This window comes from Bufo bufo, chromosome 5, assembly GCF_905171765.1.
Source record: "Bufo bufo chromosome 5, aBufBuf1.1, whole genome shotgun sequence".
NCBI lineage: Eukaryota > Metazoa > Chordata > Amphibia > Anura > Bufonidae > Bufo > Bufo bufo.
In genome coordinates, this window is record NC_053393.1 from 11,672,315 (window position 1) to 11,791,358 (window position 119,044).

At 45.1% G+C, this 119,044-nt stretch overlaps 1 protein-coding gene across 1 annotated transcript; it reads left to right on the plus strand.

The window, feature by feature from the left end:
- Nucleotides 1-19,211: 19,211 nt before the first annotated feature.
- Nucleotides 19,212-89,807, plus strand: LOC121002853 (cytochrome P450 2C29-like). The gene is made up of 9 exons (XM_040434463.1): nucleotides 19,212-19,424; nucleotides 22,379-22,541; nucleotides 48,684-48,824; nucleotides 62,578-62,738; nucleotides 66,106-66,282; nucleotides 70,238-70,379; nucleotides 80,324-80,511; nucleotides 86,998-87,139; nucleotides 89,464-89,807. The coding sequence occupies exons 1-9, from the start codon at nucleotides 19,248-19,250 to the stop codon at nucleotides 89,655-89,657; spliced, it is 1,485 nt and encodes a 494-aa protein (XP_040290397.1). The 5' UTR covers nucleotides 19,212-19,247; the 3' UTR covers nucleotides 89,658-89,807.
- The last annotated feature ends 29,237 nt before the right edge of the window (nucleotides 89,808-119,044 follow it).

Genomic DNA, 119,044 nt, shown 5'->3' on the forward strand with positions numbered 1-119,044 from the left:
GCACAGATGGCGCATGAAAACCAAGCCCATCAGTCAGTCACATCACCCCCATGCATATCAGGGAAACTGTCTGAGCCTCAAGTTATGCAGCAGTCTCTTATGCTGTTTGAAGACTCTGCTGGCAGGGTTTCCCAAGGGCATCCACCTAGCCCTTCCCCAGGGGTGGAAGAGATAGAATGCACTAACGCACAACCACTTATGTTTCCTAATGATGAGGACATGGGAATACCACCTCAGCAAGTCTCTGATGATGACGAAACACAGGTGCCAACTGCTGCGCCTTTCTGCAGTGTGCAGACTGAACAGGAGGTCAGGGAGGAAGACTGGGTGGAAGACGATGCAGGGGACGATGAGGTCCTAGACCCCACATGGAATGAAGGTCATGCCACTGACTTTCAGAATTGTGAGGAAGAGGCAGTGGTGAGACCGAGCCAACAGCGTAGCAAAAGAGGGAGCAGTGGGCAAAAGCAGAACACCCGCCGCCAAGAGAGTCCGTCTGCTATTGGCCACCGCCATCTGGGACCCAGCACCCCAAAGGCAGCTTCAAGGAGTTCCCTGGCGTGGCAGTTCTTCAAACAATGTGCTGACGACAAGACCCGAGTGGTTTGCACGCTGTGCCATCAGAGCCTGAAGCGAGGCATTAACGTTCTGAACCTTAGCACAACCTGCATGACCAGGCACCTGCATGCAAAGCATGAACTGCAGTGGAGTAAAACACCTTAAAAACAAGGAACTCACTCAGGCTCCCCCTGCTACCTCTTCTGCTGCTGCCGCCTCGGCCTCTTCCTCCGCCTCTGGAGGAACGTTGGCACCTGCCGCCCAGCAAACATGGGATGTACCACCAACACCACCACCTCCGTCACCAAGCATCTCAACCATGTCACACAGCAGCGTTCAGCTCTCCATCTCACAAACATTTGAGAGAAAGCGTAAATTCCCACCTAGCCACCCTCGATCCCTGGCCCTGAATGCCAGCATTTCTAAACTACTGGCCTATGAAATGCTGTCATTCAGGCTGGTGGACACAGACAGCTTCAAACAGCTCATGTCGCTTGCTGTCCCACAGTATGTTGTTCCCAGCCGGCACTACTTCTCCAAGAGAGCCGTGCCTTCCCTGCACAACCAAGTATCCGATAAAATCAAGTGTGCACTGCGGAACGCCATCTGTGGCAAGGTCCACCTAACCACAGATACGTGGACCAGTAAGCACGGCCAGGGACGCTATATCTCCCTAACTGCACACTGGGTAAATGTAGTGGCGGCTGGGCCCCAGGCGGAGAGCTGTTTGGCGCACGTCCTTCCGCCGCCAAGGATCGCAGGGCGACATTCTTTGCCTCCTGTTGCCTCCTCCTCCTACTCGGCTTCCTCCTCCTCTTCTCCCACCTGCTCATCCAGTCAGCCACACACCTTCACCACCAACTTCAGCACAGCACAGGGTAAACGTCAGCAGGCCATTCTGAAACTCATATGTTTGGGGGACAGGCCCCACACCGCACAGGAGTTGTGGCGGGGTATAGAACAACAGACCGAAGAGTGGTTGCTGCCGGTGAGCCTCAAGCCCGGCCTGGTGGTGTGCGATAATGGGCGAAATCTCGTTGCAGCTCTGGGACTAGCCGGTTTGACGCACATACCTTGCCTGGCGCATGTGCTGAATTTGGTGGTGCAGAAGTTCATTCACAACTACCCCGACATGTCAGAGCTGCTGCATAAAGTGCGGGCCCTCTGTGCGCGCTTCCGGCGTTCACACCCTGCTGCTGCTCGCCTGTCTGCGCTACAGCGTAACATCTGCCTTCCCGCTCACCGCCTCATATGCGACGTACCCACCAGGTGGAACTCCACCTTGCACATGCTGGACAGACTGTGCGAGCAGCAGCAGGCCATAGTGGAGTTTCAGCTGCAGCACGCACGGGTCAGTCGCACTGCGGAACAGCACCACTTCACCACCAATGACTGGGCCTCCATGCGAGACCTGTGTGCCCTGTTGCGCTGTTTCGAGTACTCCACCAACATGGCCAGTGGCGATGACGCCGTTATCAGCGTTACAATACCACTTCTATGTCTCCTTGAGAAAACACTTAGGGCGATCATGGAAGAGGAGGTGGCCCAGGAGGAGGAGGAAGAGGGGTCATTTTTAGCACTTTCAGGCCAGTCTCTTCGAAGTGACTCAGAGGGAGTTTTTTTGCAACACCAGAGGCCAGGTACAAATGTGGCCAGACAGGGCCCACTACTGGAGGACGAGGAGGACGAGGATGAGGAGGAGGTGGAGGAGGATGAGGATGAAGCATGTTCACAGCGGGGTGGCACCCAACGCAGCTCGGGCCCATCACTGGTGCGTGGCTGGGGGGAAACACAGGACGATGACGGTACGCCTCCCACAGAGGACAGCTTGTCCTTACCTCTGGGCAGCCTGGCACACATGAGCGACTACATGCTGCAGTGCCTGCGCAACGACAGCAGAGTTGCCCACATTTTAACGTGTGCGGACTACTGGGTTGCCACCCTGCTGGATCCCCGGTACAAAGACAATGTGCCCACCTTACTTCCTGCACTGGAGCGTGATAGGAAGATGCGCGAGTACAAGCGCACGTTGGTAGACGCGCTACTGAGAGCATTCCCAAATGTCACAGGGGAACAAGTGGAAGCCCAAGGCGAAGGCAGAGGAGGAGCAAGAGGTCGCCAACGCAGCTGTGTCACGGCCAGCTCCTCTGAGGGTAGGGTTAGCATGGCAGAGATGTGGAAAAGTTTTGTCACCACGCCACAGCTAACTGCACCACCTCCTGATACGGAACGTGTTAGCAGGAGGCAACATTTCACAAACATGGTGGAACAGTACGTGTGCACACCCCTCCACGTACTGACTGATGGTTCGGCCCCATTCAACTTCTGGGTCTCCAAATTGTCCACGTGGCCAGAGCTAGCCTTTTATGCCTTGGAGGTGCTGGCCTGCCCGGCGGCCAGCGTTATGTCTGAACGTGTATTCAGCACGGCAGGGGGCGTCATTACAGACAAACGCAGCCGCCTGTCTACAGCCAATGTGGACAAGCTGACGTTCATAAAAATGAACCAGGCATGGATCCCACAGGACCTGTCCATCCCTTGTGCAGATTAGATATTAACTACCTCCCCTTAACCATATATTATTCTACTCCAGGGCACCTCCTCATTCAATCCTATTTTTATTTTCATTTTACCATTATATTGCAGGGCAACCCAAAGTTGAATGAACCTCTCCTCTGTCTGGGTGCCGGGGCCTAAAAATATCTGACAGTGGCCTGTTCCAGTGGTGGGTGACGTGAAGCATGATTCTCTGCTATGACATGAAGCCTGAATCTCTGCTATGGGACCTCTCTCCTCTGTCTGGGTGCCGGGGCCTAAATATATGACAATGGACTGTTCCAGTTTTGGCTGACGTGAAGCCTGATTCTCTGCTGACATGAAGCCTGATTCTCTGCTATGGGACCTCTCTCTCTTTTATTTATTTGATTTTTATTCATTTCCCTATCCACATTTGTTTGCAGGGGATTTAACTACATTTTGCTGCCTTTTGCAGCCCTCTAGCTCTTTCCTGGGCTGTTTTACAGCCTTTTCAGTGCCGAAAAGTTCGGGTCCCCATTGACTTCAATGGGATTCGGGTTCGGGACGAAGTTCGGGTCGGGTTCGTATCCCGAACCCGAACATTTCCGGGAAGTTCGGCCGAACTTCTCGAACCCGAACATCCAGGTGTTCGCTCAACTCTACTCAAAACATCTGAATCGGAGATTTCTAGTTTGAGATCTAGTCATAACTGCAGAAACCACATTGTGTCTTTTAAGCATACTACAAAAAACAGGAAAATCTTGGCCCAGCACCACAGGATATGGCAGATTAGGCACTATTCCCATTTCTAATAACATTTGTGTGTCAGCTATTTGCATAGGTATCACCGTTTTAGGATGCACCTTTTTGTCACCATGCACACATGTCAAGAGTAAATGACCTGTTATATTGGCAGAGTCCACCAAGTCTGATCTTATCAGAGACTGCGGTCTCCCAGTATCAATAAGGACATTCACAGTTTGGGAGGTCACAGGTTGCAAATAGTCTTTAGACCAACACAATTTGCTGCTGATGCCTTTGATTTTTTACCAGCAGAACTGGCACAGTCTTTGGCAAGATGGCCAGTTTTACCGCAGGCAAAGCAAGTATGTTCTTCATAATGACGTTTGTATTTTATAGTCTCAGGTCTTTGGTTACCAGTAGGAGTAGTAAAAGAAACAGATCTTACCACACTTGGCTTCTGAACCATTCCTTTTCTTGCAAGCAAGTCATTTTCAGCCAGTGTCAAAGCTTGCTCACCACAATCAGGCTGATGTTCCTTGATCCAGATTTGGTACAGGAAGGACTTACAGGAATTGTTCAAGGATAATCTTTTCCAGGACCTGCTGAACAGTCTTTCTGTCACGGCGGACAGGACATAGAAACACAGATAAATAAACAAACAAGTTTCTAGGCGAGAAGCTGGGGATCAAGGTCACCTCCTGATAAATCCCTACCAGCTCTCCCTATCCTACTAAGCCCACGTTCAGACCCTTAAGGTGGAAATAACGTGTCCTCGTGCCTAGGCTGAGAATACCCTAAAAATCCCTAAGATGATGAAAGGGGAATAGAGGCAGCCTGCTCCCTCCGAACCTGGAGGGGCAGGCGTCTCTCTAACAGCCTAGACAGCAAACCACAAGAGAACAAAAACCAACTTATCTTTTGAGCAGGAACAGCCAATCCTTCCTTCCTTGCAAACACAGAGCCAGACAGAAGCTATAACCCGCAGGGAACACTGGGAGTGGGTGTGATTTAAACTGAAACCAACGACCCCACCCAGTGCACCTGAAGGGAGGCGGATCTAGCTTGACTCCAAAACAAAACAAAAGGCTAGACACATGCTGCTAATCTGGCAGACCTCCGCACATAGCCTGAGCAGGGCATGACACTTTCCCTCTGGAGAAATCCATTTAGAGCACAATTCAGACAGCTGGGTAAATGTTTCTCTAGGTCCTTCCTTATCCTAGTATCTGTAGGTCCGGAACCTCTGGCGAAACGACTCTGCGTGTATATTATAGCATCTTAGGAATGCAGTTTTGACTTTTTCATAGTTTTCAGCATCCTCAGTTCTCATTTGGCTATAAGACTGTTGAGCTTTGCTAGTGAGAAATGCTGCTAAATGAAGTACCCAGTGTTCCTCAGGCCATTTATTAACTTGAGACACTCTATCAAAAACTTTCAGATATGATTCTATATCATCAGTCTCTGTTAACTTGGTAAGCTTTAAAGTGGTAACATTAGGCATATTGCGCTGCATGGCTTGGAGTACCTGAAAGAACAGTTCATCTCTCCTTGCATTCTCTTCATCGATGAGATTGATGTCATTGTCTATAGTTCAGATTGGACATCCCATATCTTGCACCTAGACAATGTAATATCTGCCATATTTCCACAACTGAATTTGGGTTCCAGTGATCACCAATGTTTATGGGAACAATCCTACACTAGAACTAAAGTATAAGACTTTAGAAAGACTAACTTCAAGGATATGAAGTGTTCAAAAAAAGAATTGTAAGGTTGGGATAACACAGCAAGAGTGAGCACCCAGTGGACACTATTAAAAGTTAGAGACCTTCTAAAGATCAATCTTCTATGATTCTAAGTTCAGTTCGGACTCAATCATCCAAAAACAAAAGGTGACTCCAAATTACCTGAAAATTGGTATATAACACCTAGTGATGAGCGGCAGGGGCAATATTCGAATTTGCTATATTTCGTGAATATTTGTCATAAATTCGAAAATTCTCAATTATTTTCTTGATTGCAAAAATCGGCAATGTATTATGCGCTTATTGCGCACGCAATACGGGCGTGGGTCACTTTTGCTACATTTTTCAAGCTTCTAGAAGTTTCCTGAGACTGGAGAAAATGGTTGGCTCGTCAGAACATTACAATAGCTTTATATGCAGATAAAGTGCGTCAATATATTCGCGATTGCGCAAATCGGCAATTAGTGATGCAAATATTTTTGCGCAATACGTGCAACTTCACATTTTAGCAGGTCTGACTGATTGGTGCATTAAGTATTGTTGTGAACTTGTGACATCACAGCACTATGTCTGTAGCATGTATGTATGGACAGCTACACTATACAGGGAGTGCAGAATTATTAGGCAAGTTGTATTTTTGAGGATTAATTTTATTATTGAACAACAACCATGTTCTCAATGAACCCAAAAAACTCATTAATATCAAAGCTGAATATTTTTGGAAGTAGTTTTTAGTTTGTTTTTAGTTTTAGCTATTTTAGGGGGATATCTGTGTGTGCAGGTGACTATTACTGTGCATAATTATTAGGCAACTTAACAAAAACAAATATATACCCATTTCAATTATTTATTTTTACCAGTGAAACCAATATAACATCTCAACATTCACAAATATACATTTCTGACATTCAAAAACAAAACAAAAACAAATCAGTGACCAATATAGCCACCTTTCTTTGCAAGGACACTCAAAAGCCTGCCATCCATGGATTCTGTCAGTGTTTTGATCTGTTCACCATCAACATTGTGTGCAGCAGCAACCACAGCCTCCCAGACACTGTTCAGAGAGGTGTACTGTTTTCCCTCCTTGTAAATCTCACATTTGATGATGGACCACAGGTTCTCAATGGGGTTCAGATCAGGTGAACAAGAAGGCCATGTCATTAGATTTTCTTCTTTTATACCCTTTCTTGCCAGCCACGCTGTGGAGTACTTGGACGCGTGTGATGGAGCATTGTCCTGCATGAAAATCATGTTTTTCTTGAAGGATGCAGACTTCTTCCTGTACCACTGCTTGAAGAAGGTGTCTTCCAGAAACTGGCAGTACGACTGGGAGTTGAGCTTCACTCCATACTCAACCCGAAAAGGCCCCACAAGCTCATCTTTGATGATACCAGCCCAAACCAGTACTCCACCTCCACCTTGCTGGCGTCTGAGTCGGACTGGAGCTCTCTGCCCTTTACCAATCCAGCCACGGGCCCATCCATCTGGCCCATCAAGACTCACTCTCATTTCATCAGTCCATAAAACCTTAGAAAAATCAGTCTTGAGATATTTCTTGGCCCAGTCTTGACGTTTCAGCTTGTGTGTCTTGTTCAGTGGTGGTCGTCTTTCAGCCTTTCTTACCTTGGCCATGTCTCTGAGTATTGCACACCTTGTGCTTTTGGGCACTCCAGTGATGTTGCAGCTCTGAAATATGGCCAAACTGGTGGCAAGTGGCATCTTGGCAGCTGCACGCTTGACTTTTCTCAGTTCATGGGCAGTTATTTTGCGCCTTGGTTTTTCCACACGCTTCTTGCGACCCTGTTGACTATTTTGAATGAAACGCTTGATTGTTCGATGATCACGCTTCAGAAGCTTTGCAATTTTAAGAGTGCTGCATCCCTCTGCAAGATATCTCACTATTTTTGACTTTTCTGAGCCTGTCAAGACCTTCTTTTGACCCATTTTGCCAAAGGAAAGGAAGTTGCCTAATAATTATGCACACCTAATATAGGGTGTTGATATCATTAGACCACACCCCTTCTCATTACAGAGATGCACATCACCTAATATGCTTAATTGGTAGTAGGCTTTCGATCCTATACAGCTTGGAGTAAGACAACATGCATAAAGAGGATGATGTGGTAAAAATACTCATTTGCCTAATAATTCTGCACGCAGTGTATCACTATCTAACCTACACTGACTATCTCCCACTAACTATCTGTAGTATATATATGAGCTAACTAACTAACTAATGTAATTACACAGCAAAGCACAGAGCACAGCAATGTCACTGCTCTCTCTCTCAGAACTGCAAAAAACTGCAGAAAATGGCTACTGGGGAGGTTCTTATATAGTAAGGGGGAGGCAACTTTCCTATTGGGTGCTAGGGATGTTACTAAGCTCATAAAAAGACATTGCAGCCTTCTCATTGGCCCACAAGCAAGAAGCAGGGAGAGATCATGGGTTCAGATGAAAAAAAAATCTAGAATATTTGCGAATACGAATATATAGCACTATATTCTAAATCTTCTTGAATTCTCGAAGTGGCAATATTCGCGATTAAAATTCGCGATCAACACTAATAACACCCTCTATTCTCCTGGACTTTAAATTTTTAGGAAAACATGTTATCTCTTTTCCTTACTTTTTATGAATTTTTGCTTTTCCTCTCCCCACCACCCTAAGCTCTTGAACGCAATGACATCAATAGTAAATCATGTCTGAGTGCACCTCTCTTTCTTTAAGTTCCGCAAAACAGATTTTCAAAACATTCAATACTTTGTGAAAAGGTTTGTGAAGGGGTTCCAAATGAAAGACCCAGGGAATGGCCTTGTCCTCTCAGTTTGAGAACGTTTATGCCTCGCTTCAGGCCAGGGAACTCCTTGGAGCTGGCTTTGGTGTGCTCGGTCCCTTGCTGCGGTGGGCAGTAGCAGGTATACTGTCTAGAGGACGGCCGCTCCGCTTTTTCACCCTGCTCGCTCTTCTGCTGTGCTGGTGGCTCTGTGTGACCACTGCCTCTTCCTCCGAACTACATAAGTCACTCGCATGACCTTGATTCCACGTGGGGTCGAGGACCTCATCGTCCTCCACATCATCTTCCACCCAGTCTTCACCCCTGACTTCCTTGTCGGTCTGCACACTGCAGAAAGCCCCAGCAGTTGGCACCTGTGTTTCGTCATCATCCGAGACATGCTGCGATGGTCCTCCCATGTACTCATCCTGAAACATAAGTGGTTGGGCATCGGTGCACTCAATCTCTTCCACTTCTGGGGCAGGGCTAGGTGGATGGCCCTGGGAAGCCCTGCTAACAGAGTCATCAAAAAGCAGAAGAGACTGCTGCATGACTTGGGGCTTAGACTGCTTGGCTGATTTGCAAGGGGGTGAGGTGAAAGACTGATGGACATGGGCTGCAGGTGGCAACTCTGATCTTTCAGCAGGAGACTGGGTGGGAGACAATGTGAAGGAACTGGATCCACTGTCAGCCACCCAATCTACTATCCCTGTACTTGTTTTGGCCTCACCATTCGTAGAGCAGCATTCGGCCCTACCAAATAACGCTGGAGGTTCTGTCGCCTACTCGCACCTGAGGAAGGGGTTTCACTTGTGCGTGTAGCTGGCACAGATCGACCACGTCCTCTCCTTGCAACACGAGCTCCACCAGCAGTACAACGACCGGGGCCACGTCCATTATTTGGCACTTTCCTCATTCTTTGCGTTCAACCACCAAACTAACAGATGGTTTATGTCAGGTGACAATGTAACCGCCAATAGTCAACAATTAAGTTCACTGAGAGTAAGGCAGTGCCGATGTCATAAAGAGGAGACATTTCTTCAGGTCCACAACAGTGTGACAGGCGAATTTTATACAATTACTTGGTCCCAAAAATGTTTTATTGGTCAACCAACAATGTAACAGCAGTATTGACTGGTTGTATTTGACTGTGACAAATGCAGCAAAAGCCCCAAATGTAGGGTCTTGCCCAAAATGGGTGTTTTATTAAAACCAGAATATAACAGCAGTATCTAACGCTAGTATTTGACTGTGACAAATGCAGCAAAGGCCCCAGATGTAGGGTCTTGCAAAAAATTGGTGTTTTTTTAAAACCAGAATATAACAGCAGTATCTAACACTTGTATTGGACTGCCAGAAATGCAGGAAAAGCCACAAATTTATTATCTTGCCCAAAATGGGTGTTTTTTAAACCCAGTATATAATTGCAGTATTTAAAGCTTGTATTCACACTGACAAATGCAGCAAAGGCCCCAGATGTAGGGTATTGCAAAAAAATTGAGTTTTTTTAAACCCAGAACCGGTACCCAGTACCGTATTTTTCGGCGTATAAGACGACTTTCTAACACTAGAAATTATTTTCAAAAGTCGGGGGTCGTCTTATAAGCCAGGTATACTTGGATCCGCTGGTATATTCTAACCCAGGTGTTCCCATGGTGACGGGGTCGCTTGCCTGGGGGTTAGAATATACAGGGCCCCGCCGCTTACCGTAGTACATTTATAAACTGTAATCCGTAACCTTAAATTTAATCAGTGCTCATCTCTTTACTAGGGTACCTTACTCTCAGCTCCGGTAACAGGCAGTGCTGGCGGTGCTCACTCACTGACGTCACGTGCCTGCTCCTCCCACTAGGTGGCGCAGGCGCGTGACGTCAGTGAGTGAGCGCCTCCCGTACTGCCTGTTACCGGAGATGAGAGTAAGGTACCCTAGTAAAGAGATGAGTGCTAAATAAAGTGAAAGTTACGGATTACAGTTTATAAATGTACTACTGTGAGCATCGGGGAGAGGGATCTGTGGATGGCACTGTTATGGGAGGGGGATCTGTGGATGGCACTGTCATGGGGGGGGATCTGTGGATGACACTGTTTAGGGGGGGATCTGTGGATGCCACTGTTATGGGAGGGCGATCTGTGGATGGCACTGTTTAGGGGGATCTGTGGATGGCACTGTTATGGGAGGGCGATCTGTGGATGGCCCTGTTTAGGGGGGATCTGTGGATGGCACTCTTATGGGGAGGGGGATCTGTGGATGACACTGTTATAGGGAGGGGGATCTGTAGATGACACTGTCATGGGGTGGATCTGTGGATGACACATATAGCATAAGATGCTATATAGTGTCATCCATAGATCCCCCCATAGCAGTGTCATCCATAGATCCCCCTCCAATAGCAGTGTCATCCACTGATCCCCCTCCCCATAGCAGTGTCATCTACTGATCCCCCTCCCCATAGCAGTGTCATCTGCAGTAGGCCGGATTGGACTAATGCACACTGGCGCAACAATATGCACTGACTGGGTCAGGTGTAAATGATAGTTGAGAGTTTTGTTCGTGACGGCAATTGCAGTGTGCGCAGGTTACAGTCTCAGAGCCCTTTAAGGTGTTGCAACTCACGTACCAGGTGAGGAATGCCAGAGTGGTGTAATGTCTCTGTGTAGTAGTAGGTATAGTGTCAACGGTGTCTCCTACCTTGGTACGGCTGGACTCCTGGATCCTGGCTCACTTGCAATAAATGAGTGTGTTGCTAGTAGGAGTAATTGAGGATTTTGGTAGCAATGAATGAGATCCAGACTTGGGATATAATTCAACTTGTCTTTACTGGTTGCAGATTGAATCCATATGAGATACAGCATTAGTCTTGGGTCCCAGCAGGTATTGGCAATGTATGGCAGGGATTAATATCTCTTCTGCATCAGTCATGTGCCTGGGGAATATGGCAGGAATCTGTCTTCTGCTCTGTCTATCTTCTGCTTGGTATGGGACTGACTAGCTGAGGAGGAATTTGGCTTCTCCTGGTCTCTGGATAGTTACTCACAGTTCTGCTCACAGGGAATGGCTCGTCCTGGAGATCTGGAGGTGCCGCTTGCTTGTCACCAGTTGAGGCTGAAGGCTCAGGCTGGAAATGAAGATCTGTGACATCAGCCGAGGCACGATCCTGGGTTGGGATCCCTATTTCTGGGAGCTCCTACCAGCACAGCTTTCCCCTAGCAGGGGTAGCTGGCACACTAACTAAATTACTTCCCTCCCCATGAGGCAGGACATGGGCCAGCCCGCTTCTGCTCATAGAGGAGGGAGCTAAACTGGAATAAACTATTCCAGTCTAGATATACTAAACTGTACTAAGGTCCTGCTAAACATTGCTGCCACCTGCTGGTGTACATAGAAAACTACAGCAATTACATGTAACAGGCTTAGAAAATGCACATTATTGAGGATGTGATATTAAATTACACAAGATGACAATGCAGATGTTACCAACAAATAGTAGCGGGGAAAAAGAGTTTAGTAACATTACTCTGGGATGTTACACATCCACTGATCCCCCTCCCCATAGCAGTGTCATCCACTGATCCCCCTCCCCATAGCAGTGTCATCCACTGATCCCCCTCCCCATAGCAGTGTCATCCACTGATCCCCCTCCCCATAGCAGTGTCATCCACTGATCCCCCTCCCCATAGCAGTGTCATCCACAGATCCCAGTCAGTTCCCTGGACTGGAGAATATCGTCTTGAAGACAGGGAGGGCTGGGCAGGCAGGGGTAGTCTTATACGGCGAGTATAGCCCAAACCCTATATTTTAAATGGAAAAGTTGGGGGTCGTCTTATTCGCCCAGTCGTCATATACGCCGGAAAATACGGTATTTAAAGTTTGCATTTGACTGTCACAAATTCAGCAAAGGACCAAAAATGTATTATCTTGCAAAAATGGGTGTTTTTTTTAAACCCAGTATATAATTGCAGTATTTAAAGCTTGGATTTCACTCTGACAAATGCAGCAAATGCCCCAGATGTCGGGTATTGCAAAAAATAGATTTTTTTTTAACACTGAATATAACTGCAGTATTTAAACCTTGTATTTGACTGTACAAATGCACATATGCTGTGCTAGTGCACTGAACTTGCACAAAATGGCCGCCGCCGCCCACCTAACTAACAGACGGATAAGGCTCCTTTCACACGAGCGAGTTTTCCGCGCGGGTTCAATGCGTGACGTGAACGCATTGCACCCGCACTGAATCCGGACCCATTAATTTCTATGGGGCTGTGCACGTGAGCGGTGATTTTCACGCATCACTTGTGCGTTGCGTGAAAATCGCAGCATGTTCTATATTGTGCGTTTTTCACTCAATGCAGGCCCCATAGAATTGAATGGGGCTGCGTGAAAATCGCAAGCATCCGCAAGCAAAACGCATTGCACCAGCGCGATAAAAACTGAACAACGGATCGCAATCGCAGTCAAAACTGACTGCAATTGCGTACCTACTCGCGCGGGTTTGCCGCAACGCATCCGGACCTTATCCGGACACGCTCGTCTACAAGGGGTCTTAAAGTTCTTTTTTTGTGTCACTGGGCTCAGGGCAGGGTAAAAAAGATTGTGCACTGCACCCACAAAACTAAATCGCTGTAGATCGCTGAGTTAACAAGCACTTCTGATAAAAGACTCTCTCCTATTCTTTCCCTCACAGCAGCAGAATCCTCTCCCTACACTAAGCACAGCAGAGTAACGTGCAGCGCTACGTGACTCCAGCTTATATAGAGCCTGGTCACATGCTGCACTGGCCAATCACAGCCATGCCATTAGTAGGCATGGCTGTGATGGCTTCTAAGGGCACGCGAGTTAAACACTTGTTGATTGGCTGAACCCGAACTTTACAGTTTGGATTCGCTCAACCCTAATCATGAAGGAAGCATTTTTGCTGATCCATGACTGATCCAGCAAAACACATGTGAAAGTAGCCTTACACTGTTATACTACTGATCTTCAGTGTTGTCCCAGGAAAAGATAGGAGAAAATATTTACAAAAATGTGAGGGGTGCACCTACGTGAGAGACTGTATATGTGAGGGGTGCACTTACTTTTGTGAGATACTGTATGCTTGGAGAAAAAAGGGCACAGAATTTCATAAAAAGAACACCTATCTGCAGTAAGCCGGATTGGACAAATGCACACTGGCGCAACAATATGCACTGACTGGGTCAGGTGTAAATGATAGTTAAGAGTTCTGTTCGTGACGCCAATTGCAGCGTGCGCAGGTTACAGTCTCAGGGCCCTTTAAGGTGTTGCAACTCACGTACCAGGTGAGGAATGCCAGAGTGGGGTAATATCTCTGTATGGTAGTGGGTATAGTGTCAACGGTGTCTCCTACCTGGGTACGGCTGGACTCCTGGATCCTGGCTCACTTGCAATAAATTGAGTGTTGCTAGTAGGAGTGATTGAGGGTTTAGGTAGCAGTAAATGAGATCCAGACTTGTAATATAATTCAACTTGTCTTTACTGAAGGCAGTTTGAATCCATATGAGATACAGCATTAGTCTTTTAGGTCCCAGCAGGTATTGGCAATGTATGGCAGGGATTAATATCTCTTCTGCATCTGTCATGTGCCTGGAGAATATGACAGTAATCTGTCTTCTGCTCTGTCTATCTTCTGCTTGGTATGGGACTGACTAGCTGAGGAGGAATTTGGCTTCTCCTGGTCTCTGGATAGTTACTCACAGTTATGCTCACAGGGAAAGGTTCGTCCTGGAGTTCTGGAGGTGCTTCTTGCTTGTCAACCAGTTGAGGCTGAAGGCTCAGACTGGGCATGAAGATCTTTGGTCTCAGCCGAGACTCGATCCTGGGTTGGGATCCCTAGAACTGGGAGCGCCTACCAGCACAGCCTTCCCCTAGCCGGGGTGGTTGGCACACTAACTCTAACTTCCTTCCCCACCCATGAGGCAGGATGTGGGAACATTCCACACCTCCTCAAGGAGGGGGGAGCTAAACTGGAATGTACTATTCCAGTCTGGATATGCTAAACTGAACTAAAGCCCTGCTAAACACATTGCTGCCACCTGCTGGTGTACATTGAAATTACAGCAAATACATTTAACAAGGATTTCAATATGCACATTTGTGAGAATGTGATGTTAAATTACACAGGATGACAATGCAGATACACTTAACAGGATGTAGCGGGGTAAAAGAGTTTAGTAACATAACTCTGGGATGTTACATATCCAACTCTTAAAGGGAATCTGTCACCAAAAAAACGCTTACTAAGCTGTTAATAGTACCTTATAGTGCTGCATAGTAGTCTCCTAATGCACTTTTTCATAGTTTAGCCACATCTAGCCTCCTTGAGAAATAGATGTTTTATTCAGCTGCTGCCCCCTGCTTCAAGTCAGGTTTGAAGTCAAGGGGGTAGCGGCCTAGGCGTCTCCAATGCTGCTCTCCCCGTCTCCCGCCGCGTTTATTGACAAGCCGGATCTCAGTGCCGGGACCGCGCTCCGAGCCCGCATGCACAGTAAAGGGCTGCTGTAGCGCGATCCCGGCTCCGGCTCGTACACTCAGCCGGCTTCAGTTTCGCTACTGCGCATGCGCCCGCCAGCCTTACATACTAGCGCAGTTACAGAAGATGCCGGGCACATGCGCAGTAGCGAAACTGAAGCCGGCTGAGTGTACGAGCCGGAGCCGGGATCGCGCTACAGCAGCCCTTTACTGTGCATGCGGGCTCGGAGCGCGATCCCGGCACTGAGATCCGGCTTGTCAATAAACGCGGCGGGAGACGGGGAGAGCAGCATTGGAGACGCCTAGGCCGCTGCCCCCTTGACTTCAAACCTGACTTGAAGCAGGGGGCAGCAGCTGAATAAAACATTGATTTCTCAAGGAGGCTAGATGTGGCTAAACTATGAAAAAGTGCATTAGGAAACTACTATGCAGCACTATAAGGTACTATTAACAGCTTAGTAAGCGTTTTTTTGGTGACAGGTTCCCTTTAACCATGGGGGTGGATCAATAATGCTTCGGGGGTTGTGTTGTCATCAATGTCACGAGGGAAAAATTTATTCATTGAAATTCCAGCATATTCTGGAAGCAAACATAACACCAACTGTAAAGAAGCTGAAGTTGAAAAGAGGATGGCTTCTACAAAAGGATAATGATCCTAAACGCACCTCAAAACCACAACAGACAATCTCAAAAGGTGCAAGCTGAAGGTTTTACCATGGTCCTCACAGACCCCTGATCTGCTGAAGGTTTTACTGTGGCCCTCACAGACCCCTGATCTGCTGAAGGTTTTACTGTGGCCCTCACAGTCCCCTGATCTGCTGAAGGTTTTACCATGGTCTTCACAGTCCCCTGATCTGCTGAAGGTTTTACCATGGTCCTCACAGTCCCCTGATCTGCTGAAGGTTTTACCATGGCCCTCAGAGTCCCCTGATCTGCTGAAGGTTTTACCATGGTCGTCACAGTCCCCTGATCTGCTGAATGTTTTACCATGGTCCTCACAGTCCCCTGATCTTCTGAAGGTTTTACCATGGCCCTCACAGTCCCCTGATCTGCTGAAGGTTTTACCATGGTCCTCACAGTCCCCTGATCTGCTGAAGGTTTTACCATGGTCCTCACAGTTCCCTGATCTGCTGAAGGTTTTACCATGGTCCTCACAGTCCCCTGATCTGTTGAAGATTAAAGCATGGGCATGCAGTGGTCTTATGTGGGTAATGTGGGGGCGCAGGATGCCAAGAGTGATCATGCTGACCCCTCTATGTACATTCAGCTGCTGTATTAGGGGCTCTGCCTCTGTGACTCATGGATTTGGTGACTCCCATATACTCTGCATACATGACTCCTCTGTACAATAACTGACTCTTGTAGCGGTGACTTCTATGACTCCAGAATATTAGAATCCTGTATCTGCACAGGTCACATGGCCATAGATATTTAAAATGGCTTATATATTGGTCACGCGTGTACAACACTGTGCAAAAGTTTTAGGCAGGTGTGGAAAAAGTGCTGCGTAGTAAGAATTCTTTCAAAACTAGAAGTGTTAAAAGTTTATTTTATCAAAATGCAAAGTGAGTGAAGAAAAGAGAAATCTGAATCCTGTCAGTATCTGGTGTGACCACCCTTTGCCTTCGGCATCCATTCTTCTAGGTACTTGCACACAGGTTTTGAAGGAACTTGGCAGGGAGCTTCTAAACATCCTGGAGAACTAAGCACAGATCTCCTGTGGACATAGGCCTGCTCAGATCCTTCTTCTTCTCTTCATGTATGACTGGATGATGCTGAGATCAGGGCTCTGTGGGACCATATTATCACCTCCAGGACTCCTGATTCTTCTTTATGCTAGAGATACTTCTTGATGACATTGCCTGGATGTTGGGGGCCGTTGTCATGCTGCTGAAATAACTTAAATTTAAACTATTACCAGGGGCGGATTAAGTGCATGATAGACCCGGGGCTGTCTATCCAAAGTCTCTTCCTAGGTCATATGACATCGTTCACATTGTCTAGGACGGTCCAGCTCTGTCCCATCTGAGTGATTGGGTCGGAGCTGTAATACCAAACGCAGTGCAATCACATGGACAGCGCTGTGCTTGGTAAGGAGCAAAGAGGCTGCGGCGCTCACTGGGACATCGCGGTCTCCTCAAACAGCTGATTAGTGGGGGTGCCCGGAGTCGGACCCCCATCATCTCATAACTCTGTGAGCACAGATGTCATAGATGTTACCTGCAGTCCTATGTAACACCCCACATAACACAGTGACTGCATGGAACATCTACTTCATTATCTGCACACAGAAAGTTATCACTGTTATCTGCGCTGTTACATAGGACTGCAGGTGACAAATAAAAATTTTAGTTGTCAAATTTAAAATACATACGATTATGATAAAAAAAAGACTTGGAGGAAAAGATGAGACGCAGGTCACAGTAGTGAGCCCGCTCTACATATAGGAGAATACAGCACCACATACCTGTTACATCCAGGGACATCTCCTGTCATGTAGACCTTCTCTGTCCTCTTCTCCTCCGTTTGACCCAGACCGCCAAGACTAATTCTTTTAGCCACATCTCGTCTCTGCAGAGTTTGTTACACAGACATGTTAGAGTTCTCATAATTGGGGTCATTTATCAAACTGGTGTAAAGTAGAACTGGCTTAGGTGCTCACAGCATCCAATCAGATTCCAGCTTTCATTTTCCAGAGGAGCTGTCAAAAATGAAAGGGGGAATCTGTTGCTATGGGCAACTAACACAGTTCTACTTTACACCAGTTTGATAAAATACCCCAAAGGTCCCTATAGTGTCTACAGTAATTATAATGTCCCCTAGAGACCCCCAGTAATAATAACACCCTATACTGTGCTCCAGGTAATAATGCCTGTATAGTGTCCCCAAAAATAATGTCCCCTAATAGCAACACCCCCACACTGCCCCCATATAGTAATTTCCCCCACACTGCCCCCATATAGTAATTTCCCCCACACTGCCCCATATAGTAATTTCCCCCACACTGCCCCCATATAGTAATTTCCCCCACACTGCCCCATATAGTAATTTCCCCCACACTGCCCCCATATAGTAATTACCCCCACACTGCCCCATATAGTAATTTCCCCCACACTGCCCCATATAGTAATTTCTTCCACACTGCCTGCCATGTAGTAATTTCCCCCACACTGCCCCATATAGTAATTTCTTCCACACTGCCTGCCATGTAGTAATTTCCCCCACACTGCCCCATATAGTAATTTCCCCCACACTGCCTGCCATGTAGTAATTTCCCCCACACTACCCCATATAGTAATTTCTTCCACACTGCCTCCCATGTAGTAATTTACCCCACATTGCTCCCATCAAGTAATAACCCCACACACTGCCCCCATTAGATAATTTGCCCAGACACTGCCATCCATTTAGTAATTTGCCCCGCACAGTATTAATTTCTCCACACTGCCCCCACAGTATTAATTCCCCCATGATAGTAATTTTCCCCCACGTAGTAGTTTGCCCCCCCCACTTTCCCTTCAGTGATATTCTCCTGTGCCCCCCAGTAATGTCCCCCAAAGTTGGCACACACAAAAAAAAAAAAAAGCTAATACTTACCTGTGTCCCAGTTGGCGCTCACGCGTCGAAGGTGCAGGCGCGCTGCGCACACACGCCACACGGGCACAGGTGCGGCCTACTAGGCCTGAAGAGTATGGTGGTGATCGTCAGACAGTGGCGGGGCAAGGAACTATGTGCTTGGGCCCGGGGCAACCGACCCAAACGCCCCAATTATAATCCGCCTCTGACTATTACTTCTATTTTTGAAAACATGCTTAACTTGCAATTTTTTTGCACGCCGGCCTACAACTTCTGCACTGCACTGTATGTCAGTGACTCCTGTATCAGGGACCGTAGTATCAGGGCCTCCTATATCCAGGACTTGTGTATTCAGTGACTCCTGTGTCTGATGATCAGGAAACTCTTGTATCGGGGACGACCCCTGTATCTGTGATCCTCCTGTATCAGAGACCCTCATTCCACTGGGGACTCCTCTATAGGTGACTGGTATCTATTCCTACTGTATCAGGGACTTCTGTATAAATGACCCTTGTGTTTAGTGGCTCCGTTACCAGTGACCCCTCATATCAGAGAGAGCCCCATATTGGGGACTCCTGTATCAGGGGCATCTTTCTTGGGGACAGTCAGATTCCTGTGACTCGTTGATGAGAGGTGGATGACTTCATGCTGCCACATTGCCTTAGATCTCACCAGCACGGAGAGAAATAATTCCACTCCTATAATCCAGCACAATAGTCCTCCCGTCTTTGGTCAGGAGAGGGTTAAACCCGGTTGGTCTACTTTGGTGAGATAATGGACTTCAGAGATCATTGAGCACAAAGATGGAATTACTGATGTATTCTTCTTAATCGCAGGAGCCATGGCGCTGTCCATCATCCTCGCAGTTCTTTTCATCCTCCTCATCGCTCACATCATTTACCAGTCATGGTCCCTACAGAATAAATACAAGTCACTGCCTCCTGGACCTACCCCGATTCCTGTGGTGGGGACCCCCCAGTACCTACGGTTGAGAGATGCCATCGCCAACTATGGCATGGTAAGTGTCCACGAGGAGACGTTGTGCGGATCATGCACGGTAATGCAGATGCAATGTTCATTCGTGTCAAGATGACGACAGTTTGCTGAAAATGTTGTTGAAACCTTAACTCTGATTTACATTAGACGCAGAGACAACCCACCGAGGAAGACATGGGGGAACATAGAGGTCAATCCAACATATCCAGAATACACAGGGATGGGCACCTGTACCATTAGTAATGGAAGGTGCTGGAACTTGTGCTCCTTACCCAGGGGTGCACCTAGCCTTTCTGCTGCTTGAGGCAAAAACTGTAATGACGCCCCCCTTCCCCCCAATGCCAAATTCTCAACCCAACCCCTTCTCTCCAGCCTTACTGTTAAAGGCATGCTTGGAAAGCATTTCGTATAGGGCTACAAGACATACTGGTTAATATGTAGAGATGAAGACCTCCACAATGAAAGCTCTCATTGCCCAAGGCCTTTCTGCTGCACCCTACTTGTCCCTACCTGGTGCTGCCTGAGGCAATCGCCTCACCTGACCTCATCAGCGGTGCACCCCTGTCCTTACCATTTTCCAGATCCCTGCTTGCTGTCAGTGAACACAAATGTTCATTATTTAGACTGAAATAAGAGAGAACAGGGAGAAGGATGAAGGGATTTTTTTATTCACAGCTCCAGCATCTGTACATCACTGCTGGATGGAGCGGTCCGGCTGGGAACATGTATGAGAATGTTTGTGTCCGTGTGTCGCTGTGTGCCTGTGCCTGTGTGTCACTGTGTGCCTGTGCCTGTGTGTCACTGTGTGCCTGTGACTGTGTGTCACTGTGTGCCTGCGTCTGTGTGTCACTGTGTGCCTGTGTCTGTGTGTCACTGTGTGTATGTGTCCGTGTGTCACTGTGTGCCTGTGTGCCTGGGTGTCACTGTGTGCCTGCGTCTGTGTGTCACTGTGTGCCTGTGTCTGTGTGTCTGTGTCCGTGTGTCACTATGTGCCTGTGTCTGTGTGTCACTGTGTGCCTGTGTCCGTGTGTCACTGTGTGCCTGCGTCTGTGTGTCACTGTGTGCCTGTGTCTGTGTGTCTGTGTCCGTGTGTCACTATGTGCCTGTGTCTGTGTGTCACTGTGTGCCTGTGTCCGTGTGTCACTGTGTGCCTGTGTCTGTGTGTCTGTGTCCGTGTGTCACTATGTGCCTGTGTCTGTGTGTCGCTGTGTGCCTGTGTCTGTGTGTCACTATGTGCCTGTGTCTGTGTGTCGCTGTGTGCCTGTGTCTGTGTGTCACTGTGTGCCTGTGTCCGTGTGTCACTGTGTGCCTGTGTCTGTGTGTCACTGTGTGCCTGTGTCTGTGTGTCGCTGTGTGCCTGTGTCTGTGTTTCACTGTGTGCCTGTGCCTGTGTGTCACTGTGTGTCGCTAAATGCCTGTGCCTGTGTGTCACTGTGTGTCGCTAAATGCCTGTGTCTGTGTGTCACTTTGTGCCTGTGTTCGTGTGTCACTGTGTGTCGCTGTGTGCCTGCGTCTATATCTGTCACTGTGTGCCTGTATCTGTGTGTCGCTGTGTGCCTGTGTCCGTGTGTCGCTGTGTGCCTGTGTCTGTGTGTCACTGTGTGCCTGTGTCTGTGTGTCACTGTGTGTCGCTGTGTGCCTGTGTGTCACTGTGTGCCTGTGTCTGTGTGTCGCTGTGTGCCTGTGTCTGTGTGTCGCTGTGTGCCTGTGTCTGTGTGTCACTGTGTGTCGCTGTGTGCCTGTGCCTGTGTGTCACTGTGTGCCTGTATCTGTGTGTCACTGTGTGCCTGTGTCTGTGTGTCACTGTGTGCCTGTGTCTGTGTGTCACTGTGTGCCTGTGTGTCACTGTGTCTGTGTGTCGCTGTGTGCCTGTATGTCACTGTGTGCCTGTGCCTGTGTGTCACTGTGTGCCTGTGTGTCACTGTGTGCCTGTGTGTCACTGTGTGCCTGTGTCTGTGTGTCGCTGTGTGCCTGTATCTGTGTGTCACTGTGTGCCTGTGTCTGTGTGTCACTGTGTGCCTGTGTGTCACTGTGTGCCTGTGTGTCACTGTGTGCCTGTGTCTGTGTGTCACTGTGTGCCTGTGTCTGTGTGTCACTGTGTGCCTGTGTCTGTGTGTCACTGTGTGCCTGTGTCCATGTGTCGCTGTGTGCCTGTGCCTGTGTGTCACTGTGTGCCTGTGTCTGTGTGTTGATGTGTGCCTGTGTCTGTGTGTTGCTGTGTGCCTGTGTCCATGTGTCGCTGTGTGCCTGTGTCTGTGTGTCACTGTGTGCCTGTGTCTGTGTGTCGCTGTGTGCCTGTGTGTCACTGTGTGCCTGTGTCTGTGTGTCGCTGTGTGCCTGTGTCTGTGTGTCACTGTGTGTCGCTGTGTGCCTGTGCCTGTGTGTCACTGTGTGCCTGTATCTGTGTGTCACTGTGTGCCTGTGTCTGTGTGTCACTGTGTGCCTGTGTGTCACTGTGTCTGTGTGTCGCTGTGTGCCTGTATGTCACTGTGTGCCTGTGCCTGTGTGTCACTGTGTGCCTGTGTGTCACTGTGTGCCTGTGTCTGTGTGTCACTGTGTGCCTGTGTCTGTGTGTCGCTGTGTGCCTGTGTCTGTCTGTCACTGTGTGCCTGTGTCTGTGTGTCTGTCTGTCACTGTGTGCCTGTGTCTGTGTCGCTGTGTGCCTGTGTCTGTGTCGCTGTGTGCCTGTGTCTGTGTCGCTGTGTGCCTGTGTCTGTGTGCCTGTGTCTGTCTGTCACTGTGTGCCTGTGTCTGTGTGCCTGTGTCTGTCTGTCACTGTGTGCCTGTGTCTGTGTGTGTATATGTTTGTACGAGTGTCAAAATGTGTACATGTAAGTATAGATGTGCGATGTGTCAGCGTGTATTCCTGTTTCTGTGTGTAGACAGTTATTCAGTGAGACTTTACAATTTTTGTTTATAAAAGTTTATAAAACCATTAACCTCTTACTGTCCGCACATTTGTGTTTCCTCCATCAGCTCAGCAAGCAATATGGCAGAATATTCACCATCTGGAAATTGTCAGAACCGGTGATTGTTCTGTGCGGTTATGAAATGCTGAAAGCGGGTCTGATGGATTACCCCGAGGAGGTGTGCGAACGACCATTCCTTCCAGTATTTGAAATCGCCACAAAGGGATACGGTGAGAGGAACACGTTATATGATTTAGACCAATTCTGTTTCTAAAATTTACATAATGGAGAATCTCTGTAAATGTTAACGACCTACATTAATACAGTATGCACTAGAGAGGGAGGAGGGGGATGGAGCTGCAGGTTATCTCTAGCTGAGAGAAGAGGAGGGGAAGCAGCAGAGGAGACCTCTGAATGGTCAGAGTGTACAGCACGGCTCTGACTCCACCAGGAAGATCCCGGCTTTTAAGGTTAGACACAATATTTTGCCTGCTCTATATCTACAGCAGTGGAACCGCGGCATTATCTTCTGTAACATTAGGTGCTTCCTTACATCAGTGTTAAACTAATGACTGCCCCAAGGTTGGGTGATCAGTGAGGGGTCCTGGGACCTCCGACAATAAGCTGAATGAAGGTTCCCCTTCAGCATTTATCCAGGCTCCTAGTGATGTAGTTGATGTGATGCAGCTATGGCCAATAATTTCTCCACCACACGGTCTTCTTCCTTCACCCCACAGTACTTGACCACGTGTGGCACCTCCCAGATTAAATAGGAGAGTTCTACTGTCCCAGGACATAATGATTCTGTCTGCACAGGCTCTCTGACAAAGACTGCTGGAGTTGGCAAATACTAAGGGCATGGTAGCTGATATTGGGGTTACTATGTCTAACGATGGGCCACTGCGTTATCTGAGGAACAACTGCTCTTAGTGGTGCATTGTGCCTAGCTCTCTGGTTGGTACTTTAATGAGGAAACTGTAGGAATTCACTGCAGGACACTATCCACTTCTACATGTCCCTCTTTTGGCATGAATGTCGACTGGTGTCACTATGTAAGAAGGTAAGTTTTCAGTATGTGGCCCATGACCCTATCAAGGGTGGAGCAGTAATGGAGGAGGACAAAGGATAGCTAACGCAACAGAGCTTTAATCTGTTTGAGTCACACAGCTTTCACTGTTCCAGACAATAGCACTTGGCTTGATGGTTACAGTCTCACATGGATACACAGCTTGGCAGTTATTGTCTCAGGTGGGTACACAGATTGGCAGTTATTGTCTCAGGTGGGTACACAGATTGGCAGTTAGGCCCTCAATGCTCAAGCTTGGAGAAGGCAGCTGCGCTCACAGGAGCACCGCTGCCTACTGAAAATAGCTAATCAGATCCCCACCGATCAGATACTGATGACCACCACCAGCTGAGGAGTTATGGTGGCAGATTGGATGGCTGCAATTCTGCATAGTGGTGATGAGGGTGTCTTTGACCATAATCCTTCACCTCACAGCAGGGTCAGCAGAAGCTGGACATAGAAGGTCACTCTGTTGTCTCTTGTCCCAAGACTTTACTTCAGTTCGGGGAAGTGTGTGCTCTAGGAGCTGCTTCCTCATTCCGAGGTAGGAGAGGGTCCTCTCCCTTCCCCTCTCCTCCGAAAATTCCCTCTTGACTAAGTCTCTCCAGCTCGGACAGGAAGTCGGACTAGCCCACTCCAACCAGGAGGGGGTCGGTTTGGAATGGTAAGTTTCCGAACATTGACAACCATAACCCATCTGCTGGTGAACAAAGTGTATTACATGTAATTACATCCTTATTGAATAAGAGGTATATAAAATACAGTATCCAAGTGTAAAACAGTAATACCCCCAACTCTTGGGTATTACACATTGGCATGATGTATAAGCACAATGAGAATGACCAGCCCTGGTGCAACAGTTCAGGTGCACAGCAGAGTCAGTTCAGTCCACTACTGCGTAAGGGTTGAGGGTCAATAATGTGATCGGCTTGTGCGGCAACGCCTAATTACAACCACAGTTTGGCTGGTGAGGCCCGAGAAACTACAGTTTGACAAGCCCTGCTTTAGTCTGTAGCTAAATTGTACTGTAACTAGAGATGAGCAAATTTCTCAATAATTTGATTTGGACAGTTCGCCAAATTTTCCAAAAAGATTTGATTCAATCCAAATTTATTTGTGACAAATCGCATTAAAAAACATCTATTTCCTGGCTGCAGAGAGCCTGTATAGCGGTGTAGAACACTATGCCTGTATAGCTGTGTAGAACACTGTGCCTGTATAGCGGTGTAGAACACTGTGCCTGTATAGTGGTGTAGAACACTGTGCCTGTATAGCGGTGTAGAACACTGTGCCTGTATGGTGGTGTAGAACACTGTGCCTGTATAGTGGTGTAGAACACTGTGCCTGTATAGCGGTGTAGAACACTGTGCCTGTTTAGGGGTGTAGAACACTGTGCCTGTATAGCGGTGTAGAACACTGTGCCTGTATAGCGGTGTAGAACACTGTGCCTGTATAGCGGTGTAGAACACTGTGCCTGTATAGCGGTGTAGAACACTGTGCCTGTATAGTGGTGTAGATTAGAACACTGTGCCTGTATAGTGGTGTAGAACACTGTGCCTGTATAGTGGTGTAGAACACTGTGCTTGTATAGGGGTGTAGAACACTGTGCCTGTATAGCGGTGTAGAACACTGTGCCTGTATAGCGGTGTAGAACACTGTGCCTGTATAGTGGTGTAGAACACTGTGCCTGTATAGCGGTGTAGAACACTGTGCCTGTATAGTGGTGTAGAACACTGTGCCTGTATAGCGGTGTAGAACACTGTGCCTGTATAGTGGTGTAGAACACTGTGCCTGTATAGTGGTGTAGATTAGAACACTGTGCCTGTATAGTGGTGTAGAACACTGTGCCTGTATAGTGGTGTAGAACACTGTGCCTGTATAGCGGTGTAGAACACTGTGCCTGTATACCGGTGTAGAACACTGTGCCTGTATAGTGGTGTAGAACACTGTGCCTGTATAGTGGTGTAGAACACTGTGCCTGTATAGCGGTGTAGAACACTGTGCCTGTATAGCGGTGTAGAACACTGTGCCTGTATAGGGGTGTAGAACACTGTGCCTGTATAGCGGTGTAGAACACTGTGCCTGTATAGTGGTGTAGAACACTGTGCCTGTATAGCGGTGTAGAACACTGTGCCTGTATAGCGGTGTAGAACACTGTGCCTGTATAGCAGTGTAGAACACTGTGCCTGTATAGCGGTGTAGAACACTGTGCCTGTATAGCGGTGTAGAACACTGTGCCTGTATAGTGGTGTAGAACACTGTGCCTGTATAGTGGTGTAGAACACTGTGCCTCTATAGTGGTGTAGAACACTGTGCCTGTATAGCGGTGTAGAACACTGTGCCTGTATAGCGGTGTAGAACACTGTGCCTGTATAGCGGTGTAGAACACTGTGTCTGTATAGCGGTGTAGAACACTGTGCCTGTATAGCGGTGTAGAACACTGTGCCTGTATAGCGGTGTAGAACACTGTGCCTGTATAGTGGTGTAGAACACTGTGCCTGTATAGTGGTGTAGAACACTGTGCCTCTATAGTGGTGTAGAACACTGTGCCTCTATAGTGGTGTAGAACACTGTGCCTGTATAGTGGTGTAGAACACTGAGCCTGTATAGGGGTGTAGAACACTGTGACTGTATAGTGGTGTAGAACACTGTGCCTGTATAGTGGTGTAGAACACTGAGCCTGTATAGCGGTGTAGAACACTGTGCCTGTATAGCGGTGTAGAACACTGTGCCTGTATAGCGGTGTAGAACACTGTGCCTGTATAGGGGTGTAGAACACTGTGCCTGTATAGCGGTGTAGAACACTGTGCCTCTATAGTGGTGTAGAACACTGTGCCTGTATAGTGGTGTAGAACACTGTGCCAGTATAGCGGTGTAGAACACTGTGCCTGTATAGTGGTGTAGAACACTGTGCCTGTATAGCGGTGTAGAACACTGTGCCTGTATAGTGGTGTAGAACACTGTGCCTGTATAGTGGTGTAGAACACTGTGCCTTTATAGTGGTGTAGAGCACTGTGCCTGTATAGGGGTGTAGAACACTGTGCCTGTATAGTGGTGTAGAACACTGTGCCTTTATAGTGGTGTAGAGCACTGTGCCTGTATAGTGGTGTAGAACACTGTGCCTGTATAGGGGTGTAGAACACTGTGCCTCTATAGTGGTGTAGAACACTGTGCCTCTATAGTGGTGTAGAACACTGTGCCTGTATAGTGGTGTAGAACACTGTGCCTGTATAGCGGTGTAGAACACTGTGCCTGTATAGCGGTGTAGAACACTGTGCCCGTATAGTGGTGTAGAACACTGAGCCTGTATAGGGGTGTAGAACACTGTGCCTGTATAGTGGTGTAGAACACTGTGCCTGTATAGCGGTGTAGAACACTGAGCCTGTATAGCGGTGTAGAACACTGTGCCTGTATACTGGTGTAGAACACTGTGCCTGTATAGCGGTGTAGAACACTGTGCCTGTATAGGGGTGTAGAACACTGTGCCTGTATAGTGGTGTAGATCACTGTGCCTCTATAGCGGTGTAGAACACTGTGCCTGTATAGCGGTGTAGAACACTGTGCCTGTATAGCGGTGTAGAACACTGTGCCTGTATAGTGGTGTAGAACACTGTGCCTGTATAGCGGTGTAGAACACTGTGCCTTTATAGTGGTGTAGAGCACTGTGCCTGTATAGTGGTGTAGAACACTGTGCCTCTATAGTGGTGTAGAACACTGTGCCTCTATAGTGGTGTAGAACACTGTGCCTGTATAGTGGTGTAGAACACTGAGCCTGTATAGGGGTGTAGAACACTGTGACTGTATAGTGGTGTAGAACACTGTGCCTGTATAGTGGTGTAGAACACTGAGCCTGTATAGCGGTGTAGAACACTGTGCCTGTATAGCGGTGTAGAACACTGTGCCTGTATAGCGGTGTAGAACACTGTGCCTGTATAGGGGTGTAGAACACTGTGCCTGTATAGCGGTGTAGAACACTGTGCCTCTATAGTGGTGTAGAACACTGTGCCTGTATAGTGGTGTAGAACACTGTGCCTGTATAGCGGTGTAGAACACTGTGCCTTTATAGTGGTGTAGAGCACTGTGCCTGTATAGTGGTGTAGAACACTGTGCCTGTATAGCGGTGTAGAACACTGTGCCTCTATAGTGGTGTAGAACACTGTGCCTTTATAGTGGTGTAGAGCACTGTGCCTGTATAGTGGTGTAGAACACTGTGCCTGTATAGAGGTGTAGAACACTGTGCCTCTATAGTGGTGTAGAACACTGTGCCTCTATAGTGGTGTAGAACACTGTGCCTGTATAGCGGTGTAGAACACTGTGCCTGTATAGCGGTGTAGAACACTGTGCCTGTATAGCGGTGTAGAACACTGTGCCCGTATAGTGGTGTAGAACACTGAGCCTGTATAGGGGTGTAGAACACTGTGCCTGTATAGTGGTGTAGAACACTGTGCCTGTATAGCGGTGTAGAACACTGAGCCTGTATAGCGGTGTAGAACACTGTGCCTGTATACTGGTGTAGAACACTGTGCCTGTATAGCGGTGTAGAACACTGTGCCTGTATAGGGGTGTAGAACACTGTGCCTGTATAGTGGTGTAGAACACTGTGCCTCTATAGCGGTGTAGAACACTGTGCCTGTATAGCGGTGTAGAACACTGTGCCTGTATAGCGGTGTAGAACACTGTGCCTGTATAGTGGTGTAGAACACTGTGCCTGTATAGCGGTGTAGAACACTGTGCCTGTATAGTGGTGTAGAACACTGTGCCTGTATAGTGGTGTAGAACACTGAGCCTGTATAGAGGTGTAGAACACTGTGCCTGTATAGTGGTGTAGAACACTGTGCCTGTATAGTGGTGTAGAACACTGAGCCTGTATAGCGGTGTAGAACACTGTGCCTGTATAGTGGTGTAGAACACTGTGCCTGTATAGTGGTGTAGAACACTGTGCCTGTATAGTGGTGTAGAGCACTGTGCCTTTATAGTGGTGTAGAACACTGTGCCTGTATAGCGGTGTAGAACACTGTGCCTGTATAGCGGTGTAGAACACTGTGCCTGTATAGCGGTGTAGAACACTGTGCCTGTATAGGGGTGTAGAACACTGTGCCTGTATAGTGGTGTAGAACACTGTGCCTGTATAGTGGTGTAGAACACTGTGCCTGTATAGTGGTGTAGAACACTGTGCCTGTATAGTGGTGTAGAACACTGTGCCTTACAGTAACACGCATAGGGAGTCTGCTGTGGTAGTGAAATAATACTGTGAGTTCGTATGACATGAGGATGACAGGCGTCGCTCTTAGAATCACTGCACACTTCACTTATTTGGGCAGTCACGGGGCCAAAACTGACCAAATAACTAAAGTGTGAACTCAGCCTTACAGGTCGACGTTAGCATCATAAGGAACCATGCAGAGGCCCAAGATTCTACTGTAAAGTGAAAGAGCACACTCCTTTTACACCCTCGTCAGCTGATTCCACATAGATGTCTACAGAACCTGTTCTATTAAACGCTTATACAAGTAGAGCCCCCCGATAGAGTGGAGAGGGGGTCAGCAGTAAGTGTGTGTTGACGTCACAGATTATTTTGCCCTTCCTTTGATCCATCAGAACAATAATTCTCAAAAAACGGATCCTGTCTGTTGAGGTTCCGCCTTCACCTGGTCAATATTTGGTCAGTAATCTATTAGTATTGCTAAGGCCAAAAAAAACAGGAGTGGATCCAGAGAACAGAGATGATACGAGAATGGAATATTTGCATGTCTTCTGTGTTTTGTACCCACTCCTGCTTTTGGCTACCAAAGCATAAGCCAATTCTGATGGGACCATACAGGCCTTACAGCTGCTACACAGACAGGATCCGTTGTGCGTCTCATTTCTCCTTCCTTCTGACAGATCGGAAGAAGGGTCAAATAAATGATGATGTCATCCAGGCCAAAAAGGCAAAATAGTGGCCGAGTCATGGAGTGAGGAGGGTGGGAACAGCATGAGGAGTCCACAGAGTGGCCCAGTGACAGAGTGGTGAGGTGGCAGCTAGTGATAGACGAACATCTGATGGGACGGTTCGCGAACGTGCTCAAATGTTAGCGAACCGCAGGTTCGCGGCGGGTCCCATTCATTTTAATGGCAGGCGAACATGAAAAACTTCCAGGTCATATTTTCAGCCACAAAATACTTAGTAGATGCGCACACATAGTCCCACAACATGGACACTTTCATACCCGAAGTATTAAGCGAATTTGCGATCGACAAGCATTCTTTTTTTGTTGGCGAAATTTTGCAAAAATATTAAACTCAAGAGCACATGGAAGGCGCGGCGTACAGCGACTGGTTTACACCGACTAGAAAGTAGATGGATGCGATGGTTGGAACCAAGTTCAGCGATGAAGAGGAAGATCTCCTGGTGACTGTAAGTGATCTGACATTAAAGTCGTGTATCTGATTACATTTCACCTGCAGGTCTGAACAATCGCTTTATATGCAGAAAGAGTGTTATAAATAAATCACCAGTGCGAAATACAGCGAATCAAATTTTTCTTAAGTGCACAAAACTTCACATTTTATAAGGTATTGATTTTATATACCGCGCGCACACACTATATACCGCACACACACACACTATATACCGCACACACACACACTATATACCGCGCGCACACACTATATACCGCACACACACACACTATATACCGCACACACACACTATATACTGCACACACACACACTATATACCGCACACACACTATATACCGCACACACACACTATATACTGCACACACACACTATATACTGCACACACACACTATATACCGCACACACACACTATATACCGCACACACACACACTATATACCGCACACACACACTATATACTGCACACACACACTATATACTGCACACACACATTATATACCGCACACACATACACTATATACCGCACACACACACTATATACTGCACACACACACTATATACCGCACACACACACTATATACCACACACACACACTATATACTGCACACACACACTATATACCGCACACACACACTATATACTGCACACACACACTATATACTGCACACACACACTATATACCGCACACACACACTATATACTGCACACACACACTATATACCGCACACACACACACTATATGCCGCACACACACACTATATACCGCACACACACACACTATATACCGCACACACACACTATATACTGCACACACACACTATATACTGCACACACACACACTATATACCGCACACACACACACTATATACTGCACACACACACTATATACCACACACACACACTATATACTGCACACACACTATATACTGCACACACACACTATATACCACACACACACACACTATATACCGCACACACACACACACTATATATCGCACACACACACACTATATACTGCACACACACACACTATATACTGCACACACACACTATATACTGCACACAGACACTATATACCGCACACACACACTATATACTGCACACACACACTATATACTGCACACACACACTATATACTGCACACACACTATATACCGCACACACACACACTATATACTGCACACACACACTATATACTGCACATACACAATATATACCGCACACACACACACTATATACCGCACACACACACTATATACTGCACATACACAATATATACCGTGCATACACTATATACCGCACACACACACACTATATACTGCACACACACACTATATACCGCACACACACACTATATACTGCACATACACAATATATACTGCACACACACACACACTATATACCGCACACACACACTATATACTGCACATACACAATATATACCGCACACACACACACACACACTATATACCGCACACACACACTATATACTGCACATACACAATATATACCGCACACACACACACTATATACCGCACACACACACTATATACTGCACATACACAATATATACCGCACACACACTATATACCGCACACACACACTATATACCGCACACACACAGACACACACTATATACCGCACACACACACTATATACCGCACACACACACACTATATACCGCACACACACAGACATACACTATATACCGCACACACACAGACACACTATATACCGCACACACACAGACACACACTATATACCGCACACACACAGACACACACTATATACCGCACACACACAGACACACACTATATACCGCACACACACAGACACACACTATATACCACACACACACAGACACACACACTATATACCGCGCACACACTTTATACCGCACACACACTATATACCGCACACACACAGACACACACTATATACCGCACACACACTATATACCGCACACGCACTTTATACCGCACACACACACTATATACCCCCCACACACACACAGAGTCTATAGATTAGAGTTCGTGTCCTGTTGGTAAGGACTCAGGAGAAGCTTTCTTTGTCAGACCGCTAGTATTTGCTGGTTCATTTAGAGTTACCAAGGGTGCACCACGGGGGGGGGGGGGGGGGCGAACCAGCTGTACACCCCATACCGTACCGTCACTTCACTAGACAGGTTCATCTCTGCTCAGCTGGACAATATCTGATTGCTCAGACCTCACATACATATAATCGTAATACAATCTCATCTTCTAATCGTAACAGTAAGGCCGCATGCACACGGGCGTGTTTTTTCTGAACTACGGACTGTACAAACCCATCCTGCCGTCCTGCAGAGTGGCCGAGCGCACGGCGTCATTGGTTGCTAACTCGCTATGACGCCGTGCGCTTCTTGCCGCCACTGCTGTACATAAATACACTTGTATAGATCATACAAAGTGTATCACAGTACAGCGGTGGTGGCCGGAAGCGCACATCGGCATAACAACCAATGACGCCGTGCGCTCGTCCACTCTGCAGGACGGGTTTGTACGGTCCGTAGTTGTGAAAAAACACACCCGTGTGCAGGCGGCCTAAATCTAATATTTCCACCTCAAAGCATTAAATACTTTTTGCAGTTTATTTGAGTAAATTATTTTCAATACTATTATTGGTAAAAATTGGGATTATATGCGTGCATTTTTCTCTTGCAGCGGATGTTGGGGCGGGGATACGATCGCACTCGGTCCCACACCGAGAAGCAGCGAATTGTGCGGGAGCTGGCCTATGAGATCTGGCGCCAAACGGTTTATAAAAAGAATCCGGGACGAAAAATGCCCAGGTAGATACGTAAATAACTTTTGTATGTTTTGCCAACTCTCTGTAATGTCTACAGTGCAAAGCAAAAGTATTCACCCCCCTTGACTTCGTTCTTTTTTTTTTTGTTGCCTCACCCCCTGGGATTAACATGGATTGTTTGAGGATTTCCATCATTTAATTTGTAGATCATGCCGACAACTTAGACCTTCTTTTAAATTGGTTAATTGTAAAGCAAACAACAAATAGGACAAAATAACAGAAAAGGTCAATGTGCAGAACTATTCACCCCCCTGAAGTCAGTACTCCTTCCTATGGGCTATTGACCCAGGACTATGGAGACCCCCACTCTGACCTATTTGGGTTAGAGGGAACTATAAACCATTATTTTTTGGTTGAGTTTATAGGCCACATCTTTCGTATTCCCCATTAAAGTTGCATGGTGTGAATCCATAAACGTAATAAGGGTTAACTCTGCTCTGAGACTCCCATTGAATGTGTTGGTTTATTTGTCTCTTTGTTCTATTGTGTTAGTGATGGGATTAAGAAGTAGCCGACTCTGGTGTAGAGAAGATCATCCTATGATACACTCAGGAGATAATCCCATCCCATGGGTCTCCTCTCGCCCTATTGTTCCATCAAGACACTGTGGAGGGGATGTCTCTTTTCATACTGTTAATTTTGGATTGAGTTATGCGTCATAAAGCTGGCAGCCGCTGCAGATATATATAGATCCGGCCATATTGGAATTTCTTTATATCAAATGTGCTTAAGATTTTGGAGTTGTTTATCTAAAATCTGAACATTCTGTGATCACAGAAGTTCCTATTCCCTCCATTCGGAGAAGGCGATCGGCAGAGGCCGTGGAGGTTGTGGAGGTTGAGGAGGAAGAGGAGGAGGAGGCCGGACCCTCCCAGCCTATTGAGCCACCCCCCACCAGATGTGGGAGAAGTGAAAGAGGTGGAAAGTGCTGGACCCTCAAGCACCACCCCATCTCAGGACTCGGAGGAAGAGGAGGCGATCACCAGCCCCCGCCAGGAGGGTAAATATGTGCAATATAGCAATATGATTATGTATCCATAACATGTACATGAACATTAAAAGGACCAACAATGAGGCGACAACATACACTAGAGTAACCCAAAAAAATAACACTGGACAATAACTCTTTAATCTACATTAAAACCATTAACTTAACATATAAATAATATTAAACTCTATAGAACTATCACTAACTAACAAACAAAATAAAATTATACTGTACTGAAATATCACTAACTAATAAACTATATAATGATCATAAATATCACTAACTAATAAACTATATAATGATCATAAATATCACTAACTAATAAACTATATAATGATCATAAATATCACTAACTAACGTATTGAGATTTAAATCGTTAATGTGTATAAAGACTTTAAATAAAGTAAAATAAAATAAAAAGGTAAACAATAGACAAACAGACATATTTTGTACCGCCGTGTACGATACGTACACGGCGGTACAAAATATGTCTGTTTGTCTATTGTTTACCTTTTTATCGATACGACATCTGTCAATACGACAGTCTCTATAAAAATATCCGATGATCTAACCCCTCCGGTGAACACTTTAAACATGAAAAAAAAGAAACAATTAAAATAAAATATTAGTTTATTCAACCTAACATCACCACTTGCAACACCAAGCTATCAAAAAAGGCATGTGCCCCCCAAAATAGTAATAATCGTTCAGTTGATTCTGCAAAAAATGAGACCCTACCATTAGACAATCGCCAAATAAAAACAATAATATGGCTCTCAAAATATGGAGACACCAAAACATGAATTGTTTTTGGTTCAACAATGCTTTTATTGTCTAAATTAGAAATAACAAAAAAATAAGGAAAAATATTGGGTCTTAGAAACATAGAAACATAGAATGTGTCGGCAGATAAGAACCATTTGGCCCATCTAGTCTGCCCAATATACTGAATACTATGGATAGTCCCCGGCCCTATCTTATATGAAGGATGGCCTTATGCCTATCCCATGCATGCTTAAACTCCTTCACTGTATTTGCAGCTACCACTTCTGCAGGAAGGCTATTCCATGCATCCACTACTCTCTCAGTAAAGTGATACTTCCTGATATTACTTTTAAACCTTTGTCCCTCTAATTTAAAACTATGTCCTCTTGTAGCAGTTTTTCTTCTTTTAAATATTCTTTCCTCTTTTACCTTGTTGATTCCCTTTATGTATTTAAAAGTTTCTATCATATCCCCTCTGTCTCGTCTTTCTTCCAAGCTATACATGTTAACCACCTCCGGACCGCCTAACGCAGGATCGCGTTCCGGAGGTGGCAGCCCTGCGCAGAGTCACGCATATATGCGTCATCTCGCGATGGGCGAGATTTCCTGTGAACGCGCGCACACAGGCGCGCGCGCTCACAGGAACGGAAGGTAAGAGAGTTGATCTCCAGCCTGCCAGCGGCGATCGTTCGCTGGCAGGCTGGAGATGTGTTTTTTTTAACCCCTAACAGGTATATTAGACGCTGTTTTGATAACAGCGTCTAATATACCTGCTACCTGGTCCTCTGGTGGTCCCCTTTGTTTGGATCGACCACCAGAGGACACAGGTAGCTCAGTAAAGTCCCACCAAGCACCACTACACTACACTACACCCCCCCCCGTCACTTATTAACCCCTTATTAGCCCCTGATCACCCCTGATCACCCCATATAGACTCCCTGATCACCCCCCTGTCATTGATCACCCCCCTGTCATTGATTACCCCCCTGTAAAGCTCCATTCAGATGTCCGCATGATTTTTACGGATCCACTGATAGATGGATCGGATCCGCAAAACGCATCCGGACGTCTGAATGAAGCCTTACAGGGGCGTGATCAATGACTGTGGTTATCACCCCATATAGACTCCCTGATCACCCCCCCTGTCATTGATTACACCCCTGTCATTGATCAACCCCCTGTAAAGCTCCATTCAGATGTCCGCATGATTTTTACGGATGCACTGATAGATGGATCCGATCCGCAAAACGCATCCGGACGTCTGAATGAAGCCTTACAGGGGCGTGATCAATGACTGTGGTGATCACCCCATATAGACTCCCTGATCACCCCCCTGTAAAGCTCCATTCAGATGTCCGCATGATTTTTACGGATGCACTGATAGATGGATCCGATCCGCAAAACGCATCCGGACGTCTGAATGAAGCCTTACAGGGGCGTGATCAATGACTGTGGTGATCACCCCATATAGACTCCCTGATCACCCCCCTGTCATTGATCACCCCCCTGTAAAGCTCCATTCAGATGTCCGCATGATTTTTACGGATGCACTGATAGATGGATCCGATCCGCAAAACGCATCCGGACGTCTGAATGAAGCCTTACAGGGGCATGATCAATGACTGTGGTGATCACCCCATATAGACTCCCTGATCACCCCCCTGTCATTGATCACCCCCCTGTAAAGCTCCATTCAGATGTCCGCATGATTTTTACGGATCCACTGATAGATGGATCGGATCCGCAAAACGCATCCGGACGTCTGAATGAAGCCTTACAGGGGAGTGATCAATGACTGTGGTGATCACCCCATATAGACTCCCTGATCACCCCCCTGTCATTGATCAACCCCCCTGTCATTGATCACCCCCCCTGTCATTGATCACCCCCCTGTCATTGATCACCCCCCTGTCATTGATCACCCCTCTGTAAGGCTCCATTCAGATATTTTTTTGGCCCAAGTTAGCAGAATTTTTTTTTTTTTTCTTACAAAGTCTCATATTCCACTAACTTGTGTCAAAAAATAAAATCTCACATGAACTCACCATACCCCTCACGGAATCCAAATGCGTAAAATTTTTTAGACATTTATATTCCAGACTTCTTCTCACGCTTTAGGGCCCCTAGAATGCCAGGGCAGTATAAATACCCCACATGTGACCCCATTTCGGAAAGAAGACACCCCCAGGTATTCCGTGAGGGGCATATTGAGTCCATGAAAGATTGAAATTTTTGTCCCAAGTTAGCGGAACGGGAGACTTTGTGAGAAAAAAATTAAAAATATCAATTTCCGCTAACTTGTGCCAAAAAAAAAAAATTTCTATGAACTCGCCATGCCCCTCATTGAATACCTTGGGGTGTCTTCTTTCCAAAATGGGGTCACATGTGGGGTATTTATACTGCTCTGGCATTCTAGGGGCCCCAAAGCGTGAGAAGAAGTCTGGTATCCAAATGTCTAAAAATGCCCTCCTAAAAGGAATTTGGGCACCTTTGCGCATCTAGGCTGCAAAAAAGTGTCACACATCTGGTATCGCCGTACTCAGGAGAAGTTGGGGAATGTGTTTTGGGGTGTCATTTTACATATACCCATGCTGGGTGAGAGAAATATCTTGGTCAAATGCCAACTTTGTATAAAAAAATGGGAAAAGTTGTCTTTTGCCAAGATATTTCTCTCACCCAGCATGGGTATATGTAAAATGACACCCCAAAACACATTCCCCAACTTCTCCTGAATACGGCGATACCACATGTGTGACACTTTTTTGCAGCCTAGGTGGGCAAAGGGGCCCATATTCCAAAGAGCACCTTTAGGATTTCACAGGTCATTTACCTACTTACCACACATTAGGGCCCCTGGAAAATGCCAGGGCAGTATAACTACCCCACAAGTGACCCCATTTTGGAAAGAAGACACCCCAAGGTATTCCGTGAGGGGCATGGCGAGTTCCTAGAATTTTTTATTTTTTGTCACAAGTTAGTGGAAAATGATGATTTTTTTTTTTTTTTTTTTTCATACAAAGTCTCATATTCCACTAACTTGTGACAAAAAATAAAAAGTTCCATGAACTCACTATGCCCATCAGCGAATACCTTGGGGTCTCTTCTTTCCAAAATGGGGTCACTTGTGGGGTAGTTATACTGCCCTGGCATTCTAGGGGCCCAAATGTGTGGTAAGGAGTTTGAAATCAAATTCTGTAAAAAATGACCTGTGAAATCCGAAAGGTGCTCTTTTGAATATGGGCCCCTTTGCCCACCTAGGCTGCAAAAAAGTGTCACACATCTGGTATCTCCGTAATCGGGAGAAGTTGGGGAATGTGTTTTGGGGTGTCATTTTACATATACCCATGCTGGGTGAGAGAAATATCTTGGCAAAAGACAACTTTTCCCATTTTTTTATACAAAGTTGGCATTTGACCAAGATATTTATCTCACCCAGCATGGGTATATGTAAAAAGACACCCCAAAACACATTCCTCAACTTCTCCTGAATACAGAGATACCAGATGTGTGACACTTTTTTGCAGCCTAGGTGGGCAAAGGGGCCCACATTCCAAAGAGCACCTTTCGGATTTCACAGGTCATTTACCTACTTACCACACATTTGGGCCCCTAGAATGCCAGGGCAGTATAACTACCCCACAAGTGACCCCATTTTGGAAAGAAGAGACCCCAAGGTATTCGCTGATGGGCATAGTGAGTTCATGGAAGTTTTTATTTTTTGTCACAAGTTTGTGGAATATGAGACTTTGTATGAAAAAAAAAAATAAAAAAAAAAATCATCATTTTCCACTAACTTGTGACAAAAAATAAAAAATTCTAGGAACTCGCCATGCCCCTCACGGAATACCTTGGGGTGTCTTCTTTCCAAAATGGGGTCACTTGTGGGGTAGTTATACTGCCCTGGTATTCTAGGGGCCCAAATGTGTGGTAAGGAGTTTGAAATCAAATTCAGGAAAAAATGAGGAGTGAAATCCGAAAGGTGCTCTTTGGAATATGGGCCCCTTTGCCCACCTAGGCTGCAAAAAAGTGTCACACATCTGGTATCCCCGTACTCAGGAGAAGTTGAGGAATGTGTTTTGGGGTGTCTTTTTACATATACCCATGCTGGGTGAGATAAATATCTTGGTCAAATGACAACTTTGTATAAAAAAATGGGAAAAGTTGTCTTTTGCCAAGATATTTCTCTCACCCAGCATGGGTATATATAAAATGACACCCCAAAACACATTCCCCACCTTCTCCTGAGTACGGAGATACCAGATGTGTGACACTTTTTTGCAGCCTAGGTGGGCAAAGGGGCCCATATTCCAAAGAGCACCTTTCGGATTTCACTGGTCATTTTTTACAGAATTTGATTTCAAACTCCTTACCACACATTTGGGCCCCTAGAATGCCAGGGCAGTATAACTTCCCCACAAGTGACCCCATTTTGGAAAGAAGAGACCCCAAGGTATTCGCTGATGGGCATAGTGAGTTCATAGAACTTTTTATTTTTTGTCACAAGTTAGTGGAATATGAGACTTTGTAAGAAAAAAAAAAAAAAAAAAAAAAAAATCATAATTTTCCGCTAACTTGTGACAAAAAATAAAAAGTTCTATGAACTCACTATGCCCATCAGTGAATACCTTAGTGTGTGTACTTTCAGAAATGGGGTCATTTGTGGGGTGTTTGTACTGTCTGGGCATTATAGAACCTCAGGAAACATGACAGGTGCTCAGAAAGTCAGAGCTGCTTCAAAAAGCGGAAATTCACATTTTTGTACCATAGTTTGTAAACGCTATAACTTTTACCCAAACCATTTTTTTTTTACCCAAACATTTTTTTTTTATCAAAGACATGTAGAACTATAAATTTAGAGCAAAATTTCTATATGGATGTCGTTTTTTTTGCAAAATTTTACAACTGAAAGTGAAAAATGTCATTTTTTTGCAAAAAAATCGTTAAATTTCGATTAATAACAAAAAAAGTAAAAATGTCAGCAGCAATGAAATACCACCAAATGAAAGCTCTATTAGTGAGAAGAAAAGGAGGTAAAATTCATTTGGGTGGTAAGTTGCATGACCGAGCAATAAATGGTGAAAGTAGTGTAGGTCAGAAGTGTAAAAAGTGGCCTGGTCTTTCAGGGTGTTTAAGCACTGGGGGCTGAGGTGGTTAAGGTCCTTTAATCTTTCCTGGTAAGTTTTATCCTGCAATCCATGTACCAGTTTAGTAGCTCTTCTCTGAACTCTCTCCAAAGTATCAATATCCTTCTGGAGATATGGTCTCCAGTACTGCGCACAATACTCCAAGTGAGGTCTCACTAGTGCTCTGTAGAGCGGCATGAGCACCTCCCTCTTTCTACTGGTAATTCCTCTTGCTATACACCCAAGCATTCTGCTAGCATTTCCTGCTGCTCTGTGACATTGTCTGCCTACCTTTAAGTCTTCTGAAATAATGATCCCTAAATCCCTTTCCTCAGATACTGAGGTTAGGACTGTATCACTGATTTTATATTCTGCTCTTGGGTTTTTACGTCCCAGGTGCATTATCTTGCACTTATCAACATTAAATTTTAGTTGCCAGATTTTTGACCATTCCTCTAGTTTTCCTAAGTCCTTTTCCATTTGGTATATTCCTCCAGGAACATCAACCCTGTTACAAATCTTTGTGTCATCAGCAAAAAGACACACCTTACCATTGAGGCCTTCTGCAATTTCGCTGATAAAGATATTAAACAATATGGGTCCCAGAACAGATCCCTGGGGTACCCCACTGGTAACAAGACCTTGGTCTGAATATACTCCATTGACTACAACCCTCTGTTGCCTGTCCCTCAGCCACTGCCTAATCCATTCAACAATATGGGAGTCCAAGCCCAATGACTGCACTTTATTGATAAGCCTTCTATGTGGGACAGTATCAAAAGCCTTACTAAAGTCTACTGCACCTCCTCCATCTATTATTTTAGTCACCCAATCAAAAAAATCAATAAGATTAGTTTGACATGATCTCCCTGAAGTAAACCCATGCTGTTTTTTATCTTTCAATCCATGGGATTTTAGATGGTCCACAATCCTCTCCTTAAGTATGGTTTCCATTAATTTCCCCACTATTGATGTCAGGCTTACTGGCCTATAGTTGCCCGATTCCTCCCTACTACCTTTCTTGTGAATGGGCACAACATTTGCTAATTTCCAATCTTCTGGGATGACTCCTGTTGCCAGTGATTGGTTAAATAAATCTGTTAATGGTTTTGCTAGTTCACCGCTGAGCTCTTTTAATAGCTTTGAGTGTATCCCATCAGGCCCCTGTGACTTTTTTGTATTAATTTTAGACTGTTGACTTAGAACCTCTTCCTCTGTAAAGACACATGCGTCAAAAGATTAATTAGTCTTCTTTCCCAACTGAGGTCCTTCTCCTTCATTTTCCTTTGTAAAAACTGAACAGAAGTATTCATTGAGGCAGTCAGCTAGTTCTTTATCTTCTTCCATATACCTTCCTTCTTTAGTTTTTAATTTGGTAATTCCTTGTTTTAGTTTCCTTTTTTCATTTATGTATCTGAAGAATGCCTTATCGCCTTTTTTCCCTGACTGAGCTAATTTCTCTTCTGCCTGTGCTTTAGAAGCTCTTATAACTTGTTTGGCCTCTCCCTGCCTAATCTTATAAATTTGTCTGTCATCCTCGTTTAGTTTTTTTTTATAATTCCTAAATGCTATCTTTTTGTTTTTAATGATTTTGGCCACTTCTGCTGAGTACCACAGTGGTCTCTTCCTTTTTTTGCTTTTACTGACAAGCCTAATGCAATCTTCTGTTGCCTTCAATAGTTCCACTTTTAAGTAGTCCCATTTCTCCTGGACTCCAATTAAACTGTTCCAGTCTGATAGGGACTCGTATACCACTAATCTAATTTTAGCAAAAGCCAGTTTTTGTAAAATCTAAAACTTTTGTTTTTGTGTGGTGTGACTCAGTCACTGTACTTATAGTAAACCACACTGACTGGTGATCACTAGATCCCAAGCTTTCCCCTACAGTAATATCAGATACCAAATTCCCATTTGTGAATACTACATCTAAAATGGCCTCCTTCCGGGTTGGCTCCTCCACTACTTGCTGTAGAGATAATCCCAGTAGGGAATTTAGAATATCTGTACTCTTGGCAGAACTAGCTATTTTGGTTTTCCAGTTTACATCTGGAAGATTGAAGTCTCCCATAATGATAACTTCCCCCTTCAATGTCATTTTAGCTATTTCCTCAACTAGTAGATCATCTAATTCTTTGGCTTGGGTAGGTGGTCTATATATAACACCTACACGAGTTACCTTATGATTATCAAGCTGCAAGGTAACCCAAACTGACTCTAAATTGTTCTCGCTAACTTGTATCAAATTCGATTTTATGCTATCTTTCACATACAGGGCCACCCCTCCCCCTTCTTGCCTTCTCTGTCTTTCCTGTATCGAGAGAACCCTGGTATTGATATATCCCAGTCATTACTCCCCTTGAACCACGTCTCAGTAACAGCCACTACATCTATATTCTCAGATGCCATTATAGCCTCAAGCTCATTGATCTTATTCCCTAGACTGCGAGCATTTGTAGACAAGACTCTAAGCTTGTCATTTCTTAACCTTTGTGCTACTGGCCTCTTCTGGCATTGTTCCGGGGGGCAGTCGGACTGATGGATTATCACTCTTTTGCCCCCCTTTCCTAGTTTAAATGCTTCTTAGCAAATACTTGGAACTGTTCACCGAGGACATTCGTTCCCTTGAGAGAAAGATGCAAACCATCTTTCTTGTACAGTTCTTTTCCATTCCAACAAGAGCTATCATGAGACACAAAGCCAAACCCTTGGTTCAGACACCATTCACCAAGCCATACATTGAATTCCTTAATGCGCATCTTCCTGTCATGCTGAAGGTTATGCACAGGCAAAACTGCAGAGAATGAAACAGTTGATGCAACCTCCCGTATATCCTTTCCAAGTGTATGAAAAGCTTCTTTCACCTTTGAAACCTCATTGCAAGCCAGATCGTTTGTCCCAAGATTGAGAATAACATCCACTTCCCTTTCCTGCTTTGCTTGCCTAACTATATTTAGGATCCGTTGTCTATCCCTGCTAGCGGTAGCACCAGGGAGACATCTCACAACACCATTCTCCTCAAACTTCACACCTCTTATGATGGAATCGCCCACCAACAGCTGCTTACTATCAATCCTCACCTTCTCCTTTTTGTCTTTGGCTGCAGTCTTGCATACTTTAGGCATGGGAGATTATTGTTTCTCACCCACAGTGCTTGAGCCATCCTCCATGTTGCTCTTGCACTCTGAAAGTGCTGCAAATGAATTATGGAGAGCCACAGACTGTGGGACATGCCTTCTATCCACAACTCTCAGTCTACCTGAACCTACAGTAACCCATCTTCCATTTCTAGGGGGCCTCTGTGGCAGTGGCATTGCAATGTTCTCAGCCTGAGTTTGTTTAGTGGTTAATTTAAAAATCTCATATTTCAAAAGGGTATTTCCTGCTGCATTATGGAGAGCTGTCTACAGATCAGACAGTATCCAAACCTTTGAAGAGTGGAACCTGAAATAAAAGCACAACAATTCCTGCACAGAACCAGATCTGCCATTGTAAAGAGGGGAAAGATTTTAAACAAACAAATCTTACTTGTTTAGATTGTATCCACCTCCAGATTACCTCCTGAATATCTCCAATGCACTTATACAGCAGCCTTGAACTAGCAGCCTTGGAAAAGCAGCAAGCTATGATTAGCAAGCTAATACTGTGTGGATATATATACACACACTCCCACAAAGGCTCCTCCCCCAACAGCAAATTAACACCTTACTTGCCTATGCTCATTTGCAATCCGACAATAGAGATACTGTGTCTAGCAAATTCCTTACCTCTTGAAACACCGTTTCTCAGTATTCACCAGAAACACCACTAAAGATCTGCTACAGTGGAAAAACTCTGAGTTAGACTGTTAGTCTCCTGAATATCTCCAATGCACTTATACAGCAGCACTTGAACTAGCAGCCTTGGAAAAGCAGCAAGCTATGATTAGCAAGCTAATACTGTGTGGATATATATACACACACTCCCACAAAGGCTCCTCCCCCAACAGCAAATTAACACCTTACTTGCCTATGCTCATTTGCAATCAGACAATAGAGATACTGTGTCTAGCAAATTCCTTACCTCTTGAAACACAGTGTCTTGCCGCATCTGTAACAACCAGCTGTATAACAATATCATACCAACTAACCTCTCAGGTGGACACCTTTTTAAACTAAAATTTTAAACTCTTCAAAAAGTAAATTTTTTAGACAATTTTTATCACAAAACGGTGTAATAGCAAGCGATCATAAAGTCAGATGCACCACAAAATAAAGGTTTAAAGGTTTAATAAGAGTTGCAAATAATGTTCATATATTTATTTTCAAACAGGAATGAAGACATTGAAGGCTAAATTGGCAAAAGTGCAAAAGGAGCAGCGCAACGATATGTGGGCCATTCAGGAGCGCATGAAGGCCATGGAGGAGAGGCAACGCCAGGCCATGAAGGGGGTGCAGGAGATGATCATGCTTTTGTAAAAGTTGCCATAATTTTTTTTAGTTTTCTTTCTAATAAGTTATATAAATCGTTTATACAGTTATAACGTGTATTTTGTTTTTTGTAATATTGCTCGGTTTCAGGCCTCATGCACACGACCGTTGTGTGCATCCGTGGCCGTTGTGCCGTTTTCCGTTGTTTTTTTTTCGCGGACCCATTGACTTTCAATGCGTCCGTGGAAAAATCGGAAAATGCACCGTTTTGCAGCCGCATCCGTGATCCGTGTTTCCTGTCCGTCAAAAAAATATGACCTGTCCTATTTTTTTTGACGGACAAAGCTTCATGGACCCATTCAAGTCAATGGGTCCGTGAAAAAACACGGATGCACACAAGATTGGCATCCGCGTCCGTGACCCGTGGCTGTAGGCTACTTTCACACAGACGGATCCGCAGATCCGTCTGCATAAAAGCTTTTTCAGAGCTGAGTTTTCACTTCGTGAAACTCAGATCCGACAGTATATTCTAACACAGAGGCGTTCCCATAGTGATGGGGACGCTTCAAGTTAGAATATACTTTGAACTGTGTACATGACTGCCCCCTGCTGCCTGGCAGCACCCGATCTCTTACAGGGGGATGTGATCCGCACAATTAACCCCTCAGGTGCTACACCTGAGGGGTTAATTGTGCGTATCATAGCCCCCTGTAAGAGATCATGTGCTGCCAGGCAGGAGGGGGCCCCCCCTCCCTCCCCTGTAGTACTGTAGATTCATTGGTGGCCAGTGGGCCCCCCCTCCCTCCCCCTCCTAATTAAAATCTCCCCCCCCATCATTGGTGGCAGTGGAGAGTACCGATCGGAGTCCCAGTTTAATCGCTGGGGCTCCGATTGTTAACCATGGCAACCAGGACGCTACTGCAGTCCTGGTTGCCATGGTTACTTAGCAATTTTTAGAAGCATTATACTTACCTGCGAGCTGCGATGTCTGTGACCGGTCGGGCGCTCCTCCTACTGGTAAGTGACAGGTCTGTGCTATAAACAATGCGCCGCACAGACCTTTCACTTACCAGTAGGAGGAGCGCCCGGCCGGTCACAGACATCGCAGCTCACAGGTAAGTATAATGCCTCTGTGTTAGAATATACTGTCGGATCTGAGTTTCACGATCTAACTCAAATCCGATGGTATATTCTAATATAGAGGCGTTCCCATGGTGAAGGGGACGCTTCAAGTTAAAATATACCATCGGATTGGAGAAAACTCCAATCCGATGGTATAAAAGGGACTCCTGACTTTACATTGAAAGTCAATGGGGGACGGATCCGTTTGCAATTGCACCATATTGTGTCAACGTCAAACGGATCCGTCCCCATTGACTTGCATTGTAATTCAGGACGGATCCGTTTGGCTCCGCACGGCCTACGGACCCCGTTTTTGCGGACCTTAAAAAAAATCGGTTGTGTGCATGAGGCCTTAGTGTAATAGATCAGCCTAAATCAGCCAGAACTGACAGCAGCCGGTAAATACATGTCAAATACATATAGGGTCCATTCACACAGAGTGGTGAGGTGGCAGCAGAATGAGGAGACCACAGGGTGGTGAGGTGGCAGCAGCATAAGGAGACCACAGAGTGGCCCAATGACATAGTGTTGAGGTAGCGGCAGCAGGAGGAGACCACAAAGTGGCCCAGTGACAGAGTGGTGAGTTGGCAGCTGCATGAGGAGACCACAGAGTGTTCAGTTGGCAGTAGCATAAGGAGACCACAGAGTGATGAGGGTGGCAGCAGTATGAGGAGACCACAGTGTGGGCCAGTGACAGAGTGTTAAGGTGGCAGCAGCATGAGGAAAACTCAGAGTTGCCCAATAATGTGGAGGCGGCAGCGGCATCCTCTGGCCAAGTTGCTGGTGAGGCTGGGCAGGAACCACATTTACCCAGTGGGCCTTAAAGGACATATATTGTTTTTGACCGTAGTTACAGCTCCACAAGTTGGCGCTGCCATGCACTTTGGAGGACACCGACAGGCTAAAGAACTGACACACTTTCTGTTCAACATAGGTGTGCAGGGCTGGTACTGCCTTTTTCGCAAAGAAATGATGGCTTGGGACTCTCCACCTTGGCTCGGCACAAGCCATCAGTTCTCTGAAAGGTGCAAAGTCCACCACTTGGAAAGGGAGGGACTGCAGCACCAGCACCTTTATGGTGACACTGCATGTGTTGACGCAGGGCCGTGGTGCCACACTTCACCTTCTGCCCACAGATTCGGCAAATGGCCATGTTTACCTCCTCCGGCGGCTTAACAAAAACCTGCCAGACCAGCGAGTATGGCATTTCACCCCAAAGCTCCGCGCTGACTGCCTGCTGGCGCTGTCTGCTAGTGAACCCCTACACCGCTACTTTCAGGGCAGGTAGGCTCCTGCGAAGTGGGTGTGGTCTACCCCGGGCACGTTTGGCTCCCGACCTCCCACAGCTGCCACCCTGCTGACACACAGCCACGCTACCACCTTGCAGGCTCAGCTGCTGCCTCACGCGCAAACTGCCACCCTCTTCTCCTGATTATGATGAAGCCCCTTCTTCACCTGGCTCCCAAGTGCGATCGCTACATAATCATCATCCGCTACTGTCTGCACGTTATTGCTGTCCCCCTCAAAGGTCTCAGGGCCAGGAGCCTCACCGATCGCAACACCAGCTCCCACGCAATTCTCACTATCACTACTTGCCTGCCTACTGGAGGAAGCAGCGGATTTCTCCTCCAGATCTAAGCTGGGAAGTAGCTGTTGACTGTCCTCTAGTAGCTCGTCCTCACTGAAAAGTGGAGCCAAGCCTATGGCATATAATACATCTCAAGCTGGGACGACAGAAAATGACAGAGGCGAGTTGAGGACAGGTGAGGGCATAGGGCCTTCTCCCGGGCCATGCCAACTAAGCGTCATGTCAGAAGAACCCACCGACTCTTGGTTGGGGTGTCTGATGTTACTTGCGACGAAGTAGAAGACCGAGTCAACCACTCAAGCACCGCTGGGTTGCTGGTCAAGACACGACCACTTGATGACACTGGAAGCTCAGGCCTCATGCTCCGACTACTGCTGCCACCCCCCCCCCCCCCCCCCCCATTCTTCTGCTGCTACTTGTGCCTGTAACAGAACTATTTAACAGTAAATTAATACACCCCAAAAATGACAGTAGAACAAGGTAAGTTCACCACAAAATGGCTAATAAGACGTAGTTTTTTTTCTTATTAATACACCACAAAAAATGTCTATAAAGAAATGCACGTTCACCACAAAACGGCTAATAAGACGTAGGTTTTTTCTTATTAATACACCAGAAAAATGTATATACAACAATGTATGTTTACCGCTGAACAGCCAATAAGACGTACTGTTTTTTCTTATTAATACACCACAAAAATGTCTATAAAGAAATGCACAGTCAACCCAAAATGGCTAATAAGACGTACGTATAATTCCTATTAATACACCCCATAAATGGCTGTATCACACAGCACTTGCTCCCCAATAACAAGCAAGGTTTGCTGGAATTATTTATGTATCATATAGTGCAAACCTAAAAGCAGCAGTATAATAGTAATTTGAATTAGTGCAGCAAGGTGTAATAGAATCGCTCCTATAACCCAGGCTTTACATTCCCCTATTAGTCCTGCTCTCTCCCTATAGTGTAGAATTGATGCCTTCCTCCCTATCCTTTCCCTACACCTTGAAAAAAATATCTTTTTTTCAGCGCAATGAAGTCTTTCCTAGCACTGTCCCTAGCGCCTGCTGACGTCTCTCCCTGCACTAAGCACACTGGAAAATGGCTGAATACAAGATGGCTGAGGCTATTTATAGGGCTGTGACATCACAGGGCGGGCTGGCTGCTGATTGGCTGCATGCATGGCATTATGGGTGATCCCTTATTCCTAGAGTTCTTTGCTCCATGTCCTAACATGTGCAACAGCCATTTTAGGAAAAAAGACGATTTATTACCACGAAGCGTGAGGAAATTCAACGTCGTTACGAAGGAATTCGGATCGAATTCCACTTCGTCAACTTCGATTCTGTCATGCCCCGCTCTGACGCTGTGCGCAGGTCGGCCAGGATAGCAGCACGAGTTTAGTGTTTGTTTTGGAGCCGTGCTGGATCCGCCTCTCATCAGGTGCACTGGGTGGGGTCATTAGTTTAAATAGCACACCATCCCAGTGCTCTGAGCGGATTATAGGAATCACTGTGGTCTTGGAAGCTAGGAAGGAAGGTTGTCTGTTCCAGCTCAGAAAGATAAGTGTGGTTTTAGTTTGATTGTTTTGTGTCATCTCTCTCATCCAGGTTCTGTGTGAGCAGGCTGCTCCTATTTCCCCTCTTCAGCATCTCAGGGAATTTAGGGAGTTTCAGCCCATGCACGGGGACACATCATACCTACCACCAAGGTCTGCATGTGGGCTGAGCAGTGCAGGGAAAGAGGTCAGGGATTAGCTAGGAGGTGACCCTTCCCCTGTCTCTCGCCCAGAACCTGGTTGGTGGTTTATTTGTGAGTCCGCCGTGACAGATTCTCTAATCTCTAACTATAACCAAATACTGCCCCTGTCCTATCCCTAATGCAATACAGAGGGGTCTGAACAAGGTCCATCAAATGCCAGTTTACTGGAAGATCCCAAAAGAAGAAAGTGAACACTTTACATCTGACCTTCAGCTGTGGGGGGAATAATCCTCAATTTATCCAGGGAAAGTGTGAGTATTGTAATGTATCTAGGTGTTATTAACTTTGTCTTCTTCTCTCCTTAGCTATTAATGGAGTACGATGGCGCCCCCTCCGCCGCTTCTCCTTACTAACTCTTAGGAACTTGGGGATGGGGAAGAGAGCTGTGGAGGTGAAAATGTTGGCAGAGACCAAGCAACTGGTGAAGGCTATGGCCGACACAGCAGGTGGGTGAGCTCAGCATATTCCAAAATCTGCTGTCATCCAGTGAGATTTCATAGTTCTTGGGGTCCACGAGGGATGTGTTGGTTCTTTGGTTTCTTCTTGAACATGTTTTCTTCTAGTGTGAGCTTTTCTTGATCTCTGGTTTCTTTTTGGAAATGCCTTCTCCTGGTGACCATCATTGGATGTAACTAGCTCCTTTATTTAAATTCCAGTGTCACAGCACACATAACACCCGCAAGCAACTGCCCCCTTAGTAAGAAAGTCAGTTTGATTAGAATTGAGCTATAATGAGTGTTTATGAGGTCAGGAGATCAGAGATAAGAGCTACACATGAGCTGTCAGATGACAAGATTCAAAGAAAATGTGCAATAGAATGATGTCACAGGTTCAATACACTGCGACACAGAAGTATTGCATGGTATTGTATAACCCAGGGGGACTCAAACTTTTTTTTTGTAAAAGTCTGCCATCAGATGAAGCCTAGTGCTGTGTGGCAAGTTGCTTATTTTTGTAAGAGGCTACACCTCTAATCACACACATTCCTTTTGGTCCGCCAAAGCAATAAGAATGTTCCTGTAGTGCCCTCATGTAGTAAGTGATGCTCCTAAGTGACCCCCTGACAGTAGAATATCTCCTAAGTGCCCCTCACAGTGAATGCTATGGGGTAAAATAATCACAACACCAGGATTGCTGTTTTTGATCACCTTATCAAAACATTATATACGTACTAATAAAAACGTGATCAAAGATATTAATTAATCTTTCGGGTAATTCAGTTTCTATGATTCCACCATGATGGCGCCACCCTTGACCTCTGTAGGGACAGGAACAGAGATTAAATCTAACGCTCTCACCGGTATCTTCCAAATAATCACACCGGTTTCACCTACTAAATTATTTAATGAGTATTTCTATTTCTGGCAAAATCCACAGACCGTATAATCAAGAAATAATATACAGTGCACACAGACCCTTTTACTTTATTTCACATTTTGTTACGTTGTGGCCTTGTGCAAAAATAAAAAATATATATATATAACACAATGCAACACTGCGCGCTACAATATAAATGAGTAGACAACCAAACTAAACCAACACCTTCCTCCTTATCACGCAAATACACAGAAACGCTACAAACATATATATCTCTGTGTCTCGGTCCTACCTTAACCCAGGTGTGTCTGTTGCGATACAGTGTTCTGCGGCGGTCCTTATGTCTTTTCTGTATATGGTACAGAGCAGGGAGAGCAGATCCAAGGGAGGATGGCTGTAGCATAGGCTGTCTAATATTATTATTAAAGTATTGGGAGTTCGCCCCGGCCGGTGGTGGAATACTCCTGTTACCTGTTTAGCTGACGCTCACGTCTGAGCGGGTGACGTCACCGCAGGTGATCTACGGATAGCAGTGAGGGTCAAACTTCCTACGCGTTTCGAGTACAAGCGGTAATCTTCGTCAGGGAATGTTACACTCACTGCGTGTGTTCTCGTCATTTATAGTCTATGCTGTCCATCTCTCCCTCCCCCCTGTCTCCATTACTACTATTCAAAGCCAAATAATTCAATTTCTGAATTCAAGCCCCTTGGCAACATTGTGTCTAGGTTAAATATCCATTCCGTCTCTTTCTTTGATTGCTTCTTTATGTAATCTCCACCCCGAGCATCCATTTCTACCTTTTCTATACCCATAAAGGACATACCTTCAAGTTGTCCTCTGTGTACCTCCGTGAAATGCCTAGATAGGGGGTGTCCTATTGATTTTTTCTTTATATTGTTCATATGTTTACTGATGCGTTTTTTTAGTTTTCTCTTTGTACATCCAATATAAAGTTTATCACAGGGGCATTTGATCGCATAAATTACCCCTTCTGTATTGCAGGAGATATGTCCCCTTATCTTTTGTTCAAAGCTGCCCTCATGGTTTTTTACGTGCTGTATTTTTACTGTATTTTTTACTGTACTTCTACATGGGGCGCATCTTTTACAGGGAAAGAAGCCTTGTGGGAGATTTCCTTTAATATTGATCTTTTTACCTAATATTCCTGCTCCTTTACTAGTTGAGGCGATCTTATTGCCTATGTTAGTTGCCCTATTGTATATAAAGACTGGTGTTGCTGGTATGAGGTTACCTACAATCTACAGTCTTCTCTCAGTATATCCCAATATTTTCTTACAATTTTTCTAAGGATATAAGTTTGTGTGTTATATGGGATTATAATGGGTGGTATTTTATCTTTCATTTCTATTTCCTTTTGTTTTTTATGGTCATTTTTCTTTGTTATTAATTTCTCTCTTTCTATAATTTTTACTACCGCACTATTTATGCCACAGGGGACCATATTAGTACAAAAACCAATTCAAAACCGACAGATTCAAATAGCTACATTAATAGAGAAAGCTGTCATTTGGCCAGATGGTTAGACAATATACCTAGGAGTCAATTCCTCCACCTAAGAAGAAACTGTACTGAAACCAAAGAATATGAGAAAGAGGCAGAAATTTTAGGGAAAAAGTTCACAGCAAAGGGATATAATGAGGACATAGTAGAAGCTCAGAAAAAAAGAAGTAAAAATGATAGAAAGAGAAAAATTAATAACAAAGAAAAATAGAAATGAAAGATAAAATACCACCCATTATAATCCCGTATAACACACAAACCTATATCCTTAGAAAAATTGTAAGAAAATATTGGGATATACTGAGAGAAGACTGTAGATTGTAGGTAATCTCATACCAGCAACACCAGTCTTTATATACAAAAGGGCAACTAACATAGGCAATAAGATCGCCTCAACTAGTAAAGGAGCAGGAATATTAGGTAAAAAGATCAATATTAAAGGAAATCTCCCACAAGGCTTCTTTCCCTGTAAAAGATGCGCCCCATGTAGAAGTACAGTAAAAAATACAGTAAAAATACAGCACGTAAAAAACCATGAGGGCAGCTTTGAACAAAAGATAAGGGGACATATCTCCTGCAATACAGAAGGGGTAATTTATGCGATCAAATGCCCCTGTGATAAACTTTATATTGGACGTACAAAGAGAAAACTAAAAAAACGCATCAGTAAACATATGAACAATATAAAGAAAAAATCAATAGGACACCCCCTATCTAGGCATTTCACGGAGGTACACAGAGGACAACTTGAAGGTATGTCCTTTATGGGTATAGAAAAGGTAGAAATGGATGCTCGGGGTGGAGATTACATAAAAAAGCAATCAAAGAAAGAGACGGAATGGATATTTAACCTAGACACAATGTTGCCATGGGGCTTGAATTCAGAAATTGAATTATTTGGCTTTGAATAGTAGTAATGGAGACAGGGGGGAGGGAGAGATGGACAGCATAGACTATAAATGACGAGAACACACGCAGTGAGTGTAACATTCCCTGACGAAGATTACCGCTTGTACTCGAAACGCGTAGGAAGTTTGACCCTCACTGCTATCCGTAGATCACCTGCGGTGACGTCACCCGCTCAGACGTGAGCGTCAGCTAAACAGGTAAAAGGAGTATTCCACCACCGGCCTGGGCGAACTCCCAATACTTTAATAATAATATTAGACAGCCTATGCTACAGCCATCCTCCCTTGGATCTGCTCTCCCTGCTCTGTACCATATATAGAAAAGACATAAGGACCGCCGCAGAACACTGTATCGCAACAGACACACCTGGGTTAAGGTAGGACCGAGACACAGAGATATATATGTTTGTAGCGTTTCTGTGTATTTGCGTGATAAGGAGGAAGGTGTTTGTTTAGTTTGGTTGTCTACTCTATATTGTAGCGCGCAGTGTTGCATTGTGTTATATATATATTTGTGTTCTGTACAGCAGGTCTGCACATAATCCTATATAGCAGGCTACGGGACTGCTAGAACACTGCTGCGATCTTTATGTGGTGAAGCGCCAGTTGAGAATTTTGTATGTAAAAAATATATATAATTTCCCCCCATCGATCTGCTCTCAATCCACAATAATGAGAAAGTGAGAACAGAATGTTTGCTAATTTACTGAAAAGGAAAACCTAAAATATGGATGTGTACTTAGGACCATTGTCTTGTTGGAAGGTGAACCTTCGGCCCAGAGCTCTGGATCAGGTTTTTATTAAGAATATCTCTGTACTTTTCTCCATTCAGCTTTTCCTCCACCCTGACCAGTCTTCCTGTCCCCCACAGCATGATGCTGCCTCCACAATGCTTCACTGTAGGGATGGTATTGGGAGGTGATGAGTGGCATTGGTTTCCTCCAGACATGACGCTTAGAATTAAGGCCACAAAGTTCAATCTTGGTTTCATCAGACCAGACAATCTTGTATCTCACAGTCAGAGAGTCGTTTAGGTGCCTTTTTACATACTTTAGGAGGCTTTCCTGTGTCTTTAACTAAGGAGAGGCTTCTTTCTGGCCACTGTACCATAAAGCCCAGAATGTTGGAGTGCTGCAATGATGATTGACCTTCTGGAAGATTCTCCCATCTGCACACATGATCTTTGGCGCTCAGCCAGAGTGAACATTGGGCCCTTCTCCCCCAATTACTTAATGTGGTGGGGCGGTCAGCTCTAGGAAGAGTCCTGGTTGTTCCAAACTTCTTCCATATAGGAATTATGGAGGCCACTGTGTTCTTGGTAAATTTCAGTGCAGCAGAAATGTTTTGGTTCCCTTCTCCAGATCGATGCCTCTACACAATCCTGTCTCTGAGCTCTACAGGCAGTTTTTTCCTCCTAATGGCTTGGTTTTTGCTCTGATATACATTGTCAGCTGAGATATCTTATATACAGTCGTGGCCAAAAGTTTTGAGAATGACACAAATATAAGTTTTCACAAAGTTTGCTGCTAAACTGCTTTTAGATCTTTGTTTCAGTTGTTTCTGTGATGTAGTGAAATATAATTACACGCACTTCATACGTTTCAAAGGCTTTTATCGACAATTACATGACATTTATGCAAAGAGTCAGTATTTGCAGTGTTGGCCCTTCTTTTTCAGGACCTCTGCAATCCGACTGGGCATGCTCTCAATCACCTTCTGGGCCAATTCCTGACTGATAGCAACCCATTCTTTCATAATCACTTCTTGGAGTTTGTCAGAATTAGTGGGTTTTTGTTTGTCCACCCGCCTCTTGAGGATTGACCACAAGTTCTCAATGGGATTAAGATCTGGGGAGTTTCCAGGCCATGGACCCAAAATGTCAACGTTTTGGTCCCCGAGCCACTTAGTTATCACTTTTGCCTTATGGCACGGTGCTCCATCGTGCTGGAAAATGCATTGTTCTTCACCAAACTGTTGTTGGATTGTTGGAAGAAGTTGCTGTTGGAGGGTGTTTTGGTACCATTCTTTATTCATGGCTGTGTTTTTGGGCAAAATTGTGAGTGAGCCCACTCCCTTGGATGAGAAGCAACCCCACACATGAATGGTCTCAGGATGCTGTACTGTTGGCATGACACAGGACTGATGGTAGCGCTCACCTTTTCTTCTCCGGACAAGCCTTTTTCCAGATGCCCCAAACAATCGGAAAGAGGCTTCATCAGAGAATATGACTTTGCCCCAGTCCTCAGCAGTCCATTCACCATACTTTCTGCAGAAGATCAATCTGTCCCTGATGTTTTTTTTGGAGAGAAGTGGCTTCTTTGCTGCCCTTCTTGACACCAGGCCATCTTCCAAAAGTCTTCGCCTCCCTGTGCGTGCAGATGCGCTCACACCTGCCTGCTGCCATTCCTGAGCAAGCTCTGCACTGGTGGCACTCCCATCCCGCAGCTGAATTCTTTTTAGGAGACGATCCTGGTGCTTGCTGGACTTTCTTGGACGCCCTGAAGCCTTCTTAACAAGAATTGAACCTCTTTCCTTGAAGTTCTTGATGATCCTATAAATTGTTGATTGAGGTGCAATCTTAGTAGCCACAATATCCCTGCCTGTGAAGCCATTTTTATGCAACACAATGATGGCTGCACGCGTTTCTTTGCAGGTCACCATGGTTAACAATGGAAGAACAATGATTTCAAGCATCACCCTCCTTTTAACAGGTCAAGTCTGCCATTTTAACCCAATCAGCCTGACATAATGATCTCCAGCCTTGTGCTTGTCAACATTCTCACCTGAGTTAACAAGACGATTACTGAAATGATCTCAGCAGGTCCTTTAATGACAGCAATGAAATGCAGTGGAAAGTTTTTTTTGGGATTAAGTTAATTTTCATGGCAAAGAAGGACTATGCAATTCATCTGATCACTCTTCATAACATTCTGGAGTATATGGAAATTGCTATTATAAAAACTTAAGCAACAACTTTTCCAATTTCCAATATTTATGTAATTCTCAAAACATTTGGCCACGACTGTAGACAGGGTTGTGTCTTTCCAGATCATGTTCAATCCACTGAATTTACCACAGGTGACTCAAATCAAGGTGTAGAACATCTCACAGGTGATCCAGAGAAATGGGAGACCCCAGAGTTAAATGTCAAGTGTCATAGCAAAGGGTCACAAAACTTGTGTCCAGGCGAAATTTTAGTTTTCACTTTTTCCTAAATTTGCAAAAAGGTCTATAATTCTCTTTTCACTTTTTCATTATGGTAGATAGAGTGCAGAATTATGGGGGAACTTTTTTTTATTTTAGCTTGTCGGCAAAATAACAAATTGTCAAATTCCAAGTGGTGTTGACATGGGGGAATAAATGGAAGTCATATGTACCAATAAAAATTGCAGCTTACCCCAGAAAAAACACGTACACTCCGCCATCAACAGAAAAATAAAAAGTTTTTTTTAAAGTAGTAAATCGACAGGAAAACTAAATAAATTTGATATTTTACTGAACAGCAGAATAAAGTTTACCGTACTTCATTGTCAGAACAGACCTCGTATGGGTCTGTCAACAGAAGAATATAAAAGGCTATGGCTCTTGGAAGGCAGGGTTGAAGAGAACTGGTAGGAAGGGTTTAAAATCTTAGGACAAAAATCTAACATGGACATGCAACAGAAGAAAAAGACAATATGTAATAATAAGAACGTAAGGGTGGGACCATCACAGAGGTACCCAAAGAAGAGGACGACCCATGCTGGTAAGGCAGGGGTGAGCCAGATACACATAGATTCCCAAGCCTTCCAAATACAGCCCCATCTAGTGGAGGAGGACACAAATGAAGGACACGTCTAATCTTAATCATGACTTCAGCAGTCATAGTGCACCCGCATATGCAGAGTATGTCACTCCATACAGCACTCTATAATAATATGTGTGTATATACAGTGGCATGCAAAAGTGAGAGGGACTGAAGACTTTCCCAATGCATTGCATGTATCCTGCTGCTAGACTATTATAACCTATATATAGTGTGTGTATATAAAAAATTGTCCATACGTTACAGGAAGGAATAAGCTAATACAGTGGAATGCAAACGTTTGGGTCAAAATTACTGTTACTGTGAACAGTTAAGCAAGTTGAAGATGAACCGATCTCCAAAAGGAATAAAGTTAAAGATGAAAAACAATTTTCAAGATTTTAAAGCAATATCAGTGTATTACTTTGTTTTTGTATGATTTTAGAGTGAAAAAACCCAGACCCAGACTCCTCTAACCTTTTCTCAAAAATAACAGCCATGTTTTTTTTTAAGCATCTGCCTAAAACTCTGAAAATGGTGAAGACCCACAAAACAGGAGAAGGCTATAAGAAATAGCAAAGCTTTTTCAAGTTGTCAGTGACAGCTGCTCGTAGGATTGGTAGAAAGGCAAATCAGAACCCCCACTTGACTGCAAAAGACCTTCAGGAAGATTTAGCAGACTCTAATATGGCCTTCATGGAAGAGTCATCAGAAGAAAACCTCTCCTGCGTTCTTACCACAAAATTCAGTGTCAGAAGTTTGCAAAAGAACATCTAAACAAGCCTGATGCATTCTGGAAACAAGTCCTGTGGACCAATGAGGGTAAAAGAGAAAAATGCCACAATGAGCAAAGGTATGTTTGGAGAAAAAAGGACCCAGAATTTCATGAAAAGAACACCTTTCCAACGAACCAGTGGATATTTGGTTTGGTTCAGGTTCGCCAAATTTTTCAAAAAGTTGGTTCGGACCTGAATCGATTTGGGCAGAACCAAAGCGGCTCCAATTGCCCTGAAAGTTTATATATAATACCCTCCAGATTCCTAGGACTCAGAATTTTTAGGAAAGCTTGTTATCTATTTTCATTTATTTTCTTATGATTTTTTTTTTCTTTCTGCCTCCCCCCTCCCCAAGTTCTTGAATGCAATGACAGCAACAGTAAATCTTGTCTCAGTGACACTGACATACATCGCTGTGGGTAAATGCTCGTTTAGCGGCGTTATCAAACGTGTGTTCTGATTTTTCATGTTCTAAATCTTCCAGAAATCATCCATATAAAAAAAGTCTCCCTTTTAATTGGGAGCAGAAGCCGTGCAGTGTGGTTGTGGAAAGGGTAGGGTATTAGAGGCATTTGGCTGCAATAGTAGCAGCAGCAGAAGCAACATAGCATGGAACATACAAGGCAGTAGGCCGGGTGTCTGTGGGTGGTAGTAGTAATAGTGGTGGCAGCAGCGGTGGTAATGGTAGTAGTGCCAGATGCTTTGCACTAATAGTGCTGGCAATAGGGGATTAGCAGCAAAGAGCAGCAGCAGCTGAGGCGGCGGTGGCAGCAGCAGCAATATGGTACATGTTGGCAGCAGCATGATGGATGCAGCAGCAGCCCTACAGAAGATGATGGGTAGGCAGACAGCAGCAGTGCCATGATGGCGGCAGTGGCATGATGGAAGCAGCAGCAGTCTTATGGAACATGATGGTAGGCAGGCTGCAGCAGTGGCATGATGGTGGCCGCAGGATGGCAGGCTTGGTTCATTTTGACAAAAGTGATGTTTTGGACACTGGCGGAGGACAACTTGGTCTGAAAATCTTCTCCGAGACGACACTCGAGGCTGGTAAAGTAAGAAGAAAGGGAGCTCTCGGCTTGCTGACTGACCTCAGCCTGCTGCAGCCCGTGGAAAAACTGCTCCATCATGTTGAAGAGACTGAACGGGCTGCTGCTGCTGTGGCTTCTGCTGCTTGTAGTGGCGGGAGGGGGGTGACTCTGCAGGGAGTAAAGAGGGGCCTCCCTTTCAGACGCACTGGCAGCAAGTGTCTGCTCACTGAAAACTGCAGCAAGCTGCGTACACAGTATTTCCTGTTAGCCAGGGTTTGAAAGCATGGCTATACAGTAATCATCAGACTGCTTCATGTCAACACCTGTCACTGCGTAAGCAAACAAGCTTATAGCTCGCCGGTCTGCCCAGGGAGACAGTTTTTTGCAGCTTGGCATCCCACTGAAATGATTGGGTGTCCTGGCAGGTGCCTTCGTCATCATCCTCCTCAGTCTGCTGCATGACAAAATCATTCACGGCTTTTCACTGCACGTACAGATGCTCGAGCAGGTGCAATGTCGAATTCCAACAAGTTGGAATGTCTTGGATTAAGCGTTGTAGCGGCAGACCATTCTGTCACTGCAGGTCCAAGAGAGCAATCCTTGCCACATAAGAATGGCTCAAATGCAAGGACAGTCTCCTAGACATTGGCAGCACCTTGCGCAAGCCAGTGTACTTGCTGTGCCCTGTGACGCTGTGCCCTGCTGCTATTGTGGAAGGGCGAGCATAGGTGGTTGTTAAGTGCCTGGTGTGGGAGCCAGGCCAACACAATCGTGCCCATGTCTTTTTTGTTCTTGCAGAGCTTGCACAGGGCAATGCTAGGAAGAGGCAGCTGAGCTCGGCTTTGGCACGTTTTGGGCCAAACCCATCCACAGTTTCAGTGCATCACCAGATCCCGAAGCAGACATTATCCTGGCTTTTTTGGGGAGGTACGTGGCCTCTGCTCTTTACTGCTGCTGCCAACACCCTCCTCCTCTTATGCTGCCTCCTCCTCAGCACCCCGACCCAGTCCAACACTCAATTGTCTTCAGAGTCTTCACACCTCCCTGCCGCTTTTATCAGACTGTGAGATATCATGGTGGGTTCTTTGGCCCCCCTCCCTTGCTCTGCCTTTTCCCCCGACTGCCACTGTCGCTGCCCCCAACATCAATACCCAGGCTATGGGTGACACTACTACCACCCCCAGCACAGCTGTGTCTGGGGTCTAAAACCTCCTTCTGAACCTCCTCAGGGCAGTCCAAATTCTGACTGCTCTAACACAAGTCATCAACAGGGTGACTCTCTTGACTATCTGAGGTAGTGCGTGGTGGGGTTTTGTTGCTGCTTCTTTTGGGAAAAAAAGTGGGACCACTAGGAAGAGGCAGTGAACACTGAGAGGTCTTCACTGAAAGCCTTCTCTGGGGCTACAAGGAGGAACAGGAGGAACACTGTGACCCCTGACTACAGGGCATGGTGTTAGACTCCGAAGTCACCTCTATGTCATCCTGCTGTGACTGAGAGGAGGAGTGAGCCATCCAATCCACAATCTCATCCCCTTTTCTACAAGCATAATGTTGAGCCTTTCCAGGGACAACTGCGGCCTACTACTACCACTACTTCTGGCCAGATAGCTAGTGCTGCTATTACCCACATTCTGGCTCTGTGTCTTTCGTTTGAAAACCTTCCATACCTTGACAAAGTATGGAACGGTTTGCAAATCAGCTTTCTGGAAATTAAAGACAGGGAGGAACAATACGATGTCCTTCCCTTGACACAAACACACTGAAGACACTGCTACTGACAGATGACTTTGGAAATACTTCGGAAGTATCAGCGCCACTAACAGTTGTCTTTTGCTCAGTAAAATATTCAGATTCAGGAAAAAAATTCTCCAGTGTAAAACACAAATTGACAAACTACTATGCAATTATTTTCCCACCACCACACCAACACTTGAAGTTCCTGGAGATGAAAAACACAGATTTCGACCTAGTATGCAAGGTTATCACTCACAGATGTTATCCTCCTTTACCCTGTGTGAAAACATGTATATGCTGGTTTAGAAAACTTTAACCAAAAAAAAAAAAGAAAGAAATTGGAACTGTGTGGTGATGGAAAAACATGGATTTAGGCCTAATACAGTATATCACGTTATCACTTTTGACTCGCTACCCTGCGTATTGTAAGACACATGTATGCTGGTTTTCAATACTTAAAAAAATTAATTAACTATGTGGAGATGCCCTGACACGGAGTTCAGACTAGTATTTCAGGTGTTTTCACTGAGATTTCAAATGCTGCATCTATCGTCTGGAGTACAGTTGTAGAGTTATGAGCTTATTCCCACCGCCACCCCGCCACCCCAAAAAAAGATGTATTTCTGTTAAAATGAGAAAAAATGAATGAAATGTCCTTGCAGGTAGCTGCTTTTGAGGTTTGCAGCAGCTGCAGTTGTACTAGGAGACCTAGCCAGCTTCAGCTCCTCACTTCTCACTCCCTGGCTTTCTCTGCCTGTCCCTATTGTACATCCATAACTCTTCTTCTTTGTAATTCTAGCCTTTCCCTTCACTGTCCCTGGCAGTAGAATACAAGCTTGATTGATTTCTGACTGTCCCTGACTCCCTAAGATGGTTTTTCTGGCAGACACTGCTACACCCATCCACCCTTATTTACAGCCCAGCACAGAATGGCGTTTTGCTCGGCTAGGGCACCTCCTTGTCTGCTGCAGCACTGATTGGCTCCCAGGCTGAGAGACAGTCCATGAGCCAATCAGGGCAAGCCCTCCCCCTCACTTCCTCTTAGGGTCATGTGAGCACCCCTCTTCTTCCTCTCTCCAATGTGCATGTGAGCACCCCTCTTCTTCCTCTCTCCCGCTGACATGTGCAGTAAAATGGGACCATTTTCCTGGATTCATCAGAAACTTACCTGAAAAGGTTTGGGTTTATCTGCCGGCTGAAATTTTCCAACATTTGTAACGACCCAAGTTTGCTCATCTTTATCTCCAACCATTAGGCATGGGGGGGGGATCAATCATGCATTGGAGTTGTTTTGCAGCCAATGGCACGGGGAACATTTTACGGATAGAGAGAAGAATGGATTCAATGAAATTCCAGCAAATTCTGGAAGCAAACATAACACCAACTGTAAAAAAGCTGAAGTTGAAAAAGGATGGCGTCTACAAATGGATAATGATCCTAAACACACCTCAAAATCCACAATAGACAATCTCAAAAGGTGCAAGCTGAAGGTTTTACCATGGCCTTCACAGTCCGCTGATCTGCTGAAGGTTTTACCATGGCCCTCACAGTCCTCTGATCTGAACAACATTGAGAATCTGTGGCTAGACCTTAAAACAGCAGTGCATGCAAGACCAGTGGCGAGCCAAGGGGGGGCGGTCCACCCCGTTGCCCGCTGTCAGGGGGGTTTCAGAAGCAATGAGCACTTCCATCAATACAGGGAGCTGCGGTCCTGTCACTCACTGACCGCTCAGCTCCCAGCGCTCCTTCTCATTTCCAGCCTTCTGCTTTCTGCCTGAAGGCACAAATCGCGCTGCCTACCTGTGTGGGAGGAGCCTTAGGCCTAGGAATCTGCCTAAGCTCCTCCCACACAGTGCTGCAGCAAAATCTGTATCGGCAGGGGAGAGAGGGATGTAAACTTCAGGAACGGGACAAGGTGAGTAGTTACTGTATTGTGTTTTTTGTTTTGTTTTTTAACACAGAGGGGGAACAGAGGGTTTTACTACTGTGAAGGGGGCACAATGGACATTATTGCTATAAAGGGGGCACAATGGGTATTACTACTATGAAGGGGGCGCAATGGGCATTATTACTATGAATGGGGCACAATGGGCATTATTACTATGAAGGGGGAACAATGGGCATTACTACTATGAAGGGGGCACAATAGGCATTAATACTATGAATGGGGCATAGAGGGCATTAATACTATTTAGGGGGCACAGAGGTCATTACTGCTGTGAATGGGGTGAGCATAACTGTTATGAGGCACAGGCTGGGTACTACTACTGTAAAGGAATACAGTGGCCATTACTACTGTGAAGGGGGGAAAATGAGGGCATAATTACTCTGAATGGGCACAGAGAGGACATAAATACTGTAAAGGGGGCACAAATAGGGCATTACGACTGAAGGGGGCACAGATAGGGCATTACGACTGTGAAGGGGGCACAGATAGGGCATTACTACTGTGAAAAGGGCACAGAGAGGGCATAACTACTGTGAGGTGGGCACAATGAAGGGATAAGTACTTTAAGGGGGCCTAATGTTGCACAGTGTGGGCAAAACTACTGTTAGGGGGCACAATATGGGCATAACTACCATGAAGGGGCACATATCTGGACAAAACTACTGTGAAGGTTGTACAATGAGGTCAATACTACTGTAAGAGGGTACAATTTTTTTAAGTATTGGAGGCGGGTGCCAGTGTGTAAGACGGCTCAGGAATCTCACAGAACTGAAAGACGTCTGCAAGGAAGAATAGATGAAAATCCCTCAAAGAAGAACTGAAAGACTTTTGGCTGCTATAAAAAGCGTTTACAAGCTGTGATAAAGGCCAAAGGGGGCGCTACTAGGTACTAACCATGCAGGGGGCTCAAAGTTTTGCTTCGGGTCCTTTTATTTTTTTGTTATTTTGAAAATGTAAAAGATTAAAATAATGTTTTTTTGCTTAAAATACAAAGGCAATGTGTCATCTGGAACGTTATGCCTTTTGGAGATCATTTCATCTTCAACTTGCTTAACTATTCACAGTAACAGGAATTTTGACCAGGGGTATCCAGACTCTTGCATCCAAATGTACGATCTGCAGCAGACTGATGATGACTTGACTGGAGGTCACCTTACGATGTTCATTCTCTCTCCACAGGGAAACCCTTCAACGCATCAATGTACATGTCCACCATTGTGATAAACACCATGGCTACTATTCTGTTTCGGAGTCGTTTTGATTACCTGGATGAGCGGCTTCCGGAACTTCTCGAGACTGTTGCCAGACATGTCAACGGGGTTACCTCTCCTCTAAGCACGGTTGTCTATTATTATATTATGAGCATTTCTTGCCATTTTTTCTCCAGATTATCAGGATACCCCATAGTTAAGGGGGGCTTGTAGCTTCACATGTTTTTATAATGTCATCATGTTGTAAGATGTTACTACACTATTAGCCTTACACATTTCCTATATCAACAGAAACCGTGCTGTGTAGACTTATGAGGGTCTGCCTGTCACGGCCTTTGGTGTTCGCTGTGACACTTGGCCACGCTTGCTGTTGCCTGCGGCGACGTGTTGCTATGTCTGCATACGGGGGCAATGTCACGGCCTTTGTGGTGTGTGCCGTGACATTGTTGCCTTGCATGTTGTTGCCTCCGGCAACGTGTATTTGTTATGGTGTGTTTGGTAGGTGCACGGGGTTAAGGTGTGTTTGGTAGGTGTGGTGGGTGTGACCTCAGGCCTCCTTATATGTTGGCGTGGTGGAGCGTGAGGTCAGTTTGTATTTTGTTGTCAGCTTGGTCTGGAGCTCTGCTCCTGGGCTGTTGTGATTATGTCTGTGTGAGCCTCCGTTATTTGTTATATTGTTTTCCCTTGCTTTCCCTCCTGTTTGCTTCTGTTTACCCTTCCCCACCTGTGGTGTATGTTGTATGGTGTGGGCCTTGTTTGCTGGTGTGTGTGCTCCTTATGGGGCTTGCTTTCCTCGAGGGGTTTAAGCAAACAGCTAGACTGTGAGTTTCCGGTCCATCTCGTCGCCGACAGGTAAGTCCTGATAAAATTTGTTGTCTGTTGTCAGAGATGCAAACATTGTCCACTTCACTGTCCTAGACCTCTAGGGATGCTTTCATTAAAGGGGTTGTTCGCATCTTACAGCACACTACTCTTGGTTGCCGGGCCCACAGAGGGAAGCATACTTACCTGTTCCCTACTGCTGGGCCCTTCCTTCACTCCCATGCTGCTGCTGCCAAACTGTGGTCCCCTGCTCTCAACATCCAATTTGACACTGCTGTGGCCAATGGCTGTCCACAGAGGTGACCTGCCCCCTTGCATCATGTGACCAAATGATGTGTGGCATGAGGAGCAGGTTACCGCTGCAGCCAGTCAATGGGGACCCCACTGCCCCTACAGCAGGGGAGCAAAGAAGCCAGGACCTGGCCGTGGGTAGCATGTAAGGTCTGGCCACGAGGATAGTGGACTGTCGAAAGACCCCCAGAAGATGAACAACACCCTTAACTACATCACTGTTCTAGTCAATAAAGGATGCAGACAATAACCACTTTTATGGCCTACCTAGGCTACCAGTGAAGTTAATAATATTCACTGCACTTAACCCCCCAGGGGTCTCACCCTTTTATCTGGTACATTCATTAAAAGGGGTTTCCAGGATATTTTCACTAATGACCTATCCTCTGGATAGGTCATCAGTATCTGATCGGCGAGGGTTTGACACCTGGGACCCTCGCCGATCAGCTGTTTGAGAAGGCACTGGCGCTCACAGGAGCAGCTTTCTCTTAGCTCACCAAGCTCAGTACCGAACATTGTATAGCTTCTGTGCTTAGTATCGCAGCTCAGCCCCATTCATATCAATGGGGCTGAGCTGCTCCTAGGCCAGGTGGCCGATGAACGTGACATCACATGGTCTAGGGACAGCTGCGAAATTGGCCTTCTCAAACCGCTGATCAGAGGGGTCCCAGGTAAACCATAGGTAATCAGTTAAAAAATCTTGGAAAACCCCTTGAACAGTCCTAGACATTAACCACTTATCTGCCGTAGACCTCTGGGATATTAACATAAACCAATTAACATTTATTGCTAATTGTTTGGCATTATACAGCAATGTATATTTGCCACTGTTGCCTGGTTTAGACGAAACAGTGTCCGGTGACCCCACTGCCCCTCTCATTAGCTAAAAACACTTAGAGGGAACAATGTCCAGTGACCTCACTGCCTCACTCACCACCTACAGAGACTTAGAGGGAACAATGTAAAGTGACCTCACTGCTCGCTCACTACCTACAAAGACTTAGAAGGAACAGTGTCCGGTGTCCTCACTGCCCCGATCACCACCTACAGAGACTTAGAGGGAACAATGTCCAGCGACCCACTGCTCTGCTCACTGCCTACAAAGACTTAGAGGGAACAGTGTTCTGTGACCTCACTGCCCCGATCACTACCTACAAAGACTTAGAAGGAACAGTGTCCGGTGACCCCACTGCCCCTCTCATTACCTAAAAACACTTAGAGGGAACAGTTTCCAGTGACCTCATTGCTTCACTAACCACCTACAGAGACTTAGAGGGAACAGTGTCCAGTGACCTCACTGCCCCGATCACTACCTACAAAGACTTAGAAGGAACAGTGTCCAGTGACCTCACTGCTCTGCTCTCTACCTACAAAGACTTAGCAGTAACAGTGTCCAGTGACCTCACTGCTCTGCTCTCTACCTACAAAGACTTAGAAGGAACAGTGTCCAGTGATCTCACTGCCTGCTCACTACCTACAAAGACTTAGAGGGAACAGTGTCCAGTGATCTCACTGCCTGCTCACTACCTACAAAGACTTAGAGGGAACAGTGTCCAGTGACCTCACTGCTCGCTCACCACCTACAAAGACTTAGAGCAGTGTCCAGCGACCCACTGCTCTGCTCACTACCTACAAAGACTTAGCAGTAACAGTGTCCAGTGACCTCACTGCCCCTCTCATTACCTACAAAGACTTAGCAGTAACAGTGTCCGGTGACCCCACTGCCCGTTCACTACCTGCAAAGACTTAGAAGTAACATTGTGCAGTGACCTCACTGTCTGCTTACTACCTGCAAAGACTTAGAGGAAACAATGTCTAATCACCTCAATGCCCGCTCACTACTTACAAAGACTTAGAGGGATCATTTTTCTTGGACAAGAGGAAGCAGGAGGGGAGGGTCTAAAACAAGAGGAAAACAGGAGGGGAGGGTCATCAAAGCCCCAAAATCTGGTCTACACCATTGTGAGCACACCACATTACTGCCAGCCAATGAGGGCTAGCTCGGCGGCACCATAAAAAGTCATTGCAAAGACTTAGAGGGAACAATGTCCAGTGACCTCACTGCCCACTCACTACCTACAAAGACGTAGAGGGAACAATGTCCAGTGATATCACTGCCTCGCTCACTCTCTACAAAGGCTTAGAGGGAACAGTGTCCGGTGACCTCCCTGTCCCTCTCACTATCTATAAATGATTAGAGGGAACAGTCTTCAGTGACATCACTGCTCCGCTCACTACCTACAAAGATTTAGAAGGAACAGTGTCCAGTGACCTCATAGCCCATTCACTACCTGCAACGACTTAGAGGGATTATTTTTCTTGGAAGTCTCATTCTTATGTTTAATCCTAATGTTTATCTTTTCTTCTTGGTTCCTATTTACAGCTCTGCAATTTTGTCCCAGCTCTTCTGTACATCCCTCAAATCAGGCATAAAGTCATTAAAGACAGTCAATATGTCCAGGAGTTTGTGGCAGAATGTATAAAGCCTAACATAGAGAGTTTCTCGATGTCAGTGCCACCGCGGGATTTCATAGACCATTTCATTTTGAAGATTAAGGAGGTAATGGAAGTGATAGTAACAGACATGACCATGCTATTGGTTATTGTTCGTAAGCCCAACCAGAACCCCAATGCTTAATTCACTCCCCTTTTACCCAGTAAATAAGACACACACTCAAGGTTGGATTTTAAGTCAGCCGCAGCAGCCGTTTTATTAACAAAATACAAACATATATATAAATCCAAAACCCAAAAGAAAACATTTTCTAAAACAAGAGGAAAACAGGAGGGGAGGGTCCTCAAAGCCCCAAAATCTGGTCTACACCATTGTGAGCACACCACATTACCGCCAGTCGATGAGGGCTAGCTCCGAGGCACCATAAAAGATAATTTCATACTCAATTTAAATGGGTTCTCCGAGAATTAAGAAAATGAAATACTTACATATTACTTTAGTATAAATCTATTCTCAAATACCTTTCATTAGTTATAATGGTTCATTTTGTCCAGGGAGCAATCATTAGGAGAAATAAAATGGCCGCCATCCTACTAGTACACACAAAACCTGTCCTAATTACACAGGAGGACAAGTTAAAGAGCTGTGCTATCTTCCCCTCTCCCTTGTCAGGAATTATGATCCTGAATACAGATGATAAGATCTTCAGCTGAATCTCTGTAGGAATGGAGTTCATGAGGATACATGAAGTACAGAGCGGACGGACAGGACAGACTGTGGTAATGGAGACTGTATGCAAGTGCTGCTGCTTATTATCTACACCCCCACCTCCTCTCTGTACTTCATGTCTCCTCATGGACTCCATTCCTACAGAGATTCAGCTGAAGATCATATTAAACTGTATTCAGGATCATAATCCCTGACAAGGAAGAGGGGAAGATAGCACAGCTCTTTAACTTGTCCTCCTGTGTAATTAGGACAGGTTTTGTGTGTACTAGTAGGATGGCGGCCATTTTATTTTTCCTAATGATTGCTCCCTGGACAAAACGAGCCATTATAACTAATGAAAGGTATTTGGTAATATATTTATAATGAAGTAATGTTTAAGTATTTTCATTTTCTTATTTCCTGGAGAACCACTTTAATGACCAGTATCCCAACCAAATAGGCCCTATCCCATTTAAAGATCCACTGAACCTGATACCAGGCCCAACCCCCTAATCATGCTACCAACCAAGGGAGTCCAGCCCCAACTGAGGAGGTCTTCCCAAGAAACACGATGTGTAAGTCCACCAACCTAGAGGACCCCCCACCACCACGACTGCCGCTACAGGAATCAAAATTTCACACACCCACTTCCCCCCCCCCCCCTCAGGCAATATGCTTAGAGCACCCCACCCAACCCAAACCATAGCAGAACAGGAGCTTAAGTTTTATTCCGACAAAATGGCGCCAACCCCTCCTTTGTGGCCCCTTATTAAAACCCACACTCCGCCCGGACCACTACCCCATCCCACCCAATCGTCCTACCCCTCTTACTCCCTAAATCAAACCTCCATCATACTGGTCTCCTCTTAGGCCCTCAGCCCCCAGTCCATCCTCACTTGACCTCAAATTGTTGTGTAATCCATTTCACTAGAATTGTAAATTACACCCTGTATTATACTGCATTTACAATTGTGCAGAACTCAGAGCTGACATTTTCCAGCACTCCCTGCTTGTTCATTGTCTGACCTTTGTCTAGAGATTCGAATTCTCAGAAGTGTCATCTTTTCACAATGCACTGTACACACAATCCAGAGCAACACAATCCAGAGCGAGTTTTCCGTCCAGGTACGATGTGCGAAGTGCAATTTTCCAAGCATCATTTCTGCGTTCAGAAAAATCGATCGTATTCTACATTGTGGGTTTTTCATGCAGCCCTGGCTCCATAGAAGTCAATGTGTTAAAAAACTGAAAATTTCGGATGCAATGTGTTTTTCACTGATGGTTGTAAGGAGATGGAGATTGTTATTCTTCAGTTTTTCTTCAAGAGTGTGAAAAACACATCCAATCCAGATGGAAAGAATACACACTGCATGCAGTCGCAGACAAAACTGATTGAATTTGCACGCAAAAACATCTGTTTTTCCTTAAACGGATCCTGGCACAATCCATATCGCTCATGTGAAAGAGGCCTTAAAGGGAGTCTGTCAGGTTCTCCGAGTGCTATTAGCTGCAGAGTACTGCTCCTGCTGACTGCACTAATCTATATGTTCATAGTCACCCTCGTTCCTCGGAATACACTGAGAAGACTTCTGAACTCATATTGGAGAGGACTCCTGAGCACGATCTCTAAATGAATTCCAGCAATGGTTTGCAAGTGCACAGTGGGGGAACTGGGGTTACCATGGACATATAAATTAGTGACCTGTCGTCAGCAGGAGCCTGTTCATATAGTGCCACACTTAATAGTGCTTATAAGACCTGACATCCGAGCTCCTATAAAGCAGGTGACTATACACTCACCTAAAGAATTATTAGGAACACCTGTTCTATTTCTCATTAATGCAATTATCTAGTCAACCAATCACATGGCAGTTGCTTCAATGCATTTAGGGGGGTGGTCCTGGTCAAGACAATCTCCTGAACTCCAGACTGAATGTCAGAATGGGAAAGAAAGGTAATTTAAACAATTTTGAGCGTGGCATGGTTGTTGGTGCCAGACGGGCCGGTCTGAGTATTTCACAATCTGCTCAGTTACTGGGATTTTCACACACAACCATTTTTAGGGTTTACAAAGAATGGTGTGAAAAGGGAAAAACATCCAGTATGCGGCAGTCCTGTGGGCAAAAATGCCTTGTGGATGCTAGAGGTCAGAGGAGAATGGGCCGACTGATTCAAGCTGATAGAAGAGCAACGTTGACTGAAATAACCACTCGTTACAACCGAGGTCTGCAGCAAAGCATTTGTGAAGCCACAACACGCACAACCTTGAGGCAGATGGGCTACAACAGCAGAAGACCCCACCGGGTACCACTCATCTCCACTACAAATAGGAAAAAGAGGCTACAATTTGCACGAGCTCACCAAAATTGGACTGTTGAAGACTGGAAAAATGTTGCCTGGTCTGATGAGTCTCGATTTCTGTTGAGACATTCAAATGGTAGAGTCCGAATTTGGCGTAAACAGAATGAGAACATGTATCTATCCTCTGATGGCTACTTCCTGGAGGATAATGCACCATGTCACAAAGCTCGAATCATTTCAAATTGGTTTCTTGAACATGACAATGAGTTCACTGTACTAAAATGGCCCCCACAGTCACCAGATCTCAACCCAATAGAGCATCTTTGGGATGTGGTGGAACGGGAGCTTCGTGCCCTGGATGTGCATCCCTCAAATCTCCATCAACTGCAAGATGCTATCCTATCAATATGGGCCAACATTTCTAAAGAATGCTATCAGCACCTTGTGGAATCAATGCCACGTAGAATTAAGGCAGTTCTGAAGGCAAAAGGGGGTCCAACACCGTATTAGTATGGTGTTCCTAATAATTCTTTAGGTGAGTGTATGCATACCAGTCTAAAGTCAATGATTTTGGATTTAGATATTGTGACACTGATCCGCTTAGTCTATGGTCCACACTAAGTGAGAAGACAAGGAGTGAGGGGAAGGAGCTGGTGTGAGCTATTCTTGTTCAGATGCTGTGTATACAGGAGTCAGACATGAAGTCAGCACATAGACAAATCATTTCTATTAGACATACAACTCATGGGGGAGGCTTGACTTTCTCTGGATCAACATGGTAGAATTACATGTCGGACCTTTGTCATTTTACAACCTTACTATGTAAGAATAATTATAAACTACAAGCCCATTGTCTCTCCCCACCGTCTGAAAATAGTTACCAGATCACCATGGGCTCTATCAGCTGAGCAGACCATGGTATCTGCTCAGGTTTGACTCGTGCTAACACTAGCCCTGAAGAAGAGCGCATCTAATCTGTTACTTATACCATAATGAAGACATGTCCAATATACTAATCACATATCTGACCGGATGTTCTTTGCTTCCTCAGGTGGAACATGAGAAGGACTCAGCTTTCTGTGACACCAGTCTCCTCATGGTGACTGTATCACTTTTAGTAGGTGGAACTGAGACAACATCTACTAGCCTAAAATTCGCCCTGGTGTTATTGGCCAATTATCCAGAAATACAAGGTATGAACATCATTGACCCTGTAGTAGGACTTCTTAGGGTATGAACTAAGGGGCACATTTATTAAGACTTGCATTTTAGATGCCAATCTTAATAAAGCCCCAGAGCTGGGAGAAGATCCGCCGAAGTTATAAAGAGGCGCCAGCCTCTCCATAACTTTGGTGCATCTAGCACCAGTTCTAAATCTACACCAGCTTCCTTGCTGTCTTACATTTAGGGTCCTTTCACACGTCTGTGGTGTATTGCAGATCCGCAATACACCCGGCCGGCACCCCCCATAGAACTGCCTATTCTTGTCTGCAATTGCTATTTTTTTGCGGAGCCGCGGCCCGGAAGTTCGGGGCCAAAGCCCAGAAGTTCGGGGCCGCGCTCCGGAAATGCGGATGCTGAGAGCACATAGTGTGCTCTTCGCATCCATTCGTGCCCCATTGAGAATGAATGGGTCCGCACCCATTCCCGATATTGCGGAACAGATGCAGACCCATTTGCGGACGTGTGAATGGACCCTTAGACCTTTTTCTACACCTAAAACAGGCGTACAAAATTGTAAATGAGTTAGGCCTGCTGGCCCACCTCTTCCCAGCCCGCACCACACCCATAATTTTAGACCAGGCGTGAGAGGGGAGAAGTCGCAGATAGTCCTCTATGTCTAATTTAGGCGTATTTCAGCATAATAAATGACTCCCTCTGTCCCTAATTTTCAAAGACAGTACAGGCAAATTTGGGCTGTCCCAGGCAAAGATGGGTGTGATGAATGGAAGCTCCGCCTATAAGTGGGCAGTTCCAGTAAAATTTGAGGCATTTCTAGAGTAAGACCCGAATTTACTAAATGCAAGTTGTTAAAGGGGTTGTCCAGGGTTTTTTAAGTGATGGCTTATCCCCAGGATAGGCCATCACTAGCTGATCGTGGGGGCGCAGGGTGTCAGACCCACACTGATCAGTTAGCGATGGCCTATTCTGGGGGGGAGATAAACTTGTCTTCAGACTCCCTGGACTAAGTAGATGCTACCTGAATATTACATAGCTTTAGCAAATGTGCCCCATTATCATTTCCGGTGGGGTGAATCCAGAAATGGAGTCCTCGGGAACGCTAATCTACGCCAGCTATGAGCTAGTGTAGAGGTAAACATGTTGGGCTTCAGGATGTTAACGCCTCTTCACGCTAAGCCCTGACCACTTATTCAAAAGTGTTAAAAGCATCATAAAAAAATTAAAAAGTCACAATTTTGTGTGTAAAATGTTACTTTAGATGGGAGGGAGCAGAGGGCGCATGCACCAAATATGTTAACACTTTTTTGGTCTCACCACCAGGTGCACACCACCAGGATTGACCCGGGAAGCACATTCCATACATTGACCACATCTCCTGGGCCGACCACGACTCTTCTGACCAAAACTGACTCTAAGTAATTTATGATATAGTCAGTTCTGTTCAGAGGAGCAGTGATCGGCCCAGGAGATGTAGCCGACACACAGATCGTGTTTCCTGGGCCACGGTCATGTTCATGAGCCCTTAAAGAGCACCTGTCAGCAAGATCAACTAAATTAAACCAGGCATACTGCCTCCTGGGGTCGTTCCTGCTGTGAAAATAGGTTGCAACGTTTGAGAGAAAAAATACTTTTGTAGATGAGGTCTTCAGAGCACTGAGGGGTGAGTGCACTGAAGACCTAATTTGCATAAAGGAGACAAGTATTTTTTCATGGGAACACCACAACCTATTTCCACAAGTATCATATTAATCATCAGGATCAACCATACCAGGCAGTATGCTTGGTTTAATAGGGTGGATTCTGCTGACAGTTCTTTAAAGTGGTTTTCCTCAGGATAGATCATCAATATCAGATCAGTGGGGTCCCGACACCATGAACCTCGAGCAATAAGCTGTTCGGGGAAGCTGCTAACACTGGAAATTATAATGGAAAGCTAATGTACGCCAGCTATGAGCTACTATAGATACAGGTCCTTTTCAAAAAATTAGCATATTGTGATAAAGTTCATTATTTTCTGTAATGTACTGATAAACATTAGACTTTCATATATTTTAGATTCATTACACACAACTGAAGTAGTTCAAGCCTTTTCTTGTTTTAATATTGATGATTTTGGCATACAGCTCATGAAAACCCAAAATTCCTATCTCAAAAAATTAGCATATCATGAAAAGGTTCTCTAAACGAGCTATTAACCTAATCATCTGAATCAACTAATTAACTCTAAATACCTGCAAAAGATTCCTGAGGCTTTTAAAAACTCCCAGCCTGGTTCATTACTGAAAACCGCAATCATGGGTACGACTGCCGACCTGACTGCTGTCCAGAAGGCCATCATTGACACCCTCAAGCAAGAGGGTAAGACACAGAAAGAAATTTCTGAACGAATAGGCTGTTCCCAGAGTGCTGTATCAAGGCACCTCAGTGGGAAGTCTGTGGGAAGGAAAAAGTGTGGCAGAAAACGCTGCACAACGAGAAGAGGTGACCGGACCCTGAGGAAGATTGTGGAAAAGGACCGATTCCAGACCTTGGGGGACCTGCGGAAGCAGTGGACTGAGTCTGGAGTAGAAACATCCAGAGCCACCGTGTACAGGCGTGTGCAGGAAATGGGCTACAGGTGCCGCATTCCCCAGGTCAAGCCACTTTTGAACCAGAAACAGCGGCAGAAGCGCCTGACCTGGGCTACAGAGAAGCAGCACTGGACTGTTGCTCGTCATTCGGAAATCAAGGTGCCAGAGTCTGGAGGAAGACTGGGGAGAGGGAAATGCCAAAATGCCTGAAGTCCAGTGTCAAGTACCCACAGTCAGTGATGGTCTGGGGTGCCATGTCAGCTGCTGGTGTTGGTCCACTGTGTTTTATCAAGGGCAGGGTCAAGGCAGCTAGCTATCAGGAGATTTTGGAGCACTTCATGCTTCCATCTGCTGAAAAGCTTTATGGAGATGAAGATTTCATTTTTCAGCACGACCTGGCACCTGCTCACAGTGCCAAAACCACTGGTAAATGGTTTACTGACCATGGTATTACTGTGCTCAATTGGCCTGCCAACTCTCCTGACCTGAAACCCATAGAGAATCTGTGGGATATTGGGAAGAGAAAGTTGAGAGACGCAAGACCCAACACTCTGGATGAGCTTAAGGCCGCTATCGAAGCATCCTGGGCCTCCATAACACCTCAGCAGGGCCACAGGCTGATTGCCTCCATGCCACATTGCCGCATTGAAGCAGTCATTTCTGCAAAAGGATTCCCGACCAAGTATTGAGTGCATAACTGAACTTAATTATTTGAAGGTTGACTTTTTTTGTATTAAAAACACTTTTCTTTTATTGGTCGGATGAAATATGCTAATTTTTTTAGATAGGAATTTTGGGTTTTCATGAGCTGTATGCCAAAATCATCAATATTAAAACAAGAAAACTACTTGAACTACTTCAGTTGTGTGTAATGAATCTAAAATATATGAAAGTCTAATGTTTATCAGTACATTACAGAAAATAATGAACTTTATCACAATATGCAAATTTTTTTAAAAGGACCTGTATGTGCTATAATTCCCGCCAGTTTCTGCCAGGCTGCAGGACGTAACTGTGAGGTTTCTAACGCCACATTCTGCAGCTCAAATTCCTTTCACTTGAGCGCTGCGTCCCCCCCCCCCCCCCCCCCCCCCCGGTCCAGCCTTCCGATTCCAGCTCCGTCCACTGAAGACTTTCCGATGCCGGGAGCGCTGCCCAAAACAGGTGTTTGTGGGAGTCCCAGGTGTTGGATAGGTCATCAGTATCTAAGTGCCAAAAACTCATTTATTAAATCTGGCACTTCAATGTTCTTGGTAAAAGACATGGAAAACACCATTTATTTAAAAAAATCAGATCATCTTTATTAGTTTTTATATGCACATGTTACAGAAAGTAGAAGCATCGTGCAATAAAGTTACATCAAAAAGCAATTCTCAACATATGTAGTGTTACATGTCAATTTGTATACATATTCTAATTGCATACAGTTCCCCTCCCTAAACCCCCCCAATCAACCCCTCATTCCAGTATCAGCTGCACATTTACCCCCAAATATTACTCAACCTCTTATACGCCTGCCACGGGCACGGCTCCCATAATTTCTCATATTTGAGGGGACAACCTCTTTTCTGGAAGGCCACCTTTTCATATACTAACATGTTATCAACTTTGCTCTTAAGCTCCCCAAGTGTCGGAGGGTCGGAGGGTCAGCTCGTATCCGGTGTAGAGCTATTCATTTCCTAGCCACACAGAGCTAACCACCTATAGCCACTCTGAGCAGGTTTTCAGTTTTCAACACATAACCCAAAACGCACACCTTGGGATCCTGTGGTATATGTTCTCTCCAGAATACTTTTAATGCCGTACATTGCCATAGCCTATGTATCAGATCTGCAGATTCCATAGAACACCGAGGACATTGAGCCTCAGATCTGAAGGCCATCCAATGTAAACAAATCGGTGTCTTGTACACTCTATGGATAGTGAATAATTGCGAGAATTTCCCACTTTCACTCAAGGAGGACAGAGGCATCGCTTCTAGTACATCAGACCATTGTTCCTGCCAAAGTTAAGGAATTTGTTAAGCAACATCCGGTACACCAGGGCCATCACCCCTCTCCTCTCACTCTCCTAATCATAGTGTTGTAGGCATGCCGCATTTGCAGGTATTGATAAAAACAACGTCTAGGAATGCCATAGACATCTTGGAAGCCGGTGAAGGATCTAAATACTCCGCCTTCTAAGAGATGTCCCCTTCTTGTCACTCCTCTCTCCTTCCATTCACCGAACCCTGTCATATTAACAAACTCAGTCAAGGCTGGATTGCGCCATATGGAGTATACTCTGTGATCCCAGTGACCCCTCTCAAGTGTTTGATCTTCTGCCTACTAAATACATTGTATTTAACCCTTCCAATAATATCGTTAAGTCTCTTCCTTTCAGACGAGACCTAAGAAGCAGGCTAGTCATATCTATAGCCCCCAATTCTAGCCATCCTTTAAAGTGCTGGCTCTGGGCCACCAGGTAGAGCACCCAAGGGTTGGGCACTGCTAGGCCCCCCCTCCGTTTTTAGAATACTGCAGGGTTTTGAGCTTTATTCTGGGCTGTCCCTTATGCCATATCAGGTCCCGAAATATCAAGTTTATCTTGTTAAACCTGTCCCTTGGCAGCCAGACCGGGGCATTGTGAAGAATATATAAAAGCTACGGATCAAAACCATCTTAAGAAGGTTCGTCTTACCCACCACTGATAAGTAGAGTTTACACCAAGCTTTAATTTTATTGCGAAATTTAGTTAGTAGCGGAGTAAGATTCAATTCTTCAAAGTCCTTAAAGGGAACCTGTCATCAGCTTTATTTTGCCCATACTAACGGCAGAATAAAGTAGAGACAGGTGAGTGGATTTCAGCGGTCTGTCATTTATAAGGTAAAAGTAAGTGGTTGCCGAGAACCAACATCACAATCATTGCAGACTAGGCCTGGAAAAGAGTCACGGCCACCTGAGAAGAGTCATGGTTATTCATGAATTTCTGCTCTCCTGCCCACCTGCTGATGACTGACCGTCTCCTACCTAGTTTTCTCCCTTTCTCTCTAGGAGAGAACTGCCAATCATCAGCAGATGATTATAATAACCAGGAGATTTGACTCTTTTCAAGGCCTGGGCTGCAATGGTTATGACGCTGGTTCTCAGCAACCACTTACTTTTAGCTCATGAGGGACACACCGCTGACATCAGCATTTCTGTCACTACTTTATGCTGCCCTCAGTGAGGTCCATATACAGTTGATGACAGGTTCCCTTTAATTCTAGGAGATATGTTAATGCCCAAATATTTAAAGGACTCTACGCATGGAATATTCTTGTCAATTATCACTTGCGATCTTGGTTGACCATCTATGAGCATTAGCGAAGATTTGTGCCAGTTAATTGTCAGGCTGGACAACTGACCAAACCTATCAATGAGGGACATCACAGCAAGTAAGGACGATGATGTGTCCCCTAGAAACAGCAGAATGTCATCTGCATACATGACCATCTTATTATGCACTGTACCATACTCAAAACCCCTGTATAGCACTGCGGCAGCCAATGGCTCTATCGCCAATGCAAACAGCAACGGCGACAGAGGACATCCCTGTCGAGTGCCACGTTGCAAGTGAAATCTCGTGGACATGCCCTCGTTTTCCCTGATCCTTGCCTTTGGGCTGGAATAAAGTACTTTCACCCATGATATGAATCTTTGCCCAAATCCCATATGGTTAAGCATGCACCACAGAAATTGGTGGGCAGAACCACAATTGGTGCTTCTTGCATGGAGGCAGGCAAGCAGCCTACTAGTGTCCTGTCTAAGCTGTCTCCTGGAATCTGTCAACCCTAGATATCATGGAAAGCATTTGCCCCACTTTTTCCCCTTCTTCAAAAAACTTCTGTTTTCTGCCTGAAGAAGATGGCATCGCAGTGCCTCCTGCACAGTGCGCATTCTAACACTATTCTCTATGGATTGATCTTGAGTAAGAGCTTCCTCCGCTATTCGCAGTCCTGCATGCATCCGGACATCCACCTCCCTAGAGCTGGACATGATCCTACTAATGGATTTAATTAAGATCCCTCTCAAATAAGCCTCCATGGCCTCCCATACTGCAAGTACTGAAGCTGAGCCCACATTAAACTCAAAGTATTCCTTTATCGCAGCTTTAACCTCCTCCATATCTCCCATGAGGGTCAACCAAAAGACATTAAGACGCCAAAGTCTAGGCCCCGGCCTGGCGTCCCGGGACAGGTCCAACTCAACACTCAGAGGTGAGTGATCCGACAGTTTTCTAGGTAAATAATCGGATAGGCGCACTAGTGGGTACATAAGTGAATTTGCCAATCCCAGATCTATCCTAGAGAGGGATGTATAAGTAGATGAACAGCAAGAGTAACGTCTCTCCCCTGGATGAGCTTCCCTCCATACATCCGTCAGTCCCACTTCCCGTAACAATCTGCCGAAGGGGGTTTCAGTCCCATTGACAGCTTCTATTGTCACCCTACATCTGTCCACTTCTTCATTCACTACATTGTTAAAGTCCCCAACAATCAAGCCTAGCACATCTGGATATTCCACCATGAACTCTAGCACCATTCTCAGAGGTACTGAGGTATACGACGGAGGGATATATATCGCCACCAACACGAACCGCACACCATTAATCGCACAATAAGTGAATCAGTCCACATGTTCTCTCTGACATTTAAACCGAATGTTTTTATTAACCAGTACACTAACTCCCCTTGAATGCACGGAGAAGACCGAGTGCACAGAATAGCCAACCCAGGGTTCCTGAAGCATCTGCACTCTTGATTTGATCAGGTGTGGTTCCTGTAGGCAACAGATGGCGGGCTGATATCGCAATAGATACTGAAAAATACTCTGCCGTTTAGTGACCTCCCCAATTCCCCGCACATTCAAACTAAGTAACCTAGCTGGAGAAGCCATCTTATGCCTTCAGTTTACATAGGTGTCTGTCAGGCGTCCATACTAGCCCATCTCTAGTATCTCACCTTTGTTATTTGCATGCTGATACCGGAATGTGCCCACCCTCCCTTTACCCCCCCCCCCCCCCTTAAAGAAACTAAAGTATAGTCGAAATTGGTAATATTACTGTCATAACATAGGGCTAACAAAAACGACCAAAACCATCATTTTTTGCAACAAACTCCAGTCCAGTTCAGTTGCAAGAAAAAGACTAGCACCAGAGTGTAGATAGTGTCCATTACTCAAGCTCCTGGAGTGGGACGTTCCCAGCTACATGCCCGAGATGTCCATTCTTAGTCCACAACTGCCACACCAGGTGACTTAACCACCAGAAGTAGGAACATATTTTATCCACAAAATGAGTAAATCCTTTCTAGTGTCCAGATTTTGGCTCCTGAGCTTCCTGTCATTCTTATTCAGCCACTGAATCCGGGTCTTCAAAAAACAGCGTAGATCCTAAGGCCACTAACCTCAGCTTCGCTGAAAACATCATAGAGTATTGTACTTGCAATCCACTGAGTCGTCTTTTTATATCCACAAAGTGGGCTCTCTTCTTCTGTACTTGAGACGAATAATTCGGGAATATACAGATCTTTACCCCATTTATCGTGAGCTCTGGGTGATCCCGGTATTGCTTTAGTATAATGTCTCTATCTTTGTAGTGTAGAATTTTTGCAAGAATCGGACAGGGTGGGCGACCAGGAGGAAGCGGTCTAGTGGGAACTCGGTGAGCTCGTTCAACTGCATATAGAGAGTAGAGTCCTCTGTCTCATAAATTTTCAGCTAGCACTTTTCAATGAATTCAGTGGCATTCAGGCCTTCTGCTTTTTCTGGCATCCCGACAAGCCTGATGTCATTCCGGCGAGGTCGGTTTTCTAAGTCGTCTGTTTTAGCATATAATGCAGCAATATCTTTTGCAGTGAGTTTAGTCGCCTTTTGAAGAGGTTTGGCTCCATCTTTTAACTCTGAGACACTGCGCTTCACCTCACTAGTGCGTTCCGCTACTTTATGCAGGTCATGACATACTATATTATAGAAAGCTCCTCTTTAAGGCTCCCGAATTGAATATTCAGACTCTTGAGTGTGGAATTGCAACTCGCTATTGGTGCCATTACCTCTTTCAAAGTAGGCTCTGCAGTACCCTCCTCCTGGCCTTGTTTCTTATGGCCTTTGCTATTATGCTGACTGTGGGCTAACTGTGACCCCGGCTCTTGCAGCTCCTCATCTGAGGATATATCATTGCCATCTGAGGCAGATTGGGCTCCTTCTGCAGTAACAAAGATCTGCATACGTGTGGTCATGTGACCTTATCTATGCAGGTCCTTCTGCAGTAACAAGATCTGCATACGTGTGGTCATGTGACCTTATCTATGCAGGTCCTTCTGCAGTAACAAGATCTGCATACGTGTGGTCATGTGACCTTATCTATGCAGGTCCTTCTGCAGTAACACGATCTGCATACGTGTGGTCATGTGACCTTATCTATGCAGGTCCTTCTGCAGTAATAAGATCTGCATACATGTGGTCATGTTACTTTATATGTGCAGATCCTTCTGCAGTAACAAAATCTGCATACATGTGGTCATGTGACCTTATCTGTGGAGATCCTTCTGCAGTAACAAAATCTGCACACATGTGGTTATGTGACTTTATCTGTGCAGATCCTTCTGCAGTAACAAGATCTGCATACATGTGGTTATGTGACCTTATCTATGTAGGTCCTTCTGCAGTATTACGATCTGCATACTTGTGGTCATGTGACCTTATCTGTGCAGAGCCTTCTGCAGTAACAAGATCTGCATACGTGTGGTCATGTGACCTTTTCTATGCAGGTCCTTCTGCAGTAACAAGATCTGCATACATGTGGTCATGTGACTTTATCTGTGCAGATCCTTCTGCAGTATTACGATCTGCATACTTGTGGTCATGTGACCTTATCTGTGCAGAGCCTTCTGCAGTAACAAGATCTGCATACATGTGGTTATGTGACCTTATCTGTGCAGAGCCTTCTGCAGTATTACGATCTGCATACTTGTGGTCATGTGACCTTATCTGTGCAGAGCCTTCTGCAGTAACAAGATCTGCATACGTGTGGTCATGTGACCTTATCTATGCAGGTCCTTCTGCAGTAACAAGATCTGCATACATGTGGTCATGTGACTTTATCTGTGCAGATCCTTCTGCAGTAACAAGATCTGCATATGGGTGGTTATGTGACTTTATCTGTGCAGGTCCTTCTGCAGTAACAAGACACACATTTGTGTCTTCAGTGCACATTGCAGTTTAGTCTCAGTTTTTTGCTGTGGTTCACTGCTAAAACTGCTACAATCTTTGAGGACTTGGTCCTGGACAAATACCCAAACCATCTGTTTTTGTAATCTGCCCTTGGTTCTCACTATTCACTCTGTTGATCTGATCTTTGTCTCACAGCTAAAGCTCAGCAGGAGGTAGACGAGTACGCCAAGAACTCGCGTCAGCTGGAGATCGAGGACAGACCCCACTTACCATATACAAATGCTGTCCTTCACGAATGCCAGAGAATTCTCGATGTAGCACCAACTGCACTTTTCCATAGCAATGTTGAAGAGATTAAAATCAAGGATTATACCATCCCAAAGGTACAAAGTATTTTTTACAGTACACAAAAATGAACCTAATGTAGATTGGCTGGTTTGATCAAAAGTCTAATGTGTGTTAGGGCCTCCCCTGAAGGAAGATGACGGGGGAAAGAAGGGTCAGGAAAGCTGGGTTTCAACAGGTCCAATCCTTTTTTTGTCAGGGAGATAAGCTGCTCGACAGAGGGCTGTGGTTATAGCTTCTGCCACTAGGAAGCGACACTAAGCAGCTCCTCCTACCAGATACTTCCCCTCCTGTAGAAAGTGAGTTTGTATAGAAGCAGGAGAAGCCAACATAGGAAATTAATCTGGGAAACATCAACTAAAGCTGTTGTGGGGATTCGCTCTGGTAAACAGGATAAGCGGACGCAGTATAGAGGCACCAACCAGTTTGTAAGCCAAAAGTTCAGTGTTTATTTTTACGGTAGAAAGTTCACAGAACAAAAAAAACACTGTCAAGCAAAAAACACTTTCACAGAACAAAAAAAACACTTTCAAGCAAAAAGTCACCTTGCAGTATTGGTGTCAGTTCCCACCATGCGGCCTGTTATGCCAACAAGAGTCCATCAGCAGGCTTTAGTCAGCCTATTTCCCCTCACATGGGTCTCAGCCCTCCACAAACCTCAGATCCCAATACCGAGATCCCCTCCGCATGAACCCAGCTGTCTTTTAAAGGCAGCTAGGTGTTAACAAAAACACAGATCAGCACCTGCGATCCAGTCCGGTGTTTGACCCCACCTGACTGCTAATTAGTCCAACAGCACACACTGGGAGGAAAATACCTGCCTCCCCATACAATTCCCTTTACTGTGTCACACTGCCCATAAACATTCGAGAGAAGTTGGTTGATGGTTGAACAGTTTCTTTTTAGATAATAAAGGTCTGACATCAGTTGACTAAAACAATCACTTGTTGAGAAATTTCGCCCATCAAAAATTTGCCATCAGTCCATTTTGATAAACTTTAGACTAATGTGTATGGACACAATAAGGGCTCTTTCACACCTGCGTTCTTGTCTTCCGGCATAGAGTTCCGTCGTCGGGGCTCTATGCCGGAAGAATCCTGATCAGGATTATCCTAATGCATTCTGAATGGAGAGTAATCCGTTCAGGATGCATCAGGATGTCTTCAGTTCCGGTACGGAACGTTTGTTGGCCGGAGAAAATACCGTAGCATGCTGCGCTTTTTGCTCCGGCCAAAAATCCGGAACACTTGCCGCAAGGCCGGATCCGGAATTAATGCCCATTGGAAGGCATTGATCCGGATCCGGCCTTAAGCTAAACGTCGTTTCGGCGCATTGCCGGAGCCGACATTTAGCTTTTTCAGAGTGGTTACCATGGCTGCCGGGACGCTAAAGTCCTGACAGCCATGGTAAGTGTAGTGGGGAGCGGGGGAGCAGTGTACTTACCGTCCGTGCGGCTCCCCGGGCGCTCCAGAGTGACGTCAGGGCGCCCCAAGCTCATGGATCACGTGATCCATGTAACCACGTCATCCATGCGCATGGGGCGCTCTGACGTCATTCTGGAGCGCCCCGGGAGCCGCACGGACTGTAAGTATACCGCTCCCCCGCTCCCCGCTCCTACTATGGCAACCAGGACCTTAATAGCGTCCTGGGTGCCATAGTAACACTGAAAGCATTTGGAAGACGGTTCCGTCTTCAAATGCTTTCAGTACACTTGCGTTTTTCCGGATCCGGCAGGCACCTCCGGCAACGGAAGTGCATGCCGGATCCCAACAACGCAAGTGTGAAAGAGGCCTAAGTTGAGTGAGAACATATAATAAGAGGAACCCATCAAAAGAACAAATTATACAGGTAAACTAGAACTGGGTGGGAACTGAACTCCCCAATGAACTCAGAGAAAAAGAGATTTTCCACAATAGTAACAAAGAAAATCCTTGTGTTCTTTGGGGACACGGAACTGTCCAGAACGGTGGAAAAACAAGCAAAGAAATCACACTACTGAACACCTAAAGCACCACTGTCTGCAGTATCTTCAACTCAGAGAAGCATCTGTGGATGCAAAGGTATCACCCTGTAAAATCTGGTGAAAGTGTGGACCAAAGACCACATAGCGGCATTGCACATCTGAAAAGCAGATACCCAAAGGAACACCACCCAATGGAAATCTTTCAACCTAGAGTTGAATGCCCTGCCCTTGGAATGATATGCCTTGCCAATAGCCAATCTGATCCATTGGGTGCCTGTGGCCTTGGATGCCAGCAGCTCCTTCCACGGGCTGTCCATGATAATGAACAGCAAATCAGAAGAGCAGAAGGAAGACATCAGGGACACATAAATACAAAGAACCCTGGGTTCATCCAGAGGATGGAGGGAGCATTCCCTAGGATTCCAAGGAGAAGGGCAAAAGAAAGGGTGAACAATATCCTAATTTAGTAACAGTTATGAGACGCACAGGAGTGGATGAGACCACAGAAGGAGGTGCTCACAGTAAAAAAGGATTCGCCCCTCCTTTACAAAATTAACAGTAAATTACAATATACTGGGCACTCACACTATAAGTAGAACCATGAAATAGAAACAGTATTTTTAAATCGATAAATTTATTGATATACCCATACGTTAAAAATAAAAATAAAATATACGATATGATAGGCTATCTAAAAGTTGATAGAATACATTGATACTAATAAAATGGAATAAAATAGACAATATGTTAAGACTACCTAAAAGTGGATAGAATATAAATGACTGAATTAATAGACAATATGACCACAGGGAATTAATACATTAATAGGCGGCTACAGTAATAGATAGCATCTGGTACCATAAATGACATGAATTGCCATGAATTAATGTCTAGTTCCGAAAAGAAAAAGTAAATGAATGACCCATCTTTCATTCATTCATTTACTTTTTCTTTTCGGAACTAGACATTAATTCATGGCAATTCATGTCATTTATGGTACCAGATGCTATCTATTACTGTAGCCGCCTATTAATGTATTAATTCCTTGTGGTCATATTGTCTATTAATTCAGTCATTTATATTATATCCACTTTTAGGTAGTCTTAACATATTGTCTATTTTATTCCATTTTATTAGTATCAATGTATTCTATCAACTTTTAGATAGCCTATCATATCGTATATTTTATTTTTATTTTTAACGTATGGGTATATCAATAAATTTATCGATTTAAAAATACTGTTTCTATTTCATGGTTCTACTTATAGTGTGAGTGCCCAGTATATTGTAATTTAATATCCTAATTTAGATGGAAGATACAACTTTGGGCAGGAAGGAGGGCACTGGGTGGAGAACCTCCTTATCCTAATGAAGTAGCAGGAAGGACAACCAGTAATAGAGGGCTGCCAAACCAGAGACCCGTCTGATGGAGATGATGGCCACTTTCTAGAAGAGTAGAGAAGAAACTAGAAAAGCTACAATTTCTGGGGAAATTGTGTGAAGTGTTTTTGCCTCCACCAGTAGTCCACAACTGGAGTGGGTGGAGAAACTGGGTGGAGTGGCTTAAATAACTGTTGTGTGGTTGGAGTGGCTGGAATAACTGTGGAAAGGTTGGACTGGGCAGAGTAACTTTATGGAGTGGGCAGATTAACTGTGTGGAGTGTTTGGAGTGAGTAAAGATAGTAAACATTACACTAACCAATTGATTGATCAAATTTAAAAAGTGCACATGGCAAGCTTGATAGAGTGAGAAATGCATTTAAACTTTTATATATTTATATTGCACATTTAATTGCAATGTTGTTGCCCAAAGTGCTTCACAGTTACATTAAAACATACATTTACTAAAAACATTAGCAGCCGATTTGTGTAGGTGGGCTTGAAAATGAGGGAGTGGTGGCAGTTTAGAAATCATGTCCTGATTTTTCAGCTCACACTCTAGCTTTTGTCACTCTGCTGGCTGCTCACACACCTGGGTTCCTATGGCAACTCACTCTACAGCAAGGGCAGAGAAGAGCGGTTAAAAACAAACTGCTCCAACTTGCTCACTTCACTGGCGGTTGCCATCTTCAAACGGTGGTAGTTTAAAAATTATAAATCCTACAGCGAAGAGCTTAATATTGTGAGAATCACAAGACCCAGACCTACATTTTGATGCATAGTATGTCTCTGAAATATAAATAAAAATGAAGGTACAGTTTAGAAATTCAAATTTGAGGTGGCTAGAGTGGAGTTTCAGCGATGTCAATGGGCAGCGTGAGTTGCAAACAAATGGCAGCATGGATAGCTGAACGATTTGATATAAGATTTGTGTAGGTGGGCTTGAAAATGAGGGAGTGGTGGCAGTTTGGAAATCATGTCCTGATTTTTCAGCTCACACTCTAGCTTTTGTCAGCTCACACTCTAATTTTGAACATTCCGCCATTCATTCCTATGGGACCAATTTCGCCACAAAAACGCTGATATTTCGTGTACCATTCGGCGAAACATTCCACAAAGTAATAGCACACCAATCGTGAACAATCCATACCTTTCGGAATATTACTGTCTATGTAGTGTAAAAACTGTGGGAGGAGTTACGGTGGTAAATTTGGCTATAATATAAAATAATATATATGTGAGATAACAATAAGTGGTCTTGCCATGCAAGAACACTTAATTAAACAAAATGGCACTCTTTATTGATGCAAAATTCCCACGAGGTCCTGGCAAAAAAAAGATTACATGTACAAATAATTATAGCGACTCATGAAGAAACCAGATGTTTCATTGTCTATGGCTGGTTGTATCAGAATGATCAGACTTGCATTCCTTAAATGCAGTGTGCGTGTCAGAAGTGCACCTAGTCATCCATCAATCATAAGGACATTCTATTCTTCCGATTAGAAGTCTTTTGCAAATCAGATAATTTTATTTACTATGTGCTGCCGTAGAATTTCCTTATTATGGCTGGTTGCACCCAGGTATGAAGCACCTGAGGATGGAGTTTTTAGATATCAGTCTGTTAGGACCAAAATATCTGGTTTCTTCATCAGTGGTTATAATAGTTTGTGTATGAAATCTGATTTGCCTGGACTGTATTGGAAGTTTGCATTAATCACGAGTGCTATTTGTTTAAGCATATTACAGTTGAGTGCCATGGAAATGTATCTCTATGATTATTGGCCAGGACAAGACCTCTACAAATCACCTCAGATCCACCAGAAGTATAGCTGTTCTGGTAAGGGAGACTGAAGGGAATTTCCCTAAGAGGCTCAAATGAAGCTGTCTGCTGTCACAGGACCAGATCCTATGGCAAAATGGAAGGACAACAGGGGAAGTTGAGTGGACGAACCCTTGGAATAAGGTTGGATTTCTGTCTTGGAACCCAGGAGATGATGGAAAAGTTGAGATATGTCTAAGCCTTAAGTCTAAACCATGGTGCAAAAATAGCAGGCTACAAGACAGGGAAAACTCAGGAGGCAGGAGATGACATGCTGTCAGACAAACAATGGGATTGTACAATTGCAGATTCAACAACCATTAGAGATTCAACATAATGATTAAATGCTGGTGGTAGACTGGCCCGTGAGAGAGAAGGTCACCTCTGAATGGAACATGCCAGGGAAAGTCACCCAGGGGCTGAATGATGTTGGAGCACCAGACCCAGCAGGGTCAATCCCAAACCAATCAGAATTGATGGGATGACCTTCACTTGCTCCTCTGGAGGATCTTGGGAAGGAGAGCGAGATGGAAAAATGCGTACAGAACATACAAACTGCTTCTATAGAGACACTAGGATGTCTACTATGCAAGCTTTGAGGAGGATACTGAATTCTTTCCATGAAGTTGGGAAGTTGTATCTGTATGGTTGGGTAGATGAAAATACCTAATCCCAAAATGCTCATCCTATCTTCATCCTTTTTCACTTCTTCTCCTCCATGAGAACCAACAGCAGGGTCACCCTTTCAGTGACTGGCATATAGTTGTGGCAGTACACCGGTGGTGGGACCCCATGGTTACTCTGTTCCACTTTCTTTTCTTGGGGTAAAAGGGTGGAATGGTGTGGGAGCTGACATAGTTTGCCTCCTAAAAAGGTGATAAAAATAATAAAATAAAATAAAAAGGCAGAGAAAGTCCTGCATTAGCAGGGAGGTCTGCCTCCTATGGACAGATCGTCTCACTGTCTGCAGGAGGAGGTAAAAATGGTTGGAGGACCATTCTCATGTGGACATTAGGCACAAGGTGAAAACGCCACCAAGCTCTCTAACACTGGTCGGCACCTTCATGCAACTTTGGAGTAAAGTAAATCATTTTGGAAAAACTGATAAGGAATTATGTTTTTGACTAAAAGTTCTATCTGAGCAGAGCCTCCTAAGGCCCCTTTCACACGAGAGAGTTTCCTACTTATGCCTATGTCCACATGCACATATCTTTATAAAGCCGATAAGCTGACCTGTACTCGATCTCCATAAAGTCATATAACTCGTGTATAGCACCTGACAATGATAGAGTCATTAGCATAGCGCAATCCTCATGAGCGAGACACATTTATATAACGCATGTCCTTTCTCTTTGTCAGGGGTCTACCTTGATCCCCTTCCTCACATCCGTTCTCAGAGACCCAACTCAGTGGGAGACTCCGGAAGAGTTCAATCCCGGGCATTTCTTGACCGAGGACGGACAGTTCCGCACCAGGCCGGCGTTCCTGCCTTTCTCCGCAGGTAAGAACTGGAGATGCAAAGCAGAGGCAAAGAAAAGATGGAGAAGCATCTGGGATATTTTATAGCAGAAAGGATTATTAGTTCATCCTCAATGTTACAGGGTATTCCAGTTGGGGTCAAGTATTAGATCAGTGAAGGTCCTAACATTGACTCCATGCATCTCTATGGGAGACCCGGATATAGCCGAGCGCTGTACTCCGCTGTCTCTGGATCTCCCGCAGAGCAGTAGCATGCTCCACCTGTCTCTCTGTTCATTTCGGGGGGCTCCAAAGAATACAAATTCTCTGTTTTTGTGGTGCTGGTCCCAGTGTGAGCTAGGAGCAGTGGAGTTTTGTAAAAGTAGATGCGCCAAATGCAGTAATTTACGACAGGTCCAGGTGCACTGACATTAGTAAATGTTGGCCCATGAATCACAGACAGAAGGGAAGAATTGGCTCCAGAGGCAGCAACTTTGGTCTCGTCTTCAGGAGTCGTGTTGTACAGAAAGTGGTGATAATCATTGTAGAAATGTCTCACCATTCTCACAACCTCTGCTTACTGTGAGTAAAAGGACCTTCTAGTTTACATTCTGCAGTGGCTGATAACATTTTCCGAGTTGGAATCAGCATGAAAAACGCCTCAAATCTGCCTTCCATTGATTTCAATGGGAATTTGAACTGTAAGGGCTCATGCACACAGCTGTTGCTTGGCCATTCTGTGCATTGGGGACTTCAATTTGTGGTCCCCAATGCATGGGCAAACATCCGTGCAGATTCCGCAGACGGATCCAGACCCATTCAACTTGAATGGGTCTGTGATCCGTCCGCACTGCAAAAAAATAACATGTTCTATTTTCTTTCAGTGCGGAGACACGGAGAGAAACCCCGCGGGGGCGCTCCGTAGTGAATGGGTCCACATCCATGATGTGGTGAGCACACGGCCGATGCCCGCACATTGCAGGCTGCAATACGGGCATGTCCGGGCAATGACCGTGTGCATGAGGCCTAATTCATACACCACAGAACGTTGACAAACAAAAAATGAACACCTGAAATCCTGAAAGGGGAAGCGAATAAAATGTGCAGTATTTGATTTTTAGTGTGAAATCGCATGCTGAATTGAATATTTAAAAAAAAAAAAATGTGTATTGTGAAGTCCATATCCAAAATCAGTATGGAACGTGCACTCATTTTGGATTCACTGCGAACCTAGCCAAGGCCTCTTTCACATGGTCAGTATTTATTCAGTATTTTTGCATCAGTATTTATAAGCCAAACCAGGAGTGGGTCCAAAACACAGAAGAGGCACAAATATTTCTATTCCGTCTCTTCTCTGTAGGTTCTACTTCTGGCTTTAGCTTACAAATACTGACCAAATACTGATGCAAAATACTGACCGAATGCTGAGGCCGCTTTCACACGAGCGTATTGAAATCCGTCTGTATCCCGGCTCTGGAATAAGCATTGATTCCGGATGATATAAAGTCAGTATTGTTATCAGTGTGTCCTCCAGATTTATAGGCGTATTCCTTGCTTCCTGCATTTTTTATGCTCTTCATAGACTATGATGTGCGTATTTGGAAGCAAATGCGCACAAGACTCGGACATGCTGCGGACTTCATATACTGACGGAAATTATACATCCATGCGAATAGCGCTATTCATTAACATTGGCAGCGGATTCCGGTTCATAGAATCCAGGCCATGAATCCTGGCTTGAAAACGCACTTATGTGAATGCGGCCTTGGGCTAGGTTCACACAGAGGATGTTCGGCACATTTTCCACTTGTTTCTTTTCCTTATGTGGTTTTTAACACGGTTTTGGTTGCCGTTTTGGTGAGGATTTTCATTTCTGACCATTTTCAATGGAATTCTAGACACTGAATCCACGTTTTTCAATATCACTTTCAAAATCACAAAAAACTGTCCAATATGGATTAATATGCAGATTTCCCACTGAAAGCAATGTGGAAGTTCAGCATGCGTTTTTGGCACCGAATCTGTGCCCGAAACCCTTAGTGTGAAGCTAGCCTAAGACCGGTTTTACACGTGGCGCTTGCATTGCGACTGCTGTGTGGTTTTCAGTGAAAAATAACATTGCCTTCTGTAAAATAAATAAAAAAATGCACCACACTTGGTAAAATGCTCCGTGGGCACATGTGAACCTGGCCTATAGACCTAATACAATTACTTCCAGTCTAGATACACGGCAGAAACCCCATCATCTACATATAAACAAGAATGTTCAAATTCACTGACAACAAGCAGAGGTCTCAAAACGGTGCAAAAGTAAAACAAGAAGTAATAGTGTCCTGCTTATTACACACAGTTGTGTTCTCCCTCTAGGGAAGCGCGGGTGTCCTGGACAGTGGCTGGCCCGCATGCAACTCTTCATCGTCTTTGCTGCTATGGTCCAGAATTTCACCTTCAAAATGCCCCCAGGGGAACCACGACGGGACTGGAAAACGCTAAATGAACGCAAGCAATACTACATGAGAGAAGCCAAGATATGCGCTGAGTATCGTCATGCGCGCATCTGACAGCCCGCTGTTCAGCCGCAGACCGCCGAAGAGAATGAGAAATAAAATCCAGAAAATATGACGAAAAAAGACAAGACCAGAAAAAAAAATATGAAAAAGTTTCCAAGTATTAACGTAAAGTGATGGCGACTCCTCAGCCGTCATGTGTCAGAATATCTCAGGAGCTTATGCCTTCTAGGGTGAATCCAGTGTGGATGAGGTTTGGGATCTGCTGCGGCTCTCCGCCATCTTCCTGTAATGATAAGATGATGATGTGCACTATTGTGTCTCGTGCTATTGCTGCATCTTCTAATGATATAAATCCTCCTTTGCTCACTTTATATTGTACTTTGTGGTGGATTTCTGGTACGGATTCTGAGGGTTATGTTCCCACCGCCTTGTTTCCTGCATGGCTTTCAGCGTGTTATTTTTCCTCTGATGGGAAATCTGTTTTCCAAGGCGCAGCATCAAAAAACGCATAGCAGAAAAAAGAAGCGACATATCCCTTCTTGATGGTTTCCCGCATGGAAATCCACGGGTCCAGTACAATTATTGGAAGGATTAAATGGGGCTAATGCACGGTCAGATCCTTGGACTTCTGCTGCCGATTCTGCTGTAAATGCATGTCGGATCTTTCATGCATTTAACCATTTATCCCTCCCCCCCCCCCCCCCCCCCCAAAAAAAAAGAAAGCAAGGAGTCATTCAGCCAGGTGGACAGAAAAAACATTTAAAAAGCTATAGCTCTTGGAAGGCAGGGATAAAAAAAACTAAAATAAATGCAGCGTCCTTAAGGGGTGAAAATTAAGCCTTATGCGCATCGTATATACATATATGTCAGGGGTGTTTGGGAATGGTGCTGAGACGGCGGTGTTATTCAATGGACACACTATGGCAGCAGCCAGAATCAGAAGTATCAGTGACCACAATGCCTGAGCAGTCAGGCAAGAGAGAGGGTTCCCTCCCTTCCCCGTGGCAGGGTGCATTCGACTAACAGTCCCATTTACATTACAATGCAATACAGAAGCACTGCCTACTTGCAGTGCAAGCCCTATGCTGCAAGTCTGCAACTGGTCGACGTTCCCTGTTCTGCTAAGTGCAAGACAGACACAGAGATGCAACCAAGCAGAGACGGGTCGTATTTGAAATATATCAAAACCAGGCAGACAATACATCACCAAATCAGAGGACAGAGGGTAGTAAGAATAGCCAAGCCGAAGTCAGAACCAGACTGGGATCACAGTACCAAATCACGAGACAGAGGGTGGTCAGAGGCAAGCTGAGGTCAATACTAATATAACAATCCAAACAAGCACAGAACAGAACCGGGATCACAGGAAGGGAGTTAAACCCTACATATAATGGTGAATTACCAGCAGGGGATCTAAATAGAGTGCCGAGTCCCTAGATTCAAACTGGATAGGTCCATAGACTCGGCGCCCCATTGGACTAGAACCTGCAGTCTGCAACTGGTCGACGTACCCTGCTTTGCTAAGTCCAAGACAGACACACAGACACAACCAAGCAGGGACGGGTCATATTTGAAATATATCAAAACCGGGCAGACAATACAGTACCAAATGACGAGACAGAGGGTGGTCAGAGGCAAGCTGAGGTCAATACTAATATAACAATCCAAACAAGCACAGAACAGAACCGGGAGCACAGGAAGGGAGTTAAACCCTACATATAATGGTGAATTACCAGCAGGGGATCTAAATAGAGTGCTGAGTCCCTAGATCCAAACCGGATAGGTCCATAGACTTGGCGCCCCATTGGACTAGAACCTGCAGTCTGCAACAGGTCGACGTACCCTGCTTTGCTAAGTCCAAGACAGACACACAGACGCAACCAAGCAGAGACGGGTCGTATTTGAAATATATCAAAACCGGGAAGACAATACAGTACCAAATAGAGGGTAGTAAGAATAGCCAAGCCGAAGTCAGAACCAGACTGGGATCACAGTACCAAATCACGAGACAGAGGGTGGTCAGAGGCAAGCTGAGGTCAATACTAATACAGGGAGTGCAGAATTATTAGGCAAGTTGTATTTTTGAGGATTAATTTTATTATTGAACAACAACCATGTTCTCAATGAACCCAAAAAACTCATTAATATCAAAGCTGAATATTTTTGGAAGTAGTTTTTAGTTTGTTTTTAGTTTTAGCTATTTTAGGGGGATATCTGTGTGTGCAGGTGGCTATTACTGTGCATAATTATTAGGCAACTTAACAAAAAACAAATATACAGTGGGATGCGAAAGTTTGGGCAAACTTGTTAATCGTCATGATTTTCCTGTATAAATCGTTGGTTGTTACAATAAAAAATGTCAGTTAAATATATCATATAGGAGACACACACAGTGATATTTGAGAAGTGAAATGAAGTTTATTGGATTTACAGAAAGTGCTATAATTGTTTAAACAAAATTAGGCAGGTGCATAAATTTGGGCACCACAAAAAAGCAATGAAATAAATATTTAGTAGATCCTCCTTTTGCAGAAATTACAGCCTCTAAACGCTTCCTGTAGGTTCCAATGAGAGTCTGGATTCTGGTTGAAGGTATTTTGGACCATTCCTCTTTACAAAACCTCTTTAGTTCATTCAGGTTTGATGGCTTCCGAGCATGGACAGCTCTCTTTAAGTCACACCACAGATTTTCAATTATATTCAGGTCTGGGGACTGAGATGGCCATTCCAGAACGATGTACTTGTTCCTCTACATAAATGCCTTAGTGGATTTTGAGCAGTGTTTAGGGTCTTTGTCTTGTGGAAAGATCCAGCCCCGGCGCAGCTTCAGCTTTGTCACTGATTCCTGGACATTGGTCTCCAGAATCTGCTGATACTGAGTAGAATCCATGCGTCCCTCAACTTTGACAATATTCCCAGTCCCTGCACTGGCCACACAGCCCCACAGCATGATGGAACCACCACCATATTTTACTGTAGGTAGCAGGTGTTTTTCTTGGAATGCTGTGTTCTTTTTCCTCCATGCATAACGCCCCTTGTTATGGCCAAATAACTCCATTTTAGTTTCATCAGTCCACAGCACCTTATTCCAAAATGAAGCTGGCTTGTCCAAATGTGCTTTAGCCCACCTCAAGCGGAGAAAAGGCTTCCTCTGCATCGCTCTCGCATACGGCATCTCCTTGTGTAAAGTGCGCCCAATGGTTGAACGATGCACAGTGACTCCATCTGCAGCAAGATGATGTTGTAGGTCTTTGGTGCTGGTCTGTGGATTGACTCTGACTGTTCTCACCATTCGTCGCTTCTGTCTATCCGAGATTTTTCTTGGTCTGCCACTTCGAGCCTTAACTTGAACTGAGCCTGTGGTCTTCCATCTCCTCAATATGTTCCTAACTGTGGAAACAGAAGCTGAAATCTCTGAGACAGCTTTCTGTATCCTTCCCCTAAACCATGATGGTGAACAATCTTTGTCTTCAGGTCATTTGAGAGTTGTTTTGAGACCCCCATGTTGCTACTCTTCAGAGAAAATTAAAAGAGGAGGGAAACTTACAATTGACCCCCTTAAATACAGGGAGTGCAGAATTATTAGGCAAGTTGTATTTTTGAGGATTAATTTTATTATTGAACAACAACCATGTTCTCAATGAACCCAAAAAACTCATTAATATCAAAGCTGAATATTTTTGGAAGTAGTTTTTAGTTTGTTTTTAGTTTTAGCTATTTTAGGGGGATATCTGTGTGTGCAGGTGACTATTACTGTGCATAATTATTAGGCAACTTAACAAAAAACAAATATATACCCATTTCAATTATTTATTTTTACCAGTGAAACCAATATAACATCTCAACATTCACAAATATACATTTCTGACATTCAAAAACAAAACAAAAACAAATCAGTGACCAATATAGCCACCTTTCTTTGCAAGGACACTCAAAAGCCTGCCATCCATGGATTCTGTCAATGTTTTGATCTGTTCACCATCAACATTGCGTGCAGCAGCAACCACAGCCTCCCAGACACTGTTCAGAGAGGTGTACTGTTTTCCCTCCTTGTAAATCTCACATTTGATGATGGACCACAGGTTCTCAATGGGGTTCAGATCAGGTTAACAAGGCCATGTCATTAGATTTTCTTCTTTTATACCCTTTCTTGCCAGCCACGCTGTGGAGTACTTGGACGCGTGTAATGGAGCATTGTCCTGCATGAAAATCATGTTTTTCTTGAAGGATGCAGACTTCTTCCTGTACCACTGCTTGAAGAAGGTGTCTTCCAGAAACTGGCAGTAGGACTGGGAGTTGAGCTTGACTCCATCCTCAACCCGAAAAGGCCCCACAAGCTCATCTTTGATAATACCAGCCCAAACCAGTACTCCACCTCCACCTTGCTGGCGTCTGAGTCAGACTGGAGCTCTCTGCCCTTTACCAATCCAGCCACGGGCCCATCCATCTGGCCCATCAAGACTCACTCTCATTTCATCAGTCCATAAAACCTTAGAAAAATCAGTCTTGAGATATTTCTTGGCCCAGTCTTGACGTTTCAGCTTGTGTGTCTTGTTCAGTGGTGGTCGTCTTTCAGCCTTTCTTACCTTGGCCATGTCTCTGAGTATTGCACACCTTGTGCTTTTGGGCACTCCAGTGATGTTGCAGCTCTGAAATATGGCCAAACTGGTGGCAAGTGGCATCTTGGCAGCTGCACGCTTGACTTTTCTCAGTTCATGGGCAATTATTTTGCGCCTTGGTTTTTCCACACGCTTCTTGCGACCCTGTTGACTATTTTGAATGAAACGCTTGATTGTTCGATGATCACACTTCAGAAGCTTTGCAATTTTAAGAGTGCTGCATCCCTCTGCAAGATATCTCACTATTTTTGACTTTTCTGAGCCTGTCAAGTCCTTCTTTTGACCCATTTTGCCAAAGGAAAGGAAGTTGCCTAATAATTATGCACACCTAATATAGGGTGTTGATGTCATTAGACCACACCCCTTCTCATTACAGAGATGCACATCACCTAATATGCTTAATTGGTAGTAGGCTTTCGAGCCTATACAGCTTGGAGTAAGACAACATGCATAAAGAGGATGATGTGGTCAAAATACTCATTTGCCTAATAATTCTGCACGCAGTGTATAACAATCCAAACAAGCACAGAACAGAACCGGGAGCACAGGAAGGGAGTTAAACCCTACATATAATGGTGAATTACCAGCAGGGGATCTAAATAGAGTGCTGAGTCCCTAGATTCAAACCTGATAGGTCCATAGACTCGGCGCCCAATTGGACTAGAACATGAGTAACTCAGCCATAGTCAGGCTGAGCAGTCACTCAGTCTGCATAACAAAACAAGTCACCTAATACAGATAATCACTAATTCTCCTCCAGGGAGTATGTGCTGTGTGCAGGATACAGAGAGAGATCCATTGCTAGGGATGCACTCGCGTCATCAGGGGGTGTGGTCTAGACAGCGTGTTGTAAGGGACGCAGGCCGGCAGCGCATCTCACAGGGCGCGGACGCTCTACAACCCTAGAGCACATAGCTGGAGCTTGGACAGGTAAGTTGGTGACAATGGTATATCCAATAGTTGCTTTGTGACCCATGTTTTAATCTTATTGGTCATGCATCCAACATTCTACCATCTATGCGATAGATGTGATTGCATGTGTCCATACACAAAGCGGTCCAGGAAATGGGATTCACATGCGACTCACTGCTAATTGCTGGACCACACCTGTAATTGTACATACAGGGAGACTGGTCAGAGATTAGGGAGATAGTCTTAATGAATACCTAATCCAGAGCTCTGGACCTCAGGAGGTTCACCTTCCAACAAGACAATGACCCTAAGCACACAGCCAGGACAACATAAGAGCGGCTTAGGGACAACATAAGAGCGGCTTAGGGACTTGAGTATCCCAGCCAGAGCCCTGATCCTAATGGAACATCTCTAGAGAGACATGAAAATGGCTGTCCACCAACAGCCCCATCCAACCTGGCAAAGCTAGAGAGGATCTGCAGAGAAGAATGGCCAAAAATCCTCAAATCCAGGGGTGCAAACCTTGTGATGTCATCCCCAAAAAGACTGTAGGAGGAAATCACTGCCAAAGGGGCTGAAGACTTATGTCCTGAGTAAAGGGGCTGAAGAATTATGTCCTGAGTAAAGGGGCTGAAGACTTATGTAAATGCAAGATTGTAGTTTTTCCGTTTCTATAAATTAGTAAAGATTTCAAACATTCTGTTCTCACTTTCTCATTATGGGGGAACTTATAGCACAGGGAGCAAGATAACAAAATATGAGGAAAGTGAGAGGAGCTGAAGACTTCATCAAACTGCCTGTTCTGAATTCTAGAGCAGCTTAGCCCAGGAATGCAGACAATTCTCTTCTAGTGCACTGCTGGGGTGGCCGGCCTCAAGACTCAGAACTGGGTAGAGGGTGTTTCCTAAAGGGGTAAAGGACCTTTCTGATGTCATCCGCCCATGTGACCAGTGGGGGAGGAGCCAGAGGAGCAGAGAGCTGTGTTCCTGTATGGCAGGGGTGGGGAACCTCCGGCCCGAGGGCCGTATGCGGCCCACGGTATCATTTCATGTGGCCCCCGGCCCCCTGCCAGAACATAATGTGAAAATGCTTATGACCCCTTCCATTATGGAAGCGGTCATTAGCATACGGGAGGCACAGGAAGGTGAGAACAGCACTGCACTGGCTGTCCTCACCTTCCCTGGTCTTCTTTCAGCCCCACACTGTGTCCTGACACATCCAGCATCAGGACGCAGTGCACGTAGACGTGCACTATGACCTGACGCTGTGCGGTGTGAGGTGACAATATAGTGCGGCAGGAAGAAGAACAGGGAGGGTAAGTGAATCTGCCAAGAGGCAGCGCCGTACGGAGCTGGAGAGGTAAGTTTATTTGTTTATCTTAAATACAGTATCTGATCTGATGTCTGATTGGGGCTAAAGGAGGGTGGGGAGGGTCTGATGGGGGTCTGATCTGAGGCTTGGGAGGGTCTGATCTGAGGCTGGGGGTGTCTGATCTGAGGCTGGGGTTTGATAGGGGTCTGATCTGAGACTAGGGGGGCTGATGGGGGCTGATCTGAGGCTGGGGAGGGTCTGATGGGGGCTGATCTGAGGCTTGGGAGGGTCTGATCTGAGGCTGGGGGTGTCTGATCTGAGGCTGGGGTTTGATAGGGGTCTGATCTGAGACTAGGGGGGCTGATGGGGGCTGATCTGAGGCTGGGGAGGGTCTGATGGGGGCTGATCTGAGGCTAGGGAGGGTATTATGAAGGTCTGATCTGAGGCTGGGGGGTCTTATAGGGGCTGATCTGACCCTGGGGGGTCTGATGGGGGCTGATCTGAGGCTGGGCGTCTGATCCGGGTCTGGTCTGAGGCTGGGGGTCTGATGGGAGTCTGATCTGAAGCTAGGAAGGGTCTGATTGGGGTCTAATCTGAGGCTTAGAGGTCTGATGGGAGTCTGATCTGAGGCTGATGTAGGCCTGGGGGGTCTGATAGGAGGCTGATTTCAGGCTGATGGAGGTGGGGGCAGATATTTTGCTGAGAAAGGGACAAAGGCAGGGATAGTTGCGAAGAAAGAGGCAGGGAGAGTGAAAGCTGGGTGAACCCCTCTCTGGACCCCCTGGGTTTAGCTTCCTGCCATTAATGTCAAATAAGTAACATTCTGAACTTAAAAATTAGACTGCTATGTGTGGTCAATATGGCGCCTGTATTGTATGTAATATACTGTATATATGTAGTGCAGGCGCTATTTTGTGCTGCAAAAATACAGCCCTCTAGATTATTTTAATTGAAGTGCAATTTCTGTAACTTATCCCTAAGTCAATTATATGTTTGACCAAATACAGCAGTAAAAAATTTTATTGAGAATTTTGTATGGCCCCCGAATGATGTTACAAATATCCAAATGGCCCTTGGCAGCAAAATGGTTCCCCACCGCTGCTGTATGGAGAGAAAACAGGCTGGAGTGTGGTGAGGCCTAGCTGTGTGTCTGACCCTGTATGTGTCTGACCCTGTATGTGTCTGTCGCTGTGTGTCTATCTCTGTGTGTGTGTCCCTGTGTGTGTCTGTCCTTGTGTGTGTGTGTCTGTCCCTGTGTGTGTCCCCCTGTGTGTGTCTGTCCTTGTGTGTGTGTGTCCCTGTTTGTGTCTGTCCGTGTGTGTGTCTGTCCTTGTGTGTGTGTGTCCCTGTGTGTGTGTGTCTGTCCGTGTGTGTGTCTGTCCTTGTGTGTGTGTGTCCCTGTGTGTGTCTGTCCTTGTGTGTGTGTGTCTGTCCCTGTGTGTGTGTGTCCCTGTGTGTGTCTGTCCTTGTGTGTGTGTGTCCCTGTGTGTGTCTGTCCGTGTGTGTGTCTGTCCTTGTGTGTGTGTGTCCCTGTGTGTGTCTGTCCGTGTGTATGTGTGTGTGTTTCTGTCCCTGTGTGTGTGTGTCCCTGTGTGTGTCTGTCCTTGTGTGTGTGTGTGTCTGTCCCTGTGTGTGTGTGTCCCTGTGTGTGTCTGTCCGTGTGTATGTGTGTGTGTGTCTGTCCCTGTGTATGTGTGTCCCTGTGTGTGTCTGTCCGTGTGTATGTGTATGTGTGTCTGTCCCTGTGTGTGTGTGTGTTTGTGTGTGTCTGTCCCTGTGTGTCCCTGTGTGTGTCTGTACCTGTGTGTGTGTGTCTGTCACTGTGTGTGTCTGTCCCTGTGTGTGTCCCTGTGTGTGTGTGTCCCTATGTGTGTGTGTCCCTATGTGTGTGTGTCCCTGTGTGTGTCTGTCCCTGTGTGTGTCTGTCCCTGTGTGTGTCTGTCCTTGTGTGTGTCTGTACCTGTGTGTGTCTGTCCCTGTGTGCGTGTGTCCCTGTGTGTGTCTGTCCTTGTGTGTGTGTCCCTGTGCGTGTGTCTGTCCTTGTGTGTGTGTGTGTCCCTGTGTGTGTCTGTCCTTGTGTGTGTCTGTCCTTGTGTGTGTGTGTGTGTGTGTGTGTGTGTGTCCCTGTGTGTGTCTGTACCTGTGTGCATGTCTGTCGCTGTGTGTGTCTGTCACTGTGTGTGTGTCTGTACCTGTGTGTGTGTCTCTCCCTGTGTGCCACCATCACCATGCCCACAGTGTTTCTATGTCTTGACACAGCTACATCAGGACGTTCTGTGCGGGGCAAGAAGAAGAAGAAGGAAGAAGAGGAGGCAGCGCCAGCATGGAGTCCCACAGGAGAGGCACAGGGAGGCACACTAAGGACGCAGGTAACACTACCACATTATCAGCACCAGTGTTATCTGTGGTTTTACATAGGACTGCAGGTAACACTACTACATTTTCTATACTCAGATAGCCATCACTGTGTTATCTGTGGTGTTACATAGGACTGTAGATGACATCTACTACATAATCTGTACTTAGTGTTATCTGTGGTGTTACATAGGACTGCAGGTGACATGTACTACATTATCTGTACTCAGAGAGCTATCACTGTGCTATCTGTGGTGTTACATAGGACTGCAGGTGACATCTACTGCATTATCTGTACTCAGAGAGTTATCACTGTGCTATACAGTCAGGTCCATAAATATTGGGACATGGACACAATTCTAACATTTTTGGCTCTATACACCACCACAATGGATTTGAGATGAAACGGACAAGATGTGCTTTACCTGCAGACTGTCAGCTGTAATTTGAGGGGATTTACATCCAAATCAGGTGAACGGTGCAGGAATTACAGCAGTTTGCATATGTGCCTCCCACTTGTTAAGGAACCAAAAGTAATGGAACATAATAATCATCATAAATCAAACTTTCACTTTTTAATACTTGGTTGCAAATCCTTTGCAGTCAATTACAGCCTGAAGTCTGGAACGCATAGACATCACCAGACGCTGGGTTTCATCCCTGGTGATGCTCTGCCAGGCCTCTACTGCAGCTGTCTTCAGTTCCTTCTTGTTCTTGGAGCATTTTCCCTTCAGTTTTGTCTTCAGCAAGTGAAATGCTCAATCGGATTCAGGTCCGGTGATTGACTCGGCCATTGCAGAACATTCCACTTCTTTCCCTTAGAAAACTCTTTGGTTGCTTTTGCAGTATGCTTTGGGTCATTGTCCATCTGCACTGTGAAGCGCCGTCCAATGAGTTCTGAAGCATTTGGCTGAATATGAGCCGATAATATTACCCAAAACCCTTCAGAATTCATCCTGCTGCTTTTGTCAGCAGTCACATCATCAATAAATACAAGAGAAGCAGTTCCATTGGCAGCCATACATGCCCACGCCATGACACTACCACCACCATGCTTCACTGATGAGGTGGTATGCTTAGGATCATGTGCAGTTCCTTTCCTTCTCCATACTCTTCTCTTCCCATCACTCTGGTACAAGTTGATCTTGGTCTCATCTGTCCATAGGATGTTGTTCCAGAACTGTGAAGGCTTTTTTAGATGTCGTTTGGCAAACTCTAATCTGGCCTTCCTGTTTTTGAGGCTCACCAATGGTTTACATCTTGTGGTGAACCCTCTGTATTCACTCTGGTGAAGTCTTCTTTTGATTGTTGACTTTGACACACATACACCTACCTCCTGGAGAGTGTTCTTGATCTGGCCAACTGTTGTGAAGGGTGTTTTCTTCACCAGGGAAAGAATTCTTCGGTCATCCACCACAGTTGTTTTCCGTGGTCTTCCGGGTCTTTTGGTGTTGCTGAGCTCACCGGTGCGTTCCTTCTTTATAAGAATGTTCCAAACAGTTGTTTTGGCCACGCCTAATGTTTTTGCTATCTCTCTGATGGGTTTGTTGTGTTTTTTCAGCCTAATGATGGCTTGCTTCACTGATAGTGACAGCTCTTTGGATCTCATCTTGAGAGTTGACAGCAACAGATTCCAAATACAAATAGCAGACTGGAAATGACCTCTGGACCTTTTATCTGCTCATTGTAATTGGGATAATGAGGGAATAACACACACCTGGCCATGGAACAGCTGAGAAGCCAATTGTCCCATTACTTTTGGTCCCTTAACAAGTGGGAGGCACATATGCAAACTGCTGTAATTCCTGCACCGTTCACCGAATCTGGATGTAAATACCTCAAATTAAAGCTGACAGTCTGCAGGTAAAGCACATCTTGTGCGTTTAATTTCAAATCCATTGTGGTGGTGTATAGAGCCAAAAATGTTAGAATTGTGTCCATGTCCCAATATTTATGGACCTGACTGTATGTGGTGTTACATAGGACTGCAGGTGACATCTACTACATTATCTGTACTCAGAGAGTTATCACTGTGTTATCTGTAGTGTTACATAGGACTGCAGGTGACATCTACCACATTATCTGTACTCAGAGAGTTATCACTGTGTTATCTGTGGTGTTACATAGGACTGCAGGTGACATCTACTACATTATCTGTACTCAGAGAGCTATCACTGTGTTATCTGTGGTGTTACATAGGACTGCAGGTAACATCTACTACATTATCTGTACTCAGTTATCACAGTGTTATCTGTGGTGTTACATAGGTCTGCAGGTGACATCTACTACATTATCTGTACTCAGAGAGTTATCACTGTGTTATCTGTGGTGTTACATAGGACTGCAGGTGACATCTACTACATTATCTGTACTCAGAGAGTTATCACTGTGTTATCTATGGTGTTACATAGGACTGCAGGTGACATCTACTACATTATCTGTACTAGGAGAGTTATCACAGTGTTATCTGTGGTGTTACATAGGACTGCAGGTGACATCTACTACATTATCTGTACTCAGAGAGTTATCACTGTGTTATCTATGGTGTTACATAGGACTGCAGGTGACATCTACTACATTATCTGTACTAGGAGAGTTATCACTGTGTTATCTGTGGTGTTACATAGGACTGCAGGTGACATCTACTACATTATCTGTACTTAGAATGTTATCACTGTGTTATCTGTGGTGTTACATAGGACTGCAGGTGACATCTACTACATTATCTGTACTTAGAATGTTATCACTGTGTTATCTGTGGTGTTACATAGGACTGCAGGTGACATCTACTACATTATCTGTACTCAGAGAGTTATCACTGTGTTATCTATGGTGTTACATAGGACTGCAGGTGACATCTACTACATTATCTGTACTAGGAGAGTTATCACTGTGTTATCTGTGGTGTTACATAGGACTGCAGGTGACATCTACTACATTATCTGTACTTAGAATGTTATCACTGTGTTATCTGTGGTGTTACATAGGACTGCAGGTGACATCTACTACATTATCTGTACTTAGAATGTTATCACTGTGTTATCTGTGGTGTTACATAGGACTGCAGGTGACATCTACTACATTATCTGTACTCGGAGAGTTATCACTGTGTTATCTGTAGTGTTACATAGGACTGCAGGTGACATCTACCACATTATCTGTACTCAGAGAGTTATCACTGTGTTATCTGTGGTGTTACATAGGACTGCAGGTGACATCTACTACATTATCTGTACTCAGAGAGCTATCACTGTGTTATCTGTGGTGTTACATAGGACTGCAGGTAACATCTACTACATTATCTGTACTCAGTTATCACAGTGTTATCTGTGGTGTTACATAGGACTGCAGGTGACATCTACTACATTATCTGTACTCAGAGAGTTATCACTGTGTTATCTATGGTGTTACATAGGACTGCAGGTGACATCTACTACATTATCTGTACTTAGAATGTTATCACTGTGTTATCTGTGGTGTTACATAGGACTGCAGGTGACATCTACTACATTATCTGTACTCAGAGAGTTATCACTGTGTTATCTATGGTGTTACATAGGACTGCAGGTGACATCTACTACATTATCTGTACTAGGAGAGTTATCACTGTGTTATCTGTGGTGTTACATAGGACTGCAGGTGACATCTACTACATTATCTGTACTCAGAGAGTTATCACTGTGTTATCTGTGGTGTTACATAGGACTGCAGGTGACATCTACTACATTATCTGTACTAGGAGAGTTATCACTGTGTTATCTGTGGTGTTACATAGGACTGCAGGTGACATCTACTACATTATCTGTACTCAGAGAGTTATCACTGTGTTATCTGTGGTGTTACATAGGACTGCAGGTGACATCTACTACATTATCTGTACTCAGTTATCACTGTGTTATCTATGGTGTTACATAGGACTGCAGGTGACATCTACTACATTATCTGTACTCAGTTATCACTGTGTTATCTGTGGTGTTACATAGGACTGCAGGTGACATCTACTACATTGTCTGTACTTAGAATGTTATCACTGTGTTATCTATGGTAGGGTTGTCACGATACCAAAATTTTGATTCGATTTCGATACCATAAAAAATTATTGCGACACTTGATACCATTCGATACCACGCGAAAATAATAAAACACCAATAAAAGCGTCGTGCATTCCGCATTTTATGGAACGTCCAGCCCATAATCGAACAGTCCTATCCTATTTTTTGGGGGGACAAGGTAACCAAAAAATGGCGAATCGCGCAGGTTGTTTTTTTTTTTTTTTTTCTGTTATGATGTTCACCGCATAGGAGATTTTTTTTATATTTTAATCGTTTAGACTTTTTCGACGTGGCGATATCTAATATGTGTATTTATTTATAGTTGATATATTTTATATGCAAAACTGGGAAAGCAGTGATTTATACTTAATATTTTGTTTAGTTTTTTTTAACTTTTTACTTTTTTCGGCATGGATCTGCAAAAACGCTTCCGTTACAATAATACAACCGCATGCATCCGTCATGAACTGACATATTGTCTGTAACATAGCCATGATGGATCTGTCTTGAACACCATTCAAAGTCAATGGGGACAGATTTATTTTCTATTGTGTCAGAGAAAACGGATCCGTCCTGACACACAATGTAAGTCAATGGGGACGGATCCGTTTTCTCTGACACAATAGAAAACGGATCCGTCCCCATTGACTTTGAATGGTGTTCAAGACAGATCCATCATGGCTATGTTACAGACAATATGTCAGTTCATGACGGATGCATGCGGTTGTATTATTGTAACGGAAGCGTTTTTGCAGATCCATGCCGAAAAAAGTAAAAAGTTAAAAAAAACTAAACAAAATATTAAGTATAAATCACCGCTTTCCCAGTTTTGCATATAAAATATATCAACTATAAATAAATACACATATTGGCTCCGCTTCGTCAGGCGGACATATAAAATACATCAACTATACAGTCAGGTCCATAAATATTGGGACATGGACACAATTCTAACATTTTTGGCTCTATACACCACCACAATGGATTTGAAATGAAACGAACAAGATGGGCTTTAGGCCTCTCGTACACGGCCGTGTTCCACGGCCGAGAGCGGTCGGTGGTAACCCGGCCGGGATTCCTTCTGACAGCAGGAGCGCACAGCGTCATCGTATAGATCATACGAGTGTATCACTGTACAGCAGCGGCTGCATGAAGCGCACGGCGTCATAGCAACCAATGAAGCCGTGCGCTCTTGCTGTCAGAAGGAATCCCGGCCGGGTTACCACCGACCGCTCTCGGCCGTGGAACACGGCCGTGTGCATGAGGCCTTAACTGCAGACTGTCAGCTTTAATTTGAGGGTATTTACATCCAAATCAGGTGAACGGTGCAGGAATTACAACAGTTTACATATGTGCCTCCCACTTGTTAAGGGGCCAGAAGTAATGGGACATAATATTAATCATAAATCAAACTTTCACTATTTAATACTTGGTTGCAAATCCTTTGCAGTCAATTACAGCCTGAAGTCTGGAACGCATAGACATCACCAGACGCTGGGTTTCATCCCTGGTGATGCTCTGCCCGGCCTCTACTGCAACTGTCTTCAGTTCCTGCTTGTTCTTGGGGCATTTTCCCTTCAGTTTTGTCTTCAGCAAGTGAAATGCATGCTCAATCAGATTCAGGTCCGGTGATTGACTCGGCCATTGCAGAACATTCCACTTCTTTCCCTTAGAAAACTCTTTGGTTGCTTCTGCAGTATGCTTTGGGTCATTGTCCATCTGCACTGTGAAGCGCCGTCCAATGAGTTCTGAAGCATTTGGCTGAATATGAGCAGATAATATTGCCCGAAACACTTCAGAATTCATCCTGCTGCTTTTGTCAGCAGTCACATCATCAATAAATACAAGAGGACCAGTTCCGTTGGCAGCCATACATGCCCACGCCATGACACTACCACCACCATGCTTCACTGATGAGGTGGTATGCTTAGGATCATAGGAACAACATCCTATGGACAGATGAGACCAAGATCAACTTGTACCAGAGTGATGGGAAGAGAAGAGTATGGAGAAGGAAAGGAACTGCTCATGATCCTAAGCATACCATCTCATCAGTGAAGCATGGTGGTGGTAGTGTCATGGCCTGGGCATGTATGGCTGCCAATGGAACTGCTTCTCTTGTATTTATTGATGATGTGACTGCTGACAAAAGCAGCAGGATGAATTCTGAAGTGTTTCGGGCAATATTATCTGCTCATATTCAGCCAAATGCTTCAGAACTCATTGGACGGCGCTTCACAGTGCAGATGGACAATGACCCAAAGCATACTGCAAAAGCAACCAAAGAGTTTTTTAAGGGAAAGAAGTGGAATGTTCTGCAATGGCCGAGTCAATCCCCGGACCTGAATCCGATTGAGCATTTCACTTGCTGAAGACAAAACTGAAGGGAAAATGCCCCAAGAACAAGCAGGAACTGAAGACAGTTGCAGTAGAGGCCTGGCAGAACATCACCAGGGATGAGACCCAGCGTCTGGTGATGTCTATGCGTTCCAGACTTCAGGCTGTAAATGACTGCAAAGGATTTGCAACCAAGTATTAAAAAGTGAAAGTTTGATTTATGATTATTATTCTGTCCCATTACTTTTGGTCCCTTAACAAGTGGGAGGCACATATGCAAACTGTTGTAATTCCTGCACCGTTCACCTGATTTGGATGTAAATCCCCTCAAATTAAAGCTGACAGTCTGCAGGTAAAGCACATCTTGTCCGTTTCATTTTAAATCCATTGTGGTGGTGTATAGAGCCAAAAATGTTAGAATTGTGTCCATGTCCCAATATTTATGGACCTGACTGTAAATAAATACACATATTGGCTGCTCTTCGTCAGGCGGACAGCGAAACGCTGCAGAATGGTGACTGAACTGATGCAAACTGATGCATTCTGAGCGGATCCTTCTCCATTCAGAATGCATTAGGGCAAAACTGATCCGTTTTGGACCGCTTGTGAGAGCCCTGAACGAATCTCACAAACAGAAAGCCAAAATGCCAGTGTGAAAGTAGCCTTAGCTTTCTAACTATAGAAAAACCATAGTCTTTGAGGTAAGGCTATAGCTTGGTGGTGACATTATAGGGACCTTTGATACAATAGGATTATGTTCACATTCTGGAAAACCCATAAATCAGACAACAAGGTTGTCCACCAATTCCAAGATAGTCCATCCATCTCAAATAGAAAGGAATGAACCTCAACGATAGATCAGTTCATACTGTAGCTATCTACTTTCAATATCTTGGCTTGAGACTCCGGGTATATTCAGGTGTGCCTACTGCTTGGCCTTTTAATTAATCAAAACAGGCTGGATGTCTAAAAGTCAAACCAAAGATCAGATCTATAACCTAAAGGATTGTAATGCCAGGGGTCTGTGTCTAGAGGCACCCCCCCCCCTCTCCAGACGATCATGGCCACTGGAGCACTTACCCTTCCTCCTCCTATGGCTGTCCCAGTCTCCTTCCTCCTGCTCTGGCTAATACAGGTTCAGAACAAGTCTCTGCCTCTTCCGATTCTACCGTGTGTTTTAATACCAGTCACCTGCCCCAATAGGGGACAATCTTTGGAACATTTTTAAATTTTAAAAAGCATGACAAATTCCGTGGCACGGTGTGTTTTTAAGCAGGCTGTGTTTGCCCATAGCTATGTATGTCAGTGTCACTCTGACATTACTATTGTTGTCTTTGGTTAAAGAGTTTGAAAGAAGAGGGGAGAAATTTTGAAAAACAAGAGAGACAGACAAAAGAGAAAAAGATGACTCCTAGGAGACTTCAGAGTGTCCTATACCAATTATCAGGCCAAATGAAGTACTTTCCGTTAGGCTATAATCAAATCGGACCCAAATCAAATTTTCTGACTGATTTGTTAGAAATGGACCCAAAACTAATTTCAAGAAATTTGCTCATCACTGGATCTTTTTGGTAAATACAATTGGCCAGCATTCCCAATCAGAACAAGTTTGTCCTCCTTCTCCTGGTCTTCTTTGTGGCAGTCCACATCCCCAAGCAGTACAGTGTACTTGTCATCCTCATCAGCTGCTTCTTCTCCTGCTCAGACTCGTCCTCCTTATGTGTAAGCTGAGCTCCCACCTAGCCAAGTTGCTGACAGTTCAGTTGCTGCCATACCACTTAGTTGTGGTAAATGTGGTGCACTTCTGTGCTAGGCCTAAATTTAATTATTCTGGCCTCCGGCTCCGGCTGTTTCACTGTGGGCCTTCTCGCCAAGCATGCAAGTGTTCAGCTGCTGCTAGGTGAAATGTAAATCTCATCGGCTGGGAAATGTGACTCAATTCTGCACCTTCGCTAAAATTACATTTTCCTGGCCTTTGGCCTGGGGGATGTGGTGGGACTCATACGGACAGGCATTCTGGCCCTGTTAAGGCATACGTTTTGGACGCCACTTTTTAAAAACTTTTTTCCCCCACATAACATTGTGTGCGTTTAAACACTGTCTGCCTCCAATAAGGGACAAATTGTGAAAGCTTTGGAACATGAAGAAGCATGTCCAGGCGCGGTGTCTTTTGAAACACACTATCTGTTAACGCCATTAACCATGCATTTACCCGAAGCTATGTATGTCAAGGTCACTCAGACATGATTTGCTATTGCTGTAATTTCGGTGAAGACCTAAGGGGGGGGGAGCAAACATTCATAAAAAATTAAGGAAAAAATTCGGAGACTAGAGGGTGTTGTATAGCAATTTCCAGGGCAATTGGAGCCACTTTGATTTTGGTAGAATTGATTTGGTCCGAACTGAAGCTTCTGAAAAATTCGGCAAACCTAAAAAGTAACAACCTATAACATACAGGGATTCTACACCTTTAAAAGTAAGAGCACCTTATGTTTTTCATGAAAACAGACAACTTGACAATTGTAGCTGTCTTGGCAGGCTGTTGACAGCCATATACAGGTACAGGGAATATTTATAGGGTGGAATGTGACCATAGTCATTAGATGATTGTTACTCTATAATACTTTACAGCCAGCCTGACAGAAGAGACAATATCGTCTGCTATATCGGGCCCTATGTTGGCTTTGAAGTACAGATGTCATTGTGAGCTCAGCCACTGATGGACTGACCAAAACAGCTAAGGCTACTTTCATATTAGCGGCAGCCTTCTCCGGCAGGCTGTTCCGGCGTGCTACTGCTAGCGCACACATGCTGCTGGAGGTCCACTCCGGCCCCATTGACTATAATGGGGGTGGGCTGGAGGTCCGGCGGCAGCATGGCGAACATACCGAGAGGCGACCGGGAAAAAAAACTACTACATGTCGTAGTTTTATTCCGGCCGCCTTTCGGCATGTTTGCCGTGCTGCCGCCGGACCTCTCACCCACCCCCATTATAGTCAATAGGGCGGGAGCGGACCTCCGGCGGCACGTGTGCACTAGCGGCAGCACGGATCCGGCAGGCTGTTTCGGCGGGTGAACAGCATGCCGGATCCGTGCTGCCGCTATTGTGAAAGTAGCCTAACACCAGAAAGTCATTGTAGGGTCTTGCACAGATGGTGTAAGGATTGTGAAGAATATATATTTAGTTATGTTGATTGAATTACTAGGTGGCAAGGTTTAATCATTAAGGACAGGATAGGGAGAGTTAGGTTACTTTCCCACCTGCGTCGTGAATTACCGGCAGGCTGTTCCAGCAGAGACCAGCAAAATGCAGAGAATCAGCCAGACACAATCCGCAGCACGCAGGATCATAGTGCTTCAGGTCTGAAAGCAGCCTTAGAGTGCTGTGTCTGTAGCCGGAACTGGACCTATCATAACTTTGTGTGTTGCACTGCACAAGACATGAGGTTTTAAAAAGATAGTAATTTTTGTTTATGTGCAGGAGGCAGTGAATTTTGTCCAAAATTTGCTGCAAAGCTTCTAGAGTTAATAAGTATGCAATAGGCAGATATCCAAGCATCGCCAGCTGCATATATTTCACTGCATATGCTGCACAATTGCACCTTTTTCTTCTCAGAAAGCTGTTATAAAGTTTATACCGTACATGTACAATAGGCTTATTTTAATGCATCAACAGCAGCAAAATAGCATATATTTTTTTGCACCCAGGGGACATCTAATTGCACCTTATTTTTCCCAAAAAACCTGATGCAATTTTTCTTCCATTTATAAGTGTGCAAATACAGTCAGGTCCATAAATATTGGGACATTGACACAATTCTAACATTTTTGGCTCTATACACCACCACAATGTATTTGAAATGAAACAGACAAGATGTGCTTTACCTGCAGACTGTCAGCTATAATTTGAGGGCATTTACATCCAAATCAGGTGAACGGTGCAGGAATTACAGCAGTTTGCATATGTGCCTCCCACTTGTTATGGGACCAAAAGTAATGGGACGATTGACTTCTCAGCTGTTCCATGGCCAGGTGTGTGTTATTCCCTCATTATCCCAATTACAATGAGCAGATAAAATGTCCAGAGGTCATTTCCAGTCTGCTATTTGCATTTGGAATCTGTTGCTGTCAACTCTCAAGATGAGACCCAAAGAGATGTCACAATCAGTGAAGCCATCATTAGGCTGAAAAAACACAACAAACCCATCAGAGAGATAGCAAAAACATTAGGCCTGGCCAAAACAACTGTTTGAAACATTCTTAAAAAGAAGGAACGCACCGTTGAGCTCAGCAACACCAAAAGACCCGGAAGACCACGGAAAACAACTAGGGTGGATGACCGAAGAATTCTTTCCCTGGTGAAGAAAACCCCCTTCACAACAGTTGGCCAGATCAAGAACACTCTCCAGGAGGTAGGTGTATGTGTGTCAAAGTCAACAATCAAGAGAAGACTTCACCAGAGTGAATACAGAGGGTTCACCACAAGATGTAAACCATTGGTGAGCCTCAAAAACAGGAAGGCCAGATTAGAGATTGCCAAACAACATCTAAAAAAGCCTTCACAGTTCTGGAACAACATCCTATGGACAGATGAGACCAAGATCAACTTGTACCAGAGTGATGGGAAGAGAAGAGTATGGAGAAGGAAAGGAACTGCTCATGATCCTAAGCATACCACCTCATCAGTAAAGCATGTGTAAGACCATGAACCGGGGAGGGACCCCCAGGATACAGCGAAGTCATGGAATAAGGAAAGCGACACGGACATTAGCTCCTGATGCAAAAACAGTAACTTTACTGAACAGTAGTATTAACAGAAATAACAATAACACTAGTTACAGAGAGTATATATATATATATATATATATATATATATATCACATATATATCAAATACAATGAAAACAACATGTCACATTCCTTTCTCTTGCCCCCAAATGACACTCTTCATGTGCCCTGAGTACTCCCAGCCTGGACGCTGGAGTGGCCTTGGAGTGTAGCAACAACGGAGTGTCCAGAATACCCTATACCCCAGGCTCAGAGTCACGGTACCAGCCCAAATGAACAACCGTACCCAAAGCGGCGTACACAGCAGAGCCCGCAAGTCGATACTGTGCCGCAGGGTAACGGACCTGACCGATGGCGCACACGGCAGAGCCTATAAGTCAATAACCGTGCCTCTAAGTCACTGACCTGGGTATGTCCTGTGTTTACTGGTTGCTCCAGACAGACAGCAAGTCCCTGCCACAACATGTCACCCTGCAGAACCTGTACTCTGACCCTCTGTTCCGATCAGCTTCCTGACGCCGATACTCATTCCTGCGAACAGAATCCGGATCCACACGGTTCTCTCATGCAGCTCACAAAATGGCGGACTTCTTCTTCTCCAAGCTGAGCAACTCCACCTCTCCTGGTAACTCCAACTGTTCCACGGTTCTTCCAGCCTTCCGGGACCCAGTCCTCTCTCTCTCTCTCTCTCTCTCTCTCTGGGAAGCATTCTGAATCGCTGACCCTGGCCTGGTCCTTATCTGATGGGGACTTACACCAACTCGCAGGTCCTTCCATCCACCATGAGGCCTCGCAGGGTCTGTAACCACATTCCACGGTCCAACTGACCTTCCAGGAACCGATCCCTTCTCCCTTGGCAACATCTGCATTGCTGACAGGCATCAGTCACTTCTGACAGTCACTTTGACCACTCCAAGTCCCACAGACCTGAGGATGGCACTGGATCCTGTATTCAGACTCAGCACAAGCATGTCTCCTCATGTCACCATTTCCTGCTCAGTCTGGCACACAGCAGCATGAGTCATCAGCATGAGTCATCATCTGTTTTGCATATCTAGATTCGGCAGTAACTTCACTGTGTGGGGAAACAGCAGCCTCTTGTGGCAGAAAACAGAATGACAGTCTCAGAAACAGCATTCAAGAATCAGTGGCTGTTTCTCCATCTTACATATGTGCAATGAGCAGGACCGTGGTATGGTGGCCAATTATGCATTGGGTCAGAATAAGTGTATACAAGTCTATGGTTTGTTTGTGACGCCAATTGCAGCTTGCGCAGGGTACTGTTGCAGGGCCCTTTAAGATGTAACTCACGTACCAGGTGAGGAATGCCAGAGTGGGGATAATGTCTCTATGTAATGTCAACGGTGTCTCCTACCTTGGTACAGCTGGACTCCTGGATCCTGGCTCACTTGCAATAAAATGAGTGTTGCTAGTAGGAGTAATTGAGGGATTTTGGTAATAATGAATGAGATCCAGACTTGTAATAAAGTTCAACTTGTCTTTACTGGTTGCAGTATAAATCCATACGAGATACAGCATTAGTCTTTAGGTCCCAGCAGGTTTCTGGCAATGTATGGCAGGGATCAATATCTCTTCTGCTTCTATACTATATGCCTGGAGAATATGGCAGGAATCTGTCTTCTGCTCTATCTTCTGCTTGGTGTGGGCCCGACTAGCTGAGGAGGAATTTGGCTTCTCCTGGTCTCTGGATAAGTTTCTCACAGTTCTGCACGCAGGGAATGTTTCGTCCTGGAGATCTGTAGTTCTGGAGGTGCTGCTTGCTTTCTACCAGCACTGAGGCTGAGGGCTCAGTCTGGGGTTGGTGATCTTTGGTCTCAGCCGAGACAGATCCTGGGTTGGGATCCCTATTTCTGGGAGCTTCTACCAACACAGCCTTCCCCTAGCAGGGGGGCTGGTACACTAACTATACTTCCCTTCCTCCCCATGAGACAGGACATGGGCCAGCCCACTTCTGCTCAAAGAGGGGGGAGCTAGACTGGAATGTACTATTCCAGTCTAGACATACTGAACTGAACTAAGACCTGCTGAATACATTGAAGCCACCTGCTGGTGAACATGAAAATTACAGCAAATTATATGTAACAGGCTAGGATATTGCACATTATTGAGAAAATGATGTAAACTACCAGATGACAATATACATACACTTAACAGGTTGTTGCAGGGATAAAGAGCTTAGTAACATAACTCTGGGATGTTACACATGATGGTAGTGTCATGGCGTGGGCATGTATGGCTGCCAATGGAACTGGTTCTCTTGTATTTATTGATGATGTGACTGCTGACAAAAGCAGCAGGATGAATTCTGAAGTGTTTCGGGCAATATTATCTGCTCATATTCAGCCAAATGCTTCAGAACTTATTGGACGGCGCTTCACAGTGCAGATGGACAATGACCCAAAGCATACTGCAAAAGCAACCAAAGAGTTTTTTAAGGGAAAGAAGTGAATGTTCTGCAATGGCCAAGTCAATCACCGGACCTGAATCTGCATTTCACTTGCTGAAGACAAAACTGAAGGTAAAATGCCCCAAGAACAAGCAGGAACTGAAGACAGTTGCAGTAGAGGCCTGGCCGAGCATCACCAGGGATGAAACCCAGCGTCTGGTGATGTCTATGCGTTCCAGACTTCAGGCTGTAATTGACTGCAAAGGATTTGCAACCAAGTATTAAATAGTGAAAGTTTGATTTATGATTATTATTCTATCCCATTACTTTTGGTCCCTTAACAAGTGGGAGGCACATATGCAAACTGCTGTAATTCCTGCACCGTTCACCTGATTTGGATGTAAAAACCCTCAAATTAAAGCTGACAGTCTGCAGGTAAAGCACATCTTGTTTGTTTCATTTCAAATCCATTGTGGTGGCGTATAGAGCCAAAAATGTTAGAATTGTGTCGATGTCCCAATATTTATGGACCTGACTGTAAGTATATTTTAGTACGTCAATAGCAGTGCATCGTTTGGTCACACTCATGGGACATCAAATTGCGCCCTTGTTTCCCAAAAACCTTTTTCAATTTTTCTACCATTTATAATTGTGTTTTAGTGAATAAACAGCAGGGTGTATTATGGTTGCAGCTAGGGGGAGTCCAATTGCTCCTTTTTCTTTTTCCAAAACCCTGTTGCAAGTATGCATTGCACTAAGTGTATTTTAGTGTGTCAAAAGAGCAGTGTAATAGTATATATTTTTGTCGTACTCAGGGGGTGTCCAGTTGGGCCCACATTTTATTGCAAAAAAACTGTTGCAATTTTGCTACAGTTTTTGGGTAAGTTTATAAAAGCTGTTGCAAAGGAAAATTGGCTTAATTCATAGTAGCAACCAGTCAGATTCCACCTTTCATTTTTTAGAGCTCATTTGAAAAATGAATTGCAATGTCAATAAGTATGGACAGTGAGCCCAAACTAGAACCCTGCCCGCTTTCCGTGCCTACTTGCAGTTCAAGCTCTAAGTAGCAAGTCTGCAACTGCTTGATGTTCCCTACTCTGCTAAGGTGCAAGACAAACAACCCCAAGGGACAAAAACAAGACACAAAGACAGAGTTGTACTGAAAAGGGTAAGAATCAGGGGGACAACAACGTACCAAATCGAGAGACAGAGAGAGTAGTCAAATAGCCAAGCCGAGATCAGAACCAGAAGGGAAACTCAGCCGGCACCCATGTTCTCTCCTCAGGACCATACTCCTTCCAATGGATTAAGTACTGCAACGAACCCTGAACCTTCAGGGTATCAAGAATCTTCTCCACCTCATACTCCATCTCTCCCCCAAATAACCATTGGATCAGGAGGTTTACATGGAGAAATCACAGGAGGAATATAATTTTTTTTGGAATTACATCATGTATCCTGAGAGGTAGTATGAGACGCAAATTTTTAGTAGAAGGCCAGACAAGCTCACCCAACACAAAGTTTGAACCCAAAGACCGTTTCCTATTAGCTTGTTTACATTGGATGCTTTGAGCTTTTTTCAGGGTCTTGCGAGCCTGAGCCCAAACTGAGCACAGATCGTCAATTATAGCATCCACTGCATGATTCACAGAGCTGGACCCAGAGACACCATGGATTAAAACCATAATTGCAAAAAAAGGTGAAATACCACTAGAGGAGCTGACCTTTTTGCAGTCAGAAACAAAACACCTTAAAACTGCTCCAAGACCTGGTTGACCCTTTCAGTTTGTCCATTTGTCTAAGGATGGAACGCAGATGAAGAGGAGAGTTTGATCCCTAGTTTGTTGCTAAACTCTCTCCAGAATCTCGAGACAAATTGGACACCTCTGTCTGAGATAATGGACTCTTCGTGTTTGGAAGCTTCTTTAATAGCACCAGATGACACATCTAAGAGAACCTATCTATGACCACCCAGATTACCGACCTACCCGGGAGGGTGGAAGGTCTGTAATGAAGTCCATAGAGATGTGGGTCCAAGGTCACTCTGGAATGGGCAAGGGACAAAGTAAACCTGCAGAATGTCTCCTGGGTACCTTGGCTCTAGCACACACATCACACATCTATGTGTGTAAATAAGCATATTTTAGTGTGTCAAAAATGGCAGCATATACACTCACCTAAAGAATTATTAGGAACACCATACTAATACAGTGTTGGACCCCCTTTTGCCTTCAGAACTGCCTTAATTCTACGTGGCATTGATTCCACAAGGTGCTGATAGCATTCTTTAGAAATGTTGGCCCATATTGATAGGATAGCATCTTGCAGTTGATGGAGATTTGAGGGATGCACATCGAGGGCACGAAGCTCCCGTTCCCCCACATCCCAAAGATGCTCTATTGGGTTGAGATCTGGTGACTGTGGGGGCCATTTTAGTACAGTGAACTCATTGTCATGTTAAAGAAACCAATTTGAAATGATTCGAGCTTTGTGACATGGTGCATTATCCTGCTGGAAGTAGCCATCAGAGGATGGATACATGTTCTCATTCTGTTTACGCCAAATTCAGACTCTACCATTTGAATGTCTCAACAGAAATCGAGACTCATCAGACCAGGCAACATTTTTCCAGTCTTCAACAGTCCAATTTTGGTGAGCTCGTGCAAATTGTAGCCTCTTTTTCCTATTTGTAGTGGAGATGAGTGATACCCGGTGGGGTCTTCTGCTGTTGTAGCCCATCCGCCTCAAGGTTGTGCGTGTTGTGGCTTCACAAATGCTTTGCTGCAGACCTCGGTTGTAACGAGTGGTTATTTCAGCCAACGTTGCTCTTCTATCAGCTTGAATCAGTCGGCCCATTCTCCTCTGACCTCTAGCATCCACAAGGCATTTTTGCCCACAGGACTGCCGCATACTGGATGTTTTTCCCTTTTCACACCATTCTTTGGAAACCCTAGAAATGGTTGTGCGTGAAAATCCCAGTAACTGAGCAGATTGTGAAATACTCAGACCGGCCCGTCTGGCACCAACAACCATGCCACGCTCAAAATTTCTTAAATCACCTTTCTTTCCCATTCTGACATTCAGTTTGGAGTTCAGGAGATTGTCTTGACCAGGAGCACCCCCCTAAATGCATTGAAGCAACTGCCATGTGATTGGTTGACTAGATAATTGCATTAATGAGAAATAGAACAGGTGTTCCTAATAATTCTTTGGGTGAGTGTATTTTGGTCACAGGGTTTGTCTAATTGTGCTTTTTTGCCAAAAACCTGGTGCAAAGTTTCCACATTTAATAATCACTGCAATGTCTTATTGTTCAAAAAGAAAGATCAGCGCTTGGTCATCTGCAAGTCAAAATGTGGGTGGTTATAGTAGTGCAAACATCAGTAGCCAGGGGCGTAGCTATAGGGGGTGCAGAGATAGCAGTCGCTACCGGGCCCAGGAGCCTGAGGGGGCCCAAAGACCCTTGTGCCACATAAGAAGACACCAGTATTATGGAAAGGGCTGGTCAAGTTACACCCCTGGCTGGAGGGAAGGGGTTAGGTCAAGAATTTGGCATGGGGGGTAGTTGGGGGGTGCCGTTTCAATCTTTGCCTCCCTGGCCACAAAGCACTGAGGGAAGGGGGGGCCCAAGCTGAAATCTTGCACCAGGGCCCATGAGCCTTCAGCTACGCCCCTGTCAGTAGCAGCACAGTCGATAGCAGCTGTCTGACCAGTAGTAGATTTCCCTCACTTCCAGTAAGCAACAGAATATTATAGAGGACAAAGAGGATAAGATTGTGGACTGGATGGCTCACTCCTCCGCTCATTCACAACAGGATGATGAGGATGTCACAGTGCCTTTGAGCAAGGGGTCAGCAAATGTCTCCTGCTCCTTCTCCTTACAGCCCCAGAGAAGCCTCTCACCTGCATCATCTCTGTCTTCACTGCCCCCTCCTAGTGGGACCCGAGGCAGCAACATCCCATGTGCTATGGAAGATACACAAGACAGTCTTCTTGTTACTGAGTTGTGTTAGAACAGTCAGGGTTTAAGCTACTTACACATCCGTGTTTTCAATTCTGTTTTTGAGATCCGGCAGAGGACCTAAAAACTGGAATCAAATGGTTCAGTTTTGTCAATGGGGACAAAACAGATAAGGATGCATCCGTTCCCTTTTGTTGCGTTTTCATGCTGTAGTTCAGTGACTTAGTGGAAGGTGGAGAGGAGCCCTCTGGTCAGTCACTCGGGCACCAGTCATCTGCGTCTGGTAGCCTTAGACTACCATGAGGAGCAGGTTCAGGCAGAGGCAGAGGACCTGATGGCTCAGAGGCATAGCTATGTTGGTTGGTGTTTTCCTGATGCTGACAGGAAGGCAACATTTTTGTTTTACCAGGATACGCTCTGTGCACATCTTGCTGCAGCTTTCACTGAGCAGACGCCCAAGTGTCTGATCAGGAGACCCCTCTCCACCTCCTTCTAAGTCACTGAACGCCTGCCATCTTTGCTATGACAAGTATCAGAAGCCGAAGCGGCAGCCAATTCAGTTTGATGAACATGATGGAGCAGTTTTTTCCAGTGCCGTTTCCAAGCTGACGTACGTCAGTAAATGGATACGCACTGCCTGAACAACCAGGTTCAGTCCTACTTGGACTGTGCCTTTTCTCCGGTATGTACCCTTTTCCCTGACCCCATGGACTTCTGGACAGACAGAACAGTTGCCAGAACTGACCCAGTTTGTTATTGCCGTACTGTCTCACCGAGCCTCAGTGTACTGTCAGACAGTGTATCCAGCATGACAGGTGGCATCACACCCAAGCGGACAAAATTGTCATCCGCAAGTGTTTAAAACATTACATTTGTCAAATGAGGCATGGATCCGTGAGGATCTTCACACCCCTCCGGCTAAGGCCAACAAATAGATCTGCCATTGCTGACAGTGGTTATTTAACAACAGTCAGTCATTCCACTGCCACTGTCTGCCTGTCCATTTGGTAAATACTGTATTGCTGATTATGATACTGTGGTCACTCCTGCTACTCCCCCTACTGCCACTACTACTAACCCTACATATCTTCACATTTCCTGCCTTGTCTGTGAGGATCTACATCCACCCTGTACTACTGCTGTTCCCCAAAAAATTTAGAATTTTTGGACGCTTGTTCAGAACAAGCCACTGCCTCTTCCGATACTACCATGTGTATTTAAACACCAGGCATCTGTCCCCAACAGGGGACAATTTTTGGAATTTTTTTTAAAATAAGGCACAGTTTCTGGAACATTTTTTAATTTTAAAAAGCATGAAAAATCAGATGGTGAAGTGTATCTTTAAACAGGCTGTTTGCTAACACCATCAACCATGTGTTTACCCATAGTTATACATGTCAATGTCACTCTGCCATTACTATTGCTATCTTTGGTTAAAGAGTTTGAAAAGAGGAGGGAGAGGTAGAATTGATTCAGACCCAAATCAAATTTTCTTAACACTTTGTTAGAAATGGACTCAAAACGAATTTCAAGAAATTAGTTCACCTCCCCATTTTTGTTCCCTTGTGGTATCAGTGTAAGGATATATGTGTGCCTTGACCACAGGATCCAATGTGACCTCATACCTAAAGGCCACATGACGAATAGTCGGAATACCTCATAAAGTTTGTCCCATGTCCATGCGCCTTCCTAAAGCAAGTGAAAATGTATCATTATCTCATTATGATGCAGCAATTGACCAGTCAGTTCTTGAAGTTGATGCAATGGAAGGCAGAAAAATAGGCAAGAGTTTAGATCTTAATGACAAATGCCACCCTTGTGAGCACCCAAGAATGTTTGTCTGATCCATGAAGGCCCCACCTCACATCTTAATGGACAAATAGGGACATTATCCTCCACATTGTAGGTTCAAGCACAAGTAAATGTGGTTCAGTCGTCAGTGTGTGTATAGAGAGTGCCCAGAGAACTATTCGGATGCAGGATAAGTAGTGCACAGGGTTGGCATTGCAGTGGAGATCTGGAGGAAGTCTGTGGAGAGGAGATGGGTCTTGCCAGATGAAAATCAGCACCTCTGAGAACCGTATCGAGTGGCTGTCGACTACTCCCAGTGCCTTGATCCTAATCCGGACTTCGGTCTGCCAAGGACAGAGCTCCGTGAACAAAAAAAAGCCCTATGAATGCTGCAAGTGGTTTCGGACCACTTCCAGTATGTATACTTCCTGTACTAGTGGAAGCCGAGTCCTCCTTGCCTGTAAGTGTGACAAGAGACCGTGATAGTTCCAAGCCCACAGTGGCCCTACACCGTCTTAGTAATCAGTTTCACTTGATGGCATTCGACTGAAATCTACACCAGCTCGGAGCTATTATCAGCTATAACTTACCCTAGTTTTCTGCCATGGCCTGGCAACCTTCTGCCCCAACTCCTAGTTAAAAACTTGTACGTGTGGTGTAAAAAGAAGAAAAGTCACAGTTTGGCAACTTGAAGTGCACCACTTTTTTAGACAAAAATAAGTGTAGAGGCCATGATAAATGAGGCCCTGTATTGCCCTGAATCGTGCAGGGCAAAGGCTTCTTCTGGAGATTCGGTGATGGGCTCTGAAAGCTAAGCTGAGGTTCCCGCCTAAGAGCGAGCCCGGTGACGTCACCCGCTCTAATGAGCGGGCTTTCGCGCTGCCCTAGCCTGGAAAATGGCTAGGG

Bases quoted from the DNA above. Each gene is read 5' to 3' on its own strand.
- LOC121002853 (XM_040434463.1), top strand. From the start codon at position 19,248: ATGGCGCTGTCCATCATCCTCGCAGTTCTTTTCATCCTCCTCATCGCT. The intron at 80,512-86,997 runs GTACAAAGTATT...TCTCTTTGTCAG, and splicing joins AGGATTATACCATCCCAAAG to GGGTCTACCTTGATCCCCTT. The intron at 87,140-89,463 runs GTAAGAACTGGA...TTCTCCCTCTAG, and splicing joins GTTCCTGCCTTTCTCCGCAG to GGAAGCGCGGGTGTCCTGGA.